This window comes from Pleurodeles waltl, chromosome 6 (assembly GCF_031143425.1).
Source record: "Pleurodeles waltl isolate 20211129_DDA chromosome 6, aPleWal1.hap1.20221129, whole genome shotgun sequence".
NCBI classification, from domain to species: Eukaryota; Metazoa; Chordata; class Amphibia; order Caudata; family Salamandridae; genus Pleurodeles; species Pleurodeles waltl.
Genome location: NC_090445.1, coordinates 983,987,461 through 984,131,639, shown reverse-complemented (window position 1 = coordinate 984,131,639; position 144,179 = coordinate 983,987,461). Strand labels below are relative to the sequence as shown.

General features: G+C 45.6%; 1 long non-coding RNA gene across 1 annotated transcript; it reads right to left on the bottom strand.

Moving 5' to 3' along the window:
• Positions 1-99,024: 99,024 nt before the first annotated feature.
• Positions 99,025-141,631, bottom strand: LOC138302068 (uncharacterized). The gene is made up of 3 exons (XR_011205255.1): positions 141,574-141,631; positions 139,343-139,444; positions 99,025-99,088 (listed from the first exon to the last, which is right to left on the bottom strand). It is a non-coding gene; the product is annotated as an uncharacterized lncRNA (long non-coding RNA).
• Positions 141,632-144,179: the final 2,548 nt, after the last annotated feature.

Genomic DNA, 144,179 nt, shown 5'->3' with positions numbered 1-144,179 from the left:
TGAAACTGGGAAAACGACGGACTTGGGCCTCTATTGCAATATGACCAATGTAGACTGACTGTTCAAGGTCTACACCAATGCTGGAGAGTTTACACATTGCTGCACCAATTCACTTCTATGGTGTATAAAGCATATGGCTTTTATCCTTGTGTTTGTGCAACTCCACAATAATGGAAAATATCTAATTTAATGTGTTACTTGAATAGTCATATGAAGTTTGCCACCCTCCTAAACCTTTATAAACAGAAAGAGGACATCAGTCAAAAATAATTCCTGCCTGTCTCTCTGTGGACTCTGGTGAATTGATGTTTCCATCAATAATATGCATCCAACTTAATACCAGACTCAGGAAAAACAAATTACAATTCAGCAAATTGAGGCCAGTGTTGCCCTGCACTTGTCCAGAGAAGCAGCTCAATCTGCTTTCAGGGTGTCTGGGTCAGGAGGGGAGATTTCTTTAACGCACGCACCGGCCATAACATTTAAGAGTACCTGCTTTCTAGAGATCTCGAAAGAAGTGTTCAGACACTGATTTCCAGGACTGCTTCACGACGCATATTCAGAGGGGGCAGAGCAGGAGCTCCTTGTGGCGTTAATGTGGAACAGTGACTCAGTCACTCAAGCCAGTCCAAATCGTTCAGACCTAAAAATATGTTGAGAAAATAGGCCCAGCAGTCTCTGGTGGGCACTGGTAATGATATCAGGAACTGCAGGCTGGAGGGCTACAAGCAGCCTCCTCCTGTCGATTGCACTTGCCCTAGCCTTGGTATTCTGCACACACAGAGGCTTGAACGGACGTATGCACGTGTGACAGACCTGTACACTCTGGAAGTGCAGTCTCACCCATCAAATGCCTGGGGAGGCGAGCCAAAACAAGATATCTGCCACTGATCACCAGACACTCTGGGAAATATTATGGGCCTGATTCTAACTTTGGAGGATGGTGTTAAACCGTCCCAAAAGTGGCGGATATACCACCTACCGTATTACGAGTCCATTATATCCTATGGAACTCGTAATACGGTAGGTGGTATATCCGCCACTTTTGGGACGGTTTAACACCGTCCTCCAGAGTTAGAATCAGGCCCTATGTCTTCTCACTGGCTTTGTATAGCCAGTGTCAGCACAACAGAGAGAGTCTGAAATTGTTTAGTAAAAACATCCTGCCAGCTGAGATCAGCTGATTTGCATGAGGAACGGTGGGCCTCGCGGTGATGTGGATTTTTTAAATGCTTTATCTTAACCCAAAAGCATGGTACTTGGCAAAGGTGCAGGACTCTACTGACGCTATCTCTGTTATCGGATGATCTAAGGGTAAAGTACGTACGCAGGACAGTGTTAAACCTCAAGCATGTGTGAGGTAATGTGTCCCTAATGGGCACACAAGCATAAAGGTGAAATAAATAAAATTTCCAAGAAATAAATCCTATGGAGTTGGAAGGTTTATTAATAAATCAAGGTGCAATGCAGAAGGCACAATTAATAGCCACAATGGATATTAAATTAATATAGGGAATTAGTTTAAAGCTCAGTTAAATGCAGCAATAGAAATACCATGAAGTCGAGGCAAAAATATTTTACGTTCAAATCACTGGACATAGGGACATAATTCATCATATTTATAAGCAAATCTACAATAGAAGTGAAAGGAGATGTATAATTAAATGCAGAGTAGTATTACCAAGATATGATTAACATGTAGTTGAAACAAAGCAATTATGCTGAGGAAACTGTGCTCATTCTATTATCGGTCCCTATAGGAAACTATTTCAAAATGATCAGTGCTACTCGCAGCCATCTTTGAACATGTAGTTACAATTTCCCTGCTGTCTCACTCTAAGCACAGATAATTAATGTACATGCAACTTTGTAAATGATGTAGAACGTTTCTCTAATTTCAAATGAAAGCACTTCTCATGGACTGGCAACAGTGTTAATCTCCTTCGGATTCTGTTGCTCCTTTCTATATCTGGTGAAATGAATTCAATGTCAAGTAACATTTCAGAATTAAACGTAAAGCAAATTAGGTTTTGTAGTAAAGTGACTCCTTGTTGCAGTTACCCGCCACTTTTTGCTTGATATTGATGCTGACTTGACTGAGAGTGTGCTGGGATCCTGCTTGCCAGGCCCCAGCACCGGTGTTCTTTCACTAAAACGGTACCATTGTTCCCACAATTGGCACACCTCTGGCACACAGATAACTCCCTTGTAAAAGGTACCAGTGGTACCAAGGGTCCTGTGACAAGGAAAGGTCCCTAAGGGCTGCGGCATGTGTTGTGCCACTCTAAGCGACCTCTCACCTAACACATGCACACTGCCATGCATATTGTGTGTGTTGGTTGGGAGAAAAAGGCAAAGTCGACATGGCATCCCCCTCAGAGTGGCATGCACACAAAATACTGCCTGTGGCATAGGTATGTCACCCCTCTATTAGGCCTTAAAGCCCTAAGGCAGGGTGTACTATACCACAGATGAGGGCATAGCTGCATGAGCAATATGTCCCTACAGTGTCTAAGTCCATTGTTAGACCTTGTAAGTACAGTGTGGCCATATTAAGCATATGTTCTGGGAGTTTGTCAAAACGAACTCCATAGTTCCAAAATGGCTACACTGAATACTGGGAAGTTTGATATCAAACGTCTCAGGATAATGAACCCACACTGATGCCAGTGTTGGATTTATTACAAAATGCACACAGAGGGCATCTTGGAGATACCCCCTTCATTTTACCCACTCCACTAGTGTAAGACTGACTGGTCTAGGCCAGCCTACCACTTAGAGATGAGTTTCTGACCCCATGGGGTGAGAGCCTTTGTGCTCTCTGGGGTCAGAAACACAACCTGCACTGGATGGAGGTGCATCACACCTCCCCCTGCAGGAACTGTAACACCTAGCAGTGAGCCTCAAAGGCTCAGGCTTTGTGTTACAATGGCCCAGGGCACTCCAGCTAGTGGGGATGCCCAACCCCTGGACGAAGCCCCACTTTTGGCAGCATGTCCAGAGGGATAATTGGGAAAAACAAGAAGGAGTCACCCCCTCAGCCAGGACCACCCCTAAGGTGTCCAGAGCTGAAGTGACCCCCTCCTTGAGAAATCCTCCATCTTGCTTTGGGGGATTAGGACCAATAAGTATAGGAATGTGCACCCCTCCCCAAAGGGAGTGAGCACAAGCAGGGTGTAGCCACCCTCAGGGACAGTAGCCATTGGCTACTGGCCTCTGACCCCTAAAAACGCCCCATAAATCTTGTATTTAAGGACTCCCTGAACCAAGGGATTTAGATTCCTGATGACCTCAAGAAAAGAAGAAGGACTGCTGAGCTGACAACCCTGTAGAGAAGAGAAGGAGACAACAACTGACTCGGCCCCAGCCCTACCAGCCCGTCTCCTGCTTCAAACAGCTGCAAAAGAAGAAGCAACGCGTTCTACAGGACCAGCGACCCCTGAAAAGCCTCCAGGGGACTGCCTGCATCACCGAAACAGTGACCATCTTTAAAGGGACTCCCACCTCACTCCAGAAGCGTGAGTGCAAAACTACCCTGCACTCGACACCCCTGACCCATGTCCAGAGAAACCAACTAGCCAAAGAGGACCCCCAGGTGATTCCGACCAAGTGTCTACCATGGACTGACTTCTCCACCCCTCCATGACAATGCCTGCAGAGGGAATCCCGAGGACCCCCTGACCTCGACTGTCCGGGAAAAAGATTTCCGACGCCTGGAGAAGCACTGAACCTCCAGCCCCCAGACTTGAGAGGGATCGACCACCAGTTCAGCAGTGACTAGCAGGAGGCCCTCTTCTCTGTCCAGAGAAGCCCCTCTGTGTCTCGCCTGCAGCGCCTTAGTGACCCCCGGGGTCCCCCTATTGAGTTCCATTGGGAACCCGATGCCCTGTTTGCACCCAGCACTCGGCCACCCCTGTGCTGCTGAGGGTGCATGTTTAGTGCCTACTTGGGTCCCCCCCAGTGCTCCTCTAAACCCCCCTAGTCTGCCCTCCGACAATGGGGGTACTTACATGCAAGCAGACCGGAACTGGAGTACCCCCTGTCTCCATAGGCACCCACATTATTTTGGCTCCTGTTTGACCTCTGCATCTAACCGGCCCTGTGTTGCTGGTGCTGGGTGTTTGGGGTTATCATGGACCCCCAATGATGGGCTACCTATGCCCCGGAGACTGAACCAGTAAGTTTCTTACTTACCTCAAAAACTGTACTTTACTTACCTTCCCCAGGAACATATGAAAATTGCAGTGCCCACTTTTAAAATAGCTTTTTGACATTTTAAAGAAAACTGTGTACATTGTTGATTCCATTCAAAGTTCTGAGTATTACTATGCAAAGTACCTTTTATTTAATGTACTTACCTGCTAAATGAATCTTGTGGTTCTAGAAATAAATTAAGAATTAATATTTTTCTATATAAAACCTATTGGTCTGGAGTTAAGTCATTGAGTGTGTGTTTCCACTTATTACTTGTGTGTGTACAACAAATGCTTAACACTACCCTCTGATGAGCCTATTGCTCGACCACACTACCACAAATAGGGCATTAGTATTATCTATTATTGTCTCTGTCAAGCCTCTTGGGGAACCCCTGGACTCTGTACACACCATGGGTGGTCATTATGACTCTGGCAGTCGGTAATAATGTGGCGGTACTACCGCCAACAGGCTGTATACCACTCCGACCGCCATGGCGGTAGCAGCCCCCGGACCGGAGACAACAATCTCCAGCCCAGCGGGCGCTAACGTATCGCCGGCAACATTTTGACCCTGCCTACCACAATGGTTTTCATGGCGTTCGTAACGCCACGAAAACCATGATGGTAGGCCCTACCAGTGACAGGGAATTTCTTTCCTGTCACTGCTAGGAGGCCCACCCCCCAACACTTCCCCGATGCCCCCACTCCCCATCCATCCACGCTCCCTCCTTTCAATCCCCCAGCCCCCGTGTACACACATACTCGCAGACACGCACCACGCACCATGCACACACACACTCAGTCACACAGGCATACACGCATTCATACATGCATGCATCCATTCATTCTTGCACACATCCGTACCACATTCACACTGACACGCATTTACATTTCCATTCATACACGCATTCTCACACAAGCACACACACAAGCACACAACACTACACACACATTCGCATTCACACACACATTCATGCACACACCCCCACACACACACAACACCCCCCACCCCCCTTCCCTTGTCCAAAACCCAACTTACCTGCATTCTGGGGGTCTTCCGGCAGGGGATGGGACGGGGCGCTGCTACCGCCAGCAGTGCCCGCCAGCAGTCATAATAAGGCTGGAGGAAGTCTACTGGTGTGGCTCTGTTGGTGGTAGCAGCGCCACCTTAACACAATCCGCCAGTATGGCCACACCCGGATTTCCGCATTTCTTGTGGTGGAAATTCAGCTATGGTCATAATTTGGCGGATGGATGTTAGCCACGGTGATGGCCTTTTGGCGTTCGTCGCCGTGGCGGTAGGTGGCATTTACCACCAATCCCGAAATGAGGGCCTATATCTCAATTTGATATAGTACATAGAGAGCCAGCTTCCTATATAGGTGGCAGCGGTGGGATCTACGACTTTGTATTTGCTAGACTACTCAGCCAATATCTGATCACATGACTAAATTCCAAAATTGTCTTTAGAAAACTGATTTTTGAATTTTGACTAGTTTTTCCACATTTTTAAAAGTCCTGCTAGGGCCTTGTGTTAGTCCCTTTTAGCATCTTTTTTAAGTTTAAAAGTTTTGTAAAAGTTAGGATTTAGTTACTAGAAGTAATTTTTAGTTCCTGAAAAGTAATCCCAACTTTAGAGACATAATGAATGGCTCAGAGGACATAGTGATGGAACTCAACCTCACTCCTTACCTCCATCTATGGGTGACAGATCTAAGGTCCCTCTGTAAGCTAAGAAAGATTAAAACTGGTTCCAACGCTACCAAGGTCAAGCTCCAGGAGCTCTTGGCAGAGTACACCACGGGCCACCCTACTGAGGAGGAAGACCACCCCTCAGATGGGGAAGAAGCTGGAGATCAGGAGGTTGAACTCCCCCCTCCTACCCTAACTAGGGAGACCACGGTTCCAAGATCCCTGTCTCCACAGATAGTACCCACTGGACCTGGATCTTCCACAGGGGAGTACAGTTCCTTGGGAAGCATAGAGGGCAGCCTCAATGAAGAGGACATCCTTTTAGCAAGGATGGCCAAAAGGATAGCATTGGAGCAACAACTCCTAGCTATAGAATGGGAGAGAGCACAATTGGGTTTAACTCCCATAAATGGTGGCAGCAACAACATAAATAGGGTCAGAAAGAATACTGACATCCTAAAAATCCCCAAAGGGATTGTCTCAAAATATGAAGAGGGTGATGATATTGTAGTGAATCCTAGTTTCTTTTAATGGGATAACAGGAGTTAGCTTAGCCTTCGGCTTGCCGACTCGTTCCCCGTCACTTAGTGACTTTTAACCTACTTAGCTTGCTCTGTCTAAGCCCATTTAATTATTTAATTCCTCTAAGATGGCTGCCTTGTTTATAGTTAGGCCACTTGTTATGCTTTGCATTATCAGTGCCACCGCGTTAAGGCGTCAAGATCAAGTGACAAAGACAAACAAACAGTAGGTGTTCACACTTAAGGACTTTCCCTCTCTATGCTTTAGAGGGAATTGTTTATATTAATTGCCGCCCCAAGCATGTCTGTTATCTATTGTTTGGGAAAACACCTACGTCAGGGGTCCAAGTAGATCTGTATAAATACATCACACTCTAGAGAGATAATCAGAGGGATTCCGACCAGAGGGCATCGCCACCATCGCTGATATTGATGCTGCACGTCCTCTTGACGCTGACCCAGTCTGCATGTCCCTTTGGAGACTGAGATAGAGACCACATTCCAAGGTAACAAGGGTTGGGGGTTCCTCTCACGGACATGGCATTTTCAGATTAGGTTTAACATACCCAGCTCTCCTTTAGGTAGGAGGTTAGGCCTCTCATGATAGGTTATTATGACATATTACACACTTTATGTCTTTTCATGTTATTGCAAGATGGTGGGGGTCTTTGTAATAATGACTCTTGTCTTTACAATTCTGTTTCTTGCACTGATCATTATCCTAATCATTGCAGCCCATGCAACGTATCGCAAATTGCAGTTGTGTTAAATAAAAACCATTTAAACTTTACTGCATCTTCGTTATTGCCTGGGTTTGCATGAGACATGATATATCTGTGAGAAAGGGGTAATCTCTGTTTAACCACAACACTCCCTGAGATGTCATACTCTTGAGTCCATGCGTAAAGGCTGCCACAAATCACCTTTTACTATTTGGGTTTTTGGTGAGGTGCTGCTAGTGAGCCGGAAGGGTTGCAACGACAGCTGCGACTTGTTGTAGGATAGGCATTGTCGCCTACAAACATAAGTACTGCCATCCTTAAACCAACAGTCTTGCCTAGAGCAAGAGTCCAAACTACGACATGGTGCAACCAACAATGGTGTTTAGGCACTAAATTACGGATACCCTTACTATCACTGTCTCACAGACAACAGGTATCCTAAGTACCATTAAACAGAGACGTCCGTGGTCTTTGGGAAATTCCTCCTCAGCTGAAAAAGTAACACTTGATTAAGCTGTAGGTTGTTCGAGCTCGAACTCAGAAAAGGACTTTACTACCCATTTTTGGTGTTCCGTTTCTCTAAACAAATATGGCTAACGCCATAGAAATTCCTGAGAATGCTAGACAAACACTAACACAACACCTACTAGTGCATGGCCTTACAGAAGAGGGTGGGAATGTTACTCTTATAATAGAAGCTAAGGAAGCATACCAAACAGAAACATTTTACTGCTGGGTCACCTTTCCTGGGGTGGACCAAAGAACACATACATTCCATACATACGAAATTGCAAATGTACCTCAACGGTACCAAGCATACCAGTATCATGAAATATCGCTCACATACCAAGAGCATCAGAACTGGTTTGAAGGCGCCCTACCACATGTATTACAAAGAGTGAGAGTAGGTCCTTTAAGTAATGATGGACCAACGTGGCCTATGTTTGCCACATACACACCTCACCCAGGCATACCAAATATGCCAATAGCTGCAAAATTTATATAATGAATTACTGACATTATATAGACGACTAGTTCAGTTCGTAATGCGAACTTTGAACACAACACCAGCGTGTCCAGCTCCACCAGCACCTGGTGGATACCAATTGGCTACTGGGATTAATCCACAAACAGTGCATGCTGTCATGGGTAAAGTACCCACAGAGCAAGAGAAAATACCATTCTGGATAGCCCAGAAAACAAAACAGCTGGAAGCTGTGTTTCGCCCTCCGGGACCACAGGAAAAACATAGACTTCTCACAATGTGCTTGCCCTTCAGCATGGTTTCCTCAGTGGATGACTGCACCACACGGGGTATAGTCTTCTCTGCTATATATGCTACCACACATGGTACCCCGACACTTGCCAATGTACCGTAAGTGTTAAAACAAATACAGAATGAGCACGGGGCTGCACCAGCCTTAGATTTGGGGATGAAGTTAATGCGTAACTTTGACACAGTTTCCTCAATAATACTCAGTAATATTAAAGGGGAAGCGGAAGCACTGGCTGTACGCCAGCGTCTCAGGGAAACTCCACAACTGGAACAGGAGAGACAGCTACCGAAAATAATTTCCGACACCTAAACTAGTATAGGGCGGGATAGTTTGGGAGCCAAACCAAAGAAATTGGAATTACAAAGTACCACCCTTAAGGAAGGTATAAAGCAGGCACAAAAGGGCTCTAAAAAGGACTGGGAAAAACAAAAAGAATTTAAGGATAGACGAAATAAGAGAGCTGATTCTCCACACCCGGAGAACTCCGAAAGGAGATACAATCTCAGAAATAGGGAGAATATCAAAACTCCTGACAGATATAATGATTCACGTCCCTCTCGTTCCTTTCAGGACGCACCGGATAGACGTAGCGAGAGAGGGGGCTGTCGTGATCCCCGTCCTGAATATGTGAAACAAAAGAAAGACTCGCCGCAGTCTACAATTAAAAAATAAGAAAAGACTCCTCAGCAAAAGCCACAGTTTTATATGAAAAAGGTGGCAGCACTGTTAGCTAAAAATGCCAGTACACTTGAGAACACTTTTGAGGAACAAGAAGTGGGCAGTGACACTGTTAGACAGCGCGGCCTAGGTCACGATATGTCGCCAGAGCCTGAAGGATCATCTGGATGCAACAGCAACTAGCGATTTTATTGCAGTCGAGATAGAGGGATACGTGGAGCGCACCATTGGTGTGATATTCTGGGATGAACTTAGGAGTTATATCCTATTGGCCAAAAGAGATTGGCCACTTGAGCACGTCCGTAAGCTCCCGCATGGGTAAGATGTTATTTTGCCTTCTTTCTCTAATCTTGTTCCGGAAGCAGAAAAACAAGCCTATGCCAGTGAATGGGCTTTAGCGCAGGCACCTGCATTATACCGCAATCATGTAGGTTGGAACAAGGAGTCTCCTTGTCAAGTTATTCCCGTTAGGTCTACACCCCAACCTCAGCCACAATATCCTGTTAAACATGAACCAAAAGCTCCATTGAGGGAGATCCTCACTCAGCTCGAGTATGAGGGAGTTATAGAGCCCTGTACATCTGCAATGAATATCCCGTTATTCCCCGTTGAAAGCCAGACCATTCCACCAGAATAGTCATTGATTACAGACATTTAAATAGTCATACACATACATTATCTATACAAAACTCATATAGCACAGCACTAATAAACAATATAGTGCGTAAAAAATATAAAACAACGTTAGATATTTCTAATGGGTTTTTCTGCCAGAACTTAGCACATGAAAGTCGGGACCTGAGTGCATTCTCATTTGGCTCACCGATACGCTTTTGTCGATTACCCCAAGGCTATAAGAACAGCCCAGGGTTGTTTTCAGCCCATGTAATATCAATATTACATGATATTGATCCCGAGTCATTATCCTATGTGGACGACATATATCTCATGGACGACGACCTCAACAATCATCTTGTAAGGGTCGATCGGATCATTTTGGGACTTTCTAGAGAAATGTGCACAATTGCACCCCCCTAATACTCTGAAGAAACTACAGTCTTTACTAGGTTTCTTCATCTTTGGCAGAACATATATTCCAGACTATGCACAACTTATCAAGCCACTTTATGACTTGGTTCAACCCAACTTTTCTAGCAGGCACTAGACAGTTGAACACATATGCATCCTTAGGCAATTGCAACAGGACATGCTAGAAGCTAAACAATTGCACACACATGACAATAAAACGAATTTGGTCATCAGAATAATTGCTGGTGCCATTGGATTTACTTATGTCACCTTCAATGAAGGCGACACAGTACCCATAGCATATAAATCACATTTATACTCAAATGCAGAACAATGTTTTGAACCTACAGAAAAGATTCTTACTGCAGTTCAGATGGTTGTCACTAAGGAGAGGCCACTTGCCCAAAGGAAACGCATTATTGTTGTTACCCCGGTGACGGCCTTAGAGGTTGTCACCAAAGCAAGCGTACTCAATGCTAAAGCATTACATCCACGTTGGATTCAGTGAGCAACGTCTCTGACTGCCTCTGATGTAGACTATGGGGGTTATTACAACTTTGGAGGAGGTGTTAATCTGTCCCAAAAGTGACGGTAAAGTGACAGATATACCACCAGCCGTATTACGAGTCCATTATATCCTATGGAACTCGTAATACGGCTGGTGGTATATCCGTCACTTTACCGTCACTTTTGGGACGGATTAACACCTCCTCCAAAGTTGTAATAACCCCCTATGTCTTTGATCCAAAACTTCAGACACAAGAGTTTCTCCAATACAAACAGGAGTACCCCGCTCCTCTAAATATCTTGCCTCTTGACAGATACCATACTGTCATATACACTGATGGTTCAGCACAACCAGCTGTAGGTACCAAACATCAATACTCAGCCGCTTGCGCAGCCGTGAGCGGAGTGATGGCGGATGGAGTTTTCCACCCTCACAACACCTACAGCCAGACCCTAGGGGACTGCACAGCTCAGTTGGCTGAACTTAAAGCTCTTATATTAGTGCTAGAACACACAGAGCCAGAAAGCCTGACTTTAATAGTCTGTGACTCATACTACTGTGTCCAGTCATACAATGATTATCTTAATCATTGGGCGCTGAACGGGTTTAGAGATTCAAAAGGGAACACCATTAAACACAAGACGTTGTGGGGAAGGGTGGCTGATCTTAAGGATAAGCTACCGTGTGTCCATGTAGTACATACATTGGGCCACCAATGTGTAGGAGTACACGTTACCGGCAACATTTTGGCTGATGAAGCAGCCAAATCTGCAGTAGCTACGGCTTCTGTGGCTGAAGTGACTCGTTCACAGACGAGATTGGATAATGAAATACTGACTGCCATGAAAGCTTCGGCTGCAGGCAAGTCTCTCCCGAAGGAATACCCTACAAATTATTCTTACCACATCAGTGCACAGAATGTTGCCTACGCAACAATTCCTGGGGTTGGAGATCGAGTGATCCCCAACGAAGACCCGAGATTAGATCTAGTAAAAGCAGTGCATGAGGGTGTCGCTTCTGCACATGCTAGTATTACGGCCACGATAACACTCTTACAGAAACGCTTCTGGTGGCCTGGTCTATGTAAATGGACAAAAAAGTAGGTCCTTTGTTGTGAAATTTGCCAGCAAATAAAGGGCTCCAATATCGAACGCCCACCACAGACTTCCCTCTTAGTGTCCAGCAGGCAACTACAATTGTGTACCTGGACCATTGCGGTCCACTCCAACCTGATGGTGCATACAAATACATCTTAGTCGTTGTAGATTCTTGTTCTAGATTCCTGTGGGTATGGCCGCAGTGGTCAGCTGACGCTCGAACTGTTATAAAAGACTTGCTGATCTTCATCGGTACATATGCGGTTGCAGCATTTCATTCGGACCAGGGCCCTGCATTTGCCTCTAAGGCATTCAGGGACACCATGGGACAATGGGTGTTGAACTCCATTACTCCTCACCATACCATCCAGAGGGAAATTTGGATGTGGAGAGGCGGAACCGTGATCTAAAGCACTCCTTATCAGCTCGAGTATTAGGTTCAGGCCACAGTTGGCTTCATCACCTATATGGGGTCCAGAGAGCACTGAATTGTCTGCCAAGACGGTCCTTGGGGGGACGCACTCATTATGAGCTTCTCTTTGGGATACCTATGTATGTCCCAGATCTTGATGGCTCTGGTTTGGTGGCAGCAGAAACACCATTTGACATAAATGAACGTCTCACTGTTTTACAGGAGCTTCTACAATTTCGTGATAACACATCATCTACCAGTGCTGCCACCTTAGGAATAAGGGATTTAGCAAAAACTTTGACTGGCTGGATTCCTAAAGTTGGGGATCTGGTTCGTGAGAAGATCGCTGTGAAGAAGGAATTCGGTCCATCATACAGAGCACCTGTCCCGGTCTTGGGAATTCAAGGTACCAGAACTGTCATCTTACCACCACTGTCTGGTTCCAAGACAAACAGATTAATCTCCATTGATGACATCAAACTACACCATGTGGCCAATCCTTCACATTAGACCAAGAGGTCCCTTGGGTAGTTCCCGATCCCCTATCACTACCAAACAGGACATACCTCTACATAGTAAGATGAACAACACTACTACGGACTATGCAACAATGTCCAATGCTGTTACAGATACCTCCTCGACCATGGGGAGGGCGGAAAACAAACTCTTGCTAGTTCCAGTTACCACCTCAGTGACAACACCTGTCCAAGATTTGGCTGTTTTTTACACAAACACTTCACAGACTGATGACGTTGTTTACCAAGAGTCTCCACGCGAAGTGGGCCAATGTACAAGTAATGCACCGGCTCCAGTATTTGCAGAGACTGCCTCTGGCTATTTCATAGACATTGATGATTTTTCCTCAGACTCATCCACCATTGTGAATGGCAATGTTTCGAAGACACGTAAGCTGTATCAATAGCTTAAAAATAACTATTTAATTTACCCATGGAACTATTTATGGTTCTGTTTGACATTTTCTGCATTATTTTTTGGGTTGGTTTTGTGACTGTTTTCTTTTTGCTCATACATGGTCATTACATTCCTGAACGCTCCTCGGTTGAGCCTGTGGATGAAGTCTTAACGCCATATCATTCTTCACATAGGTTCCAAAGAGACTTGTCCCTTGTGAATATTACAGCAATACCGATGTCTGATCGGATTGTATGAGACATTGTTCCCTTTGATATATGAAGGCCTACTGAGGTTATTCAAATTCCATATGTGTTCAAAATATCTATGACAGATGTGATTACACCTGATGTTGTATCTGATGATTGGGATGTCCAAACAGTTGATTCCATGCTAACTGAAATGAAGGACTATTCCGTATTTGAGAGTGATGATGTATATGAACATACAATGAATTATGGGGAACACTGTTCAACACCACCAGTGGGGAGTCCAAAACACTATAAAGATAAATTTACATATTTCACTGGGCATGACACGAAAAATGCGGAGTGATATTACTTCAAATTGCCTCCTTCACAAATTAGGAAACTTTTGCTAACTAACATGAAACAGATTTGTTCAGATCCCTTTGTTTCCCAGCTCGCAGTTGAAGGTTCAGAATACTGGAAGAGCACTGTTGACTTAAAAAGTGTATGGGGAACACAAGATTGGCAGATACAGGGTAGGGAAGCTTTATTTAGAGCATGCCTGATTCCTGTGCAAATGATCTCTTTTTAAATGACATGATTCAACAGACATCTTGTCTGTTGTTAGCAAAAATTAAAGACATGAACATGCCCAGTATCCCCACACCGGCACAGTTTAATGATTGGCAATATTTCCTTAACATCACAGAGGAAACGCTAGATGCGATGGTTAAGGCTGGTACCCATAATTCTTCACTTTCCAGTCCCGGTGGGTGGTTAATATGGCCAACTGACACCAATAAGTGTCAAGCACATTTTTTTAACTCTTCAGGGGGGTTTTCAATTAACAGACCAGACCCTCGCTTTGTATCGGGTCAAAATACAGGTATAATTACAACATACAGTGTGGGTGAACTGTGCCAACAGTGGGTACAGACTAACACGTTAGCCGCAGTTAAAAAACATCTTAAAACTCTTTCTGAAGATGTAGATTGGCAGGACTTTCTACTAAGTCCTAGGAAACAGCGCTCTAAAAGGTTTCTATATGCTATGTATAATGAGATCTGGAAACTTTCACAGATGGAAGCTGCTGCACATCTGAGGCAATTAGATGAGGAAAACTTAGAGAAGGCTTTAGCAGTTGTTGACAACGGCATGAACACTCTGTCCAACAGGATTTATTCACTATCAAACATTGTGTCGTCTGCTATTGATATTACTCAGACAGACTTGTCCCGGTTATATCATGGACAAACTCAGCTACGTTCCATTATTCAGCTAGGTTGGACATTACAGACACTGAAAAATGGCCACATTCCATGGAAGTATATTAACGGTAGTGAAATTGTTCACTGATTTTAATCTTTCCGTGGAACAGCAGACAATGGCTAAAAGAGAAGCTACTTTCACCATGCTTCTCATTGGGAAGTTAGATAAGTTGCCCTTCAGGGTAGCAGAGAGTCCTTCAACTATTTGGCTCTTACATGGCATAATTAACTTGCCCATTTGGACCTTTTGTTTCTCATGTTGCTTGAAACACCTTGCAGTGGGCAGGTTCAAGCAACTAGGTGATAGCTATATTAAGGAAGAGTGGGATCTGCCCTTTGATTATAAATGTTTGAACGGCAAAACAGAGGTTTTTCTCAGTGGAAGCGAATGTGAGACTACTGTTAGTCATTCAATGATATGTAAGCAGGTCTCCTTTCACGGCCTTTGCAATGCGGGGGTCGCAAACTTGGCCTGTTTTCTGAAGGGTACTCCCGTCCCTTTGATTAGACCGGTATTTCATGTACTTTCCAATGGAAGTTATGTGGTACTGAGCAATCAAAGTTGTTGCGGCATGCGACCAGGAATTGCCTACGCAATCTCGGTCTCAAAGGTTGTTACGTGTTGCGGACATGTTTTATTCTCCCTCACACGAAAGATAAAAGGATCTGACATGTGGCCCACATAGGTACTATATGACAAGCTGAGCAGACTAAAGGCGCTATTGTTTCAAAAACAGGTTGCGTTGACATCTGCTAGAGAGATGTATGCTCTCCAGATAGCGAGATCATCAGCTGAGATACAATCCCTATTAAATACCAACTTCCCCAAGCACTTTGGAGAACTGGTATCTAGAATATTCAATGCTTCTAGCACTGCTGGGATTGTCCATTTCTTTAAGGCTGTCGGGTCTGGTTTCATGTCCATCTTCCAGACTGTTTTCGGAGTCATCCCATCAGCCATCCATTCGCTCATTTCAAGTGTATTTGGTGGTTTTCCGATTATTTTGGCATTAATTGGAGAACTACTACTGCTATTTCTTCTGATTCACAGTGGTTGTTACTTTCCAGCTATGCAGAGCAATGGAGCCGCTCCCACCAACTCAACTGTGCCGTGAACGCGTGGTTCTGATCTTTGGTGCCTCCTTGCTGGTGGAATTAGAGCGTGATTGGTTGTTGTCATTTCGGCCACTTCTCTGGTGCGTACAACCAGTTTTCCACTGCGTGTGGAGCCTCTTCGAACACCTGCCTATGGTATGTCTTGCTGTTGCACCGGCCTCTCCTGTGGACCACGAACTGCTGATGTCCCCGATGAGGGTTAATTCACGGTCATGCCCCTTGAGACTAACGCTGCTCCGCGAGGCCACTTATGAGCCTTCCGTTCTAACGTCTACCATGGACGATGGCACTGCTGCAGATGGATCTGCACAAGAGACTGACACGCTCTACTGCTCAGTGGATCCGTTTGCCCGCCCGGTGATCGATTTAACGTCTGATGATGTGGACTCATTTTTGAGGTCCTTGGTTGGTGACTTCGATGACACTCTTCGAGATCATGACTAAAGCAAATAATTTGATGAATTAGCTTGCCATTCCCAACTAAAAGTATTCATTCAAATTGCCTTTACTTTGGCCTGCTGTGCTTGTCATGGTTGACATTAACTTTCTCTGTATGTATTTTTTAGTTAATGTTTTTACTATCTTTTAACAAATTGTAAACATTTTTTAGCTAGTTTTAATGCTTTTACCTTTTTAGTCCAGAGCAATTTTAGCATTTGGATTCATTTACCTTCTTCATACCTGTTACGGCAATGGGGAGGGTGTAGTGAATCCTAGTTTGTTTTAATGGGATAACAGGAGTTAGCTTAGCCTTCGGCTTGCAGACTTGTGCCCCCACCACCCAGTGACTTTTAACCTACTTAGCTTGCTCTGTCTTAGCCCATTTAATTTTTTAATTCCTCTAAGATGGCTGCCTTGTTTATAGTTAGGCCACTTGTTATGCTTTGCATTATCAGTGCGACCGCATTAAGGGGTCAAGATCAAGTGACAAAGACAAACAAACAATAGGTGTTCACACTTAGGGACTTTCCCTCTCTATGCTTTTGAGGGAATTGTTTATATTAATTGCCGCCCCAAGCATGCCTGTTATCTATTGTTTGGGAACACACCTACGTCAGGGGTCCAAGTAGATCTGTATAAATACATCACACTCTAGACAGATAATCAGAGGGATTCCGACCAGAGGGCATTGCCACCATCGCTGATATCGATGCTGCACGTCGTCTTGACGCTGACCCAGTCTTCGTGTCCCCACGGAGTCTGAGATAGAGACCTCATTCCAAGGTAACAAGGGTTGGGGGCTCCTCTCAGGGACATGGCATTGGCAGATTAGGTTTAACATACCCAGCTCTCCTTTAGGTAGGAGGTTAGGCCTGTCAAGATAGGGTATTGGGAAATATTACACACTTTATGTTGTTTCATGTTATTGCAGGATGGTGGGGGTCTTTGTAATAATGACTCTTGTCTTTACAATTCTGTTTCTTGCACTGGTCATTATCCTAATCATTGCAGCCCATGCAACTTATCGCAAATTGCAGTTGTGTTAAATAAAAACCATTTAAACTTTACTGCATTTTCATTATTGCCTGTGTTTGGATGAGACATGATAGATCTGTGAGAAAGGGGTAATCTCCGTTTAACCAAGACACTCCCTGAGATGTCATACTGTTGAGTTCATGCGTAAAGGCTGCCACCAATCACCTTTTACTATTTGGGTTTTTGGTGAGGTGCTGCTAGTGAGCCGGAAGGGTTGGGACGACAGCTGTGACTTGTTGTAGGATAGGCATAGTCGCCTACAAACATAAGTACTGTCATCCTTAAACCATCAGTCTTGCCTAGAGCAAGAGTCCAAACTACGACAATATCACCAAATGGTTCACAGCTTTTGAGAGGGCTTGTGCAACCAGAAAGATAAACAGATTTCACTGGGAAGATTTCCTTTGGGAACTGTTTACTGGTAAGTGTAGGGATAGACTCCTCACAGTCTCTGGTAGAAATGCAGAATCCTATGACCACAAGAAGGCTACCCTGATTGAGGGCTTTGGATTCTCCACTGAGGAGTATAGAATTAGGTTCAGGGGGGCTCACAAAACCCCGGAGCCAGTCCTGGGTTGATTTTGTAGATTACTCAGTGACAACACTGGATGGTTGTGTAACTCGAAATGAAGTGAATGACTATGATGGGCTATATAATTGGTTTATAAAAGAACACATTTTAAATAACTGCTTCAATGAAAAGTTGCATCTATATCTGGTAGATCTAGGTCCAATTTCTCCCCAAGAATTGGGAAAGAAGGCAGACCACTGGGTCAAGACTAGGGTAACCAAGACTTCCTGTGAGGGTGACCAGAAGAAAGGGGTAACAAAGCCTCCCCAGGAGAAAGTAGGTGACACTCCTAGAAACAAATAAAAAGATTCCTAAGTAGGCCCCCAAAAACCTGTTCAGTGAGTGGGCCCCAAGACACATCCCAAAACAAAAGTGGGTACCAGGGTAAAAAACTGGGATGCCCCTAAGGCATGGTGCCACAACTGTAATCAGATAGGGCAACACACCAAGGACACTTCTTGTCCCAAAAACAAACCCCACAGCAAAACCTCAAGGGTGACCAGAGTAGGCATTGGGGATGACTCCTCAGATGAGGAGGTCCTTATAGCTTTCAACTGGAAAATGGGCCCAACAGGTGAATTGGAGATTCCAGAGGGAAGTAGACACTTCCACCACCTACTGGTGAATGGAATCCCAGCCACTGCCCTGAGAGACACTTGTGCCAGTCACACAATTGTTCATGACAGGGTGGTGGTCTCAAACCAGTACATCCCAGGTGAAACTGCCAGAGTAAGGGTTAGCCCATGAAAGGTCACTAATAGGCCTGTGGCTTTTGTGCCCCTAGACGTGGGTGGGACTTTTAGCTGGAAAAGGGTGGTAGTCAGTACAGACCTCCCCCTTGATGGTCCCCTTGGAAATGACTAACTAGAGGTTAGTCAGCGCCCTAAAGAGGAACTGGTCCAATACGAGCCCTCTCCCAAGGATTCTGGAGGTACTGCCCCTGCAGTGTCTAAAGGTAGGCCCCAGAAAAGAAAAAAAGAGAAAACAAAGCAGGAAAGGTGGACAACCTTTAGTCAAGGTTCCAGCAAGCCCAAGAGATTCTGCACCAGTACGGGAGAACTCCAAATGTGGCACTGGTAAAGTCCAACCTGACCCAAAAGAAGTCCTGACTAGTCAGGCAACTGTTAAGCACGAGTGGGAGGCTCCTCAGCTAACAGAAGAAAGAGTGAAAGGAGGGTGTTTACTACAAGATGTAGCAACCCCCCACTGTATCACAGCAGACAGGCACCTGAACCCAAAAGAAGCCTGTAACTTAGCACCTTCCTTTGTTGGTGAGGCGCTATAGGCGCGGTTCTGGGTATTGACAGCTGTCAGTGGCCTCTGCTGGGTGTTAGCCTTTATGAATGCACTGTCTTTGGCATGGTGGTCTGACCCCATGCCAAATAGCAAACTAGGCCCCCTGATCCTGTTGGTCAAGGTGGGGTTACTCCAGCTGTGGGTAACCACTTTGGGTAAACAAGGGGTAACCCTGGCTAAGATAGGATTAGCAGAGGTGGATACCTCTAACCCCAAAATGAAAAGATTGGGTGAAGACACTAAAAACACAGACAAGAAGCAATTCAGACTGGGTCCTATCACTGTGGAAGTAGGCCAGTTCCCCAGAGGAAATGACCTAAACAAGAAGATGTAAGCAGAGTAGGCCGAGTCTCCTGGCCTGTGGGCTGGGTGGGGGAAGGGTGGGTGCTTGTGTAAGAAATTGGCTCCTTGTTGAAGTTACCCCCCACTTTTTGCCTGATATTGATGCTGACTTGACTGAGAGTGTGCTGGGATCCTGCTAACCAGGCCCCAGCACCAGTGTTCTTTCACTAAAAATGTACATTCGTTCCCACAATTGGCACACCTCTGGCACACAGATAAGTCCCTTGTAAAAGGTACCAGTGGTACCAAGGGCCCTGTGACCAGGGAAGGTCCCAAAGGGCTGCAGCATGTGTTGTGCCACCCTAAGGGACCCCTCACCTAACACATGCACGCTGCAATTGCAGATTGTGTGAGTTGGTGGGGAGAAAAAGGCAAAGTCGACATGGCATCGCCCTCAGAGTGCAATGCACACAAAACACTGCCTGTGGCATAGGTAAGTCACCCCTCTATTAGGCCTTATAGCCCTAAGGCAGGGTGCACTATACCACAGGTGAGGGTATAGCTGCATGAGCTATATGCCCCTACAGTGTCTAAGGCCCTCATTACAACATTGGCGGTAAAAGCCGCTTACCGCCGTGCAGAAGTCCGCCAACACACTGCCGCCGCCACGGAATTCCGCCACAGCTATTATGACCCACAGTTCTGAATCCGCCAAAATCTAGACACCCGCACAAGTCCGCCACACCAAAGGTCAGTGATAAACTGGCAAAAACAAAACCTCCACCGTCACGCCAACAGAAATACGCCCACACTGTCACGACCCACGAATCCACGCGGCGGTCTTTCAACCGCGGTATTTCATTGGCGGTACACACCGCTGCGCTCAAAATACACACACATTTACAAAACACAGCCACATTGGACAAATCGAAATACACACACCTGATACACATACATACACCACTCCCACACACCCAATACAATATAAAACACACACCCACATCACCCACAAACCCTTACGACAACAAATCACGAATGAAAGCCAAAGAGAGACAGCACCAGCAAGAACAACAGCATCCACAGGCACACAACACAATCACCCACATAACTTCCACGCACCTCACACAACACCCCACTACATATCAGCACACTTATCACCCCACACTCCACCCCACACATCACCTACACCACCCCATGGCACGGCAAAGACACCCCAGGTTCTCGGAGGAGGAGCTCCGGGTCATGGTGGAGCAAATCATCCGGGTAGAGCCACAGCTATTCGGATCACAGGTGCAGCACACCTCAATTGCAAGGAAGATGGAGCTGTGGCGAATAATAATGGACAGGGTCACCGCAGTGGGACAGCACCCAAGAAATCAGGAGGACATCAGGAAGAGGTGGAACGACCTACGGAGGAAGGTGCGTTCCGTGGTCTCAAGACACCACCTGGCGGTTCAGCGGACTGGCGGCAGACCCCCACCTCATCCCCCACAACTAACAACATGGGAGGAGCAGGTCTTGGCGATTCTGCATCCTGAGGGCCTCGCAGGAGTAGGTGGAGGAATGGACTCTGGTAAGACAAATCTTAACTATTACATCCCCCACCCTACCTGCATGCCAGCACATACCCCCACCCTCACCCTCACCCCCAGCACTCCAACTCCTCACATATGTCCCAACATCACAAACCACCCATCCCAACACCAAGCCCTGCATGCAACAACAAAGCATGGACGCCCATCACTAAAGCATGCCCACTGCACATACCCATACACCCCCCTAAACCATCATCACACAAGGTCCCACACAGGAATGCTAGCACTGGAGTACACGGTCACCCACCCATTGCACACCATGCCACACACAGATGTAATAAACATCCTTTTATACCCCTGCAGGACCCCTACCCAACGTCACCGGACAGGAGGGTCCACACATGTCCACACCACCATCAGAAGAGGCCCACAGTGATGACAGCAGCTTTGTCCAACTGGATCTAGATGACCAGCCAGGCCCATCGGGGACCTCGGGACAGTCGGTTCCCATCACAAAGTCACAGGCCACTACAGAGCTTCCCCCCTCTAGAAACACCAGCACAGCACCCACCCAGCGGGCCCATACCTCCGTCCCCAGCACACGTCAATCAGTTGTGTGTCCACCACTACAGGGAACCCATGAAAACCCACCCCCCCAACAACAACAGGGACCTGGGGTCAGTGGCAGTGGGCACACGGTCCAGGGGACGGAGGCCCAGGAACACAGGGGAACTGGGAGGGCTGCTGTGCGACAGGGGGCGGACAGGCCAAGGGAACCCACTCTCCACGAGGCCCTCTCCTTCATCATGGGAGCCTACCACCACTCCCGGGAGACGATAGCAACGGTACTGGCCAAGTTTCAGGAGACCCAGCGCCTGCAGGAGGAACAGTATATGGGCTTCAGGGAGAATCTCAGAACCATCAGCTCCACCCTGGGCACCATAGTAGGGGTGCTGAAGGAAGTTCTCAACACCAGGAGGGACACTGTGGCACTACAAGGGGCCCCTGACACTAGCATGGACGATGAACTGCCCACCACCTCCGCCGGCGCTAGTGGACAGGACGCCCCGCCAAAGGACCACCACACTAGCACCCCACCCCCTGCAGAGGGAGAACCACCCCGCAAACGGTCCCTGAGATCCAGGAACAAGACAGAGCACGATGCCAAGACCCCCGCCAAGAAATGAGACCACCCTCATTGTCATCCTACTGTCCCACTTTCTCACCCTGTCCATACTTAAACTGCCCCAGCTCCACTTCATATGCCCATATGGGCAATGCACCTGTGAGACTAATAGACTGGACTCTGCCATGGACATTCCTCCGCCATCACCCCTCACCATTTTACTACCCCCTCCAATATTGAGCACTTAAATAAACACACTTAAAGCACAAAACAATCTGGAGTCTGTCTGTGATTTCGAAATAGTGTATTAGCAATTACAGTGACAAAATGTTCTTGAAATAGTAATGTCAACATACCTATGTCACACAGCTCTAGTCCATGAGGAATCTAAGCAGAAGTCACACAGTGGGACCCACATCTGTGAAATCGTAAGGGAAAGTGACAACTCAGTGACCATACACTGGGTGAAAACAACAGACAGTAGAGAGGCAGTAGTGTATAAGCACATGTAGTAGGCAGGTCTGTACTCTTACCTGTGTCTCACTGGAAATATTGCTGGATCAATGAGTCCCTGTTGTTCATGTCTTCTTCCTCTGCTTCCTCGTCTTCACTGTCCACAGGCTCCACAGCTGCCACAACACCGCCATCTGGACCATCCTCCTGCAGAAAAGGCACCTGTCGTCGCAAAGCCAAGTTGTGAAGCATACAGCAGGCCACCATGATCTGGCACACCTTCTTTGGTGAGTAGAATAGGGATCCACCTGTCATATTGAGGCACCGGAACCTGGCCTTCAGGAGGCCAAAGGTCCGCTCGATCACCCTCCTAGTTCACCCATGGGCCTCATTGTAGCGTTCCTCTGCTCTTGTCCTGGGATTCCTCACTGGGGTCAGTAGCCATGACAGGTTGGGGTTACCAGAGTCACCTGCAAATGGCGAGGGACAACTGTTAGACACGCACTAACCTGTAGGGATATCACCAGATCCAGACAACCATTCCCACTGCCTTGCTTCCAGGTGCTCACCTAATAGCCACACACAGTGCCTCTGGAGTTGTCACATCACATAAGGGATGCTGCTAATCCGCAGGATGTATGCGTCATGCACTGAGCCAGGGAGCATGGCATTCACATGGGAGATGTACTGGTCTGCCAAACATACCATCTGTACATTCATTAAATGATAACTCTTCCGGTTTCTGTACACCTATTCACTCCTGTGGGGGGGTACCAAAGCCCCATGGGTCCCATCAGTGGCACCTATGATGTTGGGGATATGTCCCAGGGCATAGAAATCACCTTTCACTGTAGGCAAATCCTCCACCTGAGGGAAAACGATGTAGCTCTGCATGTGTTTCAGCAGGGCAGACAACACTCTGGACAACACGTTGGAAAACATAGGCTAGGACATCCCTGATGCTATGGCCACTGTTGTTTGAAATGACCCACTTGCAAGGAAATGGAGCACTGACAGCACCTGAACTTGAGGGGGGATTCCTGTGGGATGGCGGATTGCTGACATCAGGTCTGGCTCCAACTGGGTACACAGTTCCTGGATTATGGCACAGTCAAGCCTGTATGCGATAATCACATGTCTTTCCTCCATTGTCGACAGATCCATCAACGGTCGGTACACCGTAGGATGCCGCCATCTCCTCACATGTCCCAGCGGACGGTGCCTATGAAGGACAACAGCGAGCACAGAGTCAAACTACTCAGAGGTACGTACCCACAGTTTACACAGAACACCATTCATACACAAAAAGTGGCCTGTATGTGGGTTGAGTCTAGGCCTAGGTATGTGTGACGCAGTTGAAAATGAAGCCATGTGGGCCCCTGAAATGGCGGCTGCCTGACCTCTAAAGTGGGACAATGGGATGTGAGGTAACTGCGCTGGCGTTGTACACCGTTGCGGTAGGCGGTCGAAGACCGCGGCGCAATGCTGCATTGGTTAAAATTGGACCCTATGGGTCCCAGGATCCAATGACGATGTACGCCGGCGGTGACGCTACGCACCGCCGCGGACGTGACCGCCATTTTCTATCTGTTCAATCACTCGATACCTGATCTTCGACAGGAGTGGACCTACACTGCAAGTTCTGCTGTGACCTCGGTCTGGAAGAGACCATGGCTCGAGTGTCTGGGGAAAGGGCCCCTGCCTTCACATCGGAGGAGTTGGAGAAACTCGTAGATGGGGTTCTCCCCCAGTACACGCTACTCTACGGTCCTCCAGAAAACAGGTAAGTACACAGGGAGCATGATGTATGGGCTATGCCTGTGTGGAGAGGGCTGGATGTAAGAAGGAAGGGGGGAGAGTGCGGCGTGCATGAAACGACGGTGAATGCATGTGCCACATGGCAAGGGTAGGGATGGGGGCCAATCACTTTGACGGTGCAGTTGGTAATAACTTACACTTCCACCTGTACATTTCATGTTGGTCAGCGCCCACAAGAAAAAACATATTTGGCGTGCCATCGCCAAGGACGTCTGGACCCTGGGGATCTACCACAGACGGAGCACCCAGTGCCGGAAAAGATGGGAGTACATTCGCCACTGGAGCAAGAAGACAGCGGAGTCTCAGCTGGGGATGGCCTCCCAACGTGGGAGGGGTGCCCGTCGCACCATGACCCCCCTGATGTTCAGGATCCTGGCGGTGGCCTACCCGGAGCTGGATGGGCGCTTGAGGGCATCACAGCAGCAACAAGGGGGTGAGTACACTCTCATTCTGCTGACTTTGCGCGCAGTGGAGGGGTCTGGGTGGGGGAGGTGGGCTGTGGGTTTCCCTAGGCCAGGGCGAGTTCCGTAGGCAAGGTCCCTCCGTAAGGCAGGCCATGTGGCACCCCACCCCACCTCTGTAGAGTGCCAAGTACACCTAGTCATGCCCCTGTGTTATCTATGTGTGCAGATGTCGTCCATAGCCTTGTAGGCCATTTCCCAGGAATTGAACAGTGGAGCCCAAGAGTGCGGCGTAGTGCAGGGGGCTTGTGTGTCTGTCGTGTCCGCCAACGGTAGCGGTTATGCATGCACTCAACATGTCTTTCTTCTGCCGTCCCCCCCTTTTTGTGGTCTCCCTGTTCTTGTGTGTATTAGCATCATCAGGTGGAGGAGCAGTGGCACCGGAGCACCAGGGGGCTGCATCCCACATGGCCATGGAGGGCCACACTACGGACTCGGACTTCACCAGTGGGACAGAGTGCGAGGGGAGTTCCATGGCGGGGACAGGAGCTGAGACCAGTGTCACGGACTCGTCCTCTGATGGGAGCTCCCTTGTGGTGGCGGCAACATCTGTGCCACCCCCATCTACAGGTACAGCTGCCACCCCCCCCTTCCAGCACTGCCCTCCCAGCAGCACCTCAGACTTCGCCCCGTGCCCACTCACCCGGGTGGGTGGACATCACCTTCGCCCCAGGCACCTCAGACCCTGCCCCAGTCACCCCTGCTGCCCTCAGTGAGGAGGCCATTGACCTCCTCAGGTCCCTCACTGTTGGGCAGTCTAACATTTTGAATGCCATCCAGGGTGTAGAAAGGCAGTTGCAACAAACAAATGCATTCCTAGTGGGCATTCATTCTGGTCAGGCAGCCCTTCAGCGAGCTTTTCAGACTCTGGCCTCAGCACTGATGGCAGCCATTGTCCCTGTGTCTAGCCTCCCCCCTCCAACTTCCTCCACCAGACCCAATCCCCTGTAACTCAGCCTATCCCAAGCACACCTACAGACCAGCATGCACACACGTAAACACACAAGGGAAGCTCAGGCAAACATAAGCACCACACATCCCACAGGCACTCACGCAAGCATCACACACATGCAGACACACCAACATCCACTGCCTCCACTGTGTCCCCCTCCTCCTCGTCTCCCTCCTCCCTCCCTGTCTCATCTACACTCACACCTGCATGCACTACCTCTACAGCCACTACATCCCTCTCCAGCACACCCACCACCACACCCTGCTCACGTGCAGTCGCCACCCCCACTACCATTCACACGTCCTGTGTCCTCTCCAAGTGTGTCTGTGACGCCCCCTCCGAAGATACATAAGCACCACACATCCCACAGGCACTCACGCAAGCATCACACACATGCAGACACACCAACATCCACTGCCTCCACTGTGTCCCCCTCCTCCTCGTCTCCCTCCTCCCTCCCTGTCGCGTCTACACTCACACCTGCATGCACTACCTCTACAGCCACTACATCCCTCTCCAGCACACCCACCACCACACCCTGCTCACGTGCAGTCGCCACCCCCACTACCATTCACACGTCCTGTGTCCTCTCCCAGTGTGTCTGTGACGCCCCCTCCGAAGATACACAAATGCAGGCACACACCCACCCAACAGCCATCCACCTCACGACAGCCTCCAGCGCATGCACCTTCACCCAAAGTCAGCAAACAAACACCTCCTACAACCACAACCTCTTCCTCCACTCCCAAACCCCCTCCAGCTACCCGTCCCAGTGTGTCAAAAAAACTTTTCCTGTCCAACCTTGACCACTTTCCCACACCTCCCCCACCCCGTCCGTCTTATAGGTCCCGAACTAGCACCTCAGTCACAACATCTTCGGGACCAGTGGTGCCTGTAGTCACCGGAATCTGGAGTGCACCGGCCACCAGGGCAGCCAGTGTGGCATGGAGCCACAGCACAGACAGTCCCCCACCTGTGAAGCATCAGAAGTTGGCCAGTGCCCGGCGGGGAATGGGGAAGGCTCCAGCCACCAAAAACGCTCCCAGGGGTCCCGTTGGGAGTGTGGAGTCAGCTGTGACACCTTCCGAGGTGGGGAAGGGCCACAAGAAACCCGGCAAGTCTCGGAAGAGCAGCACGGCGGAGAAGACCGCCATCATCCCCGCTGCCCAGGAGGCCACCTCCAGCACCAGCCCGGCTGCCCAGGACAGGACCACCAGCACAAGCCCAGCTGCCCAGCACAGGACCGCCAGCACCAGCCCACCTGCCCAGGACAGGACCGCCAGCACCAGCCCACCTGCCTAGGACAGGCCCGCCAGCACCAGCCCAGCTGCCCAGGACAGGACCCCCAGCACCATCCCACCTGCCCAGGACAAGACCACCAGCACCAGCCCACCTGTCCAGGACAGGACCGCCAGCACCAACCCACCTGCCCAGGACAGGACCGCCAGCACAGGCCCAGCTGCCCAGGAGGCCACCTCCAGCACAGGCCCAGCTGCCCAGGAGGCCACCGCCAGCACAAGCCCCACTGGGCTGTGAAAGACCGCCAGCAAAAGCCCCGCTGGGCCATGAAGGACCGCCAGCACATGCCCCGCTGGGCCATGAAGGACAGCCAGCACAAGCCCCGCTGGGCCATGAAGAACCGCCAGCAAAAGCCCCGCTGGGCCATGAAGGACTGCTAGCAAAAGCCCTGCTGGGCCATGAAGAACCACCAGCAAAAGCCCCGCTGGGCCATGAAGGACCACCAGCACAAGCCCCGCTGGGCCATGAAGGACCGCCAGCACAAGCCCCGCTGGGCCATGAAGGACCGGCAGCAGCTGAGTCCCTGCAATGGAGACCACCTCCTCAAGCACCGCAGCACAGGGCACCGCCGCCTCAAGCACCGCTGAACAGGGTACCGCCGTCTCAAGCACCGCTGACCAGGGCACTGCCGTCTCAAGCACCGTTGAACAGGGCACCACCGTCTCAAGCACCGTTGAACAGGGCACCGCCGTCTCAAGTACCGCTGCACAGGGCACCGCCGTCTCAAGCACCGCTGAACAGGGCACCGCTGTCTCAAGCACCGCTGAACAGGGCACCGCTATCTCAAGTACTGCTGAACAGGGCACCGCCGTCTCAAGTACTGCTGAACAGGGCACCGCCGTCTCAAGTACTGCTGAACAGGGCACCGCCGTCTCAAGCACCGCTGAACAGGGCACCGCCGTCTCAAGCACCGCTGAACAGGGCACCGCCGTCTCAAGCACCGCTGAACAGGGCACCGCTGTCTCAAGCACCGCTGGCCCATGAGCGGCAAGGGCACTGATGCAACTGAGTCCGTCACGGGGTGAATGATGCACTCTGGGCACAAAGCCCCCTCCAGAACCAGTGGAGACTGTCATCCACTACCTCTGTCCTTAGCAGGATGAAGCACTCTGGGCACAAAGCCCCCTCCAGAACCAGTGGAGACTGTCATCCACTACCTCTGTCCTTAGCAGGATGAAGCACTCTGGGCACAAAGCCCCCTCCAGAACCATTGGAGACTGTCATCAGCTACCTCTGTCCTTAGCAGGATGAAGCACTCTGGGCACAAAGCCCCCTCCAGAACCAGTGGAGACTGTCATCCACTACCTCTGTCCAGGATGAAGCACTCTGGGCACAAAGCCCCCTCCAGAACCAGTGGAGTATCACATCCACTACCTCTGTCCTTGGCAGGATGAAGCACTCTGGGCACAGAGCCCCCTCCAGAACCAGTGGATATTGCCATCCACTACCTCTGTCCTTAGCAGGATGAAGCACTCAGGGCACAAAGCCCCCTCCAGAACCAGTGGAGACTGTCATCCACTACCTCTGTCCTTAGTAGGATGAAGCACTCTGGGCACAAACCCCCCTCCAGAACTAGTGGAAACTGTCATCCACTACCTCTGTCCTTAGCAGGATGAAGCACTCTGGGCACAAAGCCCCCTCCAGAACCAGTGGAGACTGTCATCCACTACCTCGGTCCAGGATGAAGCACTCTGGGCACAAAGCCCCCTCCAGAACCAGTGGAGTATCACATCCACTACCTCTGTCCTTGGTAGGATGAAGCACTCTGGGCACAGAGCCCCCTCCAGAACCAGTGGATATTGCCATCCACTACCTCTGTCCTTAGCAGGATGAAGCACTCTGGGCACAAACCCCCTCCAGAACCAGTGGAGACTGTCATCCACTACCTCTGTCCTTAGCAGGATGAAGCACTCTGGGCACAAAGCCCCCTCCAGAACCAGTGGAGAAAGTCATCCAGTACCTCTGTCCTTAGCAGGATGAAGCACTCTGGGCACAAAGCCCCCTCAGAACCAGTGGAGAAAGGCATCCACTACCTCTGTCCTTAGCAGGATGAAGCACTCTGGGCACCATGCCCCCTCCAGAACCAGTGGAGACTGTCATCCACTTGAGAGACTGTGGCTTTGCACTCCCCAGGATTGAACAGTGGGCAACCCACCCACTGTAGAGACTTGAGGGACTGTGGCTTTACACTCCCTAGGATTGAACAGTGGGCAAACCACCCACTGTAGAGACTTGAGAGACTGTGGCTTTGCACTCCCCAGGATTGAACAGTGGGCAACCCACCCACTGTAGAGTCTTGAGAGACTGTGGCGTTGCACTCCCCAGGATTGAACAGTGGGCAACCCACCCACTGTAGAGACTTGAGAGACTGTGGATTTGCACTCCCAGGATTGAACAGTGGGCAAACCACCCACTGTAGAGACTTGAGAGACTGTGGCTTTGGACTCCCAAGGATGGAACAGTGGGCATGTGGCCCCCTCGTGGATTTGGTGTTGTGCACTCAACCAGCTGAGGTGCCCCCCCTTTCCCTACCCCTGAGGTGCCTGTTTATTTGCTCTCTGATGCCCCTGCAGTGTTCTCTCCGTCATGGTCGGGGATCTGGTGTGGGCCTCGCCCATACCGTGTGGTCCCAGTGTTCCACAGACTTTATTAGAGCACTACCTGGACTACTATGATTGGTATATATTTTGTACATGGTGTGTATATATATTTCTGCCTACTTGCTTTTAATATGTTATAATGGTTACACTCATTTTCTATTGTCTTTGCATTCTTCCGGGGGGGTTTGGGGGGTGTAACTGTGATGTATTGATATGCATTAGTGTGTGTGTTGTAGTGGGTGAGGGTGGGGGTGTTGCGTGTGTATGTCCCTGTTTTTCCCCTCCCCCCTCCCCTGTGTCGTAGGTGCAGTACTCACCGTGGTCTTCGCCGCCGGCGTTCGTGCTCCTGGTAGAGGAGCAGGAAGACTATTGCAGGTAGAATTTGGAGTTCCGGATCCATGACGTCCTCGTTCCTCGTGGGGTGTGTAGAGGTGAGCGTTTTTCTTTCAGTATTCCTGTTTCCGCCGTGTTTTTATCCGCGGTGAATCCGCCCCGGAAAAGGTGGCGGATTGGGCTGTTGTGATAATGTGGGCGGTACACGGTCCTCACCTAACCCCTGCAGGAACTGTAACACCTAGCGGTGAGCCTCAAAGGCTTCATGTTACAATGCCCCAGCTTACTCCAGCTAGTGGAGAAGCCCAACCCCCCGGAAAAAGTCCCACTTTTGGCAGCAAGTCCAGAGGGATAATTTGGAAAAACAAGAGTCACCCCCTCAGACAGGACCACCCCTAAGGTGTCCAGAGCTGAAGTGATCCCCTCCTTGAGAACTCCTCCATCTTGCTTTGGAGGATTAGGACCAATAGGGATAGGAATGTGCTCTCCTCCCTAAAGGGAGTGAGCACAAGGAGGTTGTAGCCATCCTCTGACCCCTAAAAACGCCCCTAAATCTTGTATTTAAGGGCTCCCTGTACCAAGAGATTTAGATTCCTGATGACCTCTAGAAAAGAAGAAGGATTGCTAAGCTGACAACCCTTCAGAGAAGAGAAGGAGACAACAACTGACTTGGCCCCAGCCCTACCGGCCCGTCTCCTGCTTCAAAAAGCTGCAAAAGAAGAAGTACCCATTCTACAGGACCAGCAACCCCTGAAATGCCTCCAGAGTACTGCCTGCATCACCCAGGACCCAGAAACTCCCGTGGACAGCGGACCTGTCCAACAAGAAGCAACAGCAACTTTAAAGGGACTCCCAACTCACTCCAGAAGCGCGAGTCCAAACTATTCTGTACCCAACACCCCTGGCCCCTGTCCAGAGAGACCAACTAGCCAGGGAGGACCCCCAGGTGATTCCCACCAAGTGTCCATCCTGGGTTGACCTCTCCACCCCTCCACGAAGATACCTGCAGAGGGAATCCCGAGGACCCTGTGACAAGTAAGTACAAATGGATACGTGAGTATGCAGTTTGGGTGTATGGATTTTACTCTTTATTTAGTTTCTCCAAAAACTATCTCTTCTTTTTGCCTTAGTTTTCTCTCTACTGATTTGTAAGTCTGTCAGGTAAGTCTTACCAAGAAAGGTAAAAGATCGACCTAGGAGGTAGTAATGAAGAGATTCGAGTGCCCATTTTATCGCAAGACATTCTTTCTCCAATGTGGGGTAATTTTTTTCCTCTAGGTAGAAGCTTTCCACTGATATATACAATAGGATGATATCGGCCATCGTCTCCTTCCTGGGATAGTACTGCTCCTAGTCCCTGGTCAGATGCATCGGTTTGTAATTGAAATGGTTTGTGGAAATCTGGGCAATGTAAGATCGGGTTGGTGGTTAGCAAGGACTTTAGGTGGAAGAACTGTTGCTTTTCTAGTTCGGTCAAATGGGTTATTTGATGTGGTCGTCTCTTCTCCAACAGAGCCGTAAGAGGAGCGGTTATGTCAGAAAAGTGTGGAATAAATCGTCTATAATAGCCAACCATACCCAGGAAAGCCCGTATATCTTTTTTTGTTCTTTGGGACTGGTATTTTCGTGATGGCTTCCACTTTCTCTATCTGTGGTTTGATTGTTCCATTTTCTATTGCATAACCCAAATAGTTGATTGTATTCTGCGCTAGTTTGCATTTGTCCGGGTTAGCAGTTAATCCAGCCTGTTGGAGGGCTTTTAGTATATTTGACAAGCGAGTTAAATGTTCTTCCCAGGCCTTAATGTATATTACAATATCATCTAAATATGCTGCTGCATCGCCTAGATAGGGCCGCAGCACAATATCGATTAGTCTCTGGAAGGTTGCTGGAGCTCCATGCAACCCAAAAGGTAAGACTTTGAACTGATATAACCCAGAGGGGGCTGCAAAGGCTGTTTTTTCCTTATCTGAGGCTTCTAGGGGAATCTGCCAATAACCTTTTGTTAAAACCAAGGTAGTTAGGTATTTTGCCTGTCCCAATCTTTCTATAAGATCATCTATGGGGGCATGGGATAGGTATCGAAGTGTGATAGAGAATTTAGCTGCCGGAAGTCTATACAGAAACAAATAGACCCATCGGGTTTGGGAACCAATACAATAGGGGAACACCAGGGGCTGGAAGATGGTCCAATAACACCTGCTTTTATCATTTCCATGACCTCTTTTTCTACAACTTGCTTCCTGGCTTTGGGAATGCGGTAGGGTCTTTGTCGGGAGACTCTTCCATCTAGGGTACGAATGTGCTGCTTTATGAGGTGGGTCCTAACAGGTTTGGTAGAAAACACTCTATTGTGGTTCCGGATTATCTCTTCTAGTTGATGGCATTGGGAAGGACTGAGGTCAGTACCAAAGTGGGTCTTGCTTTCTTGTTCGGACTCAGGAGGGGTAGGGAATACCAGTATCTCTGACTCTGGACAGGTAGTAATATACAGATCTACCTTCTGGTTTTCTCATACCATGTCTTCAACAAGTTAATGTGATATATTCAATGGGTATTTCGATCCTATATGTTACCGGGGTTACTTTTTCAAGGACGGAATATGGACCCTGCCAACGAGCCAACAATTTATTCTCAGTCGTAGGGAGGAGTATTAACACTTTTTGATCTATGGTTAGGTCACGGGTCTTACTTCTAGTGTCATACTGAGCCCTTTGTCTCATCTGGGTCACTTTTAGTTGGGTATGTATGTCCTCCCATATGTAAGCTGTCTTTTAGCTCGCTTTTATAGGTGAGTATGTCCTTTATCTCCTCCTCTGTTTTCTCCCACTGCTCTGCCACCATTTCTAATATTATCCGGGGTTGTCTTCCGAACAAGAGTTCAAACGGACTATGTCCAGTGGAAGACTGCACATGTGTACGTATGGCATATAGTACAAAAGGTAATTTTTTATCCCAGTTCCTACCGGAATCGTTTATGGTTTTCCATAGGAGATTCCTGATGGATCTATTATAACATTCTACCAGGTCGATTATTTGTGGATGGTAAACTGACGTCCGTATTTGTTGGACGCCCAGACTCTGACATATTTCTGACATTAACCAGGACATGCAAGGGGCTCCTTGGTTGGTTAGAATTTCCTTAGGGAATACCTTTTCGTAGTCATACTTGACAAAGGTATGGCCTACGGTTATCTAGTTGCGTTGTCTACGAGAACCAGGATATATTGGTGTGCTTTAGATGACGGTATCAATGGACACACCAGGTTCATACCCACACGTGTGAATGGTGTCTCTATAATAGATAACAGAAGAAGGGGAGCCTTGGGGTCCACAGAGGGGTTAATTAGCTGACATTTGGGACATTGCTGGCAATGTTTTCTTATATTGCCATACATCCCTGGCCAATAAAATCTCCTTGTTATATATTCCTCAGTTTTTTCACTTCCTAGATGACCCTCCCCTGTGTCCCCATGTGCTAAGTGAAGTACCTGGTCCTGGTAATCTTTTGAAACTAGTAATTGGGGTTTCCTGTTCCCTGATGGAGTGATAACTCAATACAGTAAATAATTTTTAATGTGGAAATAAAGACCTACTGTAGGATTCTTTTTGGTCAGAGCAGGATGCCAGCCGTGCTTAAGAGTAGGATCATCTTACTGTGACTGTTGGAATTGTCCTGCGACCGAAAATATCGGTTTCTTGGAATTAGGTTGAGGTTCATTATTACCATTATCCTCCCTGCAGTAGGCTTTTCTTTGCTCTTGTTTCTGTGTCTTAGTCAGTTTTTCCCTCTGCATAGTATTTTCTATACCTGTTGAGGAAAAAGGGGCCTCAGTCCACCAGGACTCTATCTGATTAGTCTGTTTTAGGCTATCCAGGAGTTCGGGAAATGAAATATAATCAGTTCCTATAATGAGTTCTTCCACTAGATCTGGGATTGCTCCTACAATAACAGATTCTTCGTTTTCTCGCCATTTCACCTGTATAATAGCGACTGGGTAAGTTTTACTATCCCCGTGTACACAAGTGATAAGTACCTGTTCTCCCTTTACCCACTGTTCTGCACGTACGTATTTGTAATTGATGACACTTTGACTATAACCAGAGATTACCAGTGTTTTTCTTATTTCTTGATTCACAAGAAGGGAGGTAGAATATCGAGTGGTGGTATTGCCTAAGCACAATACCCTTCCTTGGGTTATCCCTATCTCCATCAGTTCCCCCTGATTCTGTTTTTGAGGATGATACTGTGCAATGTGCCCCCATTCGCCAAAGGTAAAACATTGTGGGTTTGTCATGGGTTCTTATAAGGGAGGTTGATAAGAGTAGGGTTTTTCCAGATTAATCTCAGTTACTGGCTTGCTAGGGAAAGATTGGGGAGATGGTTTAGGGAGTGGAGAGTTTGTTCTAGTACTTGAGCCCCGAAAGTCTGGAGCCCTATGATAAGCGCAAGCTAGCTCAACCGCAGCGGAGTTGTCCAAGCCGGGATGTTGTTGGATCCAGTTCCTCGTGTTTGTTGGTAATGCTTCTAGGTATTGTTCTAATACTCTTTGGTAGTGTCAGCAGGGGCCAACCATTTGCTAGCTTCATGGTGAACGCTATAGTAAAGGGTGCGAGGATTCTCTGGACTTATAGTTTAGTACGTTGAAAACGTATTCAATAACTTTCCTGGTCTAATCCCACACCTTCCAGGATAGCCTTTTTGATGTCTACATATGGGGTTATGCCACCCGGTTTCACTGCTTGATAGGCCGCCTGTAGGGGCCTGTCAGTAAAGAAGCAATATATTGACCCCATCTCTCGGGACGCCAGTTAGCCGAACTTGCTACCTTTTCAATGTTTGTGAAAAATGCATCAGGGTCATCATTTTCCTGATACTTCTGTAATACGGTGCTAGGAACGTTCGGGTGTACTCTAGTTGTAGCTATTGTCTCAGTGAGTTTTCCTATTGTGGTCTCATGCACTAGTTGATTATTGGCAATAATCATTGCTTGGCATTTCAACGCAGTTTGTAAAGCCTCACGTTCATCCTTAGCCCTTTGCTAGTTGGGCGATCATGTCTGCCAGAGTGAGCTTCTCCTCCATTTTACTTATCCTGTCTTGTAGGAAGACTTAATCCCACTTCTGACACCACTTGTGACAGGTAAGTACAAATGGATACGTGAGTACGCAGTTTAGGAGAACGGATCTTACTCTTTATTTAGTTTCTCCAATAACTATCTCTTCTTTTTTCCTTAGTTTTCTCTCTACTGATTTGTAAGTTTGTCGGGAATTCTTCTTTTCATTCTTTCCAGTTTCTTTATGTTCTTTTCTTTTCGGTTGCAGGTTGGTGCCTCAGTGATCCAGAAGATCATCCACTGGAAGAGGGAGACAAAAACAAGAAAACCGTTTTAGAAGGTACGTTGGTCTATATGGTAGGTATTTGTTTTTTCCTGTCTGGCTTTCTTTCCCTCTTTCTGTCTTCTTTCATGTACCCTTTTCTCCGTCTCTCTGTTAGTTTCTAGATGGTTCTCCATCATTCCTTTTGTCTTGTGCCCTTTCTTTCTATCTTACTGTCCTCTAAAATACCTTATTTTATTTTTATCTTCCCTTTCTCTTTAAATTAGTACCATGTTTCCTCTCACCCAGTGCCTTTCCTTAGTTATGTTTTGTTTTGGTTTGTTTCAGTGATTTTTTCATGAGCCTTTTCGTAAATATAAAGAAAAGTGGTGCTCCCCTCTTTTGTGTCCCTTTTGTGACCTTCCCTCCACTTTCCCAGTATGTGCCCCGTAACTGGTGAGGCCATGTTCCTCCTGGAACGTGGCCGGCTCCTTCGCGTAGTCTCCCCCTCAGTCTTCAGGGTGCAGGTTTCAATTAGTTGTTCCCGGCCGCCGACTCCAGTTTCCTCTGTTGTTGCGTCTCTGTCCTCCTCCTCTGCGTCTCTACTTTCTTCCCGCTGCGCGTCTCCGCTTTCCTCCTGCTCCATGTCTCTGCTTTCCACCTGCTCTGCATCTCCGCTTTCCTCCTGCTCTGCGTCTCTGCTTTCCTCTTGCTCCGCGTCTCCCACTCTGTTTTCTTGCTGCCGTTATTCTTCCTGTTGTGGCCTCGCCCCCTGTTTTCAGGGCCGGACGCAGAGATTTGACCTCTATGCCGGCATGTTGGGAAGTACCCCGTGGAACCTCCAGGCAGGCCCGGATCCTTGCAGCCCATTACAGACCCCCTGACCGCGACTGCCTGGGATGAAGATTTCCGATGCCTGGAGATGCACTGCACTCGCAGCCCCCAGACTCGAGAGAGACCTGCCACCGGTGCAGCAGTGACCAGCAGGCAGTGACCAGCAGGCGACCCTTCTCCCTGTCCAGTCAGTGGCTTGCCTGAGACGCCCCGGTGCCTCGCCTGCAGTGTCTAAGTGACTCCCGGGGTCACCCCTTTGAGATCCATTGGGAACCTGATGCCCTGTTTGCACCCTGCACCCAGCCACCCCTGCACTGCTGAGAATGCATGTTTCGGGCCTACTTAGGGCTCCCCCAGTACTCCTCTAAACCCCTCTGGTCTTCCCTCTGACAACGCAGGTACTTACCTGCAAGCAGACCGTAACCAGAGTACCCCGTCTCCATAGGTGCCCACATTATTTTGGCTCCTGTTTGACCTCTGCACCTAACCGGCCCTGTGTTGCTGGGTGTTTGGGGTTATCTTGAACCCCCAATAGTGGGCTACCTATGCCCCGGAGACTGAACCCGTAAGTTTGTTACGTACCTCAAAAACTGTACTTTACTTACCTCCCCCAGGCACTGTTGAAAATTGCAATGTGGCCACTTTTAAAATAGCTTTTTGCCATTTTAAAGAAAACTGTGTACATTGTTGATTCTATTCAAAGTTCTAAGTATTACTATGCAAAGTACCTTTTATTTAATGTGCTTACCTGCTAAATGAATCTTGTGGTTCTAGAAATGAATTAAGAAAGAATGTTTTTCTATATAAAAACCTATTGGTCTGGAGTTAAGTCATTGAGTGTGTGTTTCCACTTATTGCTTGTGTGTGTACAACAAATGCTTAACACTACCCTCTGATAAGCCTAACTGCTCAATCACACTACCACACTAGAGCATTAGTATTATGTATTATTGCCTCTATCAAGCCTCTTGGGGAACCCCTGGACTCTGTGCACACTATGGGGGTCATTACAACATTGGCGGTAAAAGCTGCTTACCGCCGTGCAGAAGACCGCCAATACACTGCCGGGGCCGCAGCTATTATGACCCTTATTTCGGAATCCGCCGAAATTCAGTCACCCACACAAGTCCGCCACACCAAGGGTCAGTGTTAAAATGGCGAAAACAAAACCTCCACCTCCACGCCAACAGAAACACGCCCATGCTATTACGACACACGAATCCACGCAGCGGTCTTTCAACCGCGGTATTCCATTGGCGGTACACACCGCTGCGCTCAAAATACACACACAGCTCCAAAACACCGCCACATTGGACAATTCCAAATACACACACCTGATACACATACACACACCACTCCCACACACACAATACAATATAAAACACACACCCACATCACTCACAAACCCCCTTCGACAACAATTCTGAAAGAAGGCCACAGAGACAGCACTGATTAGACAATCCCACCACACAGAGGCACACAACACCATCACCCACACAACATCCACGCACAAAACACCACACACCACTACACATCACTACACTCATCAACACATACACCACCTCACACATCACACACACCACCAGCCAGGAAGATGGAGCTATGGCGCAGAATAGTCGACAGGGTCAACGCTGTGGGACAGCACCCAAGAAATCGGGAGGACATCAGGAAGAGGTGGAACGACCTACGGGGGAAGGTGCGTTCAGCGGTCTCCAGGTACAACATCGCGGTACAGCGGACTGGCGGCAGACCCCCACCTCCTCCCCCACAACTAACAACATGGGAGGAGCAAGTCTTGACCATCATGCATCCAGAGGGCCTCGGAGGAGTCGGTGGAGGACTGGACACTGGTAAGTTGAATCTTAACTATCAGATCCCCCACCCTACCTGCATGCTATCACACACCCCCACCCTCACCCCCTCACCCATCACTCAAACTCCTCACTAATGTACTAACAACACAAACCACACATCCCAACACCAAGCCCTGCATGACACAACTAAGCATGGTCACCACTCACCAAAGCATGCCCACTGCACATACCCAGAACAACCCCCTAACCATCATCACACAAGCCCCCACACAGGAATGCTAGCACTGGGGTACACAAACACCCACCCATTGCACACCATGACACACACACATGCAATAATCATGCTCTTATGCCCCTGCAGGATCACGAAGGTCCGTCACCACACCGGAGGGTCCAGACATCTCCACTCCACCCACAGAAGAGGCCCACAGTGATGATAGCAGCTTTGCCCTACAGGAGCCTGATGACCAGCCCGGACCATCGTGGGCCTCGGGACAGTCGGTTCCCCTTGCACAGGCACAGCCCAACACTGACCTTCGACCCTCTGGTAACACCAGCACAGCACCCACCCAGTGGGCCCAAACCTCCGTACCCAGGACAGGTCAATCAGCGGTGTGTCCACCACTACAGGGAACCCAGGAGAACCCACCACCCTAACAACAACAGGGACCTGGGGGCAGTGGTAGTGGGCACACGGTCCAGGGGACGGAGGCACAGGAACACAGGGGAACTGGGAGGGCTGTTGTGCGACAGGGGGCGGACAGGCCAAGGGAACCCACTCTCCACAAGGCCCTCTCCTCCATCATGGGAGCATACCACCACTCCCAGGAGACGATGGCGACGGTCCTGGTCAAGTTTCAGGAGACCCATCGCCTGCAGGACGAACAGTATATGGGATTCAGGGAGGAGCTCAGGACCATCAGCTCCACCTTGGGCACCATCGTAGGGGTGCTGAAGGACATACAGCAGACCTTTAGGGACACCGTGGCACTGCAAGGGGCCCCTGACACTAGCCAGGACGATGAACTGCCCACCACCTCCGCCGGCGCTAGTGGACAGGACGCCCCGCCACAGGACCACCACACCAGCACCCCACCCCCTGCAGACGGACAACCACCACGCAAGCGGGCCCTGAGATCCAGGAACAGGACAGAGCAAGATGGCAAGACCCCCGCCAGGAAATGAGACCACCCTGATTGTCCCCCCACCGTCCCACTTTGTTACCCTGTCCATACTTTAACTGCCCCTGCTCCACTTCCTATGCCCAGATGGGCAGTGCACCTGTGAGACTAATAGACTGGACTCTGCCATGGACATTCCTCCACCGTCCCCCATCACCATTTTACTACCCCCCTCCAATATTGAGCACTTAAATAAACACCCTTGAACCACAAAACATTCTGGAGTCAGTCTATGTTTTTGCAAAATGTATTATCAATGACAGCGTCAAAATGCGTTTATAGTTGTTAAGGCAACATCACAAGTCCTTGAAGGATGCTTGCAGATGACACACGTTGGTAACCACACCTGTGAAACTGTAATGGAAAGGAACAACTCAGTTACCAAATAATCCCAGTAAATTACACACAGGATAGAGTAAGACCTGTGACAGTGAATGTAATGTAAAAAATGAAAATGTTCTCACCTGTGTGTCACTGAAAATATTGCTGTATGACTGACTCCCTGTTGTCGTTGTCTTCTTCTTCAGCTTCCTCCTCATCACTGTCCACAGGCTCCACAGCTGCCACAACACCGTCATCTGGACCATCCTCCTGCAGAAAAGGCACCTGGCGTCGCAACGCAAGATTATAAAGCATCGAGCAGGCGATGATGATCTGGCACACCTTCTTCTGTGAGTAGAATAGGGAACCACCTGTCATATGGAGGCACCTGAACCTGGCCTTCAGGAGGCCGAAGGTGCGTTCAATCACCCTCCTAGTCCGCCCATGGGCCTCATTGTAGCGTTCCTCTGCCCTGATCCTGGTATTCCTCACTGGGGTCAGTAGCCATGACAGGTTGGGGTAACCAGAGTCCCCTAATAGCCACACACGGTGCCTCTGGAGTTCACCCATCATATCAGGGATGCTGCTATTCCGCAGGATGTAGGCATCATGCACTGAGCCAGGGAACATTGCATTTACCTGGGAGATGTACTGGTCTGCCAAACACACCATCTGTACATTCATCGAATGATAACTCTTCCGGTTCCTGTACACCTGTTCACTCCTATGGGGGGGGACCAGAGCTACATGGGTCCCATCAATAGCACCTATGACGTTGGGGATATGTCCCATGGCATAGAAGTCACCTTTCACTGTTGCCAAATCTTCAACCTCAGGGAAAATTATGTATCTCCTTACGTGTTTCAGCAGGGCAGACAACACTCTGGACAGCACGTTGGAAAACATAGGCTGGGACATCCCTGATGCCATGGCCACTGTTGTCTGAAAAGACCCACTTGCAAGGAAATGGAGCACTGACAGCACCTGCACGTCAGGGAGGATTCCAGTGGAATGGCGGATAGCTGACATCAGGTCTGGCTCCAACTGGGTACATAGTTCCTGGATTGTGGCACGGTCAAACCTGTAGGTGACGATTAAATGTCGCTCTTCCATTGTCAACAGGTCCACCAGCGGTCGGTACACCAGAGGATTCCGCCATCGTCTCAAATGTCCCAGCTGACGGCGCCTAGGAAGGACAACAGCGAGGATCGAGTCAACTTTTTTCCAGGTATGTACCCACAGTTACACAGAACACGACACCAAACAAAAAACCCTTCCTGTATGTGTGTTGAGTGTAGGCCTAGCTATGTGTGACACAGAAGTAAATGGAGCCATATGGGCCCCTGAAATGGCGGCTGTCTGACCTCTAAACTGGGACAATTGTGGGGTAACTGCGCTGGCGTTGTACACCGTCACGGTAGGCGGTCGTAGACCGCAGCACAATGCTGCATTGGTTAACATTGGACCCTAGGAGTCCCAGGAGCCAATGAGGAAGTGCGCCGGCGGTGATGATACGCACCGCCGCGGACGTCACCGCCATTTTCTATCAGTTCAATCACTAGATACCTGACCTTCGACAGGAGAGGACCTACACTGCAAGTGCTGCTGTGACCTCGGTCTGGAAGCGACGATGGCTGCTGCGTCTGGGGAAAGGGCCCATGCCTTCACTGCTCAGGAGTTGGAGAAACTGGTAGACGGGTCCTCCCCCAGTACACGCTACTCTACGGTCCTCCAGACCAACAGGTTAGTACACAGGGAGCACGTTGTATGGGCTAGGCCTTGGTGGAGAGGGCTGGTTGGAAGAGGGAAGGGGGCAGAGTTCAGGGAACATTAATGCATGTGAATGAATGTGCCACATGGCTAGGGTAGGGAGGGGGGCCACGCACATTGACGGAGCGGTTGTTAATGACTTCTCTTCTTCCCTTGTGCATGTCATGTAGGTCAGCGCCCACCAGAAGAAGGACATTTGGCGTGCCATCGCCAAGGACGCACGGACCCTGGGGGTCCACCAGAGACGGGGCACCCACTGCCGTAAACGATGGGAGGACATTCGCCGCTGGAGCAAGAAGACGGCGGAGGCTCAGCTGGGGATGGCCTCCCAACGTGGGAGAGGTGCCCGTCGCCCCATGACCCCCCTGATGTTCAGGATCCTGGCGGTGGCCTACCCTGAGTTGGATGGGCGCTTGAGGGCATCACAGCAGACACAAGGGGATGAGTAAAACCTGATTCTGCTGTCTTTGCGCGCAGTGGAGCAGTCTGGGTGGGGGAGGAGGCCTGTGGGTGTACCTAGGCCAGGCAGAAATAGGTAGACTAGGCACCTCCGTAATGCAGGCCATGTGGCACCCTACCCCACCTCAGTAGAGTTGCAAGTACAGGTATAGATGCCCCTGTGGCATCCATGTGTGCAGATGTCCACCATAGACATGTAGGCCATATCCCAGGAATTGCATCTGTAGAGGCCAGGAGCATGGAGTAGTGCAGGGGGCTGCTGTGTCTGTATTGTCCGCCAACGGTCGCGGTATGCCATGTACTCAACCTGTCTTTCTTCTGTCTCCCCCCCCCCCTTTTGTGCTCTCCCTGTTCTTTTGTTCATCAGCATCATCAGGTGGAGGTACAGTGGCACCGGAGCACGAGGGAGCTGCATTTCACATGGCCATGGAGGGCCACACCACGGACTCTGAATGCACCAGTGAGACGGAGGGCGAAGGGAGCTTCACGTCGGCCACCGGATCACCAACCAGCGACACAGACTCATCCGCCGATGGGAGCTCCCTTGTGGTGGCGGCACCATCTGTGCGCCCCACTTCTACAGGTACAGCCACCACCTCCCCTACCAGCACCGCCCTCCCAGCAGCCCCTCAGCGTTCGCCCCGTGCCCGCTTGCCCAGGAGGGTGGGCATCACCTTCGCCCCAGGCACCTCAGGCCCTGCCCCAGTCACCCCTGCTGCCCTCAGTGAGGAGACCATTGACCTCCTCAGGTCACTCACTGTTGGGCAGTCTACCATTGTGATTGCCATCCAGGGTGTAAAAAGAGAGTTGCAACACGGTAATGCATTCCTGGAGGGCATTCATTCTGTTCAGGCTGCCCTTCAGCGAACCCTGCAATCTCTGGCCTCAGCACTGATGGCAGCCATTGTCCCTGTGTCTAACCTCCCCCCTCCAACTTCCTCCACCCAGACCCAATCCCCTGTACCCCAGCCTATCCCAAGCACACCTACAGACCAGCATGCACACACGTCAACTCACAAAAGTAGCTCAGGCAAACATAGGCACCACACAACCCACAGGCACACACGCAAGCATCACCCACATGCAGACACTGCAACATCCACTGCCTCCACTGTGTCCCCCTCCTCATCGTCTACACTCTCACCTGCATGCACTACATCTACAGGCACTAGGACTCGCAGCTGTACACCCAGCACCACAAGCCGCTCACCTGCACTCACCACCTTCACTCCCATTTACACTTCCCCTGTGTCCTCTCCCAGTGTGTCTGTGACGCCACCTCCCAAAGTACACAAACGCGGGCACCCACACACCTAACATCCATCCACCTCATGACAGCTTCCAGTACCTGCACATGAACCTGCACCCAAAACACCTAAAGTGACACCTCCTACAACCACCTCCTCTTCCTCCACTCCCAGACCCCCTCCAACTACCCACCCCAGTGTTCGTCAGAAACTGTCCCTGTGTAAAGTTGACCTTTTTGCCCCACCCTCAAATTCATCAGTCCAGTCGTAGCGCCTCAGCCAAAAAGCCTCCAAAACCAGTGGTGCCTGTTCAAGGTGTGTGGAGTGCACCGGCCACCAGGGCAGGCAGTGTGACCCGGAGCCAAGGCACTGGCAGCCCACCCTCTGTAAAGGCTCTGAAATTGGAAAGTGGCCGACGGGACCCTGTGAAGACTCCTGGAGGCAAAACAACTCCCAGGGGTTCCAGGGGGATTGCAGAGTCAGCTGTGACTCCTCCAAAGGTGGGGAAGGGCCAGAGGAAGTCTGCACAGCCTAGTGTGAGCAGCACGGCGGAGAAGGGCGGCATCCTTCCCGGCGGTCGTGACGCCACCGCCAGCACCGTCGTCACTGGTCAGGAAACCACGGCCGGAGTCAGTGCCCAGGAGGGCCCAAGTATCGTCACTGGTCAGGAGACCACCGCCACCGCCGGAGTCGTTGCCCAGGAGGGCCCGAGTATCGTCACTGGTCAGGAGACCACCGCCAGAGTCGTTGCCCAGGAGGGCCCAAGTATTGTCACTGGTCAGGAGACCACCGCCACCGCCAGAGTCGTTGCCCAGGAGGGCCCAAGTATCGTCACTGGTCAGGAGACCACCGCCAGAGTCGTTGCCCAGGAGGGCCCAAGTATCGTCACTGGTCAGGAGACCACCGCCGGAGTCATTGCCCAGGAGGGCCCAAGTATCGTCACTGGTCAGGAGACCACCACCAGAGTCGTTGCCCAGGAGGGCCCAAGTATCGTCACTGGTCAGGAGACCACCGACAGAGTCGTTGCCCAGGAGGGCCCAAGTATCGTCACTGGTCAGGAGACTACCGCCACCGCCAGAGTCGTTGCCCAGGAGCGCCCAAGTATCGTCACTGGTCAGGAGACCACCGCCAGAGTCGTTGCCCAGGAGGGCCCAAGTATCGTCACTGGTCAGGAGACCACCGCCGGAGTCAGTGCCCAGGAGGGCCCAGGCTGCCACAGCCCCGCTGGGCAATGAGGGAACGTCATGCCACACACCAATGCCCAGTCCAGAGAACGTCATGCCACACACCAATGCCCAGTCCAGACACCTCCATGGCCAAGCACCGCTGAAGAGTCCTGAACCGCCATGGCAAAGCACCGCTGAACAATGCATGCACCGCCATGGCAAAGCAGAGCTGAACAATGCTTGCACCGCCATGGCCAAGCACCGCTGAAGAGTCCCGAAACGCCATGGCAAAGCACCGCTGAACAATGCATGCACCGCCATGGCAAAGCACCGCTGAACAGGGCATGCACCGGGTAAGAATGAAAAGGCCGCCACATCAAGCATCGTTAGCCCTTGTGCAGGTGGGACAGTGACGGGACAGGAACTTCCACGGGGACACTAATCCAGTCTGGGCACCAGTCCCCCTCCAGAATCAGTGGAGGCTGTTATCTACTTTGGAAACTGTGGAGAGACTTGAGAGACTGTGGCTTTGCACTCCCCAGGATTGAACAGTGGGCAAACCACCCACTGGAGAGACTTGAGAGACTGTGGCTTTGCACTCCCCAGGATTGAACAGTGGGCAAGCCACCCAGTGTAGAGACTTGAGAGACTGTGGCTTTGCACTCCCCAGGATACATCAATGGGCATGGAGCCCCGTTGTGGATCTGGCTTTGCACTCCTCCGGCTGAGGTGCCCCCCTTCCCTTCCCCCTGAGGTGCCTGTAGTATTTCTATCTGATGCCCCGGCAGTGTTCTCTCCGTGTGTGGACAGGTATCTAATGTGGGCCTCGCCCATGCATTTTTGGACTAGTATCACAGACATTTCTATGTGCATATCTGAACTACTTCTCAGAATGTATATACTTTAGTATGATTTTCTAATATATGTATATAATTTTTGTGACATGTATATTAATACATTACAATGTTTTGACTGATTTCATTTTGTCTTTGCATTCTTCCGGGGGGGGGGTTGTGGGTTGTTACTGTGCTGTTTGGACATGCATTTGTGTGTGTGTTGTCGTGGGTGAGGGTGGGGGTGGGGGTGGGGGTGTTGCGTGTGTGTGTCCCTAACTTTTGCCTCCCCTATGTCATAGGTGCAGTACTCACCGTTGTCTTCGCCGGCGCAGGCGTTGGTCTTCGTAGATGAGTAGGAATACAAGGGCCGGTAGGATTTGGAGTTTTGGCTCCATGATATCCTCCTTCCTCGTGGGATGTGTTCAGGTGAGCGTTTTCCCATTGCAGTAACTGTTTCCGCCGTGTTTTTATCCACGGTGAATCCGCCCCGGAAAAGGTGGCGGATTGGTGGGTTGTGATACTATGGGCGGTACATTGTCTCCCGCCTGTCTGTTGGCGGTGACCGCCGCGCTGCTTGTTTGTACCGCCTTGGCGGTCGGAGTGTTAAAGTGGCTGTCTTTGTTGGCGGTTTCCGCCATGGTCATAATTCCCTTTTTTTTTTCGACGCCCTGTTTGCGGTATTACCGCCGCTTTAACACCGTCCGCCAGGGTTGTAATGACCCCCTATATCTCTTTTTGATATAGTATATACGGAGCAAGCTTCCTACAGGTTTCACTAGAAAAACTGACAGATACTGTAGTGAAAACCATGCAGGTTTATTTAAAAGTAAAAGGTGTTAACGGAAGCTAAAATAAATGGCAATGAGTCAGTCAGTCAACTGTTGTATAAAACCATGATGTTCCGAATCAAATGTAAATAATAAACTACAAGAACAAAATATTGTTCGGCCAGAATAAAATAAGTTGTGAATCAGAGGTCAGACCAACATAGTGTTGCATTCTAAAGATCAGGGAGGAGTACGCCCACATCCCTTAGCATGTGATCTCTTTAATAGGAAATCACACAGAAAAAAACATGCATTTGGTGCGAATGTGCAGAGGTTTCACAATCCCATCCAATCATTGTAAAGAAAGAACAATACAGTTTGAAATCACATTTGTCAGAACTATCTCATAGATTCATATAATGCAGTTCCCATCCCTTGTGCTTGTCAGACCACTAAATTGTTATTAAAATGTTGCTATATAACATACAAAGACAAGTTCTCATGAGAAACCATCATGGTCCCAATAGGGGAGACCTTGAAACAATTCACTATTCTAACATGACATGAAAACAAAGCTTGAGAATGAAACATCATGTTGTGTTTCAAAACATTGTTAAAAAAATAGCTATTGCATGCTTAGTACATAGTGGGGAAAGGACAGAGAGATGATTGCATGCAGGGAAAGAAGCCTGCAAGCAAAGCATGCCATTTTGAATTTGAGGCCTTTTTTGATTAATATTAGCATGATGTCAGGAATAAGGCTGTGCACGGTCCAGGTCCCGCCCAAAACTCCGCTGCGCGTATTTGTGGTGCTTCATGCGTGCCACTTGTCATCCCTTCCTGTTCTAAAAGTGGTCATCAGCATCGCCTGCCCTGTGGTAAAGCTCACGTAGCTGCAGGGTCAGGACATTGGTGGACAAGATGCACTTATCAGTGCTATTCTATGAAGGGACTACAATTCCCAGGTTTTTAGAGGCAGCGGCCATCTTGGGGTGTGGCAGGCCTATAAAGCCCAGCCACGCCCAAGCACCTTGCTCACTATTTTGAAGACTTCAATGCAGTCAGACCTCGTGGGGGTTCCTCTGAAGAAGAGCAGATTTCCTGCATGGCAGATTCACAGCAAGTCGGATTATCCTTGTTTCCATGGTGAATTCAGATACGAGTAGGTTGTACTCGTAGCGGTAAGGTCTTGATGAGCCCAATCTTGAAGGAAGTGGTTACTTCCAAAAGTACAGTGCCCCTTAGCACAACGAGCAAAGTGTTTCCAGTTCTAAGAGTAAAGCGGCCTTGGTGCAACGATCAAATCGCTTCAAATTACAGGAGTAAAGCGCCCCTTAGCACAACGAGCAAAGTGCTTCAGGTCACACGTGTAAAGCGCCCTTGGCACGACAATCAAAGCATTTGAGTCCACATGAGTAAAGCGCCCTTGGCACGACAATCAAAGTGTTTCAGTCCACATGAGTAAAGCGCCCTTGGCACGACAATCAAGGCGTTTCAGTCCACATGAATAAAGCGCCCTTGGCACGACAATCAAATCGTTTCAGTCCACATAAGTAAAGCGCCCTTGGCACGACAATCAAAGAATTTCAGTCCACATGAGTAAACCGGTCTTGGCACGAGGATCAAAACGCTTTAGTCCACATGAGTAAAAGCACCCCCTTAGCACAACGAGCAAAGCGCTTCAAGGTACAAGAGCAAAGCGCCCTTGGTGCGACAATCAAAGCATTTCAGGCTACATGAGCAAAGCGATCTGGGCACAAGTACCAAAACGCTTCAGGCCACATGAGTAAAGCGCCTCTTGGCATAACGAGCATAACGCTTCAGACAAAGCAAGTAAAAGCGTTTGCTGGCATAATAAAAAAGGTGCTTCATGTATGATGATCAAAGCGCTTCATGAACAACAAGCAAAACGCTTATGCCCAATGAACAAAACGCTTCAAGTTCAATGAGTAAACTTTCAGGCCTAGGTAGTAAATGTGAAAATGTTTAAGAGATAAGCAAATTATAGTTTCATTGTTTTTTGGGAAACATAATATGTGAGATACATATTTAAGTCTTTGAGAATTTCTAGGCTTAGATCAAAGGTTTATCTTATGAATGCATAATTGTTACATGATTGATATATAGAGTATGACCATAGTCCAAAGCTCTTGCCATCTCCAGGTTTATAGGTTGCAGTTTGTTCTTGTTCCATGATTCAAAGAAGGGGCTATGCCCAATTCACAAAGGGTCTTAATCTGATATCACGGAAACGCATTTATTCAAGAGTCTATTGGTGAGTTATACTGTTATGAATGAATGTAAGAATATTTGTTCTGTTTCATTTCACATCTCTCTCCCTGCAGTTCTCTACCCTAATTCCCTTCCCCCCGCCTGGCTTCATCATAACTCTGTGCTATAATATCCTTCTGAGTTGGTGACGCCGGGAGGTGGGCCTTTTGTTCAGCAGCGTGCAGATCCTGAGGAAAGGGCACTGTGACACATGAGCATAGTTTCTCAACAGAATATCTTCATTTCAATAATATGTTAATTCTGTTTGCTATGTTAATGTTACTAGGCATTAAATCATTAAACTCTACATCAACAATGTTTTGAGATGTAATGCCACTATCTCATATATAGAATGATGTTTCTTTTCTTTAACACTTTGTAGCATGCTGTTTCACTGAGAGTGAATTTTCTCAAACCCACTGCAATGTGATTCTTCATGAGAAATTGTCCTTGTATACGAATTAACAACATTTATATTAACTATTCAGATGCCTGAAGGGCACCAGAGATTGGAACTGCATTATCTGAATTATTGGATAATGTTGGTAATGGGAGCTTTGTGTCATTCTTCCTTGAATGTGCTTGGTCCAAATCATGTGACTCTTGCACAATTGTATCAAATGTATGACTTCCATTGTATAATACCCTTTTTTATTATGACGATCCAAATAAATCACATCTTTTATAGGGTACAGCATTTTAATGGGAGACACGTTATGACTATTCACAGAAAGATGGTTCAAGAATGCAATTGTATCTAACGTGCAATCATCTTTTGTTTTGGATGGAACCATTTTGTCCTTGATATATTGTACCAACACTGAATTACAGGGTATTTGCAGCCTTTCTAAATCTTTCTTTAGAATCTGACCAAATATTGAGAGTTATTACTGTAGACCCGTGTGAGATACAACACCAAACCAGGACTTTTTGACGAATCTGAATGCACAAAATATATTGGTTATCTTCACGAAGAGGAATGGAGTACACTTGGCACAAGTCGATGGCTGTGTAACAGCCTGCATCCACAGGAATCTGAAACAAAATCACAGAAGGATTCAGAACCACAGGACAACATGGAACTACAGCTTTATTAATCTTTTTCAGGTCTTGGACTACCCTACTTTTCCGCTCATTGCTTTAATACCCATCACAGGAGAATTTCATGGACTACCCAGCACTAACCTTCAAATTCCCTGCTCAATACTTTTTTCCATCACAAGCTTTATGCAGTCCTTTCCTTCATTCTTAAGCTTGTATTGAGGAATGTGAAGGTAAACTGGATTTGGCTTCACTGTAATCTTCACTGGCTCTGCACTTTTGAAGAATCCTATTTCTTTACCTCTAAAATCCCATACTTCCTTTTTCACTCTGTGTCTTAAAACCGGAGTCAAATCACATTTTGTCAAAACTGAGAACAACTGTTTTAATTTTAAAGGGTACTTCTTCATCTTGGGTTTGAATTGCAATGCCACCTGGTGTCAACAAGTTGCTCTGCTCATCTTGCTCCTGCTCTTTAACCCCTCCCAATCAATACCCTCCTGCAAGTCTTCTCTCCTCAAAGCTTCCAAAGAACACAGGACACTGTGAAGCAATTGGACATTCTGAAGGGCACATCTGCTGGAAGTTCCGATGCAGGCTTTCTAGCACACTAGTGTAAAAGTCTTTGTTTGAAAATATTTCAAATTGTGTTGTACATCCCCGAAATGTGCTGTTGCTGTGGAAGCTAATGGAAGATTTCCTGTTCCTTAGAAATGGGTAGTGTTATGATCATTTTGTGGTGATCTCCGTTCTGATTCACCCAATATGTGTTATCGCTAGTCAAGCTATGCTTGTAGTTTTGCTTGTCACTTATGCATAAAAAGTGTATAAAAAACATTGGTTGGGTGTTTTTACACCCAAAACCTTCTGCAATAGACTCTGTCCTGTTTGTTTCAGAGAGCCTTTTTTTTTTGCTCATAGGACTCTGTCTGATCATTTTTATAACTTACCTATTCCTCTAGAGACTCTGTCCATTTCTTTTAAGATCTTATTGCTCAAAGAGGTTAGACTAATTTTAATTTCTGACTATGTACTCTGGATCTGAGCCTTGATGGCATATATTTTGCATTTCTCTGTAATGTCTATTTTGAGATTTTTTTGTAATAAAACCCTTTAGCTTTTTATCAATCTAAAACTCAGTTACTGAGTGGTCCCACTCACTGGTTTATTACTCTGCTAAACTGATTTGAGGGTCTGATGTAAAGAAGGGTGGTGACTCTTATCGCAAGATCAAGGGTGCAGGAGGTGGGTTGCCAGAGGTACATTTTGGAGTGATCAAAATATTGGGCTTAATGAAATATTGGGGTTTGGCTCCCACACTGCCAACATGCTCTGCTGAAGATGAGAACTACTTTTGGAATACAAAACCAAAACAAAAGCCAACATGTAACTACTGTTTTCTTTTGTGGGGTCTTTAGCTCCACTCATAGTTCAATAAATCTGCATAAGCCTCTTGTATAAGGAATGCATTGAATCTTTCTTAATTTTTTCTCAGGAATTCTTCCTTCAAATGCGCAATCAATTCTTTGTACTTATCTGTAGGAAGCTGACTATGTACATAGCGTACCAATGTAAGGGACACTATGCAGATAGTTCAGACGACCCTTATTGGTTTAGAGGGGTTAAAAGTGATAACCCTAAATGATCTCTTTTGTGGTAGTGTGGACAAGCAGTTTAGGCTTATCAGAGGGCAGTGTTAAGCACTTGTTGAACACACACAAAGTCAATAAATGAGACACACACTCAAGAAGAAACTTCAGACCAATTTAGAAAAATAACACATATTGTTATATATTTTGTAACAACAAGAACTTCAATCTTAATTACTTTTAGTTGTAGAGTAACACAGGGTATGTAATACTACAGGGAAAAACAAATACTGCATACAGTGTTTTGTCAACGACTTACAGGTCTGTCCTCCCGGACCTTAGGTGAGTGGCGGTCAAGGTTCAAGGCAGCATCAACAGGTCAGCTCGGTCAACTCTGGGGCATCTGGGAGCAGAGGTGCTTTTCAGATTCAGGTGCCCCTTTTAAGTCAATGGGAAATGGTCCTCATGAAAAGAGGCTGGAGGCAGAGTCTGGGAGGCCAGTCCGGTTGAACCCAGAGGGGGGCTCAGGTCTTGAGGATCTTTGGCAACCAGGGACATCGTCGGGCTGGAGGGCTTGTGTGCAGTGGTACTTTGTCCGGCAGGGTCGCACTACAGGAGACTTTCACTCCTCTCAGTATCCTGCAGAAAGAGGCTGCAGGTGGGGAATGAGGGACCAGTCAGCCAAACCCAAGAAGGGGCTCGTCTCTAGAGGATCCTGGCCCCCGTTGGCACCATTGGCTTAATTGTACTCAGGTTCTGGGACCCGATGCAGAAGTACATTTTGGTTTTGGGTCCCGGCGGTCAGAGGCTCTCTTCTTTTAATGGTGACCTGGTGAAAGAGGGAAACTGGGGGAAGGGCCACTCTCAATACTGGCCTTGTGGATCCTGATGTCCCTTGACTGTAGGTCTGCCTTTGGGCTGTTGGAGTCCAGATGGGGCTGCCAACAAGCCTTAGCTGCTGCAAGGGGTCCGATACCCCAGGAAGAGGTGCATTGAAGCTCGCAGAGGAGTCAGCGTCTCAGGACTTCATTGAAGTAGCGGGGCTGATCTCCTGAGTTATAAACAACCATCTCCTTTGCTCATGGTTCCCTCGTTGAGTCCGACAGCCAATGGGACAGAGTTCCAGACTTTGCGAGCGGTGCCTGCAGATGCAGGGAAGCAGCTCCTCTGCTCCAAGGGGGAGCTGTACCTGGTTGGTAAGGTGCTGGACAGTCGTCCAAGGGTTTGAGGAGGTTGTACGGCTCTTTGTGATGTTGGTCTCAGCAATTGTCGAAGTGCAAGCAGCCTGGCAGGGTTTGGCACCAATATTTGGTGCAGGTCTTCAGTTCCCTGCTCTCTTGGTCCTTCTTCTTTCTTTCTTGGTTCCCTGTAGTCAAAGTCTTGACTTAATCTGTTTTCCTGGTGTCAGGGGGTCACCTAAATTTTAAATGTTGGGGCGTTATGGGGATTGTAAGGTAGCAGCCAACGGTCTACTTACCTCTGGAGTCACTACACCCCCTAAATGACCACTTCCTGCAAGGAGTGGGCATAACCCTGTCCCAGAGTTCCTAATTTCACCACACACAAGATTGTGGAATTCTCCTTTTTGTGTTCACTTCAGGTAGCCCACTTTAGGAGTGAGACTAGTCTACAGTGTAACAAGTCTCCTGACTATCTAATGTCCCACCTGTCCTGGTACCAATTGGCCTCAGGTCAGCGGCTTGCGCTTCCAGGTCTGGTGGAGCCGGGGTTGCATTTCAAAGGTGGCAGGGACTATGAAGTCCCTGACCTTGGTATGCAGATTTACTAGCCATTCTGCTGGAGGTGGTGATCACATCTCCTGCCAGAGCAGGCATTGCTTGCGACCCCTGAGAGCACAGGCTCTCACCTCCAGGCGGTCAGAAACTTGTCTGTGGTGGCAGGCTGGTCGATACCAGTCAGCCAGCACACTAGAGGACTAGTAGGGTTTCAGGGGCACCTCCAAGGTGCAAGTCATAATAAATCCAATGCTGGCATCAGCATGGGTTTATTAAAATGAAGTGTTTGATACCAAACACCATAGGTTTTTGGTGAAACCATTATGTAGCTGGGTAACTTTGACCAGTGCCCAGTACATACCTTATGATTGCTTAACCCCTCACTTGTAATATCTAGCAATGCTACTAGACATTACAGGGGCATATCTGCTCATGCATATATGTCCTCACATGTGTTACAATGCACCCTGCCTTAGGGCTCCAAGGCCTGCTGTAGGGGTGACTTACATATAGTCCATGCAGTGTCTTTGGCAGGGCACACAGGAGTGTGCCATGTCATGTTTCAAACATGGTTTGCACCATGTCACGCAGACTGTGATGACAGTCTGTGTGCAATTTGGCTGTGGGTCCCTTAGGGTGGCATAAGACATGCAGCAGCCCTTAGAGGCCCTCTTTGGTACCCATGGCATGTGTACCAGGGGTACCATTTACTAGGGAATTACATGGCTGCTAAAGGCCATGTATTTGGGTTACAATTAGACTTTACTTGTTTTAGGGGAAGAGCACTGTCACTGAGGTCTGATTAGCAGGCCTCAGTGCATTGTCAGAGTTAAAAAACAGCATCTAACAGTTCTAAAGAGGGCATCATAAAAGTGGGGGTGGGGTCTCTGCAAAGAAGTCCAGTTTTCTACATTATTCACCACCAAGCTGCAGTACTCTGCACAAGCACCCTCGGACACTCCTCAGTTGGCCATTTTATGACTGTTACATCTGCCCAAATATTGTTTGGAATCACAATTTCAAATAACGTATTGAAAGGAACCCAACGTATTGTCACTAATCTGTCCATTTCCTTATATCACTTTTCGATTCTTATATACACTTTGGAAACTTTATCGTAAATGCAAGGAGATCAGACTTATGCCAAGAAACATCCACATAGTGACCTCTATATATTTCTCACAAAGGAAACTCAGTCATAATTATTATCTTTTCAGACGATTCATTCTTCTTTGTTTCTTTCTCTGCTTCTGTCTTTTTCTTTTATGCTTTGCCTTCAGGCTTTGGTCCCCATTTGTCTCTGAATTTCTTTAGATTCATCCATTCCATGGTATAATTTGCTAACTGGTTAATGCGTGTCTGCAGAGGCAATAACCCCATTTCATCAATCTCATTCTCAGTCATATACGCTCCAGGGACTTTCCCAAACCCTTTTTCTTGGACAGATTAATAATACCTTCTTCTGTTGATTCTTCAGGATTCTCATATGCATCATACGCACACTGCTTTTTCTACTTAGGTATTTCAGTTCATCTAAATTATAGTCAGCTAATCTCTCTAAAGTAATAGTACTCAGCAAAATCTCTCATTATTTGCTTTAGTTTGTAAATATATATTTCCTTGTTGGTTCTTCAGGCTGCACAGCAGTAGCAGCACCATCAGTAACACAACTGTTACACGTGTCAACCATAGGTGTAGAAGATACAGCAGGCACAGTTAGACCAGTAACAACACTAGCAAAATCAATGCCACTCAACCCTGCTACTTCATTTCTAGCTGCTGTTGGTTGTTTCTTGCAGTATACCTATACCTGTGCCAGCTATACTAAGATCTCCTGTTCCACCCTGAACAGCAAGATGCCCATAAGCCTTGGTCTCTGTTGAGCATCATTATAAGGAGGAGGACTTAAATCCAGTACACCATCCAGAAACAGATCTTCCTCATCTGAATTGTTCTCACAGGCTTGATTGGTACATCCACAATTGGCTTACTTAATTTACTTAGACGTCCCTAGTGAATTGAACTATGTGTGCCCATAGCCTGTCCTAGTGGGACTGCAGCACTGCTTGTGCCACTCACTAAAGTAGCCCTTAAACATTCCTCACTGAAAAGCCTGTATATGCAGTTACACTTCACAACTCAAAACACAAAAAGAGAGAGGGAGTGTATGCAACCACACATCCTCCCAAAGTAAAGACCGAAAACACATAAAGTATGAGGTATGCTGGCTTCTACAACCCTATTTTATCAGTGTTATGGTACAAATCACTGATACCTACATTGCCAAGATTCTGGTGTGGATGGGGGTAAGCCAAAGAGGAGAAGAATGACCAATGTTATTGGAAGAGGACATCTCACTTGCATAATGTGACATGCTTCATTATAGCAACCTTTACCCAACCTTGTATGACAATACCAACAGGGCAGACACCATACTTGCCCAGGTCTTGCTAACCATAAATCGTCTGAACCAGAGAAGCCCTAAGATCATCTGGGACTGCCTGCAAGATCTCTTGGCCATATCCCAAAGGGCATGTGTAAATCAGCCCAGCAGACGGACTGTGTTTACATATCATAGTGTCAAGCTGTCAGGGGAAAACATACATTTGTCAAAAGTGATAATCTTTTTGGATTCTCTATCCAGTGGATTGGTTGGAAATTAATTAGGTTCCACTTTACTGGCCGAGGCCTGTACAATAAGTAGGGTGCTTGGTGAGAAAATGCGGAACACAGGGTGCCTACCTATGATATCTGGCCACCTCCAGCATAAAGGTGGGCAAGAACATGGTTTCAACCAAGTAGCCATCATAATATCTGTGAGGGCATCAATCAATGGGAGCGATGGCTCAGATGTTGCCAACCGAGGCTGTAGAATTTCCATCAAAACAAATAATTTAGTCTCAATGGATGGCAGCTGAAATAGTCTGAATTAGGTGCCCTCTGAACCACCACAGCAAATGATGCACTTTCTTCTGCTGCTGGCTCATGATGCCACACAAGCTCTGCCTCAAGCCCATCGGCATTTTGTAAATCAAGTGATAAAGCATCATCAGTGTAAAGAGGGGGTAGCAAGCCATCCTCTTCTGCATCATCACCTTAATCATCATCATCATGGACCCAGCTCTGGCATATAATCAGAATCAGAGCTAAAAAGATTATGGATCCTCTGATGATAGCCATGAAGCGGTAGAGGCACAGTGTTAGAATCAGGATGAATGACAACAGTTTGCTCTTTTGTAATCAACTAGCACAATATCGGTCAAGCTTGAGCCAATGTCCATTCAAAATCCGACATGGCATCAGCACCAAAGCATCCACTGGGACCTATGGTATCTGCACCAGCATCTAGGTGGTCTGAACTGGTGTGGCTCTTGGGGCCAGGGTGGAAGTCTGACCGGAGTTGGTATTGCCTGGTAAAGAGTCCTGAGGGACAGTTGGCACCGGTGAGGGACCTATCAGTGGTAACCAGACTGTCGGCTCTGCAGTTCCATCGGGTCTGAGGAGCACCAGAAGGTACTGGACGCACACTGAAAATTGCAGTGTGGCTTTCTTGGAGGCCTTGTTGTGCTGCAAGTTTGGAGATGTCTCTGGAAACTCTCATTTGTTATGACAAATTGAGGAATCAGTTACCTGCACTGTGACCCTGATGGGGTTCTACGTACAACCTGCTGCCCTTGCACCTTCTGTTTAAAGTCAGAGTGGCAGGATGGATTTGAGCCCCAATCACTTTCTTATGCTTACACTTAGAATTTGACTTACTGGGGAACTTCGAACAGGAAGTAGAGTGGAAACTGCTCCATGTCTAGGCCTGTAATTCAGAGGTGGAGCAGGATCTATGCAAAAACAGCAAATTCTTGTGTTCGGTGACAAACAATTTAGCCCCAGTCTCAAATCACCTTGAAGTGCGTAAAGGGGAATTTATCACACGATTTAAAGTCATATCTGGAGCCCAGACACAGAAGGCACACCTCCAGAGGGTCCATGTCTAACAACTGTTTCCTGCAGTCGTGGCACAGTTTGAATCCTGTCATTTTCGCTTGAGATATCATCCCTTAACACACTGTGCAAAAGTACTGGAGATGTTGAAAAACCAACAAGCCAGGAGAGACGATCCAGGTAAGCATCAAATTGTGCAGAAAAGAAAGGAACTGATGTCAGCATGCGGGGTGGTACTGATATGAGGCTCTGTTCCATCATTTTTAGGGCAATATAAAGCTAGGATGAGTCGATCAACACCTCATAGTTGAGTGCAGGACCACTGCTATGGAATTTTCAAGATCCAGTGTGGGCCTGGGGGGGTATTCTAAGGTCAGGAAAGGCATGAGAGGTGATAACAGTATGTCCAGATGTAGGTCCAGTGCTCTCTGTACCACTGGATTCAAGCTACTCTGGCTGATGAGGGGTGATGTCCGGGAACCAGTCCCAGGATGCTTGTTTCCAGTCCAGGGAGGTCCTGGCCTGGCAGTTCAGGCTAGACTGTTACCAGGGGGAGCAAGGTCAAAACTGATTTGCATATGGCTGGGTCCAAACTGGGGTGGTGTGGTGAGCAAAAACATTGGATTAAAACCAGATCTGTGACTGGGGGGTGAATGTTTGATTTGTTCTGCATTCAATCCATCATCTGTTCTTTTTGCTATTGTTGCCTTAAGAGTGAAGTGAATGCCCAGACGTAGGTCAAGTGCTGACTGTGCCACTGGATTCAAGCTAACCTGGCTGATGAGGGGTGATATACGAAAATCAGTCCTAGGATGCTTGTTTCCAGTCCAGGGAGGACCTGGCCTGGCAGTTCACGCTGGACTGCTTCCATGAGGAGCAGGGTCAAGACAGATTTGAATATTGCTGGGTCCAAACTGGGGTGGCACAGTGACCAAAACACGATGGATTAAACCCAGATCTGAGACTTGGGTGAATGTTTGATTTGTTCAGCATTCCATCATCTGTTCTTTTTGATTTTGTTGCCCTAAATGGGAAGTGTATGCCGAGATGCGGGTCCCATGTTCACTGTGCCACTAGATTCACTCTAGCCTGGCTGACAGGGGGGTGATACCCTGAATCTAGTCCCAGAATGCTTGTTTTCCAGTCCAGGGAGGACGTGGACTGGCCATTTGGGCTGGACTGTTGCTATAGGGAGCAGGATCAATACTGATTTGCATATGGCAGCGTCCAAACTGGAGTGGCGTGGTGAGCAAGAAAAAGAGTATTAACCCAGATCTGTGACTGGGGGTGAATGTTTGATTTGTTCAGCATTTCGTCCGTCATCTGTTCTTTTTGCAGGTGTGCCAGCAGCAACAAAGTTGGTACAACATGCTTTGAATTCCTGACTTCTAAGATGTCTTCAGCATGCAATTATAATGGCACGGCAGCATAAGGAAGACCTGGTGGGCTCTGGGTGTTCAGTAAAAAAAATGGGTGGGCTACATGCTGTTTAATGCTGGTTTAGCTAGTGTGCTAATATGGAACTCTTAGGGCAGGGGTCTTCAAACTGGGGGGCTGCCCCCCCCCCCCCCTAGGGGGGCCTCAAGTGATCCCAAGTGTTTTGTTTTAAGCAGAAACATGTTATTGAGTTTTAAAAAAAGGTAACAGTACTTAACTGCAAAGTTTAAATATATCTAGACATATTTAAACATTGCCATCTTTTTAAAATATTTGTGAAAAATTCTGAGGGGGGCCAATGATTTTTATTTTTCAACCAGGGGGGTGCGACATTAAAATGTTTGGAGACCACTGTTCTAGTGTTGTGTTGTTTTCAGTTTAATTACCTCGGAACACAAATATCTCTGGGTAATAAAATCGAAAAGGCAACAACATCAGAAGTGAGGGAAACAAGAAGAAAGGAGGACTACTGTTAACGGTCAAATAACAAAGGGAATATTGAAAAGTTCCGAAGGGTTGACTTGGGAGTCTCCTCCTCGTCCAAAAAACATAAAATAAAGAAATACCTATTCCAAATAACGAATACATTTAAAGTTAAAAAGGCAGTGGATAATACAACGCTGCCATCTAAAGACGTAAAGCAAAATTACATTGGATGAAGACATTTTAGGTTATCTGATGCACTTAAACCACATAAAGAGATAGGGCTACACGGAAATAATTACCTCGATATTAATGTCCCAAGATTAAGCCTGGCGTAATTATGGGTCCGAAAAAAGCACATGGATCACTCTTCAGTGCATGCCTGAGTACATTCTTTATGAGAAGCATTGGGACACCGGGACAGTCCTCTAAAAACCGGGACTGTCCGGGGAAATCCGGGACGTCTGGTCACCCTAGCCATACATTCATCCTACCTGGTGCGAACCAGCTGCTCTCGCCCAGCTCACTGTACCACGCATGCGCCTTCAGTGCGACAGGCATTTAGCTGCACATGCACATTATGTGATCCGGTAAATATTTGGGCCAGGTGCGCTGGGACTAGTATCAGCCAGGGAAAACAGCTGCAAGAAACTACTGTGAAACTGTTCATGTGAGGCCAGAGGTAGAGTCCTGGTCAACGTACGCTAAAGGGGCCATCCGGGGGACAAGGGTGAGACCCTGTTCTCTGATGTAATAGTAAACACAACTGGTTGTCCATATGATAAGAGATCAGTGATCTGTTTGTGGGGGTTGGTGATGGGTGCTGCCTGCCAGAGGCCCCTAGCCAAGGAATCCCTAAAGTAAATGAATGGAGAGCCTGGGTCATTAGTGCACCTCTCTCATTAGGGAAAGCAGTACATTAAAGGTTACAAGCACTCCACTTAGGAACGATTGCAGCAACATAGTTTCAAGTGTAAGAGCCGGCTATCATTATAAACAGCAAGGGGCCTCTTCACAAACTGCACTTTGTAGTACATTTTGTAGTACTATGAACATACTACAAAATGATATTCACAAACATGTGCGGAGTCTACACCTCCACCTGTCCTATCTTTTTCTGTGCAGAGAACTTCCCGACTGAGGAGTCCCAATGCATATGAGTACACGTTTTAATAGTACATGTGCATGGCACGGGGAGAGGTTGGAAAAGTGGAGAATTCGTACTACTAAATGGAAGAGATTAATGGAGGAGTAAAGAGAGGTTGAGGAAGGGGTTTAGCGAAAGGTGTGTACTCACCCAGAAAAGAGTAACCCCAGTCCTATTCACAAACTTTACTTCTAAAGTTAATAAAGCGAAAAAAAGACCTAAAACAGTCATACATGTGCTTGAACTCAAACCTAAAGTAAGTCCAACACCACACATGACAACCCACTGGTACTGCAACACCCTCCCATGGGAAAAACAAATGGAGGCGGGGACTTAACATAAAAGACACAGAAAAAAATGGTAAATTAAATTAAATTATTGAAAATATTAAAACATATAACTTAATTTTTAAAATATCTAAAAAATATGTTTTAATTTTAACATATTTTAATAACTTTTTTAAATTAAAACAGTAGGTGTTGTCTTAATCTGCCAGTAAGACCTTATAAAGCAGGGCAAATACAACTGTGGTGAGATAGCAGCTTAGGCCTACAGAGCTGTTCCAGCCGGTACACCATCAGCCTATGAGGGAATGGCTGAGCACCCAGACAACCTTGGACCGTATGACTACTAAATCAAAGAGAGAAAAAAGTAAGGGTAAGTGACCACTAGGGCGCCGTGCAGGATAAGTACTAATAAGGAGGATCTAGCATGTAAGAGTACCCGGGCAGCGCATGGAGCTCAACGAGAGCTCTCGTACCCACTTAATCAGTCTTGGAACACCTCAGCCTGGAAGTTAATCTGTCATCGCCAATATGAACAACTGGAAAACCCCTAACTGATCATGTTTGAAGCTGCCACCCACCTCACCAACTCTAAAAGCGCCATAGTAGGGCCAAAACAAATGCGCCAGAGAAGAGGACGACATCAGTAGGTGATATGCGCACATCGCATAAGCTATGCATGAGGGGAACAGCTTTAGCGCATCCAGCTTGGCTCCCAACCTGGCCCACCCTTCTAAAGCTTTTCTCACCCACATTGCAAACGCTGCTAACTTTGCAAAAAACACAATGGCAGATATGCATGCCTTAACATAGGAAACCAGCCTCCCCTAGTGGAGCCAGGATGCCAAGAACATTCAAAGCGATTCAACTGAAAAAGCACCAGCACAGCATTGTTCCTGTAAAAAGGTTCTACAGTTAAAAGAATAATTTTCATATACCATCAGTGTACGCTTAGACATGGACGCGGCCACTAAATTCGGTAAGGTGGGACAATCCTCTACAGATCTTCTGGAAAATCCATCATCCTCTCGGCATCCTGTGGGTGGACCACCTGGAAATCCCGCAACTTGGATTAAGAAAGAGAATCATCTGCATTATTCTGATTTCCTGGGCACATGCTTAGCCTTAAATATAACATTGTGGCGCAGGCATAGGAGGAACAAATGCCTCAATGAACTTAAAAAACAACCTGCGGGAATCTCTCTGCCTGTTTATGGCTTCGACCACTGCCATGTTGTCGGACAAGAAGAAGACACTCCTGTCTCTAAACATTTCAGACAAGATAGTTAAAGCCACCACAATTGGGAAAAGCTGTAGGAATGAAATTTAGGTATTCCTGGCTGCATACAGAAATAACGCGATATTGCGTACCTGTTTGAGGGCTTGTGCATTCTTATGGAGCCATAACCATAATTTGGGACGGGCGACCATGTGACAAGACTGACCAGACATGAGGTTGGTGTGAGTAAGTGACCGGAGTACACTTACTAATCCGAGTCCTACTAGGGTCATTGTAGTATCCTTAGGAGAAGTAAGGTGTATGTTTTTGGTCCTGATGAACCGTCGCTGGATCCTTTGTGACCCTTGAGACGCGAAACATGTCGACCTGATATCAGAGGAAATAGGAAATTATCCACTTCCATACTTTCACAGCAAGTTAGAGTGTATATGAGCAATACCTCTATCAACACTCCTTATATTGTTTTTAACCTTGGCCTAAACCTATCTCTAACTTACTAAATAGGTTGGTTTTGGTTTAGAGTCAATTTTACTTCCACTTTTCTCTTCTCTCCTGATTATGCCTTTAGTTAGCACTCATCCTTGACACAACTACTCCTGGTAAAAAGATCTCCAGCTAAGAGCCCCCCTTTTTTAAGGGGAGCCCGTCAGGCATTGCAGTGCCGGTCTGACTAGGAGCTTGCCCAGTGATGAAGCTTGACATTCTATTGGGTGTGTGAGGGCTTTCTTGCTCCTGGCCATTGAGTTCCCCTGTGTCGTTTATGTGTTTCTACTGCTAGAACAGTGTACTTCATACGAGAGTCATATGAAATGTTTCTCGCCACTCCCAACTGATACCAAGAAGGTGGCCATTTGCCCCTACACCACTGAGTGCCCAGAATAGCCCCAAACCCAACAATGCCTGCTGCTTCTGTAAACAAGCCCAGGGTTTGACTGGATATAGGCGGGGCAGTGGACACCACAGAGCCAACTGATTTGTGCAGGGAAGTCATACCAAATTCAGAGGGAACACTAACTTCTGCCAGAAGCCTGATGCAGTGATGTTTCCACATGAGCCCGCTCATTGACCTGCTGATAGACCCAAGAAAGGGGCATGCCATGGGTATGATTCACAGACCGAAATTAAGCTGGCCAACCAGGAACTGCAGCTGGTGCAACATCACCTTTTTGAGGGCTAAAACTGTGTCAAATGATTCAGAGAAGACACTCACTTTCTTTGCCAGTAGGTGGGAAAACCCGTCAGTGTCAATTTCAATGCCCAAGAAGGTTAAACAGGTTGATGGAGGAATTGTTTTGTCAAGGGTGAGGTACACACCCAATTCTTAGAATAAAGAAATGAAAGCGTCCAATGCAACAGGTAGACCTGGGTCACCCCATCAAGAGAAAATCATCTAGATAGTAGATAATGTCTTGGTGGCCTATCTTTTCTTTAAATATCCAATCAAATGCTGAGCTCAACTGGTCAAAGTAGGAGCTGGAGTCTGAGCAACCCATTGTCATACAATCGTCATAGTAATACATACTTCTAAATTGCAAACCTAACAGGTGGTAATCATCAAGATGCACAAGAAGGAGCCTGGATATGGATTCAATGCCTGTCTCAGCCAGCAAGGACCCCAGGCCTAACTTCTTTAGTCTTACCAAAGCCTGGTCAACTGATAAATACAATACAGAAAAAGCCAGGGAATTTATTGCACCATTGACAGAGGCCTCTTCTGGGGCCGAGCGGTTTGAATCTTCCTCGTTCTCTTTTGGGAACTACCCCTAGGGGTGAACATATGTAAGCCTCAAATAGAGGGGGTCAGAAAGCGTGAAGCATTTCTGCCCAGAGAACACTCCTAAAGATGTTTCTCTGCCATCATCCCCACATGAATATGTGCCAACATCTGGTTGTTGCAATGGGCCTGACATCAAGGGTGGGGATTCTGAAGCCAGAGGAGAAACCAGAGAACAACATCAAGTCTGCCTGCCTATTTAAGTACATATTAAGCCAGGGCAGCAACTTCCACTGAAACAGGCGTTGGCAAAGGTGGGCTAATGAGAGGATTTTCTCTGTTCCTTGCCTTTCTCTTTGGACTTCTTGATGCACTGAAACACAGGAAGGAGCAGACTTGTTTGAATTTACAAGACCAAACTGGAAGGGTGCACACCTTCCTGTTAAAGGCCCAGCAGGTTCCCTTCTTGTCACCAGCAGATGTTGAGAATGAAAAATTGCTTAATGGAAGCCTTGATGCTGACAATCTCTAACTACACATTGACCACCGACTAACCCCACCCAATTTCTGGATCTTCTACCCTGCCCCATCTAAAATCACAGTCGTAATCAAGCCATGCATTACCCACATAAACATAATGTGCTTTCAGAATTAGGTTAGAATAAAAAATCATCGAGGTCGGGATACTTCTCAAGCATAATAGTAATATAAATGCTGAAACCAAATAACCAATTAGCAATATTTTACTCCAGCTTGGGTTTCTTCTTTTGACAGACTCCTTTCCAGCTTTCTCTTTCGCCACTAAGTTGCTCCCCTTTACCTGAATAAGGGAAAAGACATAGACAAAATCACCCTTCCAAATTGTTTCTTTGATGTCTTTTGAGATATGTGACATCAACTTGCCTGGCTTGGAAAGAATGGTTTCTTGTCTCCTGAAACCTCTCCTAGTAGCAAGATCAGTCTTCTTGGAGGCTCCTTCTTTTTTACCTGTGAAGACGTAGCAAGAGGGTCCTTCTGTCCTGATGCTTAATCCGGCTTGCTCCTCCCACAACTCATGTCCTCACCCCTCCTATTTCAGTCAGCTGCTAAGGCTTCTATCTGCTCATGTAAATCCATGACAGAGGGCCCAAATTAATTGGAAGGGGACCTTGGGGTGGTCAGGGAGGAGTGAGGAGCGTGCGAATCAGCGTTAGTTGCTAAATATGATAATATCTGGGCCACTGATGCCAACCTCCCTGAAGTAACATCTAGGGGGGTGCTTTTGCACTGCTATCATGGAAGGTTTCTTGAGCAGAGGAAGAGGGAGCAACCTGACTGTCTATGCGATTGGGAAATTTCTCACCCCTTGACTGCCCTTGATCCACTAACCCATCCCTTGGGGCGCAGGTGAGATCTCTTAAAGACTGTCTCATTTCTCCCAGGGCCTGCAGCACTTCGTCTGATTTTACATCCCTGAGGGGAACAACAGGAAGCCCGAAGGTGGCACTGATGTCTCTACACTTGGGGATTGATGGCAGGCCCCTATCTCTGATGCTCCTGCATAGGCTGATAGCCGCTGGCAAAGGGACCCCTTTTGAAGACCTAACCCCTGCCTGTCACAGTAACTGGGATGCCCTCAGTTCAGGGGGATCTCAATCACTGGGCAACAGACCTTGCATTGCTTGCTTCATAGACATATTGGGAGCCGGCAGGATGGCAGCCTGTGGGGGCACATCAGACCGTCAGGGACGACTAACCAATGAGGCATCCCGTACCTGCTCAGAGTCTGACCTCCCCCCCCCCCCCCCCACTGGAGGACTCACCCTCATCACTCAGTTTGGCTAGTACCAGTTTTAATAGTTGGGTTAATTTGGGGTCCCTGCTCTTTCTTTTCCCCACATTGCCACCCATCTCTGATTTTGTGCTCAAGAACCATGCCCCAAAATATGTTGAATACCACAACAAGCCAGCAAAACAAAATATAGGCAAAGTATAAGCACGTATAGAAAGCAACAAAAAACTCTCTTCTTTCTCCTGAAGCAGGGAATTTGGTCCGTGTTCATGGCCCCAGTCAACCAGCATTGGCATCGCCTGTGAAGAGAAACAACATGATGACCAAGGAAGGAGGGAAAGGGCCTGGTAAGCCATGAACAACAGCTCCTCTGGGCCAGGAAAGGGATGGGGCAAAGGAAATGCATATGAATGTTTAGAAGGATAGGGAAGGGGCTACTGAATGCCCCACCAAGATTAAATTAGTGCATGTAAGGCTGCTCAGTGCTATGCAAAAGTATTGTTTAGGCTGCGGTACTCCATCAGGCCGGGAGAACCGACACAGGCAGTTCAAATACCCCACTAAGATTAAATTAGGGCATGGTGGGGGCTGCTCAGTGCACAGTAAAATATACAGTCAGGCTGAAATACTCCATCGGGTCAAGGACAGCCAGGGGCTGTTCAAGCTCACTGCACAAATAAAGATTGGGGCCGCTATACTCTGTCTGGCCGAGAACACCCATTGTGCTCCTCCCTGGGTGCTACTCCCTCGTTGCGTTCCCCTATCTAGGGTTGCCTCAAAAGGACGGGACCAGTCAGACTGGGCCTAAAATAGCCCCCATTGTAACATTGTGATGACGGGGGCAGAAGTGACAATACTCTAACGACTTGTCTTCCTTTTCCGGCCCGTGTCTTGTGTGACCACTGCCTTTGGAACTAATCCCTTGCCCTAGGCCAAGGTGTCTCAAGAGTGGGAGGATGTTACGACTTATGCGCTGCTTTAACCTGGAGTCCGCTGAACGAGTGGAGAGGTTCTTGTTCCTGAATGTTCGGCCTTGGCCCAGGTAGGGGCGACTCTTTCTGGTAGCCACGGTGCTGCAGGCGATAGGAACGCCAAGGGCAGGCTGTATCCTTCAGAAATAGTGCCAGAGGGAAAAAAAACCTAAATAGGGGAAAAAAACTCCAAAAAGGAAATGGCCTGGAATAGGTGCAAAAATTAATAAGTAAATACAAGATCAAAAAAGAACAGGAAAAACACTGGAACTGACGTGAACCAGTATCTGACACAGGGAAGAAGGAGCAAAGACACCATCCAAACAAAGTGTTGCAGCGCAAGGAGGGAAAGAATCACAGCCCTTAAATACCCCAAAACAGGAAGCAGCCAACAGGAAGTGCAAGGACACCATTTTAGATAGGGAAAAACACATAGAAAGTAATGGACAAGGAGCCATAGAAAGTAGGGAACCAAAGCATGCTGGGAAGAGAAGGGAATAATGGGAAAGAAGGAAAAACACAAAGGGAGGCACAAATGAGGGTGACAGAAAGAAAAAGAACAACAATAGCAGGTGAGTGGGGGAGGGTTAGACATGCCCGAATGCATGCCGCGCTCTGTAGAAACGAGGCCCCATGCCCAATTTGGGGCCTCGTATGCTGCATGAAAGAGTGGTGGTGCGGCGTGTCTCTGTGCCGCGTGGCGCGGCCCGGGCCGAATGTTCGGCTCGCGCCGCGGCATGTGTCCATTGGGGCCCTGGGCTTTAATGGTACCCATGCTGAAGTGGTGAGCTTATTCAGTAGTCAGGGAGTCAGGCTTAAGTCCTGTATTTGATGCAGAGGGCAGGAACTCAGTCCATAAAGCATCGCAGATTAAATCTCATATCCGCAACACAAACTCAGGTGGCAAGTGCAGATATACAGGTGCTCTATGTCCTCAAGTGCTTTATGTAAAGGAAGAGTACTGCATGTCCATGCTTTACTGCGTTTTCATGTGCATCGCCTTGATCTCCCCCTTTGGATTAAGATATAGTAATTAAATATGAGTTTAATGTAAAAAAAAAAATAGAAATTCACAAAAAAAACAAAAACAAAGGTTAAAGGGACATTACAGTAAGGAAACAGAATTTTTTAAAAACCTTAGAAATTCACTAAAAAAATAAAGGTTACTTTGACATTATAGGTAGTTTCAGATTTTACAAACACAAAACCATAGAAATTCAGCAGGTATAGATAGAATTAACTCAAGTGACTATAACTTGTGCACTAAGGTAACTATAACTTGCACCTTCGCCATGCACAGCTAATTACAACACACATTACATCAACCATGACATCTTTTATGAAACAATTGATAACATCACTGCAAAAGTTACAGTGAAATTATTGATGATAAAACTGGGCCTAATAATGAGTGCGGTGGTCCTCGGACTGCCACAGTCATGCTGACTGTCGAAGCACCGCAGTTGTGGCGGTCTGATCGCCACATTACAAAGTTGGCGGGCAGCCCCCCAACCTACAGCTGTCTCTGCTAGGATTGGAGATTCCGATGGGCTGACAGAGGTGTAGGTTGGAATCAGCCAGGGTGGGCTGAGGTCAGCATCGCCCTGCTGATTACAACCCGGTTCTCCGCCAGCCTTTTCATGGCAGTTTCACCACCATGAAAAGGCTGGCGGAGAACAGGTGCAGGGGGCCACAGGGGGTCCCCTGCACTGCCCATGCCTGTGGCCCCCCTGCCCAGCACACTTGTAATGCGCACTGTCTGTCAGGCAGACTGTGCGCATTTTGTGTGCATTACGAGGGTGCTGGTGCCCCTGCGGGCAGCAGCATTGCCACCAGCTCGATTACGAGACAGTGACAATGCTGACACCGGGGAGGTAGCCAGTACGATAGCAAACACCCTGTTGGGAGTTTGGAGGACAGGTGTTCCTGTCCGTCAAACTCATAACCGGGCCCTAAGTAACATATCCATAGCAATGCATGGTGCATGGTAACTCCTCTGCACTTCTAGTTTCTTAATAATCACCTACTTAGTAGCACACACATTTACTTTCTGGCCTGTTTTGTCATGCACGTTAGGGTATTATTGTTTGTTGTGTTTATGAATTGTGTTATTAGGCTGTTATTAATGTATTGTACATTAGGCTGCTGTGTATACAGTCTTTTATTATTTATTTATTTATTTTGTTATTATTTTGTTTTATTCTATATAGATACTTGCCTGTATCTTTGGCGTTTTTTGACGAATCTTCACGAAATGTTCCAGAAAAAGTGTGCCTTTGATTCTTGTTGCTCATGGGAAGTTTTGGGGTGATCCGTCAAATGGGGGCGGATGAAAAATGGGGGCAAAAGCGTACATTTCCCATGTACCACTGGACAGAATTACACCAAGTTTGGCTGAAAGGTAGATTTGTTCGCGCAGATTGTGCTTTTTTTATTTGGTATAAATAAGTTCAATAGATTTTGAGATATTAAAGGGGAAAATAAATTTGTATATCTAGGGCCATGGATCCATCACAAAGTTTTTGCAGTTATTGCAACAAATTTGTGAATCCGTGCTCCAAAATGAATGCTGTGATTGGCTTGCCGCAACCTGACCAGAAAGTTTTGGTCACCATTTTAGGTTATGGGACATGGTCCCCGGGGCTGGAAAGTAAAATAAAAAGTGCATATGGGGTCAGGGTAGAGGTACCCTGTGGTTGGTCGGGTTAAAGGACGACACGGAGCTTTGGTTATCTTTAGTACTGTGCTTTATTGAAGATTACAATAGAGTGGTGAATAAGTCTTTCTTTGTTTTTCTTATTTTGTTTCCTGATTAGCTTCTGTTACTTTTCTCTGGTTCTTCAACTCTTCCCTGTTCTTTTCTTCTCTTTCAGGGCTCGTCTGGGATGCGCATGCATGCGAAAAGAACAAGAGAGGAACTGGTAAGTCAGTTGTATTTTGTCTGTCTCTTTCCTTCTCTACCTCTTCTTCTCCTTTCGTTCTCTGCTTTCAGTCTCTCTTTCTCTCTTTCTCTCCTCTTGTTTTCTATTTCGTTGTTGCTGGGTATTCTGTTTCTATCTCTCTTTTATCTCTTTCTTTACTAAATCTCTGTATCACTTCTCTTCTGCTATACCGACTCTTCCTTCCTTCGCATAGACTTTGCTATCCTCTTATGGACTCCTCTACCTTTCAAGTATTCTTTCTTTGTATGGCTCCTTCCCCTCCCTCTGCTGTTCTTCTTGTCCTTGTACTGCTGTTGCCCTTATTCTCTGTGTTACCCTATTATGGGATTTTGGACTGTAGCAATTCACTACCTGGACGGCTTCTTTTTGTCGAGTGAATTGTCTCCCCTATTTATTATACCCGCCACCCACTCCCTTTTACTTAATACTCTCTCCACTCCCGTCCTCCCACCACCCAGGTTCCCCTCAGTTCTATAGTTCACACACACCTAGTCTTGCCACGTTTCTCCAGAAGCGTGGCGGGGTTTCTCGCTCCGCCTCCCGGGGCCGCGGTGAAGTCCATTTCTCCGTCACTCCCCTCGTCCTCTTTTCTGCTGAAATTCGCCTGGACTCCCACAACGCAGCTCTCCTCCGTCTCCTTGTTGCTTGGCGCTCTCCCCTGAGATGCCACCTTTTCTTCTTTCTCAGGTCCCGCGGTGCGGCTTCCTGAACGGAGGGTCACAGCCGGCCAAGGCTCCGGACTGGTCCCCATCTCATGAGGTTCCCGGGTATCCGGGGCAGCGGCAGCACAAGTCGTGTTGTGTGCGGGCTGACTCCGATCGGCTCGTCACATACCCTTAACACAGTGGTGGGATACAGGGGTCTTTGAGGGTCAAATTATGATGTTAACATTATTTTTTTTTATTTCGCAACATGTGATGTTCGCGAATACGTCACAATGCTCAGAGTGACCCCCTATGTACACTTGTGACATATTTGCGAATATTGGTGAAATATTGTTCTAAAATAATTTGCAGACTCATTATTACACCAATTTATTCACCCATAGTAGCACTCAGACACTCATACATTTACTGACAGAGATACTCGCACACCCACTAACAGACCCACACAGACACTCATACACCTATTCACACACCCACACAGACCTTTGTGCACCACCTCACATACCCACTCAAACACTGACGCACCCACTCAGACAATCACCCACCCACTCACAGAACCACTCAGATCCTCACATAATCGCTCACAGACCCACTCAGATACTCACACAAACAGACCCACTCAGACTGTCACACATCCACTCACAGAGCCACTCAGACCCTCACATATGCACTCTCACACCCTGACAGACACTCTCACGCCCAGAGACACCATCTCACACCTATTCTCACACCCAAAGAGACAGATCATGTGGCCGTGCGTGGTGTGGGATTGAGTGGTTATGGGAGTTGGCAGAGGCCAGGCCCTGTGGCCAATCCCCTACTGCACATGGCCATAGGCCGCACGTGGTGTGGGGTTGGGTGGTTATAGAGGTTTGGCCGCAAGGCCTGGCCACAGGCCAGGTCCTTTGGCCAACCCATGCCACGCACAGCCAAACGCTGTGTATGGCATAGGTTTGGGTGGTTATAAGTGTTGGTCACAGGGCCTGGCCGAAGGCCACCTCATGCCCTAAGGTAACTACAACTCACATGCACTGCTAATTAGTCCAAATATAAAAGCATTCATCACAATTTCTATAACGTCATTAAAAATATAAATGAAACATTAGCAGTCAAATTATTGAATACAAAACTGTGCATGGTGGGGGAGCAAGTTGTAATTACTTGACATAACTCTAACTATAACTGCTGAATTTCTACGAGTAAATTCAGACCCTAGGTATAGCATCAATGTAACCTTTAGTTTTCTTAAGTGAAGTTCTTTGTTTTTTTAATTCTATTTCCTAACTATAATGTTGCTGCAACCTTTGTTTTTTTCAGTGAAAACATATCTATATATATATGCATATATATGTGTATGTGTGTGTGTATGTCTATATATTTATTTATTTTTCTGTTTGTTTTTACTGAAAAAAAACAAAGGTTACACCAACATTATAGTTAGGTGAATTTCTATGGGTATGTATGCTCAAAATGTGATCCTGTTATAGTTATAGTTATCCCAAGTAACTTTAGCTCGTGTCCTAAGGTAACTATAACTCGTGCCCCCACCATGTACCGTTTTTTTGTAAAAAATGTTACTGCAAGTATTACATTGATATTATAAGTGATGTTATCAAAGATGTCATTAGTGCTGTAATTTGTGGGGTAATTAGCAGTGCATGGCAAGGGTGTGAGTTATAGTTACCATAGGGCACGAGTTATAGTTACTTGAGATAACTAACCATATTGAGCTTGTCGTCACGGGCAGAGATATGCAAAGTTATTTTTCCTTTAATATCTCCAAAACTGCTGAACAGTTTTATACCAAATAAGCAAAAGCACAATCTGCATCACGAAAGCTAGCTTTGTGCCAAATATAGTGTAATTCCATCCAGTGATTTGGGCTGTAGCCGTGTCTAATGGTCCTATGGTAATTATCACAACTTTCCATGCGCAACAGGAATCACCAGGGCATGTATATATATATATATATAGATATTCACTAAAAAAAACAAAGGTTACATCAACGTTACAGTTAGTATCATAACTTACTTTTACAAAACCACATAAATTCAGCAGTTATAGTCACCTGAGCTAACTATACCTTGCACTCCCATAATGCACTGCTTATGACCTCACATATTACATCACTGATGACAGTCAGTGACATCACTGTTGACATCTCATACGACATCACTGATGACATCATCCAGTGAGTGTCAGTGGTTGTATTGATGTTTGAGTGGGTGTGTGAGTGTGTATATGGGTGAATGAGTGATTGAATCATTTGCTGTGTGGGAGACTGAATGGATGTGTAAGTTGCTGTATAGGTGAGCAAGTGACTGTGTGAGCAGCTGCATTTCATTTAGTGAGTGGATCTGTGGGTGGCTGCATGTGTGAGTGAGTGGGTGTCAGAGTGGTTGTCTGGTTAAGTGAATGGGTGTCAATGTATTGGTGAGTGACTTGGCGAGTCACTTGCTGTATGGATGAGTCAGTGAGTGTCTGAGTGTCTGTCAGTATAACTGAATGACTGTGTCAGTGACTGTATGGGAGAGTCAGTGGGTGTATGAGTGGCTGTATCGTAAGCTGAGTGGCTGAGTCTGTTTTTATATAGGATATTGAGTGGATGTCTGAGAACTTGTGTTGGTCAGTGAGTGGCTGTGTGAATGGCTATATGGGTGACTGAGTGAGTACGTAAGTGCCTGTTCATGTGAGTGAGTTGGTGTGTGAACAGTTGTATAGTTGAGTGACTGTGTATGTAAGTGACTGTAATAATGAGTCAGTGACTGTATGGGTGAGTGTGTCGGGGTGTCAGAGTTTATACAGCTGATTAACTGGATGTATCACTAGAATAGTGATCTATTAATGGGCCGTATGAGTATGTGTGTCAGTGGGTGTATGGGTGTATGCGTGGCTCTGTAAGTAACTGTATGAGTCTGTGAATACCTCAGTTAGTAGTGTATGGGTGAGTGAGTGGTTGTGTCAGTGGCTATTTGAATTAATTAATGTTTATATATCACTACTTTTATACATCTCTGAATAAGTATCTGACTAGATGTGTGTGTGTGGGTATACAAGAATTAGTAAAGAGAAAGTAAATGGGGTGTAAAGTGAGGAGATAAGGCGCTAAGGATGTCAAACTACCCTATATATTATGACAGGGGAACCAAACAAGGGAAACACCCTACCCTTAGAGGTATAAACCACCTCAAAACAAAAAACAATACACAGTGAGGGTCCCCTCTTGTGAAACCATGTACAGATTAATATGATGAATAGACAATATCATAAAAGTCCATGTCTCATAAAGTAAGTTTTTAGAGTCCACTGATGAATCCAAAAGTTTATTGGAAAGATTCAGAACATCAAAGGTAAATTGCACATCCAGCCTACCCCAAATTGTTGAAACGGCATGTAAGTAATAAGAAGAGCGGCATCTTTCAGTACGGACGCCTAGCGTGTGCGCTAAACGCGCACACCCGAACCCGGAAGTTAAATACACTTCCGGGTTCGACGTTCCGATTAACCGGGGCACTAACAATGAAGACGGCCAGCCACTGCGCCCATCATTGTAGTTGTACTATGATATAGTAATTCACACTACTAACAATAAGTTCGAAGAAAAGAAGAAGAGGGGAAAAAAAGAGAGGAAAAAAAGGAAAAAGATTCTATACCTCCTCATAAGTGAAGAAGTACTTAGCGCTAAACAAATCAGTTACTTAACAATTACAATGATGGGCGCAGTGGCTGGCCGTCTTCGTTGTTAGTGCCCCGGTTAATCGGAACGTCGAACCCGGAAGTGTATTTAACTTCCGGGTTCGGGTGTGCGCGTTTAGCGCACACGCTAGGCGTCCGTACTGAAAGACGCCACTCTTCTTATTACTTACATGCCGTTTCAACAATTTGGGGTAGGCTGGATGTGCAATTTACCTTTGATGTTCTGAATCTTTCCAATAAACTTTTGGATTCATCAGTGGACTCTAAAAACTTACTTTATGAGACATGGACTTTTATGATATTGTCTATTCATCATATTAATCTGTACATGGTTTCACAAGAGGGGACCCTCACTGTGTATTGTTACAAGAATTAGTATCAGCAAATGAGTGGGTGCCAGACTGTGTGGATGATGTCATCAGTGATGTCACTGACCCTGTCATGAGTGATGTAATATGGCAGGACATACACAGTGCATTATGGGAGTGCAAGTTATAGTTGGCTAAGGTAACTATAACTGCTGAATTTCTGTGATTTTGTATGAGTAAATTAGGAACCTACCTAAACTGTCCATATAACTTGTTTTTTTCAGTGAATTTCTAAAGTTTATGTAAATTCTATTTCCTAACTATAACATCCCTGTAACCTTTGTTTTTTTTCATTGAATTTTCAGCCAGTGCCTGCGGCCAACCCACCTAACCACCCAACCTGATGTTGTGCATGGCCCTTTGCACATGCACGGCGGAAGTTAGCTGCGGCTTCTGTGGTTGTGAACATAGGTGTGAGGGGCTGTATCTGGGGGTAAGAGTGGCTGTCAGAAGTTCTGTCTCGTGTGAGAATGCGTACATCAGTGTTTTAGTGGGTGCATCAGTATGTGCGCGGGTCTGTCAGTGGGTGTGTGAGTGGGTGTGTGATGGTTTGAGTGGGTCTGAGTGGGTGCATGAGGGTATGACTAGGGCTGTGAGTGAGTGCATGAGGGTTTGAGTGGGTCTGTGAGGGGCTACGTGAGTGCCTGAGTGGGTCTGTGAGTGGGTGCATCAGTGTTTGAGTGAGTCTAAGTGGGTGCGTAAGTCTCTGAGTGGGTGTGTCAGTGGGAGAACTGATTGAAAGAAAGAGAGAGAGAGAGAGAAAGAAAGTGAGAGGGAGAGGGATAGAGTTTTTAAGGCTTTGATGTCTGATATACTTACAATGAGTTATTTGTCTCCAATTTCAAATTTTAAAAAAAGTATTTGTTTTTTTTTAAATATTATAATTTGGAAAAGAGGCCAACTGGGCTCGAACCCCCATAGCTCAGTGTGAAGGTCTGCAACCTTCACACTGAGCTAATGGGTTTAAAAAATAAAATAAAATTCTACCCCTTTATGGGCTTTCATATTATTTATCTAAAATTAAAAATAAATAATCAAAAGCCCTTTATGGGCCATCCGGCACCACTGAGGAAGCCGTAAGGGCTCCCCGCGATCCCTACATATATATATATATATATATTTTTTTTTTGTTATTTAAAAAAAAAAGCCCTTTATGGCTGTGTAGGACAGTGAGGGAGCCCTCAAGGGCTACCCTTGTGGTCCCTACTTTTTTTTTTTTTTTAATAAAAAGCCCTTATGGGCTACCTGGTACTGCAGGGGAAGCCTTAAGACTGCCCTTGCAGTGCCGATGCTTCAGCAACAACGGAACTGGTTTTCAAGCATCTTCGTGCTTGCTGAAGCATTTCATCTCTGTTTTACATTTAGAAACATATAAAACTCTTAATATATACATTATTACTTAACATAATATACAGATATATATATATATACGTATATATATATAAATATATATATATTAGGAAATAAAAAAACAACCAATTTCCACAATTCATAGGCAAGGTAACAATTAATTTTCAATTAAAATATAATGGTTATTTAATTATTACTTAATTACCTTGCCACCCTATAACCCCACAAGCATAGCAACCCACACCTAAAATATAATTAAATTGAGTAAGTATAGCACAATTTACATATTTGATAATCAATTAAATAACTAATTCACAATTATTAATATTTAATTAGCAACATGTTAATTAACTTCCTACCCAACAACCCTACAAACCCAACAGCCCATACCTAAAATATTACAACTAAACATACATATTACAGAATTTACATAATTATTAATCAATTAAATATTTAATTATACATTAGCATTATTATTTTTTAAATATTACTTAATTAGCTTCCCATCCTTGACCCCTATAAACCAAGCATCCCACAACTAAAATATAACTAATATAACTAAAATAATTCAGGATTATATAATGTACATACTTAATGTTCACTCCAATAATTCATAATACATTTTCCACCCTTTACACCTACAAACCCAGCAACCACACCTAAAATTTAATTAAAAGATATGATTATCAAACAATTCATGTAAATAATAATCCATTAACTAATTACTAAAAAAAAAAAAAAAAAAAATTGTTAATTATTACCTTAATAAATTCCCAATCTATACCCCTACAAACATAGCAGTCCACACCTAAAATATAATTAATTAAATGCCTATTAAATAACATACATAATTAATCCCAAACACATACACAAAAATGAATAATTAATCTACAATTATATATTACTTAGCTTACCACCATATCCCTCTACAAACCCAACAACCCTGTACAACACTGTAAAATACTATTAACAATTAAATATTAAATTCTAAATCACTTAAAATTACAAACTATAATAAAAAATAAATAACAATTATACAAAATATCATAACACATAAAACTAATGGATGAACTAAAACACATTAAAATAATTTTAACTAGTACGGTGCCCGGGAACCGGTGCCTTGGACGAGATCACCTTGTCCTGCACCCGGGAACTGGGGGGAGCGCTAGCGCTCCCCCCTTGGGCTTCCCACCCACACCCCCCGGTCGTGGATGGAAGGGGAAGCCCTTCCCCTTCCACCCGACCCCCCCACTCGGCAAACCGATGAAGTCAGCGCGCACAGAAGGCGACGTCATCAAATATTGCCGAGGGACGCGCTGGAAGCCATTTGCTTCCAGCGCGTCCAGGAGAAAGGATCCAAAAGGTGAGTCCTTTCTACTTTGGGGGTTGGAGGGAGGGGAAACAGACACGGGGGGAAAGGAAAGGTTTTTTCCTTTCCCCCTGTGCCTGTTTTCAGTGGATTCCTGCTCCACGATCGTGGGCGGGCCCGCGATCGTGGAGCAGGAATCCCCACTAGGCACCAGGGATTTCTTTTTATGGTAGTTTTTGGGGGGCGACCCCTTGGGCAAGGGTCGCTCCCACTGGGGGCCGAAAAACCACTGGACACCAGGGATATAATTTGTTTGCATCTATTTTGGGAGCAACCCCTTGGGCTAGGGTCGCTCCCATTGGGGGGCATTATTTCCCTTTTTCGTCGTCGTCCCCCCCCCCCCCGGAACAGATCAGCTGATTTTTCGGCCGATCTGCCCCCAGGGGGGGCCGAAAAACCCCTGGACACCAGGAATATCATTTTTTTTTGCATCTATTTGGGGAGCGACACCTTGGACCATTTGGGGGCATTATTTTCGTTTTTCGGCCCCCCCGGGGGCAGACTGCCCGATTCTTCGGCCGATCTGCCCCCAGGGGGGCCAAAAAACCACTGGACACCAGGGATATCATTTTCTGCATATATTTTGGGAGCGACCCCTTGGGCAAGGGTCGCTCCCATTGGGAGCTAATTTTCTTATTTGGCCTCCCCTGGGGGCAGATTGGCCAATTTTTTGACCGATCTGCCCCCAGGGGGGGGGTCGAAACCCACTAGGCGCCAGGGATTGTGAGGTGTATGTTTGAGGGCACCCCTTGGGCAAGGGTCGCCCCCCAAAAGGGGGGAAATTTCGTATTGGCCCCTTGGGGGCAGATGGGCCTATTTTTGTAGGCCCATCTGCCCCCAAGGAGGGCAGAAACCACCAATACGGCAGGGACTTTTTTTTTTTGGTTCCCCTTTTTTTGTTTAGTGCTGGGGGTGCCCCCTGTTTGACCCCTTTGGCAAGGGTCGCCCCCTAAAGTGGGCACAAAGCTGTTGGCCACTTCTGCCCTCCTTGGGGGCAGATCGGCCAATTTTTTTACGCCCATCTGCCCCCAAAGGGGGCACGTTAGTGATGGCCATTTCTGCCCACCTTGGAGGCAGATCAGCCTATTTTTTTTAGGCCCATCTGCCTCCTAGTGGGGCAGAAGCCACTTAGGCACCAGGGACAATTTCCTAGTTCTTGATGGTGGGGTGTTTGTCAACTGGCAAAGTATTTTTATTTGTGATTATAACAGTTTATTTCTTCTTTATGTTCTAGTTCAAAGCTTTTGCTTCCTTTGCTGTGGATCCTTGCGGTTTTGGCAGTAGTTGTCCTGCGCTTGCATAGTTGCATGTTTTAGGTAAGTGAAAGCAATTTACTCCAAAGGAGTATTGTTAACATGCATGAATGACATGTTTGTAGGTGGTGTACTAAATGCAGTATTGTGTGTGAAATTGTCCTTAGATTTGAGCACAATGATATTTGTGTTGTCATATGTTTAATTAGCTTTTTTATTTTTTATTTTTAGTGGGATATCATTGGTGATTGCTGTGTCTGTGCAGAGTAGTTGCTGGTGAGTAGCCTTTTCAGGCAAGTGAGTGGTATAGTTTTTTAGTACATAACTCTTTGTGATAAAGCTACACTGTTTATTACTTATTTTAGTGCTAGTTGTTGTTGGCAATCCATTTGTTGTTAGTGAGGATCATGGCTAGCTGCAGAGTGACCGCTCAGCAGGTTGTTAGCATGCTCTTTGAATCGTCTTCAGACCATGATTACGAGACTGACTCTGCATCTGATGCAGAGGAGGAAGTGAGAGATTCTGGCAGTGTGTTTTCTGTCCAAGAGTATTCTTCTGAAGAGGAAGCTACTCTCAGTGCAGATGAAGGGCCTGTTGTAGAGGAGGACATTGATGTGCCAAGAGTGCGGCAGCCTGGGGCTAAAGGGTTTCCCATTAGAAGACCTGACACCTGGATTGCCCCAAACGTGGAGCAGCCACAATTACCTGCATTTACTGGTCTCCCAGGGTGTAGAGTCAATACGGAAAACTTTTTGCCTGTCCATTTCTTTCACTTGTTTATGGACAATGTATTTTTGGAAGAGATTGTGGAGCAGACTAATTTGTATGCAGAGCAATATTTGAGGGTCAACGCTGCCAGACTTAAGCCTCAGTCTAGAGCTACTCAGTGGGTTCCCACATATCTGGAAGAGATGAAAAAGTTTTTAGGTTTGACTTTTTGATGGGGTTGATCAGGAAACCGTCACTGGCTTCTTATTGGTCTACTACTCCCTTGATGGCAACGGCTATATTTCCTGCAACTATGACACGTAATCGCTATTTGCTTCGTCTTCGTATGCTGCATTTTGTAGACAATGCTTTAGCCTTGCCACGAGATCACCCTGATTGTGACCGTCTTTTTAAGATTAGGCCTGTCCTTGATCATTTTGTAGATCGGTTTTCCGAGGTCTATGTTCCAGGCAAAGAGATAAGTGTGGATGAGTCTTTGGTCCTTTTCAAGGGGCGTTTAGTTTTTAAGCAGTACATTCCTAGTAAGAGGGCACGGTATGGGATTAAATTGTATATGCTGTCAGAAAGCAGTACAGGATATGTGTATAATTTACGGGTCTACACTGGTAGGGATTCCAGTATTGACCCTCCTGGTTGTCCGGCCACTTTTGGAGTTAGCGAAAAAATTGTGTGGGAACTTGGTAGACGACTATTTAACAAAGGTCACCATTTGTACGTAGATAATTTCTACAATGGAGTGCAGTTGTTCAAGGAGTTGTTTAGAGTGGACACTGTTGCGGGTGGCACAATCTGTTCTAACCGGAAAGGCTATCCAAGGGAGCTTATCTGTAAAAAACTTGAGAGGGGACAGGGCAGGTCCTTGTGGAATAATGAGCTGCTAGCTCTGAAATTTTCAGACTGGAGGGATGTGTACATGCTATCTACCATCCATGATGAGAGTACTTCCCCTGTGACTGTTTGGGGTCAGGTTGTGGAAGTGAACAAACCTGCGTGCATTTTGGACTACAATAGGCACATGGGTGGTGTTGATAGAGTAGATCAGAGGTTGGAACCTCACACTGCTCTTCGTAAGTCTTACGTGTGTTATAAAAAGTTGGCCCTATATTTATTTCATTTGGCAACTTTTAATGCTTTTATTGTGTTCAAGGATTGTTCACCTGAGTCAAGGATGACATTTGTTAAATTTCAGGAGTCAGTGATAGAGAGCCTTATTGTGGTGGAACGGGCAACAGTTCCTAGAGAAGTGGTGGAGGAAGTGGCTAGATTGAAAGATCGCCACTTTCCAGATCACATTCCTCTCACTCCCAAAAAAAACTTGCCCACAAAGAAATGTAGAGTATGTGCCTGGAGATCAATCCGGAGGGAGAGCCGGATGTACTGCCCCGAATGCCCTTCAAAGCCTGGGCTGTGTGTGCCCGGCTGTTTTAGAAGTTACCACACAAGGAAAAACTTTTAGGAAATACCGTGAGCGTAAACTGCCTATTTTATATTTTCATATGTTCAGTTTCACAGTTGGCATTTCTGTCATGTATTTAGTTAGAGCTTTTGTGTTTGTAGTTTTGTACTTATTTTACAATTAGTTAGTAGTTTCTTTGTTGTTTATAAACAAAAAAAAGTGATGGCGGTGTGCGTGGGGTGGCGCTTGGCTGGTGGTGTGCGTGGGGTGGCGCTTGGCTGGCGGTATGGGTGGGGTGGTGCTTGGCTGGCGGTGTGCTTGGGGTGACGCTTGGCTGGCGGTATGGGTGGGGTGGCGCTTGGCTGGCAGTGTGCGTGGGGTGGCGCTTGGCTGGCGGTATGGGTGGGGTGGCGCTTGGCTGGCGGTGTGCTTGGGGTGGTGCTTGGCTGGCGGTATGGGTGGGGTGGCGCTTGGCTGGCAGTGTGTGTGGGGTGGCGCTTGGCTGGTGGTATGGGTGGGGTGGCGCTTGGCTGGCGGTGTGCTTGGGGTGGCGCTGGCTGGCGGTATGGGTGGGGTGGCGCTTGGCTGGCGGTGTGCTTGGGGTGGTGCTTGGCTGGTGGTATGGGTGGGGTGGCGCTTGGCTGGCGGTATGCGTGGTGTGGCGCTTGGCTGGCGGTGTGCTTGGGGTGGCGCTTGGCTGGCGGTGTGCTTGCGGTGGCGCTTGGCTGGCGGTATGGGTGGGGTGGCGCTTGGCTGGCGGTATGGGTGGGGTGGCGCTTGGCTAGTGGTGCCAGCCAAACACCAGTCCACACACTCATCAGCTGATTGCTGTATCAGGCATGTGGGCGTATGAAAGTGATGGGCCCTTGACTTGCGCTGTCTGTCAATGCGAGTGTTGTAATGTGCTGGGCCCGTGGCTGGCGGCGTGAATGGTCTTGTGCATGTCATGTATGAAAGGTGTGTGAATGGACTTTAAAGCGGTTGGTGCCTTGCCGTGGCTTTACAGCTCACGAGCTGTGAGTCATTGGTTCAGTTTTTTGGCGTTTCAGTTATTACCAGTGCATTTCACTTTTGTGAAATCTCTTGTTCATAAAATTTGATCTACTGAACCATCACTCACCCTCGTGCCAAATCCAACCAGTATGTGTGGTACGAATGACAAAAACTGCTCCGCTGTAATCAGGCATTGCAGCACACTTGAGACACGCTAGGTGTCTCAGGTGGGACCCCGATGATGAAGGATGCCACCAACTTGGTTGGTGAGTGAGGGGTCTTTTTCACATAACCTAAGTGCGTTTCTTTTCAAAATTTTAGTGTTTGGCACATCACAGACGTATGTGGACACATCAAAATGATACATTACAAAACCTACGTTTTTGGTCCTGGGTGCGGCCTTCATCTAGGGAAACCTACCAAACCCAGACATTTTTTAAAACTAGACACCCCAAGGAGTCCAGAGAGGTGTGGCTTGCGTGGATACCCCAACATTTTCTTACCCAGACTCCTCTGCAAACCTCAAAATTTGTTTAAAAACGCATATTTTCCTGACTTTCGTTTGTACGATCACCGCTCCAGCACAAAATTCCTACTCCCCAGCATTCCCCTCAGTCTCCCAAGTAAAATGACACTTCACTTGTGTGGGTCCCCAAAGCAGAGTCAGCCTAAAGATGTATAAAAGAAGAATATGTCCTTATTGCTGTGCTATCCCCTCTATCTCTACAAGTTTTTGGCCTTATTCTGTTGCAGGCACCTGGCCCACCCACACAAGTGAGGTATCATTTTTATGGGGAGATTTGGGGTAACGCTGGGTGGAAGGAAATTTGTGGCTCCTTTCAGATTCCAGAACTTTCTGTCACCGAAATGTGAGGAAAATGTGTTTTTTTAGCCAAATTTTGAGGTTTGCAAAGGATTCTGGGTAACAGAACCTGGTCAGAGCCCCACAAGTCACCCCATCTTGGATTCCCCTAGGTCTCTAGTTTTCAAAAATGCACAGGTTTGGTAGGTTTCCTTAGGTACTGGCTGAGCTAGAGGTCAAAATCTACAGGTAGGCACTTTGCAAAAAACACCTCTGTTTTCTTTCAAAAAATGGGATGTGTCCACGTTGTGTTTTGGGGCATTTCCTGTCGCGGGCGCTAGGCCTACCCACACAAGTGAGGTATCATTTTTATCGGGAGACTTGGGGGAACGCTGGGTGGAAGGAAATTTGTGCCTCCTCTCAGATTCCAGAACTTTCTGTCACCAAAATGTGAGGAAAATGTGTTTGTTAGCCACATTTTGAGGTTTGCAAAGGATTCTGGGTAACAGAACCTGGTCAGAGCCCCTCAAGTCACCCCATCTTGGATTCCCCTAGGTCTCTAGTTTTCAAAAATGCACAGGTTTGGTAGGTTTCCCCAGGTGCCGGCTGAGCTACAGGCCAAAATCTACAGGTAGGCACTTTGCAAAAAACACCTCTGTTTTATTTAAAAAAATTGGATGTGTCCACGTTGTGTTTTGGGGCATTTCCTGTTGCGGGCACTAGGGCTACCCACACAAGTGAGGTATCATTTTTATCGGGAGACTTGGGGGAACGCTGGGTGGAAGGAAATTTGTGCCTCCTCTCAGATTCCAGATCTTTCTGTCACCAAAATATGAGGAAAATCTGTTTTTTTAGCCACATTTTGAGGTTTGCAAAGGATTCTGGGTAACAGAACTTAGTCAGAGCCCCTCAAGTCACCCCATCATGGATTCCCCTAGGTCTCTAGTTTTCAAAAATGCACAGGTTTGGTAGGTTTCCCTAGGTGCCGGCTGAGCTACAGGCCAAAATCTACAGGTAGGCACTTTGCAAAAAACACCTCTGTTTTATGTCAAAAAATGGGATGTGTCTACGTTGTGCTTTGGGGCATTTCCTGTCGCGGGCGCTAGGCCTACCCACACAAGTGAGGTATCATTTTTATCGGGAGACTTGGGGGAACATAGAATAGCAAAACAAGTGTTATTGCCCCTTGTCTTTCTCTACGTTTTTTCCTTCCAAATATAAGAGAGTGTGTAAAAAAAGAAGTCTATTTGAGAAATGCCCTGTAATTCACATGCTAGTATGGGCACGCCGGAATTCAGAGATGTGCAAATAACCACTGCTCCTCAACACCTTATCTTGTGCCCATTTTGGAAATGCAAAGGTTTTCTTGATAGCTAGTTTTCATTCTTTATATTTCAGCAAATGAATTGCTGTATACCCGGTATAGAATGAAAACCCACTACAGGGTGCAGCTCATTTATTGGCTCTGAGTACCTAGGGTTCTTGATGAACCTACATGCCCCATGTATCCCCGCAACCAGAAGAGTCCAGCAGACGTAACGGTATATTGCTTTCAAAAATCTGACATTGCAGGAAAAAGTTACAGAGTAAAACGTAGAGGAAATTTGCTGTTTTTTTCACCTCAATTTCAATATTTTTTTTCCAGTTGTTATTTTCTGTAGGAAACCCTTGTAGGATCTTCACAAATTACCCCTTGCTGAATTCAGAATTGTCTCTACTTTTCAGAAATGTTTAGGTTTCTGGGATCCAGCATTGGTTTCATGCCCATTTCTGTCACTGACTGGAAGGAGGCTGAAAGCACAAAAAATCGTAAAAATGGGGTATGTCCCAGTAAAATGCCAAAATTGTGTTGAAAAATTGGGTTTTCTGATTCAAGTCTGCCTGTTCCTGAAAGCTGGGAAGCTGGTGATTTTAGCACCGCAAACCCCCTTGTTGATGCCATTTTCAGGGAAAAAACCACAAGCCTTCTTCTGCAGCCCCTTTTTCCAATTTTGAAAAAAACGAAATTTTCACTGTATTTTGGCTAATTTCTTGGCCTCCTTCAGGGGAACCCACAAAGTCTGGGTACCTCTAGAATCCCTAGGATGTTGGAAAAAAAGGACGCAAATTTGGCATGGGTAGCTTATGTGGACAAAAAGTTATGAGGGCCTAAACGAGAACCATTCCAAATAGGCAAATAAAGGCCTGGCACAGGAGGGGGAAAAGGCCTGGCAGCGAAGGGGTTAAAAGATATGCTGTACAACTATATTATTGAAAATGATATAAACAACAACGATATTCTTCATAACACTATTAATTACCTTAAAAATTATATTCATGATAACGATATTTCTGCATCACAATATTTTTGTGTCACGATATTTTTTCCCAGTATTTCTGTATCCTGATAATAAAAACTTGATATTTTATTTAAATACCTGATAAGTATTATGTACCTTGTATCTTCCAATCATAATATACGCATGTAGCGAAGGAGTTTCTTGACATGCAAACTGAGAGGATGCTGTATGTTGTATTAACTACACAGGGGTACATAACACCATGTTCCACTGATCAGGGAAGTAAAAACTCCCAATTTGACATAGGTAAATGCTATTTAGGCTCAGACGAATTCAAATAAATCGAGAGAACGGGTAGTCTATGGACAACAGAGAAAGAAACTCTTACCTATACGTGATTGTGATACTATTGTGTGAGCTATTTAGGGACAGTTTAAATGAGAATAACATTTAATAAGATACTAATACAATAAAAGTGACACATCACATTACGTACTTTGAAACTGAATTAAGACAAGGGAAGCCTCATTTTAGGTGTGTATGTGTGCAGGTGTGCATGTGTGTGAGCACCTACAATTTTGGATTTTAGCCTGTTTCAGCAGTGGAAATGTACTTTGGTTAGTATGGGAATGGTTCCACTTATCGCAAAACACGGATTCAACTATAGTAAGAAGAGGAATTTAAATCAGAAAAACTTTGGGCACTTTAGCATCCCCAATCTGACAGAACTCAAGGGCAGAATTACAGCTCGCATTTGCATCACCCGTACAATGCGAATGGTTTGAATATTACAGGCTGAGATGGAAGTGATGATGATCCTGAAATTGTTACTCTGTTAGTAAACCACTGCAGATTTGGTGTATTTTATAGCGTCATACTTTATGCATGTATTCAGCATCCATAGGTCTAATTTATGGCCGCCATGTTCAGAACAAGGCTTTTTAATTTAGCAACATATAACGAAACATCTAAAAAAGTAATTAGAAGCCAGTTAATCTGTAAAAAAAAAAAAAACATTAGACCAGTTCAGAAACAAAAGTTTTTATAGCCACAGTTCTATTCTTGGATTGAGTCTGGTGTGTGAGTCTGCTTTTGTCGTGGGTTCCATGTCTCCAAGCAACTATAACAGGATACCCGCCCACGGTTAATCACCATGCCCCAAGGACTGGAGTGTTGAACTGACTGTTGACTTTTGGTAATTATCACTTTACTCTGAACCTTGACCTTCCAATGGAAATAAAATATCACCTTTGAGCTACTATGAAACTGGCAGATTGTCAGATAAGTAGCTGTGAGAGACGTGTACCAGCAGGTTTAGCAAGTCTGAAGTAAGCAAAATCTCGGGAAACCGTTTTCAGTGTTCTTCGTTGCCTTTAACAACCTGATCAAGACTCGGGCAGGAAAAGCCACTGTCAATCAAAGAGAATCTCACCTGGTTTGGAGTTATTTGAAGCAACTCAACGGTGTGCAACTGTGAGCACTGCTGCAATGCCACAGACAGTCTGCTTCTACACTGTACCCGCCCCTTCATAACCACCCCCATCCAAAGGGTAACTATAATTAATGGACATAGATATTCCGTGTAAGCACATCCAAGTTTATTCGCAACAAAACGACTTTCAAGTAAGGTTCTTCCATTTTACGAATGAGATTAAAGGTATTTAAACCGGATATTGTGCGCCCAATGATAACGTGCAATAATGGTTTTTATTATTTTCTGCAGCACGAGCCTGGCTGAAGGTATTAGAGCGTTTTACATGAGTATTAGAAATGTTACACATTTTTGAAGGCACAGGGAGATTAGGTGATTTGCTTGGACGCACAGGATGTTTGAAACTGGTTCCACAGTCAAACGTTCTAGCTCTGGTGCTAGGGCACATCTTTTCCCCCACTGAACTAACGAAAACCAGGGTGTACTATTTACTTTACAATCTTACAGGCTTCTCTTTGGAGAGCATCAGAAGGCAAAGGACACAGTTGTCATGTGATGTCCTGCCAATTTATAGAGAAGTACTGTGCTCCATTGTAGTGAACTGTATTGCAATTTATTTTATGTGGCGCTTTACCAGGGGTGGGCTCCTTCGCTACGGCGAAGAAGTGTCGTCATCTTGGCCAAGAGACAGGAGATGAAAAATAAAACAATAGTTGCACTCACCCAGCAGGACAGGGAGGGGCGGGGCAGAGCCACGGGAGGTGGCGGGGGAGGAGAGAGTGCACCTAAGTGCGCATGTGTGTTTGGCTGGCAGTCTCAGGCTGGCCAAACACACATGCACACTTAGGTTTCTCCACCCCTGCTGTGTAGAACAGCTGGGCTGGAAAAACGGCACAGACCTCAGGGCTGTGTCTGAGCTGCAGCCGCCGCTGCTCAGACCAATCCTGATGCTGCTTTCATGCTATATTAGTTTGGAAGCAGCACCAGGATTGCTGGGGAGCCTGTGCTCGTGCCCAGTGAATGCTGGGACACCACATGGAGGGAAGAGGAGAGAGGTGGCAGGAGACGGAGACGTGGGTAACATAAGTTTTTTTTTTCCCCCTCCATCTCCTTCCCTCCGCCCCTCTCCTTGAGATTTGCGGCGGCCGCCGCTGGCGCTTAATATCTTTGATGAGGCTTTGACGCTCTTCATGGTAAGTAGCATGCTGCTCCAGAAACCAAGGCTAGTGGTTAATGTAAGACTGCAAGGATCTGGTTTCAAAGAAGGAAAGGTCATGATCCAAGAAATGAGGTGTGAGCAGTTTGCAAAAATGCAATAATAGAAATTAAGGCAGATGAGAATGCAGCTTATACTAGGCTATATTCAGATAGAAAATTGAAGATATGAAGTTAGTCCTTAAAAAGAAATAAAGAAGGGGGAACTTTCAAATGTTTAAAGCATGGTCATTTTTTCATGCAGGGTTCTCTAATAAAGTGAAAAAAAGCTTTCGCAATGGCATGCAATCTGAGGAAGTAAAACTAAAGAACGAAGAAAACGAGATCTGAATTCGACCTACATTTTATACAAAATATATGTTGCAGAAGATTGTTTAACCTGGGCTATTCTACTGTTTTTCAGCTTATGCTATGGTTGGTTAGTTTAAAAAACAAACATGATGGAAGGGAGTTGCAGCAGCATCCTCACATGCACCATTTACCTATGTTGGCCATAAGTACAACTCCATTGAAATGTGGTTTTGAATTTCATTTTTTACAGTACCATATTTTGAGCACTTACATCATTAAATGAAATGGAAGAAGCATCTGGAGTTTCACCCAATAGAGGTGTTTGGAATTTCCTGCCTCCCTGTCCTGGTCCCAGGATGTCTGGGGCTCAAATGGCTAGTTTGAAGTCCTTTGTGTGTGAGCTGGGCTAGTGCATTTGAAATGCAAGAGTGGTAAGTGGCTGCTCACCCACCATTCTCCCAGTCCCAGCCTGAGACGGCCAGCCAAACACACATGCGCACTTGGGTGCACTCTCTCCTCCCCCGCCACCTCCCGTGGCTCTGCCCCGCCCCTCCCTGTCCTGCTGGGTGAGTGCAACTATTGTTTTATTTTTCATCTCCTGGCTCTTGGCCAAGAGGACGACACTTCTTCGCCGTAGCGAAGGAGCCCACCCCTGGTAAAGCGCCACATAAAATAAATTGCAATACAGTTCACTACAATGGAACCCATGACCCCCAATAGGAGCGGTAGTGGGGCCACCTCGACGTCCACCCGCAGGGCGCTGGAGACCTCTCTCATGACTGCCCTCCAATAAATCATTATAACTGGGCATGCCCAAACCATATGGAAGAAATCAGCATCTGGGCCGGAGCACCGGGGACAGTCCGCTGTGGGTCGGAGGCCCGCTTTATGTAATCTTACGAGAGTGAGGCATGCAGTGTGCAGATAGAGGGTTTGAAGTACCCAGAATCGAGTAGCCATCGTTAGGGTCCGAGGGACCATCATCGCCTCCCTCCAGTCCTCCACCTCCACTGGTCCAACCCAGTCCTCCCACCTCCGGCGAACGGTAGATCTGGGAGTCTCTGCCCTTGTCCAGGTTCCACATTAGTACCTTCGCCTCCATAGGACTGTACTCGGGAACAGTATCTCCTGCTCGTATGTGCACTAACATGGCGTGGCGAAGCTGAAGGTATTTATGGAATTGTGTGTTGTTTAGTGAGAAGAGTCCCTGGAGCTCTTCAAAGGACCACACATGCGATCCCCCCCAGACATCTCCCAGCGTGGAGATTCCTATGTTGTCCCACCTCTGGAATCCTTCCAACCCCACGACCTCCGCAAGTAGTTTTCCTTGCCATAGCGGGGTCTGCCGGGTGAGGCGACCCCACCAGCCCGACACCTTCTGGGCTGCGCGACACCCGAGTAAGACCACTTTAGTCACATCTGGGACGACCCGGGGGATCGGGCAACCATACATAGCATCGAAGACCCCATGGCAGCCCATTGATTGAAACTCCAACCGGTATGCGGGGTCATTCCAGCCACCTCCTACCCAATCATTGATTATGAGCAGATGCATTGCAAGGTGGTAATAGTAAATGTTGGACATTCCCAACCCTCCGTCATAGACGTCTCTTTGGCAAGTAGAAAGAGCCAATCTAGGAAGGGTGCCGCTCCAAAGGAACTGGCGCGCCACAGAGTCCATTTCTTTGAACCATGTCTTGGTGACTGGATATGGGAAGTTCTGTAATAATTAAAGGACCCTGGGGAGGATCATCATTTTATAGAGTGCTATTCTCCCAAGCAGATTGAGGGGTAGGGTTCACCAACATTGAAGATCGTCCTTGATTCTTCTAGTAAGTGGTGTGACATTAAGTTCCCATGCTAGTTCTGGACAAAGGGCGATGAACACTCCCAGGTATTTAAAACTGTTCCGACGGATGGGAATGTTGTGCTGCCACTCAATACAGTCCCTAGAGGAGTGCAGAGGGACCAGAAAGGATTTCTGAGGGTTTAGAATTAGGCCTGAGGCCTCTGAGAAGAGGTCCAGGATCTGTAAGATACGCAGACCGCTCTTGGCCGGGTTGGCGATGTAGAGGAGAATGTCATCTGTGTAGAGCGCCACACGGTCCTCCGGTCCTGCGCGCCACTACACATCCTTCAATCAGGGGGTCTTCACGCAGCAACTTCACCAAGGGCTCTATTACAAGTGCGAAGAGCAGCGGGGACAATGGGCATCCCTGACGAGTGCCTCGGCTGATATGGATCGGGTCAGAGACCACTCTGTTTACTTGCACCCTAGCGGTCGGGTTAAAGTAAAGTAGCCCCACTAGGCCTCGGAATTTGGGCCAGAGTCCATTGCCCTGCAACATGCGATCGAGGTAAGACCAGTCCACTGTATCAAAGGCTTTTTCTAAATCAAGTAAGAGTAGAGCCAGGGGGGATCGGGTCAGGGCCCCGCGATGCGCCAGGGCCAAGTGCAAACACCTTATACAGTGTCTAGTACTCCGGGAGGGCATGAAACCGCATTGGTCGGAGTGTACTAATGACGGGAGTGCTTTTTTCAGCCTGGCGGCAAGAATTGAAGACAACACCTTGATCTCGATATTCAGGAGGGAGATGGACCGGTATGCGAGCAGTGTTGCGACGGAGGTTGGGTATTAGGGATCACCACAATTGTGGCTTGATCGACCCCGGAGGGGAAGCGGTCGGTTCTTTCTGCCTCTTCATACATATCAAGTAGATGGGGGCCCAGGATATCGCCACATCTACCGTACAATTCTGTTGGGAACCCGTCGGGGCCCGGAGTCCTACCCGATAATAAGTTAGCTATCGCCTCAGTGATTTCTACGAGGCTTATAGCCTCTTCTAAGCTTTCCCTTACCACCTGGGAAATTTTGGGGAGGGTATTTAATTTAGGAGGGGGACTCTCTTTCCGCCAGCGGCCGGGGGCGCTCCACATATAGCCATGCATAGTAGGAAGCAAAACTCTGTGCGATATCGCTGGGTGTCTTGGAAAGAGATCCCGTTTCATCTAACATCTCCGAGATAACCCTGTTGGCCAAAGGCGGTGTGGCTAAGAGTTTTCCATTTTTGTCTCCCCAACCATACACTCGGGCGGCCGACACTCTCCAGATGTGTTTCGCAGACTCTAACACCAAGTGTTTAATCTCCTCTTGCACCCTAATAAACTGCCTCAAACAGGGGGCTGAAGCAGAAACTGAGTGCAGGCGCTCAAGGCGCAGAGCACGGGCCTCTAGCTCTGACACCCAGAAATTGCATGCGCATTCACGTATGCGAAGGAGATGTTGGCGTGTCCTCTAAGGGTAGCTTTACATGCCGCCCAGACTATACCCGGGGACCGGACCGATCCCAGGTTCTGTTCAAAGTATTGTGCGACGTGGTTTCTAACCGCTAGTGTGTAGTCGCCATCCTGCAGGTACCATGCGTTCAGGCGCCACATTGGACGCCGGGAGGGATCCGCACCACCTATTCGGATTTGTACTGGAGCATGGTCAGAGACCCCGTGAGGTAAGATTTCGGCCCCAGTGACCTTGGCAACATCTAGTGCTGGCATAAACACAAGATCGATTCGGGCGTGTGTCCCATGGGCCGCTGAGGTGTGTTTATACTGTCACGTCCTGGAATGCGTCAAACCCGGTCGGAGGGGCGTATGCACATACGAGACTGAGCGGCAGCCCGTGGAACGACCCAGACACCACAACGTATCTACCCTCTGGGTCGGACGGAGTGGCCGTGATCACCATGGGCAATGAGCGGTGGAGTAGGATGGCCACTCCCCTGGAGCCCCTGGACAAACCTGAGTGGTAAAGTTTATCGTACCCTCCCCTTGCAAGCATGGGGCATTTAGTCCCAAGGAGGTGTGTTTTCTGTAGTAAGACCACTGGGGGGGTCATATCTGCAGATAGTACTATACATTGCGGACCTCTTGATCTTATCTAGGAGGCCATTCAAGTTCCATGGAGGGATCTGTGTCAGTGAGGGCAACGCGTGGGGTGTGCAGATGCGTTAAGGTGTTGAGTATCCGTCAATGGGCACAGGGACGACCGTCTTGAACAATGAAATAAAATTCCAATTCAGTAAAGGAAACTTACAAAAACATTACTACTTAACCCCATAGTGAACTTTTCACCCCCCAACCACCCTCCACCCCATACTTCTACCCCGGAAGCATCTGTCGCCCAACTACCCAACAAAAACAATACAGCCAGATAGACTGTCATTGGAGTGGAGTGGTGGACCCCTCCTTTCAAACGGATCATCTACAATCGATGGACGGAAGTCAAAGCCATGAAAAGTAAAAAGTTGGCGGCGGACGGGCCACCAAGTAGCTGACAGGGCCTTGTTCCAAACTGTGTGTGCCAACTCTAGGCGGTTTCCATTAAGCTCTACATGCCGCGGATGAGATCATGCTACTTGTGTCAGCAGAGTGTTGGGGACTAGCTCAGGCGGTCGCTGTCCATCACGTGTGCCGGACCCCGGGCATCCAGGGCCCCCACAAGGACCCCCTCGGCCCTGGAGTCAGGTCCTCGACCCTCGCCTTCGCCTTTAGGATCTTCAGGGCCCCTCTGCCCCCCACGTCTAGACTTAGTGCGCCTTCGGCCCCTCTGCTGTCCCATCTGGGTGGGAGGTCCACTCCCGGGGGAGCCCCCAGCCGGACCAGTGGGACCCCTCCGAGACCCGACACCTTCCTCGGTCAGCCAGTCCCACGCCTCCTCCGGAGATTCGAAAAAGTAGGTCTTTCCGGCCATAAGGACTTTTAAGCACGCCGGAAAAAGGAGCATGTATGAAAGTTGCATGGCCCTGAGTTTTTGTTTAACGTGTTCGTATGACCGACGCCGGGTCTGGACCTCACGGATGTAGTCTGGGAATATTAGGATCTTGTGGTTGTCCCAGTGGAGGTCAACCGAGCATCTGGCCTCCCTGAGGACACTGTCCCGATCTTTAAAGTTTAGAAAACGCGCAATCATCGGTCTCTTGGGACCACCCGGGGGGGTTATGGGGCCAGGGCCCTGTGAACGCGTTCGATTGCAAACCAGGATGAAAGAGTTTGGTCCGGCATCCAGGACCTGATCCAATGCTCCAAAAAATCTTCTGCTCCCTCCGGCAATCATATAAAGCGAAGGTTGTTGCGCCTAGAGCGGTTTTCAGCATCTTCGGCGCGACGGTGCAGTTCAGCTGTTTGGGTTTGCAATTGAGGCACTTTGGTTCTGAGGTCGGCCAGCTCGTCTTCGGCCTGTGAGACACGGCCCTCTACCACTGCATTTCTGAGATCTTGTCTGATGAGGCCCATATCCTCTCACACCTCACACCTCTCCTATCTTGATCTCCACGGCCAGCTGTGATGATTGGATCGCCTGAAGGATGGCATTCACCCCGTCCGGCGCTGGGCCCCCGGAGGCCGTGTCTCTGTCACCCCGAGAGGCAGCCGGTGTGGTGAACTGGTCAATCTTCTGCTGGGAGGCCGGTGGCTATCTATTTGCTCTGTCCTTCCCCATGTCTCTTCCAAGAGTATGGCTTAGCCTCCTGTGCCACGTAAAATTCAGGACTGGGTTTCAGTCACATTGCAACCTCTCACGTCCCCGGGTCTTAACAGGACATCTCCAGGAGGGGGATCCCCCGAGCCAGCCCGGATGTAACAGAAGAGGCAACCAATTCAGATGTCTGCACCCGCGACGACCCGATTCGCCGGTCTCTGCTCCAGCGGCGACTGTCCAGCCAGGCGCGCCCAAGACCCAGGCCAACCCGGCACAGGGGGGCCCCCGCCTCCACCAGTGCGGCGCAGGGCCAGTCCACAGATCGGGGGCTGCCGCCTCTGGACCCAGGCCGCCGCCCCAGACAGTCCCGGCAGCTCAAGGGGGAAGGCCCGGTGTTCTTCCCACGGGCCGTACGCCCGCGACCAGTCAGTTCAATAGTCTCTGTCCCGGCTGCGACAGACCGGCAGAGTATACCAGAGTCCCAGGCCGCTCCAGCTCCGGAGGCTCCTACCTCCACCAGCGCGGCTTGGGGCCAGCTCTCAGGCCCGAGGCCGCCGCCTCCCCATTCAGGCCGCAAGTCCTGTCGGCCTCTTCAGGTCGGAGGAAAGACGACCCGCCGCAGCCAGGGCTCCCCCTCACATGCCACCTCCGCCGCTCCTCACCCACACGCCGGGTCTCAGCGCCAGTCCCCTTCGATCTCCTCCCCACTTTCGTCCCTCAGCGCAATTGATCCGAGGATCAGCGCCACGCCCCGCGGCACCGCTGGCAGCTCTGATCCTCACCGCCATCTTGGCCGCAGGGTCAATCGAATTTTACAGGGCTCCGACAGCGCCGCTCCTTGCTCCCGGGCAGTCAGGGAACCGGTCGGGAGCGCTTGGTACGTGCCGTAGGGCAGAAAGGTAACGGCTTCCTCTGGCAGATGACGGAGGGGTCCAGAGCACTCTCAGAGTGCGACCGCCATCTTGAAGCCCGAAGCCACGCCCCGGGGTGGTTTTTCAAGCTCTGTATACATAAGGAAAGTTCTTGGACACAATGATCTGTAGGCCAAAGGAGAGATATTATTAGTGCTAGACAAAAAAGACGTATACTAGAGATATACTTTCTGTTAATGTGTGGAAGAATTCTAATAAGAAAAAGAGGACATTGTTGTTGGCTCATGATTTTAATGTGTTCTAAGATTCAGTTGTGTTATGCTTCTTTAGTTATCATTTTTACAGAGCATTGCCATTTATATGTAGACACAAAGGAAGATTTCTTATATGTATATTCTTATAAAAAAACTAAAGTTACAGGGATGTTATAGTTAGGCTAACATTTTAAACATACGAAATCATAGAAATTCATGTGTTACAGTTATATCAAGTAACTATAACTCGTGCCCTAAGGTAAGTATAACTGACGACACCGCCATGCACAGTTTTTTCATATTTTTTTTTTACTGCAAATATTACATTGATATTATCAATGATGCTATCAAAGATGTCATGAGTGCCATAATTTGTAGGGTAATTAGCAATGAGTGGTGAGGGCACAAGTTATAGTTACCTTAGGGCATGAGTTATAGTTACTTGAGATAATTCTAACTATAACAGGTGAATTTCCATAGTTTTGTGCATTTAAAGTGTGAGTCTAACTATAATGCCCCTGTAACCTTTTTTAAGTGAATTTCCTCTGTTTTTGTATGCTGTTACCTAACAATAACATCCCTGTAACCTTTGCTTTTTTCAGTGAATTTCTATGGTTTTTCTAAAGTAAAGTAATTTTCATTACTATATGTTCATCCAACCACTGGCACGCGTGGCCAAAGGCCTGTGCACAGCCGCAGTTTGTCGCAGGGCCTGGCGTGTGGGCAGACCTTGCGGCCAACCCCTCTAACCCCCCCAAACCCATGCTGCACATGCGCAGCAGGAGTTGGCCATGGTCTGTCTCTCTGGTTGTGAGGATAGGTGTGAGAGGGTTATCTGGGGGTGAGAAAGGCTGTGAGAGTGTCTGTCTGGGTGTGAGAGTTAGTGCATCAGTGTCTTAGTGGTGGTCAGTGTCTGTGTGGGACTGTGAGTAGGAGGGAGGGTTTCAGTGGGTCTGTGACTGTGTGTGTCAGAGTGTCAGTGGGTCTGTGAGTAGGTGCATGAGTGTCTGCCTGGGTGTGAGTGTGGGTGCATGTAGGAAGTTGGCTCTGTATGTACTATTTCAAAGTAAGAAATAACATTCACAGAGTCCAAGGGTTCCCCTTAGAGGTAAGATAGTGGCAAAAAGAGATAATTCTAATGCTCTATTTTGTGGTAGTGTGGTCGAGCAATAGGCTTATCAGAGGGTAGTGTTAAGCATTTGTTGTACATACACAGGCAATAAATGAGGAACACACACTCGAAGACAATTCCAGGCCAACAGGTTTTTATATAGAAAAATATATTTTCTTAGTTTATTTTAAGAACCACAGGTTCAAGGTTTACAAACAATACTTTAAATGAAAGGTATTTCACTCAGGTATCTTAGGAACTTTGAATCATCACAATAGCATGTACAGTTTTGGCAAAAATGGCAATAAGCTATTTCAAAAATGGACACAGTGCAAAAATCAACAGTTCCTGGGGGAGGTAAGTATTTGTTAAGTTCACAGGTAAGTAAAGCACTTACAGGGTTCAAAGTTGGGTCCAAGGAAGCCCACCGTTGGGGGTTCATGGCAACCCCAAAGTTACCACACCAGCAGCTCAGGGCCGGTCAGGTGCAGAGGTTAACGTGGTACCCAAAATGCATAGGCTTCATTGGAAATAGGGGTGCCCCGGTTCCAGTCTGCCAGCAGGTAAGTACCCGCAACTTCGGAGGGCAGACCAGGGGGGTTTTGTAGGGTACCGAGGGGGACACAAGTCAGCACAGAAAGTACACCCTCAGCAGCACAGGGGCGGCCGGGTGCAGTGTGCAAACAGGCATCGGGTTTGCAATAGGTTTCAATGGGAGACCCGGGGTCTCTTCAGCGATGCAGGCAGGCAAGGGGGGGGGGTGCTCCTCAGGGTAGCCACCACCTGGGCTAGGAAGAGAGCCACCTGGGGGTCGCTCCTGCACTGGAGTTCGGTTCCTTCAGGTCCTGGGAGCTGCGGGTGCAGTGTCTTTACCAGGCGTCGGGTTTCCTTGAAGCAGGCAGTCGCTGTCAGGGGGAGCCTCTGGATTCCCTCTGCAGGCGTCGCTGTGGGGGGTCAGGGGGGTCAACTCTGGTTAGTCACGGGCTTGCAGTCACCGGGAAGTCCTCCCTGTAGAGTTAGTTTCCTGCAGGTCGAGCCGGGGGCGTCGGGTGCAGAGTGGAAAGTCTCACGCTTCCGGCGGGAAACGTGTGGTCTTTAAAAGTTGCTTCTTTGTTGCAAAGTTGCAGTTTCTTTGGAACAGGGCTGCTATCTTCGGGAGTTCATGGTCCTTTTAGATGCAGGGTAGTCCTCTGAGGCTTCAGAGGTCGCTGGACCCTGGGGGGCGCGTCGCTGTTGCAGTTTTTCTCGAAGTGGGGAGACAGGCCGGTAGGGCTGGGGCCAAAGCAGTTGGTGTCTCCGTCTTCTCTGCAGGGCTTCAGGTCAGCAGTCCTTCGTCTTCCGGTTGCAGGAATCTAGTTTCCTAGATTCTGGGGAGCCCCTAAATACTGAATTTAGGGGTGTGTTTAGGTCTGGGAGGGCAGTAGCCAATGGCTACTGTCCTTGAGGGTGGCTATACCCTCTGTGTGCCTCCTCCCTGAGGGGAGGGGGGCACATCCCTATCCCTATTGGGGGAATCCTCCAAAACCAAGATGGAGGATTTCTAAAGGCAGGGGCCACCTCAGCTCAGGACACCTTAGGGGCTGTCCTGACTGGTGGGTAACTCCTCCTTGTTTTTCTCATTATCTCCCCTAGACTTGCCGCCAAAAGTGGGGGCTGTGTCCAGGGGGTGGGTATCTCCACTAGCTGGAGTGCACTGGGGCATTGTAACACGAAGCCTGAGCCTTTGAGGCTCACTGCTAGGTGTTACAGTTCCTGCAGGGTGGAGGTGTGAAGCACCTCCACCCAGAGCAGGCTTTTGTTTCTGTCCTCAGAGAGCACAAAGGCCCTCACCACATGGGGTCAGAAACTCGTCTCTCAGCAGCAGGCTGGCACAGACCAGTCAGTCCTGCACTGAACAATTGGGTAAAATACAGGGGGCATCTCTAAGATGCCCTCTGTGTGCATTTTTTAATAAATACAACACTGGCATCAGTGTGGGTTTATTATTCTGAGAAGTTTGGTACCAAACTTCCCAGTATTCAGGTTAGCCATTATGGAGCTGTGGAGTTCGTTTTTGACAGACTCCCAGACCATATACTTAATATGGCCACAACTGTACTTACAATGTCTAAGAATAGACTTAGACACTGTAGAGGCATATTGCTCATGCAGTTATGCCCTCACCTGTGGTATAGTGCACCCTGCCTTAGGGCTTGAAGGCCTGCTAGAGGGGTGACTTACCTATGCCACAGGCAGTATTTTGTGTGCATGGCATCCTGAGGGGGATGCCATGCCGACTTTGCCTTTTTCTCCGACCAATACACACAATCAGCAATGGCAGTGTGCATGTGTTAGGTGAGGGGTCCCTTAGGGTGGCACAACATATGCTGCAGCCCCTAGGGACCTTCCCTGGTCACAGGGCCCTTGGTACCACTGGTACCTTTTACAAGGGACTTATCTGTGTGCCAGGGGTGTGCCAATTGTGGAAACAATGGTACATTGTAGGTGAAAGTACACTGGTGCTGGGGCCTAGTTAGCAGGGTCCCAGCACACTTCTCAGTCAAGTCAGTATCAGGCAAAAAGTGGGGGGTAACTGCAACAGGGAGCCATTTCCTCACAGTGCATCAGTGTCTTAGTGGGTGTGTTAGTGTCTGAGATGGTCTGTGAGTGGGTGTGTGAGTGTCTGAGTTGGTCTGTAAGTGGGTGCATGAGGGTGTGAGTGGGGCTGTTAGCGGGTGCATGATGGTCTGACTGGGTGCATGAGTGTTGGAGTGGGTATGTGAGTGGGTGCGTAAGGGTCTGAGTTGGTGTGTGAGTGGGAGAAAGAAAGTGAGAGGGATAGAGATAGTGAGATTTTTAGGCTTTGGTGAATTATATACTTAGAATGAGATATTTCTGGACAAATTGAAAAGAAAAATGTATTTGGCAATGAAAAAGAGTGAGATCACCTTTCAGTATGAAGCTTAAAATTCTAAAGCTTAAAATAGGGAAATTACCACAGGCACACCTGGTCTAGAACTCTCAGCTTTCAGTGTGAGGGTCTGTGACCTCAACCATTATGCCAGCGGTGACTTATACTTATAGTAATTGCATGGAAAGACCATTGCAATGACTGTCTCTCTCTCTCTTGCATCCCATTATGGGATGGAAGAGCGAGTGACAGGACCTTGGGGGGAACCCCAAGGCCCCCGCAGTCCTAGCTGGCTTCCCATGTCATGTGGGACCCAGCATTGCTCCCCCAAGCAGGGAGCTACTTTTAATAGCAGCTCCCTGCTTCTGGGAGCAATGTTTTCATCTGCGTGCAGGGAAAACAGATGAAAACTCCGCTTTTTGCAAGTGAGAGCTATTTGACAGCTTTCTCTTGCAGAAACCAGACTTTGTTTGCTTTTGCTAGGTGGGAGCTGCCAGCTCCCACTAAGCAAAAGCAATCAGCTATGTCCCGGTGGTTGGCACCCTGGGACATAGCAGGAACTGGCCCTAGGGTGGTTCCCCAGGGCCAACCGTGGCTCCTCGAGGAGGGCTGTACGTCCCCCTTCCAACTAGCATAGCCCCGGGGAGGTGGCAGTCCCCTGGGCAGCAGGGGGGGCTGTGTGGCCCCCATCATATTTTTTTTAAGCCCTGGGGAGGTGGTGGGGAGGTGGCTGTCACCAGGATAGCAGAGGGCAGCACGTCCCCCATCATATTTGTTTAACTCCCCGGGGAGGTTGCATTCACCAGTGTAGCGGGGGGTCACACAGCCCCCGCATCATATTTGTTATAAGCCCTGGGGAGGAGGCGATTCCTGGGGCAGCAGGGGGGACAACAGGCCCTCCGCATTAAATTTCATGAAAGCCACCCGGGGGGGGGGGGAGGGTCGTGGCATCAGGGGGCCTGAGCACCCCGCATTAAAATAACAATGCTCCCGGGGCCTGGCCCACCCAGGGGCTTATTAAAAACACAAGCTCAGGAGCCTGTGCTTGTTTTTTTGTTTTTTTTTATGTTCAGCGGATCCGCTGCATTGTGTGCCGAAATGTAAAAAAAATGCTTTTTTGCCCGGGGGGCCTTCTGGGACCCAAGAACCAGAGATAGGTGGTCAGGGTGACTCTACCCTGGCCCCTTCTTTTATTTTGTTACTTTTCCCCTGGGACTCAGCTTCAGCCGAGTCCCAACATGGCTGCCAATACTTCCTTGTTGAAGTGTTGTCAGCCAATCAGATGTCTGCACGAGATGGCGAGGGTTTGTGGGGCCTTTGCATCCCTATATATACACATTTGGATTTTCTTTAATTTCTCAAAAGCTACAGAACAGATTTACACCAAATAACAAATAGGTTGCTTTGTGGACCAAGAGCTACCTTTCTGCCAAATTTGGTGTAATTCCAATCAGTGGTTTAGGCGCTATCGCTGTTCAAAATCCCTGTGGAAAAATGAGAGGGGAAAAAGAGTTTTTGGACCCCTCCTTTTTCTCAGCCCTCACTTGACAGATCACCCCAAAACTTTCCAGACAAGCGCTGAAGTAAGCGTCATAATTGCGTGAAAATTCATCAAACTGTGCCAAAGTTTTTAGCAAAACAAAAAACACTTTTTTAAATAGAAACTAGGTCCTAACTAAAACTACATATATATATATATATATATATATATATATATATATATATATATATATATATAAATAAATAAATATATACATATATATATATATATACAAACAAAACAACAATGCTCATTCCGGGCTCGAGCAGCCCATGAGGGGTGGTGTGAAGAAACCGGCAAGAGCAGACCGGTGAAGTTGTAAATTCCAACAAAAATAAAAATAAATATGCGCACTCAGGAATTAAGAAAGAGAACCAAAAAGGCTTTTAATCACTACGCATTTCAGCTGTAAACACAACTTTGATCACGTGAGTTAAACCACCAATTGAACAGAAGTAAATATATAGCATTCAGTTGCATAGAAACAGGACTACACAGTGGAAACTGAGAAAACAGGGCATATTATTGATTAATCATACTAATGGTACCATTCACTTTGGACACAAATACACTTTTTTCAATATATAAATTTCAAATAATATGATCAGTCTTAAGAATCAATAAATTATCATATCCAAAAATTGTATAAAATATAATTTGATTTAAGATGTTCCATCTTGCAATGCCCACACGTCTAAGGGAGAAACAAGAATAAAAATACAAGTATAAAAATACAAATTACTCAGTAAATATGGCTTATAAATGAATAAATATACATATATTGTCAATATCAAAAGAGCCTATAAATACCAAATACAGTAATTCTAATCTCCCAATCAAAAATGTTAAATATTTTTAATCAGCCCCCTCACAGAAAAACATATATAAACCTATAACACAACTACAGTATGATCTAATTGTTCAAATGAATCTAAACAAAACGAAGAGAGAATGTGCTCAAATAAATATTCTTATCAGCGTATCCATCACCACACCCCGTGAAGATCTAAATTGGTGAAAATGAAGATAAAATAACTGGGATCCAATTATCAGCCATCCGACCCCCAATTACCTATAAAAAGAAGTATATAAAGTACACTGATTACAATCCATAATATACATTACAATCTAAAACCTCATATACAAAACGTGCCTAAAAGATATATTAACTGCAGATGTAAAACAATATACATGAAGCACTATAATCTTATAAATATTAGATTACATCTAATCTTTTAGTCCTCATACAGGTGAGTAATCAATTCCTCACCAGAATTCAATCCTCTAGGCATCCTAGTTTCCAAGTCCAAAATATATCTATATTCCTTCTGGCGTAATAAATGTTCCCTGTTGCCCCCTCTGTGATATACTGGTACATGTTCAATAGCAAAATAAGACAACAATGAACAATCAGAATTGTGTTTTTGTTCGAAGTGTCTAGCTACAGGATAATGTACATCCTTAGTTGTAATAGCTTGCATATGTTCCAAGACTAGCTTCTTAACACTGTGTTTTGTGCTACCCACATACCACTTGTCACATGGACATTCCAATATGTAAATAGAAAAAGGAGTACTACAGTTCAAGAATTGGGTAATCTGCCGCATATATCCTGGTTTGCATGTGTGATATTCTTTACGCATTACACTGTTGCGACAAGCCTTGCAATGTCCACAGGGAAAAAATCCCTGTAAATTATGTTCCCTAATTTGGGGAATAGTGGTAATGTCACTAGATCTAAGAATGTCATGAAGACTGCGTCCTCTTCTGTATGTAATCTTCGGTCTTTTCTGAATTAAGGAACCAATAATAGGATCACTTTTCAAAAGGTTCCAATTTTTTTAAACAATATTTTTTATCTGCGGAGTGTCTTCATTATAGGTCATAACCAGTCTGATACTATCTGCATCATCATTCTTATTTTTTGGTGTATTGTCAAATAATGTCTGTATTCGGTTTACTCCTTTCAATTTGTCAGTTGCCTTTTTAATCACCCAATTGCGATAACCTTGTTGTTTAAATCTTAGAATCATATCTTTTTGTTCTCTATCAAAGGCCTCATCTGTACTGCAAATTCCCTTAGCCCTCAACAGTGCCCCATATGGGATACTCCATTTTAGATTATCAGGATGTCCACTAGATGCATGAAGAAGACTGTTACCAGCCGTACTTTTACGAAAAAGTTCTGTAGTGATTTTCTTTTCTTTAATCACCACTGCAGTATCCAGAAACTCAATAGACAATTTGCTCATATTGGATGCCAATAGAACATTAAGGTAATTATTATTTAGTTTATGAACAAACTTTCTAGCTTCATCTTGTGTTCCTTTCCAAATAATGAACAAATCATCGAAGCCACAAAACAGCCTGTTTAATTTCAGGATAACTGGCCTCATTCTTTAAAATCTCCTCTTCCCACCAGCCCAGGAAAAGACAGGAAAAACTAGGAGCAAAACAAGTCCCCATTGCAGTCCCAAGGATCTGTTTATATAGCACTCCAATGAACAGAAAAATGTTATTAGTAAGCCAATATCTAATCATGTCAATGATCATATCAGTATGTGCTAAAAACTTCAATGATCGAGTCTGTAAAAAATTTCAACAAGCTTGTATATACCCTTATCATGTTCAATGATAGTGTACAGGGAATTCACATCCAGGGTTATCAATATGAAATCATCTTCCCAACCAATTCCTTCTAATTTACCCCAAAAATCTTTGGTATCTCGAACATAAGAGGGCAAATTGACAACTAAGTCCCTTAGAAAAAAAATCAACATATCTTGATACGTTTTCCAATGCACTATTACAGGAGGACACAATAGGTCTCCCCGGTGGGCAATTCCTATCCTTATGAATCATTGGGAGAATGTATAGCACCGGTAGTTTGGGAAAATCCTTCTTCAAAAAACAGTATTCATCCCATATCAATAAACCTTTATCTTTCCATTCTGTCAAAAGGTACCAAATGTCCATTATACTTTTAACATATGTCTCCTTAGTAATGATCATTAAAAAATGGGTATTGTTGAGCTGACCATAATCTGATTGATACACATTTGTCTCCAAAAATCAGAAGGATGTGCCATCAACGAGCAGAGGCAGATCAATGGCTCGAAGAGGAAGAAGGGACGGAGCCAGAAGAGGCGAGAAAGACTCAGAAATTGCCACAAGAATGGATTTAAGTATGTGACAAGTGGGAAAAACTACAAGAAGTTCCAATGTGCAACCTTGATGGATGTCGACATGGTGAATAAAACAATTGTCAATTTATCGAATTATGTACTGTCTGAGAATGATAAACTTCAATGAGCGAGTCTGTAAAAAATTTCGACAAACTTGTATATACCCTTATCATGTTCAATGATAGTGTACAGGGAATTCACATCCAGGGTTATCAATATGAAATCATCTTCCCAACCAATTCCTTCTAATTTACCCCAAAAATCTTTGGTATCTCGAACATAAGAGGGAAAATTGACAACTAAGTCCCTTAGAAAAAAAATCAACATATCTTGATACGTTTTCCAATGCACTATTACAGGAGGACACAATAGGTCTCCCCGGTGGGCAATTCCTATCCTTATGAATCATTGGGAGAATGTATAGCATTGGTAGTTTGGGAAAATCCTTCTTCAAAAAACAGTATTCATCCCATATCAATAAACCTTTATCTTTCCATTCTGTCAAAAGGTACCAAATGTCCATTATACTTTTGACATATGTCTCCTTAGTAATGATCATTAAAAAATGGGTATTGTTGAGCTGACGCATAACCTGATTGATATACATTTGTCTCCAAAAATCAGAAGGATGTGCCATCAACGAGCAGAGGCAGATCAATGGCTTGAAGAGGAAGAAGGGACGGAGCCAGAAGAGGCGAGAAAGACTCAGAAATTGCCACAAGAATGGATTTAAGTATGTGACAAGTGGGAAAAACTACAAGAAGTTCCAATGTGCAACCTTGATGGATGTCGACATGGTGAATAAAACAATTGTCAATTTATCGAATTATGTACTGTCTGAGAATGATAAGAAAACTTTATGTTTAGGTCTCTCTTCCTGCCCCATTGAATGTTTCAGTTATGTTGAAACTCGGATTGATATTTTCAAATTCTTTCGGAAATTGAAGTTGAAGAAATGGTTTGAATTGAAACATTCAAATCAGATCGAGAGGAATGTTGAATGTCCTAGTAATTCTAGAAGTCAATATTTGTTATGTATCAATGATGTTGATTCTCTTATAACTCTTTATCAGTTAGAGAATAATGATTTTGTGATGGATGAAATGAAAGATTTATATAAAAGCTTGGACGATTTAGGTATTAATTATGATCTTACTGTACCTTCAGGTTTCAAACCTAGATCTACTTTCTTTCCTAACATGAACCATGAACAAAAAAGACACCACCCTTAAAGACATGTTCACCAAACCCCATGGGCATATAGCCTGCAGTGTATGTTAAACATAGGACATGTACTGATGTGTTTCACATGTCCTGACAGTGAAATACTGACAAATTTGTTTTTCACTGTTGCAAGGCCTATCTCTCTCATAACATGGGGGCTGCCTTTAAATATCTTTTAAGTGCAGTTTTCCTTTGGGAGCAGATAGAGATCTGGAGTTTGGGGTCTCTGAACTTACAATTTAAAAATACATCTTTCGGTAAAGTTTAATTTTGGATTGTCTGTTTGAAAATGCCACTTTTAGAAAGGGGGCATTTTCTTGCTTAAACCATTGTGTGACTCTGACTGCTTGTGTATTCCCTGCCTGGGTCAGACTGACAGTTGGGCTGGTTGACACTAGACAGTGACAAAAACGGGGCTGGGGTGTAGCCTGCATATCCTGATGGGCTACGTTGGCTAGAGTGGAGGGAAGAGTGGTCACTTACACCTGAATGGGCTGTGCCTGCCCTCACACAATGGTGTTTCCAACCCCCTGGTGGGTGTCTGGGGCCAGGCCTGGGCAAGGCAGGATGCTGTGAACAACAGAGACTTTCCATTGAAGTTTGCCTACTTCAAAGGCAGAAAGGGGTTTAAGTAGTGGATCCAAAACCCCAGAATCTCAGATTACTTTTGGAACCAAGAGGAACCTCAGCCAAGGAACAGAGCTGGAGGAGAAGTATTCCCCCTTTGCCTATGACTGGGATTTGCTGGATTGGCCTGCAGTTGCTGCTTCTGCCTGAAAGAGGACAAAGACTTGACTTTGTGATATATTCCTGCTTGTGAAGTGTCTCTAAGGGCTTGGATTGAGCTTTGCTCCTGTTTTGAAGTCTCAGGGACATCAAAGACTTCCTCTGCCAGCACCTGGACTATCTGCTGAGACTCCTGCCCTGCCAAGTGGTGCCCAATCTAGTCCCTGGGCCCTTGAAAGGTGAAGCTGATAGAACATTGAGGCTGGAGAAACGACACAACACCTGCTTGCGGCTGCTGAAAACGGAGCAAATCCCATGTAGCGCGGTTTCCCATGACCGTACGGCATGATTTCAAACGCATCATCGATGGGTGCCAAAATCATCAGGAACCTGCACAGGTCCGAGGTGCCCCAGCCGGAAAATTATGCATCGCTCCCTTGTGGAAGAGAAAAACAACAACATACTCCTGGGGTATGATTTTAATCTTGCCCCTGATGCACTCCTGGACTGGTCAGCCCAAAGAATGGGACTAGGGAGGGGGCCTTTACATCAATGAGTCGGCAATGACTGGCAGGCATGGGGTTGGTAGATGTGTGGAGACACTGTAACCCGACCACGAAAGACTATACATTCTTCCCAGCCGCACACCAGACATACACATGGATAGACTGCTTTATGATCTCCCTGGGCCTCACTATGATCACCACAACAGTGGACATTGGAGTGGCCACACTCTCTGACCATTTGCCCTTTGTTATTACACTAAACTTGCCCAGCTTGACACCTCACCATCACACCTGGCGCCCTTACCAGGTGCATAGCTTGGTCAGCATGATTGGGGGGGGTAGTGAGCTTAAGATTTCCCAACAATCAAGCTGGGAAATCGTGTTAAAACACATCATATGAGAAGCAGGACATGAATGCGTTTAAGGGACAGTGGAAAGAAAGAGTAGGGGTACTTAAAACCAAATAATTTTTATGTAATCAAAATTTTTTAAGGCATTCAAAACATAGAGGAAAGAGAGTGTGCGTGTTTTTGTCAGTGTGGGCATGTAAAAATCACAGGTGAAATCCGCCATACACTTGGTATTACCCGACAGAAAGCACTTGTACCCAGCCATTCAAAACAGTATACATTTTTTAGGGGGGGGATGTAACACCCCAAACACACCCCTCTGACCCCCCCAGAGCTATGCCCCTGGCTTTAACCACAAGTTACTCACATTTGAATCCACCATAAAATGGCTACAACCAGGGAAAGCACCTGACCAAGACGGCTACTCCTCTGACTTCACAAAACATTCACACCGTCCCTCGCTCCCCTCTTGGCTTGTTCATATAACTCCTTTAGCACTACAGGCACTCTCACAGAAACCATGTAAATGGCAACATTACAGTTCTCCCTAAGCCTGTTAAGGACCTGCTGTACTATTTACAAACCAACCCATTTCACTGTTAACCATTGACGCTTGTCTTGCATCGTCCCTTACATGCAAGGCCTGGCTGACCCTGATCAAGCCTGGTTTATACTTGAGAGAGGCTGCAGTAGCAACACTAATCGTATTTGTCATCTCCTTGATAAATCGCAGTGCTCCTGACTGCCACACTTCTTTTATCTGTTGACGCAGTGAAAGCCTTCGACAATATGCATCAGCCACACCTCCGCTTAGTGCTCACCAAGATTGGGCTTGGCGCACAGTTCCAGCGCTGCATCAGGTGTAGCTATGCTTTTCCAAAGGCAATGGTCATGGTCAATGGACTGATGTCACAACCATTCGACATGACAAGGGGCACCAGACAGGGATCCTCCCTGTCCCCTCTACTATTTGTCCATTACATGGAGCCATTTGCTGAACAATTGCGCAGGAATCCAAACATAACAGGCATGCTAATGGGGGTAAAGAGCACAAGTTGGCTCTGTACACCGACGATGTCATGATAGCTATAACACAAAAATTTGCCTCACCGCCACCACTCGTGTAAGATGGAGGGCATCTGGCTTTAAAATTAGCTTCCAGAAATCTCAAATCTATAATCTCACTATTCCTAACACTGACCACGCCAAACTTGAGCGTCTTTTTCCCTTTACTTGGGCTACCTAAGGAATTAAGTACCAGAGTATGCAGATCTACTTCACACCAGGACATACAGCTGACAGTAACTATGCCACACTCCTTTGTAATACCCAGTCCGATCTCTCCACCAGGAGGAGCTACACCCTTTCCTGGTTAGGGCCACTTGCAGTGGTCAAAATGACCCTGTTGCACAATATCCTCTATGTTAGACAGCTGACAGCCTTAGGGTGGTCTTCCCCCAACTTTTTGCCTGCATCCCTCCATTTTTCGGATCTCAATTTTATTGGTTTTAGGACTATGTGCATTTTACCACTGCTGACCAGTGCTACAGTACTTGTACTCTCTCCCCTAATCATGATAACATTGGCTCATATCCAACTGGCATACTTAGTTTACCTATAAGTCCCTAGTAAAGTGCACTAGATGTTCCCAGGACCTGTACCTTAAATGCTACTAATTGTCCTGCAGCACTGATTGTGCCATCCACATAAATAGCCCCTTAACCACGTCTCAGGCCTGCCATTGCAAGGCCTGGGTGTGCAGTTTGACTTGGCATTTGATGCTACTTGCCAAGCCTTAAATTTCCCTTTTCTTACATATAAGTCACCCCTAAGGTAGGCCCTAGGTAACCCATGGGGCACGGTGCTATGTAGGTAAAAGGCAGGACATGTACTTATAAGTTTTACATGTCCTGGTAGTGAACTACTGTGAAGTCTGCTCCTCTCCTAGGTCAGCACTGGGAATCCCCTTATATACTTTTAAATGGTAAAATATGATCTAAGTGGAGTAGACTTGTCATATTTGGTATGGTTGGAATGGTAGTAAGAAATTCTACTTTACTAGTGAAGTTGGATTTTACATTACTATTTCAGATATGCCACCTTTAGAAAGCAGGCATTTTCTTGCACTTACTGCCATCTGTGCCTTACAGTGTGTCTCCAATCCATGTCTGGTTTGTTCTGGTTCACAGCTCCCCTTGTGCATTCAACTCAGACAGGTATAAACACAGGACACTCAGCTGCACCTGCATTCATCTGCATACATATGGGATGGGTTTCCCTGGGCAGGAAGAGTGGAGGGGCTCACACTCACACTTTAATGGCTAGTGGCCTGCCCTCACCCAAAGGGCTCCTGACAGACAGGGTGGCTGAAAGAAGAACTTGTGCACTTCAAAACCACAAGGGTATGGATTGAGCTTGCCTCCAGTTCTGAAATCTGAGGGCCACAAAGACATTACCAAAGAGAAGAAAATCTCTGTGCATCGGAAAATTGACACAAGGCCTGCAGAAATCATCACAGCACCTGCCTTACGGCTGAAAAATTGTTGCATCACCTACTGGATCAACGCAGCATCTGCTCCTTCTTCCCAGTGCATCAAGGATTTTCTACGCATCGTCCCTGGGTGTCAAAATATCCCCACATAGCTGCGCTCCTGGAAATCGACCATCACCTTGCAGCGTGGAAAGAAATGACACATTGTCTGTGCCACGTTTGACAAACCAATGCAGTGCCTTACTTTTCAACGCATCCCCCACCCTCCGGCCCCATGCATCGTTATTTTTGACACATCTCATGTACTGCTTGTTACAAGGATACAACCACTATTTCTTAGGGAATGAGACTCATTTAAACCTTTACAAAGTAATATATTGACTCCATATTGGATTTTTATTGTTTTGGTCTTATTTTATTCAGCTAAATATCATCTTTTTTCTAAACTGGTGTGGAGTACATTTTGTGGTGTTTGCACTGTGTTACTGTATGAAGGCACTTGGAACACTGATATACTTTTTTGGGGCAGATACATAGATGATTGTCTAATGATCTGGACGGGTGACATACAAAAACTTAATGATTTCATAGCCTATTTGAACACTAATGATTTTAATATTCGATTCACCTCTGAACACAGCGTGACCAGCATTGCTTTTCTAGATGTGGAACTTTTTATCCATGACAATAAAGTGGAGAGCCGCCTATACAGAAAAAGCACGGCATGTTATTCCATTCTACATGCACAGAGTGCACATCCAATACATCAAATAAACTCGATACCATATGGCGAAATGGTACAGGCAAGGAGGAACTGTAGTCTAGAGAGGGACTTTGTACAATGTATATAGGACATGAGAACTAGATTTAAATCACGAGGCTATTCTCCTCAAGGTATTGACAGAGCACGTGATAGGGCAATGCGCTTGAAAAGGTCTGACACATTAAATCAGAAATCTAGACCAGGAGACAATAACATTCGTTGCATAGTCAATTACACGAGAACAGCTGCACTACTGCGTAAATGTATGAATAAACACTGGCATGTACTAACAGCAGATCCTACTCTGAAGGAAGTGATCCCGGACACACCGATTTTTACATTTCGTAAAGGTAGGACCCTTAAGAATATGTTGTGCCCCAGCTATCGCATGAGACATCATCAAGAGAATTGGCTTACGAGTCGTAATAAAGGTTTTTACAAATGTGGACACTGCGGTATGTGCAGATGGGCTAAATCAGGTATCTCTACGTTTACGAGTTCTACTGGTGATCAGTTTGATATCAGACATAACATCACATGTGATAGTAATTTTGTTATTTACATGATCACCTGTAAATGCGGTCTTTACTATGTAGGCAGCACCATTAGTTAACTTAGGATAAGGGCGAGTGAACATTTTAGGGCCTTAAGACAAGATGATGATCGATACCCCATAGTGAATCACATGAGACATTGTTCTAAACAGGGTCAAACACGAGGTTTTGAATTCTTCGGTTTCAATCATGTAATCAAGGATCCCAGAGGTGGTAATAGAGAGCTGGCCCTTAGGAAAAGGGAATGCTACTGGATCCTGAAACTTAGAGCGGGTTGAGGAGGGTCTCAACACTAACTTTGAAATGGAATACTATTTACGGGACTAATGTGACATCTATATTACTCGTTTACCATCAGACAGTTTAGATCTACAGAGGTGATCATTGAATGATTATCATAGGGCCCTTACTTAAATTTTTTGACAGAGTATATGAATAGGGGATTCATATATACCATTAGTATATCATGTACTGTGATATATGGGTTTTTGCCTACAGACATTGACTTTAGGTTGTATGGATTATGTATGCCTTCGATATTTCACATGTATATATTGTTTGTTTTGCTTTCTGTAAATTTCGACTACGAATATTACACTTAGATTGAGATTTACTATTATGTAGGTTAAATGATAGTCATGACATATGGGTGACATGTCCTCCTTTAGTTATATCCTAATGTAGAAAAAGTAAAATATAAATTTATTTTTTTCCCCCTTTTTACCCTTTTTCTTACTCCCAGTGTCGTGCTTGTTTGACCTAAATTTAGTTCTATTGGTTTTGTTATTATTTTATGCTTGGTCCAGGCACTTACTCTGTCAACCTTAATATGGGTTTTAATTGTTATATGGTCAGGATGGCGCCCAATATTCTCGGCAGACATTTATGCAGGTTGATCATGTTCTCTCAATTATGTTTCGTTATTATTTCCTTTAGATTGACATCCCGAGGGGTTTAAGGTGGTAATTATATTCTTTCTACGATGTTGTTATTGACTCTGTAAGGTTGTTGTAGCCCGTGATTGGGCATAGTTTGTGAGTTTCTATCAAGTTCCTCGTATTTGTACTTTAAAGATGGCGCCCGCGCTGGGGATTTCAGTCCTCTTTTACTTTCGAGTTTTAGAGCGTCCGGGAGGACGCTATAAGTAATGGTCTCCCCGGGCTGCCAATACTCCTTCTGCTCACTGGAAACAGGAGCGCCGCGGGAGTATAAGAACGCGGCTCTCTGAGGATTTTGATTGATAGGTGAGCGATTGTTTTTGGGATCGGCTTATGCAATTAGCTTCGAGCTTAGCGTGTAGCTGGATACTAGATTAACATTACCTTATTTATTTATTTTAGTTGGCTTTACACGGTACGATTTGAGCATTTCAGCAGAATATTGGGATCGCACAATATGGGGTATGTAGGCCTTATGACTACATATTTTAGAGATTATTCACGGAAATACTGACCTTCACATGTCGGATTTGATAACAAGTAGAGCTTCATTTGGGTTATCATTTATTCTAGATACACAGATATAGTCAGATTGCTTTGGTGATTCAAGTCCTTTCAACTATTGTGGAAGGTATGTCTTGCGAATCTTTAGGTTATGTTTTACGGCACTGCATTACTGATTGGTACTCAGGGTATTTTGGTAACGTTTTGTCTTTTTCACTTCTCAATTTTGATTACTTGGGACGCACTTCCTTATCGTTTATCATTTCGTGTGAGGACATGCACGCTGGTGTCATGACTATTTTGATCACATTAAACTTGTTTATTTGTCTTCTTTATTTAATCTAAGGTGTCACCCTCTCTGTTAATCTTCAATACATGATATCTTTTAGGTATTTTGCTGCATGTTATGGACTACAAGTTTGTATAATGGTGGCCTTCTGTTTAATTCTATGTCTTAATTATCATGTCACGCAAAGTCACATATTGTGATAGCTTTCTTGTCACAAAAGTCACGGGAACAAGGGTTTGAATTGTACAATTGGACGAGTTTATAATATAACCATAACTACCATTTATATTTCTTACAGCCCTGATGAAGTCTTTGAGAATATTTGTCTCATAGGACGAGACACGTGTTGGCTGTTGTTGCATTATGGATATTGTTTCCAAGGACGGCTTTTGTTGCTCTGATGGACTTTTCATTTCAAGATTAAACTGAACCTTTGCCCACTAATCCCAGTCCGACTTCTATTTGATGATTTTGAACTAAACATCAAGCTCTGACAAAAACATACATGGAGGATTGAGCTTTGATTCATGAGTGCCCTGACATTTGTTTGTCACTGTTTGGTTTCTAACAGAAACATTGGAGGAGGGAGGAAGATCCTCCTGCCAGGAGCATCGTGCTTTAAGAATGTTCTAATTTTTATGTGGTGATTCACTGTGAGCGCTGTTTCCTATGACTATCTTCCTTCTCGCATTATTACTGTATGAGGGATTTCACAAATATTTTACACATTGCCTTCAAAGTTAAGCCTGCCTGATCTGTGCCAAGCTATCGGAGGGTGAGCACAAGATAATTTAGGTTGTACTGTGACTTACCCTGACTAGGATTGTGGTCCCTATTTGGACAGGGTGCATACCTCTGCCATTTGGAGACCCAACTTCTAACACTCTACATTATGCAAAATCCACCCCTACAGCCACCCTCCACATATACTTGTCAAACTACAACACCTCATAAAGGACTTTATTTGGACTGGGAGAAAGGCTGTAAAGCAAATAAACAATCTTACCTGACTCAGGCAGAGAGGGACTAGGCATACCTCATCTAATACGACACTATCAAGCGGCATTCCTGGTGGAATGGGCTAGGCCAAATTCAGAAAAGCACAGGAGCTTCATAGACTAAGCCATCACAGAAATTCACATATGGAAAGAGCCATGGCTGTCCAGACCCCACCGACCACCAGGCATTTATATATCCCTGGTAAATCTTGCCCCAGACCTGGTTGATAGGGAACCCAGATGTCCCCCTTGTGTTACAAGGGTCCTCCTTTATACAATGGCAAGAGGCTAACTGTAAGAGGATGGGGGACTTTTTTTACTTGGATAGGCTGATGGATTTTGCACAAATCCAGTCTAACTACGAACTTCCCTCCACTGCATACTGCCAATGTATCACCATTCGCCACTGGCTTATGCAACCCCACATCCACCCACTTGCCGCCGACCCCTCAAACCATTTGAAAAATAGCTTCTTACCCACCAAACCCATAAGTGATCGTCTCAGACATTTATGCATTCCTCATTACACCAGTAACTCTCATTAAATCACAGGCAGAGTGGTAATGAGAGCTGGGGTGTGAATGCACATTTACCTCCACGGAGTGGTGTGACATCTTACATCGAGCCTGCTCCTCTGCCTCTGCTTATAGTGCTTCTGGCAAATAAATGCTGCTTAAAATGGCAACAGTGGTATTGCACACCTGCAAGAGTTGCAAAATGTAAGCCAGGTGGAGATGCTCACTGCTGAAAGATGTGCGGACATACTGGCACACTGATGCATCTTCTTTGGCACTGCCCCAAAAAACAACATTTCTGGACAGATGTTGATGAGATATATGACAATGAGGTCCCCAGGTTCCCCAGTTATATTTTATTAGGGCTTATGAATGGTTTAACATATCCTTTGAAGTCGGCATGGGGGCGGGCCATCACCCTGACACCTGGTGCAGCTAAACAAGTTCTCCTGTCCTCCTGGGTTACAGATACAATACCGAGTCAACTGTACTGACTATACAAACTCTGAGAACCCCTGGGAATGGAGAAACAGATGGTGAGGGTGGCTCACACTTTGCCATGGTTTAACAGAATCTGGGAACCCTGTATACAGTTTAACGAGTTCAGGGAGCAGACCTTCCCAGCATATCTACAAATACTCCACCTCCCAAAGCTGGATCATTCTGCCGACTGACACGTGGATGTGAAACTCTCAAATAAATCCCCATCACCAAGCGACCTACGCATACTTCACATTTTTCTTAGAGAACCGTCGAGCAATCCTTCGTCCCTCGTCCTCAGCCTCTTTCCTACCCCCTGTAGGAGGGACGGGCGGATGTATGGACGAGGAAGCTAGGTTTGTTTTTAATGTAGATGCTTATACAGTTTTACAGTAATAAAGAAAATAATGAGAATAATTCTCCGTAGTAAGACATATCAAAAGGTAACAACAGGCTTCTCTTGTTTTGTCTTTCTTCTGTAGTAGTTCTTCTGCTGGATGAGGTTGGCCCGGAGTTTAGAAAAAAATAACAAAATAGGGGTAAGTATGTGACAGGGCAGGGAATTCATGTATACCGTCACCACACCCTGTTATACTCTGGAGTCAAATGGTGGTGGGAAGGGATATCTCCAATGTGTGTTGTTCACATGCCCCTGCTCTGCTCTCATCCCTTAAAGAAACTGCAGGCATGAGCTGACCAGGTTTCCCCATCTCTTGGGTCAGCGTACGGGAACCAAGTTGGGTCTGTTATGTTGTAGCCACGTTTCAATGAAGGAGGAGACCTTACAAATGTATAATTTCACTGCCAGGTAGTGAGAGATTGGCTTGAGTCTTTCTGGTGAAACAGATTTTTTTTATGTAACAAGAGATCCCCCCCCCAAAAAAACTCCACTTGTGCTTTCCAAAGGTACACACCTATGCTAAGCTTAAAAGCGGTGTACATAAAGAAAGTACCCTTTCCGTGAAACACTGTTCCCTCTACCCAACAAAACCCTCTTCCCACACCCTCTCTGGGCTCACCCGCTATGCTGTAACCTTTCTGAGTTGCAGCAGTTTAACAGCATACTCCAGGATGGACCACAACTTCTCGCTCCAAAGTTCGGCACCTTCCCCCCGAGCTGCGTTGTCCTTGCGGTTTTCTTTCTTCTTGGGCTGCTGCTCATTTAGCGTCTGACGTCTTCCTTCCTCCAGCGACTCTGTCCTCCTGGCTTCCTTCTGCCTGATGATGGTCCAGTTTTCTCCTCCTTCCTGCTTCCTTGTTTGGCTGTCCTCACAAGTGGTCTCACCTCCCTGTTTCAAGAGATATGGGTCCGGTTTCTGATAGGTAGGTAGTTTTCCCTTTTTTTACTTAACCCTTTCTTTGTCTCTTTCATAGGTGTTGCGGCGTTCGGCCCGAATGCTCTGGGGGTACACCTGGGTTCAGAGGTTCGGGGCTAATCCCTTCACACCTCCTTACCTCCTACCCCTTCTGTCACCCACTTGCCATTTGTTGTTGTCATCTATTCGGTATTGTAGGTGGGATGTTTGTTGTATTGTATCTTGGCTTAAAACAATAAAACAGATTTAAACCTAAAAAAGTGTGTTAATTTAAAATGAATATTTTTTTATTTTCTAAAACAAGCTTAAAAGTTAATTTTCATTTTTTTAATTGAATTTACGTTTTAACGTAATAAAATAGTTATTTAATAATTATGTATTTTGTTATCACTAAAATATATTTAGATAATTTAAATGTCAAACTAATTAAATGTAATGTTAGTTCGTAATGTTAGTTATTTTATTTCCATTCATTCATTATTTTTTTAAGGGAGTGTACTACAGTACCAGTGGTTGAACATGTGTGGTGCTTACCTTACTCCAAGTATGGGCTGAAGTACATTTACTCTATTTTGACATCTTTAGGGCTGTAGTAATTTAGAAGCGTAGTTTATAAATAGTAATGGCTGTACTTTTTTGTGGATGTGTGTTTGTATTAGCAGGTCTCTTCCTAACCCCTCCTTAAATTTCCCTATGCCCTTCAAATTTATTAGTAGAAATTCCAGTTTTTTTCAACCACTCTGAATGATCCCGTCTACATTTACTACTAAATCGTACAATTATGTATCTGACAAGATTTCTGCAAAGAAAAGATAGAGAGGCAGAGGTGGAAGTCTCTGATAGCAGGCTTGTGAATTCTGCAGCAGTAAATATGAGATTACAAAAAGCATAGCAACTAATATTTTTAGAAGAATAAAAAACTAAAGGTCATTGTGTTATCTTTTTGTATGGCCTTAGCACTACTATGCCTGAGAAATTAGAATTTTTGTTTTTATGACTTGACAGAAGCAATTGTCTGAACAGGCTGGTAAGTGTAAGTTGATATTGTTTGTGTTATCCAAGCAGCTGGCGTGTATTTCAAACTGTATTGCAAACACTGGATTCTAATTACGTTATACTAATTTTGTGAATAAAAGAAATACGAAAATCATTCAGCAATATGAAGAGAACAAACAGAAAGCTCCAAGGCCAGTTTGTGGGTTTCACTTTAACTAAGTTCATTGTAATGCATAACGGTTAATGATGGCATGATGATGATGAAAAGCTATAGAGTGCTCCTGCTAACAAAATCCTGGCCACTGTTCAAGGAAAGAAATACATTCTTTTCACTTAAGAACTGAAAGTTGCAGCAGCCACACCGATGTCTCATTTTTAGGGTTATGCCTGCGAGTGCGTACACAAGCGCTTGCAAGACTCTGTTAACTGAAAAAGGGCTTGGAGCCCACCTGTTGCTTACTGATTAATGGTTTGAGTAGCACTTTTCTTTACAGCCTCGTAATTGGTCACTGCAGACCCAGCACGATTTCAGTTCCTTCCTGCTGAGCAGGGACCAAGCACTGATTGATTCAACTTAATCAGTGTCCACCTGCTGCACCCAACGTGCTTAAGGTACTTTCTTTTTAACTTCTAGTGCCCTGCAAACAGAAGGTGTGTGACTGGCAAAAACGTGCCCAGCAGGACACACAAAATTGCAAATTTTTTTTTTTATTTAGTTAACTTTTTTCTTTTATTTTGCCAAGACTTATTTTCTCACTTTGCACCCATGTTTGGTTTGATTTCTCTCATGGGCGCTGTTCTCAAAAGATGACAATTATCTTGTTCAATCTAATGCAAATCAATCTGCCCCATTCCAATCCAAATTAATCTCCCCCACTCCAATCCAAAGCAATCTGCCTCACTCCAATCCGGCCCACTCCAATCCACCCCACTACAATCTGTCACACTACAATCCACCCCACTACAATCCAAACATCCTCATCTCACCCTAATCCACACCACTCGATCCCAATCACCCCAATCCAATCAGCCACAATCCACCCCATTCCACCCCATTCCAATCCAATTCACCCCACCCCAATTCAGTCCCCCCACACCAATCCATTTCACCCCAATCCAGTCCAATGCAGTCTACCCCACCCCAATCCAACCCACCACACTCCAAATTAATCCTCTCCACTCAATACAATTCACCCCATTCCAATCCAAAACAATGTGTCCCACTCCAATCTGCCTCACCCCAATCCAAAACAACCTGCCCCACTTTAATGCACAAAAATCTGCTGCACTTCAACCCACAAAACCTGCCCCACTCCAATCCAAAACAATCTGCCCCACTCCAATCCAAAACAATCTGCCCCACTCCAATCTGTCACACTCCAGTTTAAAACAATCTACCCCACTTCAACCAGCCCACTCCAATGCACCCCACACCAATCCACCCACACCCATCCATGCCACCCCAATCCAACCCACCCCACTCCAATTAAATCCACCTCACCCCAAACCACTCCACTTCAATCCAGTCCACCATAATCCACCCCACTCAAATCCAATCCACCCCACTGTAGTCAAGCCCACCCCACTCCAGCTCAGTCCAGCCCACTCCAGTCCAGTCCACCCCATTCTATTCTATTCCAGCCCACCCACTCCAATCCACCCCAATCCACTCCATTCCAATCCAACCCACCCTGCCCCAGTCCAACCCACCCTACTCCAGTCCAACCCTCCCTACTCCAGTCCAATCCAACGCATTCCGATCTGACCCAGCCCACTCCAATCCATCCAATCCAATGCATTTCACCCCATTCCAATCCAATCCACCCCACTCCAATCCACCCACCCCACTCCAATCTAATCCACCTTAATCCACCCAACCCCAGTCCAGTCCACCTTGATCAACTCCACTCCAATACAATCTACTCTACTCCAAACCACCTTACTGCACCCAATCCAATCTCCCCTTTTCCAATTTAATCCAACCTACACCAGTCCGGTTCACCCACTCCAATCCACCCAACTGCACTCCAGTCCAATCCAATCCACCATAGTCCACCCCACTCAAATCCACCATTCAAATTCAGTCCAGTCGACTGCAATCCAATCCACCCCACTCCAATCAACTCCACCCCACTCCAGAAAAGCAACACCTCTACAAATAAAACCGCCCACTCCAATCCAATCTACTCCACTCCAATCCACACCACCCCAGTCCAATCCACCAGACCCCAATCCAATCCACCTCAATCCAATCCACCCCACCCCAATCCAAATCAACCCCAATACAATCCATCCAATCTACCCCACTCAATCCCATCCACCCCACTGCAATTCAATCCACCCTACCCCCTCTCAAATACATTCCATTCCAGTCCACCCCACTCCAGTACACCTCAATCCAGTCCACCCCACTCCAGTCCACCTCAATCCAGTCCACCCCACTCCAGTCCACCCACTCAAGTCCAACCCACTTCAATCTAATCCACCCCACTCAATCCAATCCAATCCACCCCACTCAATACGATTCACCCCACTCCAATCCATTCCACTCCCCCACTACAATCCACCATACTCATTCTGCAATCCACATCACCTTGCCCCAATCCAATCCAACCCACTCCAGTCCACCCCACTCAACCAAATCCAATCCACCCCATTTCAATCCATCCAGTCCAATCCACCCCAAGCAGTCCATATCACCCAATCCACTCTACTCTCATCCAATCTGCTCCAATTGAACCCATTCTACCCCAATCCAATCCATCCCACCCCACTTCAGTCCACTCCAATCCAGTCCAGTCCACCCAGCCCCCCACACCAGTCCACCACACTCCAATCCACCCCACTCCAGTTCACCACACTCAAATCAAATCCAATCCACTCCCCTCCAGTTCAATCCTCCCCACTTCAGTCCAATCGACCCCGCTCCAGTCCAAAGAATTCAGTCCACCCACCCCACTCCAATCCATTCCACCCCAGTCCAGTCCAATCCACCCAACTCCAGTCCAGTTTAATGCACCCCACTCCAAACCATCCCACACTAATACAATCCACCCAAGTCCTGTCACTCAAGTCCATTCCACCCCCCATCCAATCTAATCTACCCCACTTCAGTCCCTCTCATTCTAACCCAATCCATCCACCTCACCCCATTTCAATCCACTGCACTCCAATCCACCCCATCCAGTCCACCCATTCCAATCCACCCCACTCCACTCAATCCACCCCACTCTACTCCAATCGAATCTACCCCACTACCTCAATTCGTTCCAACGTATTCCACCCTATTCCACCCCACTCCACTCCACGGCACTGCACTCTATGACACTCTCTGCCACTTAATCACTGCACTGTTCTCTCCTGTACTCAACTCTGCAACACTCTACTCCCCCTAATTCTCCCTACAACACTCTACTCCAACAAATCCACTCTATTACACCCTACTCCCCCGCTTCAGAACACTCCACAAAGCTAACTTTTAGCCATGCTGATCAGCAGCCATACTGGTGTACAAAATGGCAAAAACACATTGCCAAAGCTAATGACCTTTTGGCTTTGACAATGCTTGTTCTCTTTTGTATCCTGTGGCAGCTTGCACTATATTTGTGTGCTCAGGTTAACTATTGTCCTACAGGCTGTGCCAAATCTGATATTTTTAGCCTCACTCTCAACCTTGGAATTTCTAAGCGCGGATTTGCATCTGGAAGTTTACATGTTTTGGGCTTTTTTGATGATCACTACTGTTTTTTTTTCATGACATCGCTCTACCCTTGTAATTGGCAAACTGTTTCTGTCATGTATATTCTGTATCAGTGACTGTATGCAAACGTGTATAAATATCAATGGACTGGGCGGGAAAATTAGCCTTAGATGCTCACTGTGGTCGAGGAGGAAACTTTACAGCTTTAGTGCGCAACATTATGAATATGATGTGTTGTTTAATAAAGGGCTGAGACTTCAAGTAAGCACGTGAGCGAATTATGTTTTTCATAAGCACAACGAAGGAAAGTTATAAAGATATCTTCAGAGGGACAGCCTAGGATAAATTGAGATCTGCTATTTTCTGTTACTACTGTCACATAGTGTGCATTTTCAGCATGTGTTTAATGTACAAAGACAAGAAGGAAGGTTCTGCCCACATGGGGCAGTCGTATATGTTAGCATCTGACTAGTTGGTGTCTTGGGCCAAAACGTATATAATTTTCTGGAAATCAGAGCTGGCACCTGGATGACAAAGGTCATTTAAAAAATCGGGACTGTAACTTATTTACTTAAAATAACAAATACTGGAACTTTGGAACAAATTGTGTGATTTTATAGAACGTGTTACCCTGATATTAGGGGATAAAATATTTGCTTTATATTTAAAGCTGATATGTGAGTGTAATTTATGCTGAGTTGAGAACACTTTTAGCTGAGGTCATTCCTTTCGTGTTGGTAGCTATTGCTGCAATGATTGAAAATTCATAATTTACACTGAGGCATTTCTTAATCTTTATTGATAACGCTTTCATGACATCTTTTAATTACACTATCACTTACAGGTATATTTTTAGGCATAGCATGTAACTGAAACTCAAATTGAAAAGAGCAAGATGGAAAACTGAAACGAGGTAGACCAGAAATAGATAGAATATACATCCTACAAATGTCGAATCAGTCAAACTGCATCTAACCTCAATTGCTCCTTAAACACTGGACTGGACAACTGGTAGATTTGATGCTATATTTACCAAGTTTTCTTGGGAACAGACCCTTCAATACCCAAGGGAGAATCAAACTTTTCTGACAAACCACGAAAGTACTAAAATATTTCATAAGTGCCCCTTCAGAACTGCAAATAACATCTAAGGCTTTTTAGACAGTGTACTTCAGAAATGCCTTGGAAAATTCACAATGTGACCGACCCATATTTCTTACAAATGTCACGATGGGCCCTTTCTAGGGACCTAACAACACCTCCACACATCCATCGGGAAGGCTAGCTTTTGTAGGTAGAGCTTGACTTGTCCGCTTAACTTAATTCATAAGTTTCCACTCAAAATGCATGTAAATGTATTAGTGTTATGCTAGATTTTAGCCCTCTCTGATGATACTCTTTAACACCTGATATCTCAAGGTAAATTTTATGTTCACAACATCATTTGAAAAGGAAACCCCGAAGTCGAAAAATATACTGTCTACCTACGGAATACCTGCAAAGATAAAAACAGACAATAGGCCCCTGTGCAAGGTTCTGAATTTCAAAACTACTCAATGAAGCTACATATCAAGAACACACTTGATACATTGCCTTAACATCAAGAATTATACCATGCATAACCTTCATAGCAATGCTTTACATTGTAGTAAATGTTAAAACATGCTTTAATACTTTGCAAGACATTACCTCGTTGTTACATATATGTGCAGCAAATTTTAAAAATATCTATAAACGTTGTTTTATTGTTCCCACACATTACATTGGAATCTATGATGGGAATTGTCTTTTTTCTGTTTACACAACCACCATTTTTTATGGTTATGTGCTGCGTCTGTTTCTTTAGTCGGTGGGGCATCACGGTGCAGCTGCAGCAGTCAGGCAAGACACTTTATTAATATTTAGAGTCATGCTTACTGTGGGACTCACGGGGTATTTCAAAATGGGTTTATCTGTGTTTACTTAAAAAGGCTGCTGGAATACATGATTGCTGCGAGTCGTGGATATCAAAGGTGTTGTTTTTGTAAAACAGAATAGTAGGTGTCAGTCTTCAGTATTCTCACTTTGTAAACTACCTCTCCTTATATTTTCTTTTCCATCGCGTGAATTACATTTTTTTTGTAAATATTAGTCAACTTCTCAGGTTTTGGGTGACTGGTAAGAGACGCAGAATTATAATGGATTCAAGGCACTTGCACTTTAAAAGTAGGGGGTGTCAGATGATTTACCTGACATTATTACTCCCTACTATTTTTTCTCAATTTGGAATGGAGCGTTTTTAAGGTATTACTATTTTTGTTTGGGTGTTTTAAAGGGCGACATACTTTGATTAAATGTGGATGCCAGTGAGGCACTTTGTTTTGCAGGATTACGGTGGTTGAGAGAAAATGCTTTCTGTAGGAAAGTGGAGTGTTATGTCGTGTGGGGGTTAGTCCTCACCATCACACTCACAATAGCCCAGAGATGGTCCTCAGATTCACACTAGTAAAAATTTTTGCTCAGTCCTGGCAGTGTGGCAAACAGTAGTCAGGCTTTACTTAGAGGAGCATGTGTTACGCATTTCACAGCACAAACATGGACAATAAGTAATTGACACGGCTCGAAAGAAAATTGACACCAAGTTATAAAAACAGAGCTTATGTTTAAATTAATTTAGACACCAAAAAGAAGAGCAGAGATAGAGTAGAGCCGGAGATATTGATTTTAGATCAAAAGAAAATCACTGCAGATATGGCCTTTAACATTACATTGAAGTCAAAGGCAAAAATATAATGTGTTGCAAAAAATGCCCTTAAAGAGCAAGTTGCATGGAACCACAGGGGGTTAGCTAGTGCAGTTCCTGTGACCAGATCACAACAATCATAGCAGTTTTACCTGGCCTGTGGCGTCCAGGTGCAAAGTTGTCCTAGCTGTCAGTGGTGTTGAATGGGACTTGCGTTGGAGTCAATGGAAGGAATGCCACTGGTGACAAACGACCACTAGGAGTTTGAGCTGCAGGGAACCCTTGCAGGGTAAAGGTGGTGCGGGCCCTGTGACCAGGCCACAACAGTCAGGTCACTTCTACCAGGTCCGTGGGGTCTGGAGTTGTCCTGGCTGTTCATGGTGCTAAACGGGGTTCAAGCTGCTGCTGATTTTAGCACAACAATGCTGACAAGGAGATGCAAAATCTCAGATGGGGCTGGGTTGCAGATGTCGTATGCAGGTTGCACAATGTGTCCTACACCTGCAGCATCAAGTGAAGGGGCTAGTCACAAGGCTGGCAACCAACAAGCCTTGGCAGCTGTAAAGGTGCAGGAATCCTTGGGAAATTACCAGGGATCAAGGGAGTGAGGTAGCGGCCTGAAACTTGGAGGCAGTCTGGACTACGACTCCCAGAAGGCATCGGGTCAGGTGTTTTTTGATAATCCCACAGTTTGCAGGGGACTGGTGCCACCAGTCAGGTGAGACTGAGGGCGCTTCTGGCTTTCATAGGGGTCCCTTTAGTCGGGAGTGCTGAGTTTCAGACATGGACGAAGGTTGATCACGCAGTTCCCAGTCTGTTGCCTTAGGGACAGAGTTTCCCTCTTTCGCTTTGAAGCAGTGGGCATAGTTTGGTTGTGGGTGATGCAGAGCTTCTCTGTGTCATTCTTTGAAGTTAGTCCATCAAGTCTGAAGTTCTGGTGTCAGGGGGTCGCTTGAATCTTGAATTTAGGGGAGTTAGGGATGTGGAGGCTAGTAGCCAATGGGCAGCTAGCTCCCACAGCTTATCCGCCACCGAGGTGAGCACATCTGATGGGACAGATCATATTTAGCTACCCAGAACCCTCTATCCTGCCACTCCTAAGATGGCAGAAATCAAAACCTAGAGGTTGGCCAGCCTGCTGGGGGTGTGCGCAGTTCTGCATACCTAATTTCCCACATGTCCACAAAAAAATGTGGCTACTGTCTTTTCTGTTTTTGTAACGTTAATCCTCAGGTTGTGGATTTACTAGCCTTGAAGTAATTTGGACATCTAAGGAACTAAGGTGGTGCTACTATTAGGCACTACATTCGAAGACTGAAGACATTTAAGAATACATGTTTTGTTTAAAAAATAAAATACATCGTTACTGTTATTTTACGTCACATTATGCTTTTCATGAGTTTTCAGCTTTCAACCCAGGGGTTTTAGGTAAGGTTAGTAGCCAATTAATGGATCAAAAAGGCAAGAGAGTAGAAATTGGTTTTGATAAAGTTCAAATAGTGTAGAATGTAGGCAATATTTTAAAGGTAGCCTGCAGCTCCAGACAACCAATATTGTTGTACCTTTGCCAGCAGCCAAGCATTCATCTAATCTATTTCTTTTTTTGTAAAATTTAGGTCGTACATTGCTGGCTAAAGATCACCCTTCTCTTATTTCTTGAAATGTTGTTCTTTTTGAAAATTTCCAATAAAAGATAGAATGGATACGGCAAAGGAATTATGCTGGCCTTTTAGAATATTTTTTGCACCACACTCTAAACAGACTATGCTGCAGTTTCACCACTCAACATTAAAATATGGTAACTTTCTGGGACCCGTACTGCATAGATGACCAATGTATGTATGTTACATTTTTCTTCAATGCTAGAAAAGTCTTCACTTTAAATTACTGCAGTACTTTGTTCACCAACATAATCTGGGGATATAAACGCAGATATTTTATTGTGTTTCAAATTGCAAGGTGCTGTCTGACATATAGACCAGGGGTGCTTTTTGAATCTTGCAAATTGCCTCGGAAAAGTGGATTTTTTTTTTAATTTCCCAGGTGGTTTCCTGTTTGTTTTCTCAAATAGTCATTACAGACAAAAATTTGGTATATGTTGTCGGTTGCTTGTCAAACAGCATACAATATATTAGTGCCATGCTGTTGTCTATGCGAATGAAATATGTATTTGGCTGAATGGATGGGGACATGTTTTAAAGGTGCCATCCACCAGACAAATTCTGCTTCTTTCAAGTGCTAGTAGCTTATGGTGTGTAGAAAATATTAATATGCATTTTTGGAAACGCAGATTGTCATAAGGAAGAAAATTGTCATTAGTGAATGTTACTTTCAGGATATCATCAATTTTAATGTCAGACAAATGTTTAGGTTGGGACGAGAGACGTCTACCATCTTCTCTTTCTTGATTAGCATTTCTTTTAAGGTGGGTAATGGCAAGAATATATCTCGAAACATGTTGTCGGGTATTCTGTGCCCCTTCTCTTAGGACTCAACCAGGGACTCATTGGAAATTCTGGCAATTGTCTTAATTTAACTTTTTTCTGATCACCATATCGAAAGCAGAGGCAGGGTTATTATGCTCTGAGGTCTTTCTACAAAACCTCCCAGAGTAACCACTCATGTAAGCCCTGAGTTAGCCCTGGGTTCAGTATATGATTCCCTACAATAAATATACCCTATATGAATCAAAGTCTGGAAGACGATATCTCTAATGTCACTCTCGTTTTGGTAACACTGTAAAAATTCAGAAACTAGTTTTTTGAAAATCGGACATAGATGTAGAAATATGTAATATCTATCCACATGTACATTTTTTACATCTAATTATGTTTAATTATGAGCAAATGCTGATGTGTCCTTACCTATTTAACAAATTATGTGCCACTATTCCCCTCAGGTTGCTTTCTCCTCTTTAGCCATCACCTGTCCAGCACAGAGATAACTTCATAAGTGAACATAGAATGGAGGATGCTGTTGTATGTATGTTGTTTTTTTATGTTTTTGTAGTGACCAGTTTGTTTTTTAGCAGAAATGTGTTTGTGAGTTTGGGTAAATATGCGAATAAACATTGTGTTGCTATGTAATTGGTATTTTTAATGTTTAAAGGGTAGCACAATGACACACAAAGGTAGCTATGTTGGTTAGAGTTTTAGACTCAATGCATTGTAGGAGCCGAAGCCCAACAATGATCCGAGCCACAATAGTTGAACATCTCAAAATGCTACATAAGTAATTCGGCTCCAGTATTTCCATTGATCCAGTGGGAAGAGACTACACCCTCACCAGAATAATACAATTGAACAGAGTTGAACAGAAATAAATAATGGAAGTGTAAAGAATTGGGTTCTTGGGCAAAAATAGAGCAAACCTTGGATTTTTAATACACAAATAGTTGAAATGCAGTACAGAGAACATGTGCATGAAATGCCATAAAAGCTCAAAATACACAATTATAATTAAATGCAAAATCATAGAACTCATTATTCCCTGGCTAAAAGAATCTAAGTAAGGATTTTAAGTATCAGACTAATAAAGAGTATAGACACGTTCCACAGAGAGCCTAAGTCAAATGGGCATAGAAAAAATAAAGTCTCCAGTAACAGCAGTCCTAATGGCAGCTGTAAAATCCAACTGACCCTCAAATCCAACAGACTCATAAAATCAAATTGTGCAGGTGCACGAAACAAATTCTCTTTTAGATTCTAAGAGCATTAACACAACACTAACCCAATTCATAAGGTAGGAAAAATATTCCATCTTCTCCCTCTGCACCTGCCCTCCTGAGATGATCAGCACAAAATAAAACATCCCTCTAACAATTGCTTTTGGAATCAGCACAGACACACTAACATTTCCAGCAGAAGTCCTTGAAAATGATACTTTGCATACTTGGTGGAAGCATCATTCATAACGCATGCTTTCTTAAAATGCTGTACATGCTTTCAGGTTAACATCATTCACTCGGTGCTCTGTGGAGACAAGTGGAGAGATGGCCTTGAAGCGGGACACTGACTGGGAGGGAGGAATGAACAGGGGCAGGCTGAACAGAACATGTGAAACTACACCCATATTAGAATTAATGGCGTTTTACACGAAAATATGGCATAACTTTTCATCTCATTATCTATTATTCTAAGTGACTTAGGTAACTAATTTAAGGTGCACCATCATGAGCTCATTGGTTCCAGCTCTCTGCATGGTAAAAGAAAATCAATTATGAGAAAAAAAATTCCACAAAATTTACACATTTTACATATTTTAAAAAACGGTACAACAGCGTATAGCATACTATATCAATTTTAAAAAGCTGTGTATAAGAATTAAATTAATTTATACAATTTAAAATTAAAATATGTCTTAATATCACAAAAAATAGGTACAGGTTCATTTTAGAAAATGCTAATTAAAATTATTATTGTTAAATAAAGTAATGTGTGGTAGATGTTGAAATATATAGAGGTAGATTACATTACTATGTAAAGACACGGTGTGACTGGTAGACCCATACACCTGGGGTACGAATAAAGGAAACCTTTTTCCTACAGGCTGACCCCTGCCCCTTTAAGGATGATTTGTCAGAGACTGAGGAGGAGGGCCTGTAATTCTATATCAGGACCGGAGGCTCGGATTATGCTTTCTCTTTCTTTACTGAAAATTCACAGCAGCCAATCAAAACATATTAAACAAAAAACTTCATCTCCCAAGATGCTCTAGTCCATGAATCACATGTACCAATCACAGTATGTGACCTTAGTCCTTATAAACCTCAACCCCAAACGTCATATCCTCTTTCTTTGCTGCTTCGCAGCAGATAAGTAACTTTTCTTCATTGTTATACTGTTTATGACTTTATAATTATGTTTCTATTGTTAATATTTAAAAATTGTGTAAGCGACGCGATTCCGCTAACTATTTAAAAGGTATTCTCTTTCCCGACGCGTCGCAGACTCGTGTAATTTCAATTTCTTGTGGAGAGAAGCGGGAGAGGGCTACGCGCCGAGCGCGTAGTCTGTTTTCTCTGGCAACCGAGGTTGCAAAGCGTGCGCGTTCGCTACGAGCCGATCTCATTCCAATTCTGCCTTTCTTGAGATCGGTTCGTTTCTGAACGGCGCGCGAGGCATCGGAGCTTGCCTTTTCCCTAAAGGAAAGAATTTTATCACCTCCCTGACGCCCAGCTAAAAACCCTGCTGGGTAGTAAAATAAATATAAGGCTTTGCCTAGAGTGAATGTTTGCAGGCAACTTCCTCCACATAATAATGATATAATTGCTTGTATATTAGAATATATATGTTTTCAACTTGGTTATATGCTTATATATATATATTTATATACATTTTAAATTGCCTTTAGGGGTTTTTTCACTCCCCCATTTTATTTTTACTATCTATTCTGGTCCTTCAAAGATTTATAATGGCACAGTGGAGTGACCAGGACGCAGGGTACTACCCTGACAATACTGACAACCAATTAGAGGTAAATTTGGTTGAGGCACTAGACTCCAAAGTGCAGCAGTCAGTTAATGATGCTCTGGTGAGAGCTCTTGGCCCTTTTTCAGGGCAGCTATTGGAATATGCCCAATCTCAGGGTTGGATGACTGGCAATACTCCCCCCCTCCCTGAAGAAACCGCTACGCCTATACCGTCAAAGTCTAAGTCTAAATCTAAAAATGTGTCAAAGGATGCATCTTCGAGTGAATTACATGCAGACATGTTTGAGAAATTGCGCAAGAAAAGGAGCGCTGAGCACAATTATAGCTCTCATCGAGATTCCTCTTCTTCAGAAGATTCTGATAATCCGGATTCGGATGATGTTACAGAACCAACCAGCAGTAAAAAAGCCAAAAAACTTCCTACAGCCCTCCAGTTTTTAGATTTTGACCCTTCCAAGATTATTCATCCTAGGTCCTCAAGTTGTCTACCGACACCTGAAGTGGCACAATATGTACATGCAAACTTAAGGAAAAGTTTCGTTAAAGAAGTGCGTTCCCGACTCAAGGCGGAATGTCCCAGACCGGAGCTAGACGATAATGTGGTGGACACACCTGAAATTGACCCCACTATGATTACCTTTTTGAAAAAATACGCGAAGGACCCCAAAAAGGGTTTAGACAGATCTTGGCGCCTCTGTCAAGATAAACTACTTGATATGTCAGGCCCTCTAACTAAAATATTAGATTTGGCTGTCTCATCTAAGGAATCGGGCACCGCGGTGAACACAGATGTTCTTTTGGGATGGGTTCAATGAGCAGTGTGCCTGTTAGGCAATACAAACTGTGCTATTTCCACCGAGTGCAGAAAATCCATTCTCATGCAAATGGACCCTAAATTGGTTGACTTAGCATCGTCAGAAGCAGGGCCGGCAGCCGATGGTCTTCTTTTTGGGTCTTCCTTCATTAAAGAACTGGCCAAATTTTGCTCTACCTTTTCCACTTTGGATAAGGCTCAATTGTCCCTCAAAAAAGTTTTTAGAAGAGGCCTTTTTATCAGGGCTGGGCGTTATGGCGGACGAATGCCCGGCCGAGGCGGTTTTGTCAGTCCCCAAAATTACTACCCGAGAGGTAGAGGCAACTGGGCTGGAGATCAAGCAGATTCCACGTTCTATCCCTCACGTCCCCGTGGAGGAAGGTCCAGATTCCGCAGGGGATACCGTAGAAACCAGCAAGGAGCTATCCAAGACTCCTCCTTTACCGGTAAGACTTATTCTCCATTCACAAGTTATTCTTGGGGAAAGAGTGAGGCTGTTTGTGGACAAATGGAGGGAGATTTCTGGGGATCCCTGGATTATTCAGACTGTGTCAGGTTTTCACCTGGACTTCCTCAGCACTCCGATACAATTAACTCCACCGGTAAATATGTGTTTTTCCCAAACAAGTCAGAGTTTCATAGATCTAGAAGTTCAAGCATTACTAGACAAAGGAGCAGTGAAATTTTCAACCCCTCATCCTACCGGGTTCTGCAATCCCATTTTTGTGGTAGACAAAAAGGGGGGTGGTCACCGTTTGGTGTTGAACTTAAAAGATTTCAATTCTTGGATTGTTTACAGGCATTTGAAGATGGAAGGGATTCACATGTTGCGAGACATCCTTTTAGAAGGAGATTGGATGGTTCGGTTAGACCTAAAGGACGCATACCATTCAATCCCGATCTTTGCCGCTCACAGGTAATTCCTTCAATTCCGGTGGAAAGGTCATTGCATGGAGTTCATGGCTCTCCCATTCGGACTGTCATCAGCCCCATGGTGTTTCACAAAACTCTTGAGACCAGTAGTAGAATGGTTGAGAACCAAGGGGGTTCGTCTTATCATATACCTGGACGACATCTTATTGATGGAGCAAGACTCTATGACTTTACTGATGCATCTGAATTGGACAGTCAATCAGTTACAGGAATTAGGTTTCCTTATCAATGCGCAGAAGTCATTATTGAAACCCTCCCAAACGATAGAGTTTCTAGGTTTCAAGATAGATTCCATCCTCTCACAATTGATCCTTCCAGCATCAAAAATTCGCAACATCAAGAGAGAGTTGAGGTCTGCTTTGCTCAGCCCGACTATCTCACTAAGGAACATAGCTCGTTTGGTGGGTCTATTAGCCTCATCCATTCAAGCAATCTTTCTGGCCCCCTTACATTATCGAGCTCTCCAGAGACTGAAGATCCAATACTTGAGACAAGGTTTGAGTTACTCGGCTCTGATCCCTCTGACCACAGAAGTCCAGGAAGAGCTTCAGTGGTGGCTTCACCACATGGAAGCATGGAATGGCAGAGCCATTTTCGGCTCTCACCCAGAAATTGTCATAGAATCGGACGCCAGCCAGTGGGGTTGGGGAGGTCGTTGCGGCTCACTAGTGACAGGGGGACGTTGGTCAATGAGGGAAAAAGATCTACACATCAATTGCTTAGAGCTTCTAGCGGGGTCCTTTGCAATAAAGAGTTTATCTCCGAGCAAGACAGACTTCTGCATTCTTCTAAGAATGGACAATATTTCTGCAGTACGCTATGTAAACAAGCTGGGAGGAACGAAATCCAGAGTCCTCGCGGAGATAGCCAAGGAATTCTGGCATTACTGTCTGAACCACAGATTAGTGGTGATGGCAGAATATCTCCCGGGGGATCAGAACATAGTTGCAGACTGGAATTCCAGATATCTGACGGACCCCAGCGATTGGAAGCTGGATCCTCTAATCTTTCAACAGATAGTCCAGGAATGGGGTTGTTGCGAGATAGATCTTTTCGCATCTCGCCTCAACACTCAGATCTCAAAGTTTTTCAGTTGGAGACCAGATCCACAGGCTTTAGTGACAGATGCCTTTCTACAGAATTGGCACTCATTCGGGAGTTATGCATTCCCTCCATTTCTCTTGATACCCAGAGTTCTGGCTCAAGTGCGGAGGCAGAAGGCAGATCTGATCCTAGTGACTCCATTGTGGAGGTCTCAGCCGTGGTTCCCTATTGCACTCCAGTTAACGTGTGCACTGCCATTGCTCATTCCTCCTCGTCAGAACCTGTTACTCAGCCCAGAGGGCCTTCAACAGCCCTTGATTGTCTCGGGGACCCTAACGCTGATGGCTTGGAGGGTGTCAGGTCAAGATGGAAAGTCCCAGGACTTTCGCAACAGGCTGAAGGTTACATCAAGCTAGCATGGGCAACTAGTACCCACAAGAGATATGCTTCTGCATGGCGTAGTTGGAATAGTTGGTGCAATGGAAGGGGTATTAATCCCTTGGAGTCAAGTATTGATATGATTATACATTTTTTGGCTGAACTAGCCTCTTCAGGCCTGGCCTATAGGACAATTAATAATTTTAGGTCGGCAATTTCTTCAGGTCATTCACCGATTAATGGCAAGCAGGTAGGTGAACATCCTCTGGGATGTAAACGTCTGAGAGGTATTCGTTTTTCGAACCCTCCTCAAGCTAAATATTCTGTTCTTTGGGATGTGAATGTAGTGTTGAGATTTTTGGACTCTTGGCCAAGTAACAAATACTTATCCCGTAAACAACTTTCAGCCAAACTGACTATGTTATTATGTTTAGTCTCATGCAAGAGAGTTTCTGATGTTAGAGCACTGGACTTGTCAGGTAAACTTTATTCTCCGGAAGGCGTAACGTTTAATATTTCCAGATGAACGAAGAGTAATTGCAGGTCAGTATCTTACCCTTGGTTTCCAGATAATTCAAAATTATGTGTGGTACAGTGCCTCAAAGATTATGAAGTGGCTACAGAAGAGTTCAGGCAAGATATAAACGGACATCTTCTTATTGCATTACAGAAACCATTTAAACCGGTTGCCTCTGCCACATTGGCAAGATGGATAAAGTGGCTTATGAATGAAGCAGGTATTGATACTAGCCATTTCGGTGCTCATTCAGTGAGAGGAGCCATGGCATCTAAGTCATTTTCTTTAGGCTCTAGTTTGGTAGACATTATGAAATCTGCAGACTGGTCATCTGAAAGTACTTTTAGAAAGTTTTATTTTAAACCTGTTTTAGATGTGGCCTCTGTTGTTATGGGTCAGCTTTGAACTAGCATAATCCGAGCCTCCGGTCCTGATATAGAATGAAACATTTTCTAGCTTACGCGTTAAGAATTTTCAATTCTATTAAGGACACGGAGGCGAGGATTATCCCACCCTATCATGAATAATGGCATTTATATTAATTGGTTTTGAACCTTATTCATTTATACCCTCCCAGTATTTTATGTTGGGTATTGATATGTATAACTTTTATGTTTGTTATTAATTCTACGAGTTTGTGAATATTACAGGCATGTTTTTATAATTTTATAAAAAAGGCTTGGATCAAAAGAATTCATGAGGCCTTTTTCCATCCTGATATCTACGTTGTAAGGTTCCCAGTTATCCTTGAAGTAGAAAATCCGACTTGATGTTCAGTCTGGTTTACTCTTCGTTGGACGTTCCTTTCGAGGATGAGGTTTCGTTTCATCCATGGCGCAAGAGGTCATTGGAAAGGGTTTGCAGTTTTCGGTTTGAACAAAGAAAGAGGATATGACGTTTGGGGTTGAGGTTTATAAGGACTAAGGTCACATACTGTGATTGGTAAATGTGATTCATGGACTAGAGCATCTTGGGAGATGAAGTTTTTTGTTTAATATGTTTTGATTGGCTGCTGTGAATTTTCAGTAAAGAAAGAGAAAGCATAATCCTCGCCTCCGTGTCCTTAACAGAATTGAAAATTCTTAAGGCGTAGGCTCGAAAATTTTTCATTTTGGACCAGGAGGCAGGACGATTACAAAAAGACACATGGATACCTTGAATGGACGTCGCTGGGAATGGAGGAATCGCGACGGCACGCTGTGCTGAATGAAAGCCCAGAAGAGGCCAACAGAAAAGGAGGTGGGAGGCCGGAAGCGGCTTCAAGACAGCGAGGAACTGGGATTGCAGCCGCAGCTTCACCGCAAGGCAGAGACAATTTACACCAGCTAGCCAGCAGCAAGGGAGCTTATCATGATGCACGGAAAGGTTGTGTGTCGTTTGCAGAAGTAGAACCCAGCCAGCACACCAGCTGTCCGAGCATGGCTCCTGCAGACTCATGATCAGGGTTGGGCATGGGAAAGATGGGAAAGTAGAGTAAAGAGGGGGGCTGCAGACTAGTAGCAAACGCAGTTAAAGTCATAAGTGTTCCTTTTCAACTTTGTTTACAACTGGTGGGTCTGCGCTGTTTAGAACAGTCACATAAACATCCTTGTACCTCAAATTTGGGACTTCTTGACAAATTCCCCTGTAACTTTGGATACAAGGATAAAAGCACATATTGAGCACTATTCTATCCAGCCCAGAGTAAGGGGGCCTCTACACAATAAAGCACGGTAAAGGTTGTGGTTCACAAAATATAAAGAGTTGGTCATTTACCTGCATTTACTTTAGTTTTCTTCCTAGGGACCGGCGGGGAGAGATACCTGGTTCTGGACCCGAAACGGAAAAGGGAGAGAGTGATTAGTTCTACAGACCTTACTTATTGCAAAGACTGTAAAAAAGCAAAATGATCTGACATCTTGCACATATAATATTACTCCTTTGGCAACTATTTATACCCCAAGAAATCGAGGGTCTTATAAGTGGTAGAGAATGCAGGTACGTTATATCCGATACAAGATGGAGAACCTAATACATCAATTCAGACAAGGCCAGAGGAAACTGGAGTGGGCCCTCGAGAAGCACATGACCCAGGGTGAAATATGTACGATTTTCAACAATGGCATACGAGCACAAGGTGCTAAAATGTCAGAAGGTCAAATCCAAAGTATTTTAGGGATAGCTCAATGATAAGAAGTAATGGGACAGGGTTCCATGGTACTCTTACAGAAGTATGGTGCGGAAGAAACTTGGAACATGCTGGGAGAGCAAGCTCATGGCCCATGGAGAAGTGCCCTTTTACCTAGCTCCTCTGTTAACTATTGAAGCCCAAGTCACTTATCAGGTTTTCATTTACCAATATAAAGAAAGTTATCTTGGATCAGCTTAGGGTTGATGACAAGACTTACAAACTCAAATTCAGGAATAAGAGAGGTCTACCAGAAGACACACCAAAAACCTTATTTCATAAAATGAAATACATCACGGATAGATGGTTGTTGGACCTGGCTTTTTGACAGGGTCATCCCCAAACTTTTTGCCTCCTTCCTCCTATTTTTTCTGACCTGTTGTTGTTGGCTTTTGAACTCTGGGCACTTTACCACTGCTAACCAGTGCTAAAGTGCATATGCTCTCTGTGTAAATTGTACTGTTGATTGGTTTATCCATGATTGGCTATTTGATTTACTTGTAAGACCCTAGTAGGGTGCACTATATGTGCCTAGGGCCTGTAGATTAAATGCTACTAGTGGGCCTGCAGCACTGGTTGTGCCACCCACTTAAATAGCCCCTTCACCTTGCTCAGGCCTGCCTTTGCAAGGCCTGTGTGTGCAGTTTCACTGCCACTTCGACTTGGCATTTAAAAGTACTTGCCAAGCCTAAAACTCCCCTTTTTCTCCATATAAGTCACCCCTAATGTGTGCCCTAGATAACCCCTAGAGCAGGGTGCTGTGTGGGTAGAAGGCAGGACATGTACCTGTGTAGTTTATATGTCCTGGTAGTGTAAAACTCCTAAATTCGTTTTTACACTACTGTGAGGCCTGCTCCCTTCATAGGCTAACATTGGGGCTGCCCTCATACATTGTTGAAGTGGCAGCTGCTGATCTGAAAGGAGCAGGAAGGTCATATTTAGTATGGTCAGAATGGTAATACAAAATCCTGCTGACTGGTGAAGTCAGATTTAATATTACTATTCTAGAAATGGCACTTTTAGAAAGTGAGCATTTCTTTGCACTTAAATCTTTCTGTGCCTTACAATCCACGTCTGGCTGGGTTTAGTTGACAGCTCCTTGTGCATTCACTCAGACACACCCCAAACACAGGGTACTCAGCCTCACTTGCATACATCTGCATTTTGAATGGGTCTTCCTGGGCTGGGAGGGTGGAGGGCCTGCCCTCACACAAAGGACTGCCACACCCCCTACTGGGACTCTGGCAGACAGGATTGAACTGAATGGGGACCTGGTGCACTTCTTAGCCACTCTTTGAAGTCACCCCCACTTCAAAGGCACAATTTAGTATAAAACAGGGCCTCTGCATCACCACCTTAGACACTTGCTGGAGAAGAAACCTGAACCAGAAACTGCATCCTGCCAAGAAGAACTGCCTGGCTCTCTAAAGGACTCACCTGACTGCTTTCTACAAAGGACTGCTGCCTTGCTGTTGCCGTGCTGCCTTGCTGAACTCTTGTCTGGCTGCAAAAGTGCTCTCCAAGGGCTTGGATAGAGCTTGTCTCCTGTTCCCTGAAGTCTCAGGACCAAAAAGACTTCTCTTTTTCAACTGGACTCCTTTTTCGACGCACAGCTTGCTCCGTGGTGAAAAATTCACCGCACACCAACCCAGAAAGACGCCGCTCGACGCGACGCCTGTGGTGCGACCGGAACTTCGACGCACAGCCTCGCATGGACAACACCGCCCAACTTCCAGAGAGGAAATCGACGCGACGCCTGCCGTGAGAAAGAAAATTCCACGCACAGCCCCCCGGAACGACGTGCAGCCGGATAACAAGCCGAGGAATCCACGCACAGACCCTGGGACATCTGGTAATCCCACGATCCACAGAAGGAGACGGTCCGTGTGCCGTAAAACGACACCCGTCTTCCCCAAGGGAAAAATAACGACGCAAGTCAGTGTGTGAAGGGGCGACACCGACGCACACACCATTTTTCTTCCCGTAGAACGACGCACGTCTCCCCGTGTTAAAAATAGCGACGCAAGTCAGTGTGTGAAGGGGCGTAACCGACGCACACACCATTTTTCCACGCATCTCCTCTTTTGCGGCCCTCTGCAGAGATTTTCCACTCCAAACCAGGTACTTTGTGCTTGAAAGAGACTTTGTTTACTTTTTAAAGACTTAAGACACTTTATATCACTTTTTAGTGATATCTTTACAAATTCATATTGCATCTTTGATCGTTTTTGAGCTGCAAATACCCAGATAAATATTATATATTTTTCTAAACACTGTGGGGTGTATTTTTGTGGTGCTATATTGTGTTATTGTATGATTTATTGCACAAATGCTTTACACGTTGCCTTCTAAGTCAAGCCTGACTGCTCAGTGCCAAGCTACCAGAGGGTGGACACAGGATAATTTGGATTGTGTGTGACTTACCCTGACTAGAGTGAGGGTTCTTGCTTGGACAGAGGGTAACCTGACTGCCAACCAAAAACCCCATTTCTAACAATGGTTAAAACCTCAAGAATCAACAAAGGAGTGAAATAATGGACAAAATTTATCTTGAACAATATCTGGATAGATTACTTTATCAGACTCAAAACTTGCTGAGACAACATGCAAGTCTTTCTATAGAGCAGACTGTTGAGATGGCCACAACTTTTGCTTGAGCCCAGTCTTGCAGTATGCTGCTAGAATGGGAAAAGACCGTCAAAGCTACTTTACTAATTGGACCTAGGAATCGAAAGAAACCCTATACAATTATGCCACAGCTCTCTAAAAGAAATACAGGGAGTGCAGAATTATTAGGCAAGTTGTATTTTTGAGGATTAATTTTATTATTGAACAACAACCATGTTCTCAATGAACCCAAAAAACTCATTAATATCAAAACTGAATATTTTTGGAAGTAGTTTTTAGTTTGTTTTTAGTTTTAGCTATGTTAGGGGGATATCTGTGTGTGCAGGTGACTATCACTGTGCATAATTATTAGGCAACTTAACAAAAAAAAATATATACCCATTTCAATTATTTATCATTACCAGTGAAACCAATATAACATCTCAACATTCACAAATATACATTTCTGACATTCAAAAACAAAACAAAAACAAATCAGTGACCAATATAGCCACCTTTCTTTGCAAGGACACTCAAAAGCCTGCCATCCATGGATTCTGTCAGTGTTTTGATCTGTTCACCATCAACATTGCGTGCAGCAGCAACCACATTCTCCCAGACACTGTTCAGAGAGGTGTACTGTTTTCCCTCCTTGTAAATCTCACATTTGATGATGGACCACAGGTTCTCAATGGGGTTCAGATCAGGTGAACAAGGAGGCCATGTCATTAGATTTCCTTCTTTTATACCCTTTCTTGCCAGCCACGCTGTGGAGTACTTGTACGCGTGTGATGGAGCATTGTCCTGCATGAAAATCATGTTTTTCTTGAAGGATGCAGACTTCTTCCTGTACCACTGCTTGAAGAAGGTGTCTTCCAGGAACTGGCAGTAGGACTGGGAGTTGAGCTTGACTCCATCCTCAACCCGAAAAGGCCCCACAAGCTCATCTTTGATGATACCAGCCCAAACCAGTACTCCACCTCCACCTTGCTGGCGTCTGAGTCGGACTGGAGCTCTCTGCCCTTTACCAATCCAGCCACGGGCCCATCCATCTGGCCCATCAAGACTCACTCTCATTTCATCAGTCCATAAAACCTTAGAAAAATCAGTCTTGAGATATTTCTTGGCCCAGTCTTGACGTTTCAGCTTGTGTGTCTTGTTCAGTGGTGGTCGTCTTTCAGCCTTTCTTACCTTGGCCATGTGTCTGAGTATTGCACACCTTGTGCTTTTGGGCACTCCAGTGATGTTGCAGCTCTGAAATATGGCCAAACTGGTGGCAAGTGGCATCGTGGCAGCTGCACGCTTGACTTTTCTCAGTTCATGGGCAGTTATTTTGCGCCTTGGTTTTTCCACACGCTTCTTGCGACCCTGTTGACTATTTTGAATGAAACGCTTGATTGTTCGATGATCACGCTTCAGAAGCTTTGCAATTTTAAGAGTGCTGCATCCCTCTGCAAGATATCTCACTATTTTTGACTTTTCTGAGCCTGTCAAGTCCTTCTTTTGACCCATTTTGCCAAAGGAAAGGAAGTTGCCTAATAATTATGCACACCTGCTATAGGGTGTTGATGTCATTAGACCACACCCCTTCTCATTACAGAGATTCACATCACCTAATATGCTTAATTGGTAGTAGGCTTTCGAGCCTATACAGCTTGGAGTAAGACAACATGCATAAAGAGGATGATGTGGTCAAAATACTCATTTGCCTAATAATTCTGCACTCCCTGTATAGCACGCCTGGGCTTCAATACTAATTCTGGACCCCAATGCTTTGATTATGCGGAATGGGGCCATATCGCCCGGTTTTGCAAAAAGAAAATTGAGAAAAAAGAAGAGAAGCTCATGGACATTAGTAATGCTCATTGGTCCATATTATATGCTTAAGAGATGGGAGCCAACTTTTGCGTGAGTCTGTGTATTAATTATAATTGTGTAACTGCCCTCCTAGATTCAGGGTGTAGACGATCCGATGTTAAAGATGAGCTATTTTTTTGGTCTCAATTTTCCGCTGATAAATATGTGGGCAACCAATATGCGGTTGGAGATACAAAAACCTACCCAGTAGCACAACTTGTCTTAACCAATCAATCAGGACAGAAAAGTGTGGTTGAGATTAGGGTACTTTGCACCCTTCCTAAAACAATAATCCTTGGGACAGACAACACCTATTTTTTGGACCTCTTATGGAATAATCTGAAGCGAAATGCAAGGAAGGAAGTCCCTGTAGTTGAACCCAAGGAGACGACTTTTCTAAAACCCGAGACCTAGACCCCGGGTAGGCAGTTCAGGATCACACAGTTAAATGTTGCTTCTTTACAAAACGCATAGTAGGCCGCTAAAGGGAGTCAAGATAATACTAATCAAACATTCTCACATTTTTGTATAAGGAAGGGGTTATTATATTGTGCTGGGAAGCTGAATGAGGAACCCAACTCCTTGTACCCCTGAAGTTTAGAGGCCTGGGGATGTTCTTTGTCCATTTCCATCTGCTAGCTGGCCACAGAGGCTTACAGACGACTAGTCAAACCATCTTAAAACGCTTCTATTGATCTGGCATCTATGCACAAATTAAACAATATTGTCAGAAATGTGATGTATGTCAGAAGAACAACCCATACCAACCTCCCCAAGGGCCTTTACAAACAATGCCTATTTTAGGGAAACCATTTAAAGGAATTGGCATGGTTCTTATTGGACCTCTACCTCATACGGCTAGAGGATTCAAACACGATAGTCCTAGTGGATTATGCAACACGTTACCTCAAAGCTACACCATTAAGGGCTATTACCACCAAATCCATTGCTCAACACCTGATAGAAGTGTTCTCCTTATGGGGTTCCCTCGTGAAAATCCCACTGACCAGGGTACTCCTTTTGTTTCAAACCTGATGATATAGGTTTGTACGCAGTTTGAATATTAAGCACTTGAGGGCATCTGTATACCATCCACAGACAGACAGTCTGGTTGAATGATATAATGGTAGTCTCAAACTAACCCCTCCAAAGATGTTCTTTGGGGATGGTACACATTGGGATCAACTACTGCCTTTAGGCCATTTTGTCCTCTGTAGCCAGGTACCAAACCAACCTTGGGTTCTACCTCTTTGAATTGATTTTTGACAGGCAAACTTGTGGTCTCATGGAGATTACGAAGGAAGTATGGGAAAAAGATACAGAAGATGAAACAGATTCCACACTAGACTATACCACACAACTGAAGCTCCGTCCAGGGAAATTGTGAACTCTAGCTCTTGAGAACCTAGAAAGGAGTCAGCAAAAACAAAAGTACTTTTATGATAACGGGAAGAAGCAGAGAGAATATAACCTAGACGACTAAGCCCTAATCCAGCCTTTTTCCAGCACTAAGATTAAAACTAAGTGGCAAGTTCCCTATAAGATATTAAAGAAAATTGGACAGGACAGTTACAGTTGTCACCTAACAAAAAACAAATCTACCACATAAATCTTTTGAAAACGTGATTAGGCCCACCTCCCAAGGATGTACATGTAACACCATTAGGTCACACCCGTAGAGACACCTATGTTAATCACGCTCTTACTAATGAAGAAAAAAATGCCCTGCTCAGTGTCCTTAACCCCTTCTCCAACATCTTTTCAAATCTGCCCGGTAGAACTAATCTCACTGTACATACCATCCATACACCAGAAGGGGTAGGTATAAAACACCTACCTTAACTGGTGCTCGAGGTCCGTCGCAAGGCACTCCAGACAGAAATCAAGCAAATGTTGAAAATGGGGGTCACTGTTCAATCCACTAGTAATTGGTCTCCTCCAATAGAGTTGATGCTGAAACCAGACAGAAGCCCATGTTTCTGCATTGACTTCAGAGCAGTTAGCAAGGTTTCTAAGCTACATGGGTATCCCTTGCCAAGGGTTGATGAATTGATTGAGAGATTAGGTGAAGCTCATTATATCCTCACAATTTAGTTTCACAAAAGTTCCCTTTGAATCCCAGTAACCAAGAAAAAACAGCCTTTGCCACCCCTGATGGTCTCTATCGATTTGCGGTTCTCCCTTTTAGCCTTCATGGCGCCCCAGCCACCTTCCAGAGGCTCATTAATTCCCTATTACAACACCTCCAGGGTTACTCATCAGCTTACCTGGATAAGATTATTGTATATAGTAAAACCTGGGAGGAACACACACCTTCTTCAATTAATTCTCATAGAGTTACAGAGAGAACATTTCCATATTAATGCATAAAAATCCAAATTTGCATATAGCAAGGTTAAATACCTGGGATATTTCCTGGGAGAGGGAGGTATTAATCCTCAAATTGAAAAAGTCAGAGCAATAACAGACACTCCTTTTCCAAAGTCAAAAGGGGAAATGAGGGCCTTCTTGGGCTAATACTGATGCTTTATCTCCAAGCACTCTGATTTGTCTACCCCCTGTAACAGACCTCTTAAAGAAACCAATTCACCCTAAACGAAAATATCCTACCATCAGAAAAGAGAGTTTTGCCCTTAAGTGGGCTATTGAAAAATGCCGGGCCCCAGAAAGGAGTATTTACTCCCCTGTTGCGGGTTCAACAACCACCAGTATGAAGGTGAGACACCATCAAAATTCTCACCTATGGAAGACTACTGGGTCTTTGGACTTGGTAAAGGAGGTTGTAGTCAGGAACATTCAATTACAAATCAATACCATTACAGTATACCATAAACAATTTAACTCTAAATCAAACTCCAAACCAAATAAAGCTTCAAAGCTTTATTACAATCCCAAAATCAATGTCACACAAATGGTGCACAAAACTAAATCATAAACATACATGAAAACCATAGGCTGACTGAGGTGTCTCATAAGATTCAATCTACTAAACATCAATATTGTTAGACACACCCAAAGAATTATGTAAATTAGCAACTAAATAATATGCACATCATTATCAGAATTCCAAGCAAATGATGGTGACATCAGTAAATCAACAAAATACAGTTTTAACAATTAATTTCCGTTGGGCCATTCCTAATACTAAACAGAATTGTGACTTGCATGTGTGGGAATGGCTAACACATGCGGGGAAAAGCAAACATAAAAGAAGACAAAAATAATTTGGAAAACATCTAATTAGAATAAGTGACTAAACAAATATGCTGGTATAAGTGACTAAGCTAAAAGTAAAAAACAAAAAAACACATTTAGTTATACCTCTTCTCACGGGACAGCATACAGCGTTGATTCACCTAGACAAAGCATTCACCATCTTCAGGTGTTTGTTGACAGCAGCATCAGGACAGTGCAGAACACAAGCTGCAAATAGGACAGATCAGCAGTTCAGAATTAGTTGGCCTTATTAGTATTGAACTACATAACAGAATAGGTAAATTAAGACTATGATGAGAAAACTCATCAGGAAACTCAAAGACTATGGAGTGTGAGAGAGTAGACTTAAGACAGAGTTCTGGACAGCTTCAATACAAAAGAGGACTGACTTCACGAAGGTTCATAAGGGGACTCATTTCAGTTCCAAAGTTCTTCACTGATTAAAATAACCAAAATCCATTCGATTGGGCCTCCTAGTGGGCACATATTGGGTGCTAGTTTTAGCATCAGATCATTGCAGATGGCACCATAAAGTTTGCAATTTTCAGAAGACTTCTCAGAAAATGTACTTTGTCATTTTCCTCAGGTTATGTGATTGTGCCAAAATATTTCATTTTCTAATAATCGGCAACTTGCAGTTTCTTTCCCATGGCACACGATAAACTAAACTAATGTTCTTTCCCATGAGTACATTAGCTTCCTGCTCCATTCGACAGCTAGAACATATATTGTTAAATTATTGCCTCAGAAACATGTCTCTTGCCCCTGGAATACAATAGAATATTCAACATTACGTTTGAAACCTAGAGAAAGAATTCAGATTAGAGGAGACACGTGAACAAATAAAACAAATAAAATGTTCCATGACTACTTGCACATTAAATTCTAGGCCTAGTCAAATTAAGAAACCTAAATGCGCATTATACAGTTAATACATTAATAAAACCTATTGCGCACCCATACATTCAAAGCAAATATGCAAAGCAATTATTTGTCTAAAACATTATTCATTCATGATATGCCTAAGCAATGTTAAACACATATTTATTTTTTGCATGTTATGAAAGCTATTCAATTCAAAGTGTGTTTAATTCTCATTCATTTAATAGTTTTCTGCTTGAAATAATACTTTCATGTTAAGGTTTATTAATAATTTAATCAAAAATAAATGCAAAATGTTTTCTTGTTAAACATGGTGTCAGAATATGACTGATAGGCACAAATGTCCACCACCTTTTAAAAGTGCATGTTTTGATTTCTACATTATTTTTCTAATTTAAGCTTGTAAAATGGATGTTTATTAGCTGTCATATGCTACTTCTATGCCACTATTTAGTTAATAATACGTGCTCTTTCTTAGAAACTTCGATCATATCTGGAGGGAGGACCCTTTGTTCTTTACACGAACCATGTCCTTCTTTCGTGGTTCTACATGAACAAAACGAATAACAACAGGATTTTACATTGGTTCTTGCCTCTGCAGCCTTTTCAATTTGAAGTAAGGCACAGGAAAGGCAAAGATCAGGGCAACACAAATTATATTTCCCATATTCCCCTTTTCCCCAATCAGGAAAATCTTAGGGAGGGGATGTGTGACCAGGAGACCTGGGGAATGAAAAGGAAACCTTTTTCCCACGTGCTGACCCCTCTGCCTTTAAGGATGATTTGGCAGAGACTGAGGAGACAGGACTCAAATGTTGGTCCAGGAGGCAATTCAAAAAGATGCCTGGAAGGGTCATCGCTGCAAGAGTAGGAGTCGTGAAGGCACGCTGTGCCAAACAAATGCCCAGAAGATGCCAACAGAAAAGTAGCTGGGAACCCAGAAGCGAATTCAGGACAGAGAGGATGGCAGCCATGGCTTCACTGCAAGGCACAGACGATTTAGAGCAGCCAGAAGCGTGGGAGCTGATTGTGATACACGGAGAGGCAGTGTGCCGTTTGTTAAAGGAGAATGCTGCTGGCATGCCAGCTGTCCCAGCCATAATTCAGGAGAAGCATGGCTACTGCAGGTTCATGAGTTGCTTTGGGCATGGTGAAGAAGGGGCAGGTAGAGTAAAGGGAGGGGAATCTGTGGACTAGTAAGAAATGCATTTAAGTCATAATTGTTCCTTTTCAGCTTTGTTTACAACTGGTGGTTTCTACGCTATTGAGTAAAGTCGCAAAAATGCCCTTGCGCCTCAAATTTGGGACTTCTTGACAAATTCCCCTGTAACTTTGGATATGATGATAAAAGCACATATTGCTCACTAGTCTATCCAGCTCGGAGAAAGGGGCTACTGTACAATAAAACATGGTGACGGCGGTGGTTCACAAAATATAAAGAGTGGGTAACTTACCTGCATTTTCTTTACTTTTCTTCTGACGGACTGGCGGGGAGATTCCTGGTTCTGGACCTGAAAAGGGAAGAGTGATTAGTTTTATGGACCTTTTCTACTGCAAAAACGGTATAAAAGCAAAATAAAACGACATCTTGCACAAAAAATATTACCCTTTTGGACTCTATAACCCAAGAAAGCGAGGGTCTTACACATGAAGTAAAAACCACAATGTAAATGCCACAATGTAATGAACTGAAAGCTATCAACTACTATTCACAGATGCACCGCTTCCAGAGTGTTACATGCAGGCAGTAAAAGAGAAGATGGGAGTCTGTGGGAAAAATAACGTTCACCTCAAATGCAAAGGTTTAGTTTTTTTGAAGGATATCAAATACTCCTCTATTTGTCCAGGAAATGCATATCAACATCCATGGTAGATTGTTGGTTGGACAATAAAGGGCCGCCTCACCAGCAGCACTCGAGGAAGCACCTAACCTGATAGTGACTGAGAAAAACATTGAGGAGTTGTTGAGGTTCGCTGACAAAATTAGCAAGTGGAAGAAGGCCCGTCAGCTAAACTTTCAGTCGAGGCTCACGGGTGGCAAAAGGGGCAAGACGGCGCGCAGGGGGAGGACACATTACATTATATAAACAAAATGTTTTAAATCACTTACCTTCTCTGCCATTGCGCCACTCCTCTGCTTTGTTGCTGGCGCTGCAGGCACAGGCTCCCAGCCTGCCCTGCAGCCAATCCTGACGATGTCCTGTTGCTGGGCTGGAGAGAGCCTACTATGCATGTGTGTTTTGCCGGCCCGAGACAGCCGGCCAAACACACATGCTCTCGGAGGGGAGTGCTCTGTGCACTCCCCTCAAGTGCTCGTTACCCCAATGCCCCGCCCCTTTAAAAAAAACGTTAATAAACACCATTTATCATCGTTTTCTTGAAAAGGTTTTGCAGCTGCCACTGCTGGCAGAGGGGCAACACTACTCTGCTCTAATGGTGGAGACGCCCCTGCAAACATTCAAATCATAGACCGTGCTGGTACAAAATTGCCATGCTGTTTTTTTTTTTTACACTGCTTATTCTCATTGATCACAAACAATAAAACTTTGGTATGATAAATACAGAGTAAAGTATTAACATTTGTGCATATACTCAGTTAAGCACATTACACTTTTATATGCTGAGCCGACGGTTATTGTAATAGTCTCCTCTCTTACCAATTAGAACACTACAACATATATATGGGTGTTTGCAGTCTGTCCCAAATGTATTTAGATAGATTACTATTTGAAGCAGAGCAGTATTTCCAGGTCAAAGGATGCACAAAATTCAAACAGGTGTAATAATGTTAATGAAACAATTTTACAAAAAGGACAAGTGGTAAATTTGATAGCCTCTTATAAAATATTGGCCTAATTTTTCCCCCTGTCGTAAAGTGCAGGTATTTGTCCTAATCTTAACCTCAGCACCTATCTTCTGGTATTTCTGATTTTTTATATTTTCTTGAATACATTTGCACGTCCCATCTGAATTCTGTGCTATGAAGATGAGCTAGTTGTTGTCTTCCTTCACAGCACCTCAAAGATACTAATCCACATCCTCTACTCACAGAAAATGTTACTTTGAAATGTTTCGTGAAGATTTCAGTTTCTTTATGAACAAATATTCCAAATGTTGATATGAAAGTGAGGGTGGCAATGTAAATGTTCACACGTGGCTCCCTTTAGTATACTAGTTTGTTTTTTAAACCTCTTTAAAAATAGCTGGGAAATATAATTTTACGCTGAGCGTTACAGTGTTTCTTTCTCAAAGCATTTAAATATGTTGGCTGAGAAAGTAACAGAGAGCACATCAAACAACAGCCATAGCTGACGAGTAGTCTACTCTAAAGGTATGAAGTGCACATTTCATGCTGGAATTTCTGAGCTTGTGCTTTCAATGTTAAAAGTGAAGCTACAGAACGCAATATGCTATAGACTAAAAAGGTAAGGTTGGCTGAAGGTGTAACACATAACGAATAGATGCCAACATTTGGAAACAGGAACGAGGGAGGGATTGAAAACAAATTTGGAGGAATTTATTTTCCCTGCTGACTTATGAAGAAATTTAGGCAATTTAGGGAAAGAGGCATTTAAAATTAAGTTGTCTTGGCTCCTGCCAAAATATAGTATGTATGATGATAACATCTGAGTCATTTGGGTCCTATGAGCACCTTTAAAAGGATGACAAGGTTAATTTAAGAAAGTTAAATCATTTAACTAAAATGTTAATGGAACAATGTAAATAGAGTTATTAGACTTGGGACTTGGGAAAGACATCTACAATACAATGAATTGACAAATTGTGATTTCTCTGTATTTTTTCCTAAGTAGATTTTCAGACCTGTCCAGAAAGCCGCCTATAGTTAAATAGGCAACTTGAGACATTCCTTGCATTGTTGAAGCTGATCAAGTATTTGTTTTATTTTACATTCTGGTATGTGTTTCTAATGAGAAGAGCGGAACACATATAAAAAACAGAGGTGGACACCTAGCAAAGAGAAAGTTGCAAGGGTGTGGAATTTAATAAAATATCTACTTGTCCGTGGGATAGGTTGCTTCGTAAATCTACTTGTCCTGTT